A 144,179-nucleotide genomic window follows, 5' to 3' on the forward strand; every position below is an offset into this window, starting at 1 on the left:
GATCTTAGTTCTCTGACCAGGGATTGAAATAGTGTCCCCTGCATTGGAAATACAGAGTCTTAACCACTGGACCAACAGGGAAGTTCCGGAAGTAAACTCTTTTCTCACACCTAGACAAAGGGCAACTTTTCTTACGTGAGAACTGGCTTTTGAGAAAAGCCGTTCCTTATCCAGGTGCTTCAGAATGGAGATGTGATTTTTGTAAAACTGCACTGCTTCAATATAGTAGCCACTAACCACATGCTGGAGAAGACTCTTGAGAGTCCCTTGGACTACAAGGAGATCCAACCAGTCAGTCCTAAAGGAAATCAACCCTGAATATTCATTGGAAGGACTGATGCTGAAGTTGAAGCTCCAGTACTTTGGCCACCTGATGTGAAGAACTGACTCATTGGAAAAGACCCTGATGCTGGAAAAGATTGAAGGCAAAAGGAGAAGAGGGTGGCAGAAGATGAGATGGTTGGATGGCGTCACTGACTCAGTCAACCTGAATTTGACTGGTTGGATCTCCCTGTAGTCCAAGGGACTCTCAAGAGTCGTCTCCAGCATGCGGTTAGTGCTTACTATATTGAAGCAGTGCAATTTTACAAAAATCATATCTCTAATCTGAAGCACCTGGACAAGGAATGGCTTTTCTCAAAAAGCCACGTCTTGGGTAAGAAAAGCTGCCCCTTGTCTAGGTGCGAGAAAAGAGTTTATTTCTGGGAATAGTGGAGGACTGAGGAGCCTGGCTTGCTGCAGTCTATGGGGTTGCAAAGAGTTGGACACAACTGAGCAACTGAACAACAACCACTACGAGCTGCTACTTACATTTAAGTTAATTTAAATTAATAAAATTCAAAATTCAGTTCCTCAGTCATACTAGCTACATGTCAGGTCAGATTGCCACACACAGCTCGTGGCAACCATATTTTAGTGCAGATATAAAATAACTCCATTATCACAGATCATTCTGTTGGACAGTGCTGTGAAGCATTTCTTTTAAACTAATTTTATTCCAATAAAACAATTTGTGATTATTGTTCAGGGAATTCTGCCTGTAATTACAGAGCAGGGAAAGCATTCTGGTGAGTGTCTGTTGGTGGGAAAGACAGAAAAGCACAGATTCCAGAAGGTTACATGCTGCTGGCCACAGGTCCCAGGCAAGATGTTTCCGAACACCACAAAATGTGTAGCCTTTGCCTTTGGATCTAACCAGGGGCCTGCAAATCTTGATCCAAAATAACAGGAGTGAGGGACTTCCCTGGTGGTCCAGTGGTTAAGAATCCACCTTGCAATGCAGGGGACGTGGGTTCAATCCCTAGTCGGGAACTAAGATCCCACATGCCTCAGGACAGCTAAGCCCTCTCTTCACAACTAGAGAGCTGGCACTCTGCAACAAAAATCCCTTATGACACAACTAAGACCTGACACAGCCAAACTAATTAATTAAATGGTTTTTTAAAAACAAGAGGGCATGTGTTTTGTCAAAGCAAAAAATGAGATGCATGACAAGACAATATTGTCTATCTACTTAAAACCATAAAAACAATGACCGCAGCAATTTGTAACCCTGTTCGGGAAACACTGACTGACACCACCCACCCTGGCCAGGCATGATAGTAACCACTTGCATGAGTTATCTTCACAACAGAGGGTCCTGATAAGGAACAAGGAACTAACAACCTACCACCAACCAGAAGAATTTGAGGAAAACTCCAAAGGAGAGAGGGGACGCCAGCCCATACGTCCAACCACTTCCCAGAATCCTCCTTGCTGGCGTCCATCTTGGCTGAGCAATGCATGTGCGCCACCAGGAAGGACCCTGAGTCAGAATGATTGGCCAGAGACAACCCGGAAGGTAATCCCATTACCATAAAACCTGAAACATTAAGTCACGTGGCAGAAGCAGTTCTCCTGGGTTCCCTTACCCTGTTGCTCTCTGCCCAGGCATCCCTTCCCAATAAAGTCTCTTGCTCTGTCAGCAGGTGTGTTTCCTCAGACAATTTATTTTTGAGTGTTAGACAACAGCCCATTCAACATCCCGGCACCAAGAAACCAAGTCTCCTTGGAGAAATGACCATGTCCAGGTCAGAAACATCTAGTCACTCAGGGTGGTGTTACCAAAACCAAATGGTCTGCTTGCCCATTGCAAAGCAAAGCAAATCTACTGCTACCGGGTTGCACTGAAGTAAAGCACACCATTTACTGTAAGGCCGAATAAGAATGGGCGGCTCAGCTCAAAAGACCCAAACTCCCCAATAGCTTTCAGGAAAGGATTTTTAAAGATGGTGTGAGGGACAGGGTGGTAGGGTATGTGATCAGCTCATGCACAATTCTCTGATTGGCTGATGGTGAGCTAACACTGATGTTTCAGGAATCTCAATCATCAACTTTCCGGTTCCAATGCATCTGGGGTCTACATACATGCTGGTGATCAGCATGCAGTTAACTCCTTCCACCTCATGTCTGCCCAACAACTAAAGGATATGGCCCAGGGTATTATGTATAGCCCTTGAGGAGGAACCAAAGACTCTTGGCTTTGTTTTATGGCTAAACTATTACTAGTGTTGCTTGAATATTTTCTTTTGTTCCTGTATTTTGTTTCTTATTAAATTTTTCTTTTTGGAACTCAGGGAAGGTCTAAGATGCTAACGCTTTTCTACAAACGAGATGGGTAGAAGACATGGGGCCTGGGTAGTGTCTGTCCCTGAGAAGGCTTTGCAGGGTCCTGTTCCATTTCAGTAACAATGAAGCCATCTCAGATTCATGGGGACATATAAAAAGGACCCAGGAGTCAACCAGTAGAGGTTGCCCCAGCCACAGAGGGGAGAATTTGAGCATCAGTAAGGACAACAACTCCAATGGATTAAAGCACATCAAACGTTTAAATTTATGAAGGACTGATGCTGAAGCTGAAACTCCAATACTTTGGCCACCTCATGTGAAGAGTTGACTCATTGGAAAAGACCCTGATGCTGGGAGGGATTGGGGGCAGGAGGAGAAGGGGACGACAGAGGATGAGATGGCTGGATGGCATCACCGACTTGATGGACATGAGTTTGAGTAAACTCTGGGAGTTGGTGATGGACAGGGAGGCCTGGCATGCTGCGATTCATGGGGTCGCAGAGTCGGACACGACTGAGCGACTGAACTGAACTGAATAATTATTAATAATAATACCCAGGAGATAGTGAAAGACAGGGAAGCCTGGCGTGCTGCAGCCCATGGGGTCACAAAGTCAGACACGACTGAGCAACTGAACAACAACAAAAATCATACTAAAAAAAAAATTCCAAAAAGAACAAAAAAAAATTGGTCACCACTGTAACAGTGGTGGGAATCATTTTCAAAACTGGTCAATAAAGAAAAACATCAAGCATTTTTCTTGCTTTTTCCAGACAAACTGTACTGCAGATAACCAAATAGGTAAATTTCTCTTTATAAAAAAGTTGTGGTGGTAGTTTAGTCTCTAAGTCGTGTCCAACTCTTGTGACCCCATGGACTGTAGCCTAAGTACTTCAAAGTAAATAATAATGTCTTAAAAATTGAGAGAATATCATTATTTTGCAACCTTTAGTGAATTAATGGATCTAGCTATTGATTTCCTTGGACTGCAAGGAGATCCAACCAGTCCATCCTAAAGAAAATCAGTCCTGAATATTCATTGGAAGGACTGATACTGAAGCTGAAGCTCCAATACTTTGGCCACCTGATGTGAAGAGCTGACTCATTTGAAAAGACCCTGATGCTGGGAAAGATTGAAGGCAAGACAATGAGATGGTTGGATGACATCACTGACTCAATGGATATGAGTTTGAGTAAACTCTCCAGGAGTTGGTGATGAACAGGGAGGCCTGGCGTGCTGCAGTCCATGGGGTCGCAAAGAGTCGGACATGACTGAGCGACTGAACTGAACTGAACTGAGGTACTGATTATCAATAGTTGCAAACCCAATAAAAATAAAAATTATAATTCACCTGATAGATGAAGGTATGTCTTGCCCCCCATCCCAGCCCCCCAAAAAGAAAGGGAAAAAAAAGAAACTGGACTCTGATCAAGTTTTTAGATTCAACAACAGCTCTTCTCTGCATTTAATTTTAGGAAATAAAATTCAGAAGAACATGTTAAAATTATACGTACAATGAGATACAATGAGCCAAGTCCAGACTGTGGGAGATTAGAGAACACAAAACTTTATTTCTTCAACAAATTACAAAGGTGTGTGTGTGTGTGGGGGGGGGGGATAGGTTCTGTGAATTAAAAACAAACACAGCTCCAGTGAGATATCACTGTACACCTATTAAGATGACTAGGATCAAAATGACAAGTGTTGGCCAGAAAGTGGAGAAATTGAAGCCCTTGTATATTCCTATCCCTGGTAGGAATACAAAATGGGCAGCTGGTTTGGAAAAGTTTGGCAGTTCTTCAAATGATTAAACAAAGAGTTATCATATGATCTAGCTATTCCACTTTTAGGTATAGACCCAAGAGAAATAAAAGGCTATGTCCACACAACAAATTGTAACATGGGGTTGGAGGTGGGAAGGAGGTTCAGGAGGGAGGGGACAAACGTTATGCCTATGACTGTTTCATGTTGATGTGTGGCAGAAACTAACACAATCAGTTCAGTTCAGTTCAGTTCATTTGCTCAGTCGTGTCCAACTCTTTGCGACCCCATGAACCTCAGCACACCAGGCCTCCCTGTCCATCACCAACTCCCGGAGTTCACCCAAACCCATGTCCATCAAGTCAGTGATGCCATCCAACCATCTCATCCTCTGTCGTCCCCTTCTCCTCCTGCCCTCAATCTTTCCCAGCATCAGGGTCCTTTTCCAATGAATCAGCTCTTCACATCAGGTGGCCAAAGTATTGGAGTTTCAGCTTCAGCATCAGTCCTTCCAATGAACACCTAGGACTGATCTCCTTTAGGATGGACTGGTTGGATCTCCTTGCAGTCCAAGGGACTCTCAAGAGTCTTCTCCAACACCACAGTTCAAAAGCATCAATTCTTCGGCACTCAGCTTTCTTTATAGTCCAACTCTCACATCCATACGTGACCACTGGAAAAACCATAGCCTTGACTAGATGGATCTTTGTTGACAAAGTAATGTCTCTGCTTTTTATTGTAAAGCAATTATCCTCCAATTAAAAAATAAATTAAAAAAAAACTTGTACACAAACGTTCATAGCAGCATTACCCCTATTAGGTAAAAAGTGGAAACCCAAATTGCCATCCACTGTTGAACAGATAAACACAATGTGGTCTATCTATGCAGAGGAATATTACTCAGCAATAAAAAGGAGTGCAGTCCTGACACAGGCTACAACATAGATGAGTCCGGAAAACATGATGCTGAGAGAACAAAGCCAACACAAAGGCCACATACCAAGTGATTCCATTATTAGGAAACATCCAAAACAGGCAAATCCACAGAGAAAGATCAGTGGTTGCCAGGGGGTGGGGGAGGAGAAATGAGGGTGACAGTTAATGGGCACAAGGTTTCTTTCTAGGGTGAGAAAAAAGTTCCACAATTGACTGTAACATTCGTGCTATGACTAAACTTAACTCTTAATATACTAAAAACTGATGAATTACATATTACATGCTTTAAACAGGTGAATTGTACAGTATGTGAATTCTATCTAAAGAAAGTCTACCCCCCTACACACACCAAAAAAAGCACATGGGCTTTAAAAAAAAATCCCCAAAACAAATATTTGGATTCTGCTCAATTAAAAAATGAATGACTCTGAGACAAGTGAAAAGGTGAATCATAGATGATGAATGCCATTGAAGAGTTATTAAACATTATTAAACGTTATGTTGTGATAAGACTACTGTGCATGTCTTTCTCTCTTAGCCATACATACTGAAATGTTTCTACCTGAACCAAGAAGATGGATGAGATTTGCTTCAAAAGATGGAACCGAGGACAGGGGAAAGTTCAGTGTAGACCAAACAAGATGGGCCAAGAATGATTTATGTTGAAGGGGTGGAGGAGAGGGCTTTACGTGTGTTCATTGTACTATTCTATTTTCACACCTCTATTTTTATGTGGAAAAAACTGCTGTTTTCAGTCACAAGTCACGTCTGATTCTTTGAGACCCCATGGATTGCAGCACGCCAGGCCTCCCTGTCCGTCACAATCTTCGGGAGTTTGCCTAAGTTCATGTTCATTGAATCAGTGATGCCATCCAACCATCTCATTTCTTATATACATTTTTATACATTTAAGTCTATAATTACATTTTAAAAAATCACACAATTTCCATTTTGATTTTAAGGCAGGTTAGTTTAATTTTATAGAAGAAATACTTTCAAAAGATACAAATGACAATTAGAACAGAGACAAAAATAGAGATGAATACTGATTATAACTTATTCCCACAACAGAAGGTTACATATTTTGGTAGTGACAGTTAAGTTACCAGATGAATGGAAGACCAAATTCCCTTTTATTTGCTGTACTGTTCCTAAAGGACCCTGGTGGCAGACTTTGGATTGTTTCTGGACTAAACTGCTGATAAAACAAGGCAGAGGTTTCTCACCACAAGGCACAGTTATGGACAAACTTAAACGTAAGAAAATACCCCTTAAGACGATAGGACTTCACTTTTTAGACATGTGGGATATTTTCCAGGGGCTGGCAGTTTTAACCAGTCAGAAGCTGCAAAATCAAGTCACAAAGGAGAAGCCAGTTAGGGGACATGGCATCCTCTTGCCTCCTCAGCTGGCCTCTATGGCTGTCCACCTGCCCCTTCCGGCAACAGACTGCAGGAAACCCATCACCTCCCCTCCTTCATCTGCCTGGCTTTTCTTTGCTTTCTTACTATGGTCCCATTCAGGTGCAAAAGCAGACAGACTCAGGAGGGAGAGAGGGACACACAGAGAGGTGCAAGCAGTGCTCCTGGAACTGATGTCAAAGCACAGATTGTGTCTGTTTCTAGAGAGGCAAAGCAGGGATTTCTTTTTCATTAAACTCTGGGGTGGGGAAGCACGCCAAACAAAAATCATCAGTCTCGACTGGGCAGTGACATTTATCTGCAAATCCCTGTAGGCTTTCTGTACAGGCACGGTGGGTTTCCCTACCTTGCCACTTTGTAGGGCTTGAAAGTAAAAGCTGCTTCAACCCTTCAACCCACTTAGCACTTCACATGGCAACGTGGCTACAGAGCGCCTAGGCAAGGCGGCTGGGACTGCCCCACTTTCGGGGAGCCATGCACTTGAAATGTACATGATTTGCTTTCCACACACCCCAGAGCCCAGCTTTAGCCAATTCATCAGTTTCAACAGCCGGGGAAAAAGAGGGCCTGCCACCATCCTGACCCATTCACTAATGCTGTCTCCTGGCATTTTTGGCAGGCACTGATGTTTTATGTGTCTCTACCTCTGTTGTGGGTATGTATACAGGGAAATGAGCAAAGGAAAAAAAAAAGAAAAAAAATCGAGACTAGAGGCAGAGATTCATAGCAATAAGTGGCAAGTGTGAAAAAGCACAAAAGTTTTCAGCTTTACCACCACTGACAACTTCACTGTCTGTGATAGGTCAATGAAATGCTTTTACAAAATTCATTTTTAATAAATGTGAAAATGAAGGCAGATTATACAAAGGAGTGGTTACAGACTAATGAGAAGAGAGATGCTGCTGATTAAGGGGGAAGGGGGGACACTTTCAAGGGAAGGGCAGAAAGACGGCGGTGCGGGGGCGGGGGCATTTTCTCTTACATTTTGTGTGATTCACCTCGTTTACTTCTCCGAGGCCTCATGAAGAAGAGTGCATTCCATAGATAATAAATACGTAGTAGGCAAACTATACCATTTGGCATTTTATGAGGACGGTATAGTTATTACGTAAAAATTTTTTTTCCTCGTGAGCTAGTTCTAAGATTTCTTAAGAAATATCAGGACAATTCCAGTATGGGGTGGGGGCCATCTGATTGAAAGCAAATGCTCTCCTGTGAGCCACTTGCTGGCTAGATATGGCTCCCACAGAAGCCTGCTTCCTAAAAAAAGCGCCTTGGAAGGTTCTTGTGTCCGTGCTGTGACGGCTCCATCCATCAGCGAATCTACTGACTCGCTGAAAACGCACCTTCCTTCTCTTTTCACTTTCCTGCAAGCAGAGCAGAAGCTCCACCACTGCCCTCTTGGTTGGGTCTTGGTCTCGATTGGATAGGGCGGACTAGAAAGGCAGAGGCCGGGGGAGGGCGGGCTGTGTGGCTGCCGCCAGGGGCTCAAGGACAGCCTTCAGATCTGGGGCCACAGGGACACTAGGTGTCCACAGGGCACCAGACACTGACACGATTGAGCCCCTGCGGTGGCACCTGAGCCCCTGTGGTGGCATCTTAAGGGAACACAAAGGGTGCCAAAGTGTACGATATACATGATAAATGCACGGAGGAGGAGAATTCAGCACATAGTGTTTGCATTTCGGGTGTCAGACACAAAACCGGCCCCAAAGTTCCATTCTACCGCATGACAAATACTGAAGAACAAAATTTCAGTCTTAAAATACATCTTAAAGTCAGTATTTTCCTTCAAGGAAAAAAAAGTACTATAAATAAATTACAATACAGTGAATTTGCCTGAACTCACTTCGTTTCTGTCTTCCAGCCTTTAAGTCAAATAAAACAGCGTTAAAAACTGTACACTCTTAACATGATAATTGATCTCTTATAAAATAACGTGTCTTCAGAGATGTCAATTTCACAACAAGGAAAAACCAAGCCCTGTTGCCGTCACTATTATAAAATATATATGTATAGATATATGTGTTTTGTTTTTATTTTTTTTTTTACAAAATGTGTATATTAATAGCTTTGCACAAATATTTTAAAGACAAATTTAGCTAGCCTAAGAACTTCATTAAAATAAAACAGGCAGATAAATACTTCATGTGTACAAAGCATTACATCAAACATCATCGGCAGGCAGAGGAGGTACATTAATCCTTGGTCTTGTAAAAAATGCTATCTTCTCCCTGGGATTGGAAAGAATAACAGGTTAGAGGTTGACGGAAATCCAATAAAATCTGGCAAGAGCATCTGCTATCAATGAGAGCTTTTCTTACTGAGAGAATACATTGAATTTCAATTCCCAGGAGCACATCTGTTTGTATATAGATTCTCTAAATCTTTTTGCACCCCCCCTCCCAATTTTAATAGAGGTTACAAAGCCCCATGAGAGCAAGGGTTTTTCTTCAGTGCCTAGAAAGGTGCCTGGTATATGGAGATGCTCAGTAAATTTTTTCTTTATGAATAAATGAAAAACTATAGAAGTTCTAAATCATAATTGACTACTCTTACATGAAAGGTCCAGAACAGGCAAACCCAGAGGTATAAAGGAGAATGGTGGTGGCCCAGAGCTGATGGGAGGCTGGGATAGGGAATCACTGCTTAATGGGTCAGGGGTTTCCTTCTAGGGTGATGGAAATGCTTTCAAATTGGACAGACTGTGAATGTACTAAATGCCACTGAACTGTTCACTTTAAATGCAGTTAATTTTATGTTATGTGAATTTCACCTCAGTTTTGTAAAAAGCCAAAAACAAAAGAAAATGGATATAACCGGGTAATTTTCCTCACATAAAAAAATAAAAACAGGGAAAGCTAGTCTATGCTATTCAAATTCAAGATAGTGGTTATTCTGGTGTGGGAAATCTGGAAATGCTGATAACATTTGATTGTTGCTGTGTAGTATTCACACAATTCACTGATACATTTCATATGCAGGATATGCAGGCTTCCCTGTATGTCTATTATGATTCAATCAAAAACTAAAAAGGCAAAGGTGATATGCGTATGTATCTATATGTGAATCACTGTGTTGTTTACAACAGCAAACATCTGGAAAGCAGCAGGGGATAAACTGGTTAGAAGTAAATTATATCTATTAGATGAGAGATTACTACCAAAAAGGTAACAGATGATGTAGCAACAGGGTTATTTTACTTTAAAAAAGAGCAAAATGCAAACTCCAACATACAGTATGATTACAAGTAGCTGAAAAAAACAGTGCTAGGGGAAAAAAGATCAGAAGAGAACTGCACAATGCTAACAGCAGTGAAGATTCCCGCTTTGTTCTCCTGTGGGTCTTTTTCAATACTTAACTTGACTTTTTATAACGACAAAGGGCTGACAGTAAAAAGCCTGCGGGAAAGTGAGGCCAGGCTTCTCCTCACCTGAACGTCTGCACTTGGATGGGCTCTTTGAGGTTCTGCCCACGCAGCTGGCACACCCCCTTAGAGGCCTTCTTCAGCATCTTCTCGGCTGCCTGTTCTTGATGGAAGTCAAGTTTGGTCTGTCTCGTCTGGAACAGCAACCAGCAACGCAGGGTCAACCAGGTTTCGCTTCTCTTGTTAAGGAAGAACGCCGGAAGCCCCCACCAGCTCCGGCGCGGGAGGGGTACTGGGAGGGGGAGAAAGGCCCGCCCCCTTCGCCACGCCCCTGGCGCCCGCTCACCTGCCGCTCGGCCTCCCGCAGCAGGCTCCGGAAGCGCTCGTCTCGCAGCAGCCAGGCCGGCAGGTCGGTGTGGCCGCGGAGCTGGGCGTCCTCCAGGCGCTGGCGCAGCTCGCGCAGGGCGCACAGCTCCTCGTTCAGCTGCCGCTGCCGCGTCCGCGACGCCTGGAGGTCCAGCTCCAAGTCTAGGGATGTGCGCGCTGCCAGCGCCACCAGGGAAGACCTGCAGGGCTGCAGTCCAGGGCGGTGAGCACCCCACCCCTCCGCCCCAGCGCCCTGCCAGCAGCTTCTTCCCCTGGCCGATCCCCATCTCCCGTCCCCTACTCCAGAGAAGGGGCCGCTGGAGGGAGATTTCTCAACACAACATCCATGTGGGTGACCAGGGTTCAAACCCATGTCCAAGAACAAGCCAGTGACAGCCAACTGTCCGCTGGAAGGATCACCTTAGGTTTTGGCCCAAGTGCACAGAAATATACCCTCTCACTTGGGGCAGGCGGGGATCATCTTTCTCAAGTGCTATTTGACAATATAAGTGAAAGTTAACAACGTGAGCTTTCTTTCGTTCTGATATTTGATTTTGACTTGCATTTGAAAAGCACAGGTGATGTTGTGCAAAAAGGTTTATGAGAAAAAAAATTCTAAATAGCTAACAAGAGAAAGGGCTTTCCTGGTGGCTCAGACAGTAAAGTATCTGCCTGCAAAAGGGGAGACCTGGTTTGATCCCTTGGTTGGGAATATCCCCTGGAGAAGGGAATGGCTACCCACTCCAGTATTCTTGCCTGGGAAATTCCATGGAGAGGAGCCTGGAGGGCTATAGTCCATGAGGTTGCAAAGAGGTGATGGCCACTAAGCGACTAACACTTTCACTTAACAAGAGAAAAGTGATCAAATACATTATGAGGCCAGCAGAGAACGCAGCTATTGAAAAAGATGAAACCTGTACCAACATGGCAAAATCTTAATGATCTACTGTGTAAGGGAGGAAAAAAGCATGATATAAACCATGTGAGGGCTTTCTGTTTAAACACACAATGTCAAAAAAAGTTCCTTCCCAGGGAATTCCCAGATGGTCCAGTGGTTAGGACACCCCCCTCCCTTGGGTTCAATTCCTGCTGTAGAACCTAAGATTGCAAGCCACGTGGTGTGGTCAAACAAACAAACAAAAAAAAAACTCCTCCCTGTATAAGCCTGAAGTAATAAGCAAGTCTGCTGTTTTTAAGTTCTAAAATGAGAAAAGAATTTTGTACATGCAGTTGAGAGCAGTACTTCCCACTGCATGGCAAACAACCCTGGGGAAGGCAGTTAGTGCAACAAAATCACAAATCCATGAGCATACCAACGTTCTTCAGAGGACTGATTAACTGTATGTGTTTTACATACTTGTAACACTATTTTGCACATATGCAGAAGTTAAATGCAAATGTAAGTGACTTGATAAATACAAATTCATGTAAAAACACTGCTGAATTCATAACAGAGTTCTTAACCAGGAGTGACTTAGCCACTCAGGGGACACTTGGTAACATCTGGGGACATTCTTGGTTGTCACAACTTGGGGGGGAGGGGTGGTAGCACACGCTACTGGCAACGAGTGGGTCAAGGCCAGAGATGGAGCTTAGCTTCCCACAGTGCACAGGACGCCCCCACAACAAAGAATGATCTAGGCCAAAATGCTAACAGCATTGCTGTTGACAAATATGTTTGTAGCTGAATTATGTATTTTCTTATCATTCTCAGCCATTGGCTATTGTAAACAAAACCACCACAAGGAGATCTGGGAATTTATTTTTCTTTGAAAGAATCCTTCCCCAGGAAAGTAAGGGAACCACTAACTTACAAACTAAAAGTAGCAAAACTTTGTACACTGGTGTGATGTAGGGAAAAAAACTTGGTTATATAAAGGACATGAAAGTAACAGTCTTATGTAGAAGAACGCTCCATGTTGAAAGCCTCAAATTTTCTAAACTGTATATACTTGCTTGTCAAAAAAGAAAAAAAAATATGATATAGAATGGCTGATTGTTTATTAATTTACTATATTTTAAAATGTAAAGATCATGTATTATCTTTGATTATGACATTATCTTGGGAAACATAAATATTGGTAACATGCTGACTTTATATACAGTTTTAAGAAATTATATCTAAGTAAAGAAGGAAATAAATATATTACCTTTTAAATAATATAGCTAAAAATATTACCTTGTCAGGCTTGTAGAAATAGCTCCCAGGGTACATATAGACTACACATTAGTCTATGTGGGCACATACCTGCTTATAGCGAAGGGTTCGTCTTTCCAGAGTATTTCGCACAAAGGGGGACTTCCGAGGCAGTGTGGAACTGTCACTGTCACTACGATAAAGCTGCATCAAAAAGACTAAGGTTCAGAAACACTTCCTTAAGAATTCATATGCATCCTCTGTGTACTCTGAATTGGGTTACTCTGTTTCTCCTGCAGGTACTCACACACCCTTAAGGCTTTTAGAGTTTTTACCTGGACTCTGGGTATCACTTAAAAAAAAACCTACACAAGAGTTTCAAGCAAAACAAAGGCAGACCGAATAAGCGGACCAACCCCCACCCCCATTCCTTCCTTGTGTCCATCAGCCAAACCAGCTGAGGTTTCCAGGCTGATCGAGCAACACAGTTTCCATCTTATCAGTGCCAACTGCCACTTGATATGGTGGGATGCTCATGAAAGCCTGCGCTGTCCTCAGCATTTTTCACTTTTTTATCAATCGTTCTTGTCTGCTGTGTTTCTAGCTTTGGCAAGAGCTGGAAAGAATAAGTTCCAGGAAAGAGCCCCATTCCTGGCAGGAGGACAAGTGCACACCACTAACACCCACTCTGCTCACCAAGGGAAAAGGCCCGCTTGTAAAAAGAAAAATAAATAATGCCGACTTCATGGGAGCCAAGACAGCCTGTATTTCATTTGGCTGCGGGTTCTTGTTTTAGGATCGATGTATATCTGCGTGAAAGCAAAGTCCTTGCCTTCATGGCCTTATTTTCCACACAGAGTGAGATTTGCTTGGGGCAAGGTGGGGAGATGAGACCAACATCAATTTCCTACCCACCCATGCATGGTGTTCCTTTAGTGGTATCATTTGTGAGAACATATATGTCTTTTAGCATAAATTAGTAAAAAAAAATAATAAAGGGGACATAAAGAAAACATCTAGACAGGTGGCAAGGAATCCCAACTTACTCTGCAAACGTACTGGCTTCGTGCTCCAGGCGAGAAAGTCTGAGAACGGACAATGGTGCTGCTCCGAACAAAGGGCGAGCCGCGGGCCCTGCGGCTGGGCCTTTCCTTCCGAAGACTTGCTACCTCTTCAGGGAAGAGATCTTCTGTGTTGGTCTCCTTATCAACCTACATACAATTTATTATGATGACTTTTGCTAGGACATAAGCAATCAACTCCATGTGACCCACTCTTCCGTCCTCCACATGGAATTCTAGGTGGTATTTCACACTTAACACGTCCAGAATTTCTGATATTCCCTTGGCCAAGCATCTCGACTTAACTAGTTTGTCCAAGCAAAAATAGTTTTCGTGTCATTTGGGACTCAGCTCTCTTTCATACACCCTGTATCTGGTCCAAGATCAAGTCCTATTGGCTCTGTGTTCAAGATTAAGCATGTTGTGACCTCTTGTCATTGATCCTCCATCTGGGTCACCATCACGTTCTGCCTGCTCAGTGCAGCGGGCTTCTCACCTGGCTCCCTGATTCCACACCTCCCTCCTCCCTTCAAATGCTTCTCAACACAGTGCCAGAGACATCCTGATAAAATTGAAGTAGGACCCTGTGATTCCACTCCTAGGTGTACACCCTAAAGACCTGAAAACAGGTGTTTAAATACTTGCGCACAAACAGGTTCACAGCAGCCTTATTCAAACAGCTGAAAGGTGGAAGGAGTCCAAACCTCCATGGACGGATGAGTAGATAAACAAAATGCCCTGTACTCACACAAGGGATGAGGAGGGAAGTACTGACAGACAATGACAGTGTGCTGGGCCTTGAAAACATCAGGCTGAGTGAAAGAAGCCAGTCATAAGACACTGTGTACTGTATGATGCCATTCATTCATTCATTCATTTTTACTGAAGTATAACTGGCTTACATTGTTATATTAGCTTCAGGTGCTCAAGATAGTGATTCTGTATTTTTATAATTACAAAATGATCATCATGATAAGTCTAGTTACCATCTGCCACCATTAGAGCTGATACAATATTACTGACCATGTGATTTCCTTATTTTATAATCTCCCTTATTTCCCTTATCCCTCCACCTCCCCCCATCCTCCACCCTAGCAAGCACCAGTTTATTCTCTGTATCTATGAATCTGTTGCTGTTTTGTTATGGTTGTTCATTTGTTCGGTTTTCTTAGATGCCACATATAAGTGGCCCATAGAAGGGGAAAAAGTGGAAGCAGTGACAGATTTTATATTCTTGGGCTCCAAAATCACTGCAGATGGTGACTGCAGCCATGAAATTAAAAGACGCTTGCTCCTTGGAAGAAAAGCTATGACAAACCTAGACAATGTATTAAAAAGCAGAGACATCACTTTGCTGACAAAGGTCCATATAGTCAAAGCTATGGTTTTTCCAGTAGTCATGTACAGATGTGAGAGCTGGACCATAAAGAAGGCTGAGTGCTGAAGAACTGATGCTTTCAAACTGTGGTGCTGGAGAAGACTCTTGAGAGTCCCTTGGACTGCAAGGAGATCAAACCAGTCAATCCTAAAGGAAATCAACCCTGAATATTCATTGGAAGGACTGATGCTGAAGCTGAAGCTTCAATACTTTGGCCACCTGATGCAAAGAACTGACTCATTGGAAAAGACCCTGATGCTGGGAAAGACTGAAGGCAAAAGGAGAAGAGGACAGCAGAGGATGAGATGGCTGGATGCCTCACTGACTCAATGGACATGAATTTGAGCAAACTCCAGGAGACAGTGAAGGACAGGGAAGCCTGGTGTGCTGTAGTCCATGGGGTTGCAAAGAGTTGGACACAACTTAGTGACTGAACAAGTGAAATCATGCAGTATATGTCTTTCTCTGACTTGCTCCATTTAGCATAATAAAATAATCTCTAGGTCCATTCTGTGCTGTCGCAAATGGCAAGATTCCCTTCTTCTTTACAGCTAGTATTTAATTTCACACACACACATACCACATTTTCTTTACCCATTTATCAATGGACATTTAGGTTGTTTCTGTATCATGGTTATTATAAATCATCCTGCAATAAACATTTGGGTGCATGTATCTTTTCTATTAGCATTTTTGTTTTCTTCAGAAAAATATCCAGAAGTGGAACGGCTAGGTGTATGGTAGTTCTATTTTTAATTTTTTGAAGAATCTCCATACTGTTTTCCACAGTGTTACACCAACTTACATTCCCACCAACAATGCACAAGGGTCCCCCTTTTTTCTGCATCCTCTCCAATGTTTATCTGCTATCTTTTTGATGACAGTCCTTCTGATAGGTACACGATGATATCTCATTGTGGTTCTGATTTATATTTTCCTAATGATCAGTGATGTTGAGCATCTTTTCATATGTCTGTTGGCCATCTGAACGTCTTCTCTGGAAAAATCTCAATTCAAGTCCTCTGCCCAGTTTTTAATTGGGTTGGTTGTTTTTCGATGTTGAGTTGTCTTGAGTTCTTTGTATATTTTGTATATTAACCCCCTGTCAGATATAATGTTTGCAACTATCTTCTCCCATTCAGTAGGCTGTTTTCCTGATAGTCTCGTTCACTGGGCAAAAGTTTTTAGTTTGTTAAAGTTTCATTTGTTTATTGTTGTTTTTATTTATCTTGATTGAGGAGAGAAATCCTAAAATATAATGCATTGCTAAGATTAAAGTCCAAGAGCATATTACCTATGTTTTCCTCTAGGAGTTTTTATAGTTTCAGGCCTTACATTTAAGTCTTTAATCCATTTTAAAATGGAATGAGAAAGTAGTCCAGTTTTCCCATTTACTGAAGAGGCTGTCTTTTCTCCAGTGTATTTCCTTGCTTCCTTCCTCATAGATTAGTTAACCGTATAAGCGTGGGTTTATTTCTGGGCTTTCTAATCTGTTCCATTCATCTACGTGTATTTTTTTGTGCCAGTACCATACTGTTTTGCTTTCTATAGCTTTGTAGTATAGCTTGAAATCATAGAACATGGTACCTCTGGTTCTACTCTTCTTTCTCATGGTTTGTAAAAAACGTAAAATTTACATTTTTTAATGCACAACTCAGTAGTATTAAATATACTCATATTGTTATGAAAGAGACCGCCAGAACTTTTTCATCTTCCCACACTGAACTCTGCCACCATTAAACAACTATTTCCCCATCTCTAGCCCATGGTAACCACCATTCTACTTCCTGTCTCTATGAATTTAATTCCTAAATTTAGGAATCTCATATAAGTGTAATCATACAGTACTCATTCTTTTGTGACTTGCTTATTTCACTCAGCACAATGTCTTTGAGTTTCATTCACATGGTAGCATGTCACGTGACTACCTTCCTTTTTAAAGGTAATATTCCATTGTACATATATGTCACATTTTCCTTATCCATTCATCTGTGGATGGACATGTAGGTTGCTTCCACCTCCTGGCTACTGTGAATAATATTGCTATGAACATGGATGTACATGTATCTCTTGGAAACTTTCTTTCAATTCTTTAGGTTGTACATCCAGAAGTGGAATTGCTGGATCAGATAATAATTCTATCTTTAATTTTCTGAGGAACCTCTACACTATTTTCTATAATGGCTGCACCATTTTACAGTCCTGATCTTTGTAGATACCAATTTACATTTCTAAATGTACCCCTTTCTAAAATGAGAAATCATTCTAAAAATGCAAGCCCTGCTTCCATATTGTTTCGTCCTTCAGTAGCCCCTTTGACTACCTCCATTGCTGCTGAGTTGTACTGATTTACCCTGTCTGTTGCCCACAGGGCAGGACTTGTCATTTGTTTCTTTGCTGCTACATCTGCAGTGCCTAGCAGCTACCACGAGCGCAGGCTGAGAGAGAATGCAAATGTGGTGAAGAACTAGTGACTGAGGAATCCAGGTGAAGGGGTTACAAGTCTCTATTGTACTATTCTAGCAACTTCTCTAGAGATTCAAAGTGCTTCAAAATGAAAAGTTGCAGGAGGGAGACACACTAAGCAAGCCACTCCCCTGACTTGGACCAATGCTTGTAAAGGTCTGAGAAAGCTGGATGCTGGCAATGACTGGTAGCCATGCCCAGAGCATCTCCTCCTGAGGTGCTGTTCTTAATGTCACAAATGGAAAATAACTACAAGTATCTAAAACCTTAGGGACCCACGAAATATCTCAAGCCACATGTGACCCTGAAGATGGGAACGGGTCATCCTCGGATGGCTCATGAATGAGTAAAAATCCAGCCTTTTTAGTTTAAAGGAGACAAATGTTTCCATGGTACTTGCTCTTCACAGATGCCAAGGCATTCGCTTGGCTTCCCTCATGCAGGGTACACACTCCCCTCTCCAGGGCAGTGCCTGGTACTGTCAGGCAAAACATTAGGGGATCCATCATACCCCTTGGCCTTTTCTACTTACCTTAAGAGCTGGGGGCTGAAGTTTCTCGGGGCCATAAGTATCTGCCTGGCCAGCAAACGTGTGTCCATGAATAGACTCAACACCAACGCAGCAGGGCTCTGGGTGCGGGGGGCTGGTCTGGGCGCAGCTGCTACAGCCACTGTCCACCGAGTCTGCCTGCCAACTCCTGCAGGTGGAATGGAAAAAGCCCCCAAAATGTTCATCAAGGACTGACTTCACTGCTGCACTTAGAGGACTGTAGCAGAGATGCTCAATATTGCTTCTGATGACTAAAGATGGGCACTTTTCTCATAAAGTGAAAGGCACTAGGTTCTCCAGGGAAGAGAGTGAGTGCTATGAGGCCTTTCATCTAGAGGGTCTGTCCGTCTCGCCCAATTGCAGTCGCTGAAGATGCCAGGACCCTGGGACCACCTCTCTGAGTCCTCTTAGCTTCCTGCCCATCCCTGAACCCACCCCTCTGCCATGCACTTTCCCTCCCAAAAATAAACTCCTTTTGAAAATAAACCCTGAGAAAGCTATTAGGAAGAAGTAGCAAGCTTTGGAAACATGATGCTCTTTATATAAAAACGTGGAAGTAAAGCAACATGAAAGTGCCTCCAGAAAGGCTCTGCCAGAAAGCTATACACTCATGGTGCCGCTCCTGTGAGTGACTCCTCTATTGCAGACACATCTGCCCTAGTCAAGCATTCGCCCACAGGCAGCTCTGGGTAAGACGTAAAGGGGCATCGCATGATTCTATTTACATGAAATGCCCAGAACAAGCAAATCCTTGGAGATGGCATGGAGATGGGCAGTGGCCAGGGGCTGAGAGGGCTGGGTGGACTGCTTATGGGGATGGGGTTTCCTTTTGGCAGGATGAAAATGCTCTAAACTTGCCTGTGGCTTTGGGGGCATAATTGTGTGCCTGTATTAAAATCCACTGAACTGTGCACTTAAAGGGGTGAACTGTATGGTAGGGAAATTGAAATATGAAAGTCAAAGTCGCTTAATCATGTCTGACTGTTTGAGACCCTATGGACTGTAGCCCACCAGGCTCCTCTGTCCATGGGGATTCTTCAAGCAAGAATACTGGAGTGGGTAGCCATTTTCTTCTCCAGGGAATCTTCCTGACCTAGGGAATGAACCTGGGTCCCTTGCATTGCTGGCAGATTCTTTACCGTCTGAGCCACCAGGGAAGCCCTGGCAGGGAGATTGTATCCCAATAAAGCAGTTAATGAAGAAAAAAACCCAAAATTTTAAAGGCCTATTATATCCAGTCTGGGCAGAGGGAGCCTTCAACAGTCCCCCCAGTTTAAGAAAATTCAGGAACAGGAGGAAAGGTGAAAAGCCTGTGCCTACAGCTAGAGTCAAAGTATGGCCTTCATGAAGACATACATACATACAACCCCCTCGTGAGAATCCCAACTTCTGCGCAAAGGTATCCAAGAGTCGCCCAGCATATTCTACAGAAACTAACACTGTAGCTGCTTCACTCCAGGAAGATGCACTGCATCTTTCTCAGGGGCTGCCGGCCGCGCTCACCTCTCAGACACAGCCTCGGCCTGCTCCTCTTTGCGCTCCATCTCCAGGATCTCCTCCCCCGTGTACTCCAGCTTCACGCGCTCCTCGGCCAGCTCTCTTTCTACTGCCTGCAGTTGCGCTGTGGTTCTCGCCAGTAGCACAGTCACTGCATCCTGCAGGACAAAAGGGATATAGCTGAGAAGCAGCTGAGGCCAGTGGTGTGTAGTGGTCAAACGGAATGCCTGCAGGAGCACCCTCCTGCCCTGGCTGGCTGGGTGTGTGTGTGCTAAGTCACTTCAGTTGTGTCCGACTCTTTGTGACCCCATGGACTGTAGCCCACCAGGCTCCTCTGTCCATGGGATTCTCCAGGCAAGACTACTGGAGTGGGTTGCCATTTCCTTCTCCAGGGGATCTTCCCAACCCAGAGACTGAATCCACGTCTCTTGCATTGCAGACGAATTCTTTACTGCCAAGCCATCGGGGAAGCCCAAGCATCACTATAGTCCATTTTTATTACTTCTCTTGAAACCCCGCTTCTTCATGGCCACTGTGTTCTAAAACTACTATTCCTATCACCCCAAACTCTGTTATTAAAGTGCTAGCCCCTCAGTCATGTACGACTGTTTGCGACTGCATGGACTGGAGAGCCCACCAGACTCCTCTGTCTGTGGGATTCTCCAGGCAAGAATACTGGAGGGGGTTGGCATGCTCTCCTCTAGGGAGCTTCCTGACCCAGGGATTGAACTCAGGTCTCCTGCATTGCAGGCAGATTCTTTACTGTCTGAACCACCAGGGAAGTCCATATTTACATAGCTGTTTCTTAGAAACAATGTCACCAGAAGAGCCTGTCTCAAAGCCCGGCCACCTACTGTCTTCCCACAAGCAGCCAGTGTCAGGTCCCGGGCAGCACAGTCTCCTGGCCGCTCCTCCTCCCGCCGGGGTGGCTCGGGGCCAGTGAACACCTGGACTGAGTACCATCGCAGCTGCATCTCGCTTGAATCGTAATCAGTCAGGTTAATCTGAGCAATGCCCTGCAATGTGTTTAAGGGAAAAAAAAAAGCACAACATGTCCTGAATGACTGCATCTTAACAAACGACGAGCATCAAATAAAGTCACCCTTTAATGTTAACCACAAAGGCCACACAATTTTTCACTGCTATTCAAAGGCTGCATGCATGCATGCTACATCACTTCAGTTGTGTCTGGCCCTTTGTGACCCTATGGACTGTAGCCCTCCAGGCTCCTCTGTCCACGGGATTTCCAGGCAAGAATACTAGAGTGGGTTGCCATTTCCTTCTCCAGGGGATCTTTCTGACCCAGGTATTGAACCCATGTTTCTTTAAGTCTCCTGCATTAGCAGGCAGATTCTTTATCACTAGCACCACCAGGGAAGCCTAAAAAGGCTGCAGTGAAATGAAGGTCATCACAAAGGATCTAATGGGGGCAGCTCCTTGCTTGCAGGTTCAGCTCAATCAGAAAGTGCTAGAAGGGGAAGTAGGGCAGAGAATGGACAACGTGAAGTGGTGGGTCAGGCTCAGGGTATGCCACTTAGAAGAGCCGGTGATTCTCACAGGAATTTTTGAAAAAAAGGTTGGTGGAACTCTTCTCTAATTCTGACACTGAGGGAGTGGGACTAAGGGGGAAAATTCCAACCTTGGAAAGAGAGAAGCCTGGTTTCTAAGCCCTGCCCTGGCTGCCTAGGTAAAGATGGATAGCTGACCCACCCGGTTCCAAGGTTGCCAGATAAAATAATGCGCATCTGGGTGAACTGTCATTTCAAATAAACAGCAGATTTGTTTAAAAAATATCAATTCTGTCCCAAATATTACACAGGACATACTTATACTAAAAGGGATCCATAGTTTATTTGAAATTCAAATATAACTGACCATCCTATAGTTCTATCTGCCAAGGTTATCAGACCTATTTATTAGTTCCTGTGACTGAAGATGGGGATACTTCAGAAGCGGTTACTCAGACGTTTTACAAGTATTCGTTGAGATAATACACAAGTACAAAACAGTTGACAAGATAAGGGGTTTTATCACTGCTTTTTCTCCTCCCTACGACAGAGATCCTTTGACAGCAGGACAATTTATCAGCGCCCCACCACGGGACTCAGGCAGGCAGGGAGGGAAGAGGAGGAGGCAGGGATGGGCCGTACCAGCAGTTCCTCCTGCAGTTGTGGGTTCACGGAGCACACGTATAACTGAAGAGACTTCAACGTCACCATGCTTGAATGCACAGGGATTCTGAACACTTCATTAAATACCAGGGGGGCTTGCAATTCCAGAGCCTTCGAGCAGTAAGTATTTGGTGTGCTGGAGTCAAGCGGAGGCAGATAGACACGGATGTGTCTGCAACCGAGAGAGGGAGGAAAAAAGCAGATGGAGGCAGCATTTACTGACACAGCTGCATGGGACACTTGTGGACCACAGAAGCATGCAGATACGCCACCTTGTTTCACTGCCCATATGCAGAGTTCTACTGTCTTTTGGAGAAGATTCTTTTTGTCAACTAAGAGTAAGGCCAAAGAACTTACATGCCCCTGGAGATCAGGGGGAGAAAACCCAGTCACAAAGGGAAGACTTCCAGGTCAGTGGTTAGGACTTGAGAGGGACTCAAATGGACATTTTGCTTTCACCATCTTTGTGGGAAAAAATCTGGACAATCTCTCCATGGCCCCTTGGCTCCCTCCCCAAGCTATGCCTGCCGCACCAGGCTGTGCTCCCTGCCCTGTTCACCTCCGGCATGGAAGCCAGCACCCAGGAGACGCTCAAGCATCAGTGGATGCCGCAAACCCTCAGCCACCAAAAACCAGGCTGCTTCCAAGGGCTTTGCGAGGCCATTCTACAAACATGACTCACGGAAGGGGAGGGCGCCCACCCACCTGGGTAAGTGGGACTCCCCCTCCCACCCATCGGGCACCCATCTTCCCGCTATGGAAAACTCAAATTTTCTTCTCCCGGTTCCGGCACCTCATCTGGTCTCAAGAGCTGAGTACGGCTGTGTCACCACTAAGCCTTGTGACCAGGAGGGACATCTTAAGCTCAAAGGCTGCTGATGAAGGGCACACAGCCCTTTCTCATCATGGCCACACACATAACCAGGCTGGCTCCCTGAATGCCACCTGCTTCCAATAATAAACCAGCCTCTTCTTAAAACTTACAATCTTTTCTATTTCAGACAGACATGCCCTGGCATTTTATTCTGAATTCAGGTTCTAAAACAGTCTTTTCCCCTGCCCAAACAGTCAAGCAGTACAGGTCAGCCAGCGGTGCGGTGTGGAGGAGGGCCTGGGGGAGCTTACATTCTGCAGTCTTCCTTTACCATCAGCCCAGCAAAGTTCTTCAGTTGGAGCACGTTCACAAGGAGACACTCATTGGCCCTGTCAAGCCTGGAAAATAAAACACGAGTTCGCAGACTGCAAACTCTCTGAGGTGGACAAATCCTTCTGGTGCAACTACTGCAGTGGCCCCCACCCCACTCCCAGGAGACCAGTGCGAAGTCTGGGAACATTTCTTATTGTCACATCAAGTGGAGGTGGGGGGGGCACTGGATCTTGCTGCCACTGAACACTCCAGAGTGCACAGGATGGCCCCCAACCAAGGACCCAGTGCCAAGGTCATGAGCGCCAACACTGAGAAACACTCGGCTAGGATGAAAAGAGTGAGCAAAAGAAAGCTGCTGGGATGTAAACATCCTGCCTTGCTCCTCTGAGCACTGCTGGTTATCGTCTTGATAGAAACTGCAACTAGGGGACTTCCCTGGTGGTCCAGTGGCTAAGACTCCATGCTCTCAATGCAGGGGGCCTGGAGTTCAATCCCTGGTCAGGGAACTAGATTCCACATGCTGCAACCAAGAAGTTGCATGCCACAACTAAAGAAGCTGCATCCACAATGAAGACCTGTTGTAGTCAAATAAATAAAAATTAAAAAAAAAAAGAAAGTGTAACTAGAATCTCAAACACTTCGTGTTGCAAAGCACCCATCTCCCTGGGCTCCACAGGGTGACAGTCCCCAGCTCTGACTTGGTGTCAGAGGACAGCAATGGAGCTGCTTACACAGGTCCCTTCATCCCTCCGGGCCTGTGGGCGTAGCTCTGAGTTGGTAGGTGGGCCCCAATTTACCCATCATCTTCACGATTCACAGGGAAAGAGTTTTCTGTACTCACAGAAAGCCAACATAGATCTGGGGCCCCTCGTTACTGCAAGCATCTCCACGAACAGGCTCGTCAGCATCCTCACTCCTGAACACAATCAGAAAAGGACCCATTACTCCAATAGGACGTGGTTACTGCAGGCTCAGCAGAAACTCCCGCTAGGAGTGCTTCTTAGTGAGAGGGGCTTTATTAAGTGGGGACCGGAATAAATGTTCTAAAGTGAATGAAAGGGCATGGCAGGTCCCCAGGATCCATGACGCCATCGCCCAGGGTGCCTGCCGACCAAGTGGTATTTCTGAGAAAATAACTGCATACCTCTGAAGACCACATGTGATGTTTAGGACAAAGTTCAAAAACATGTCCTTTAAAACGCTACACAATAAATGAATGTGTACAGATACCCGAGGCAAAATAAATGATATCAAAGGTCTCAAACAAAATAAAGCCCAGAATCGTTCTGCCCTTGCAAAGTGATTCCTTGAGCTGAGGAAAGTGGGAGGGATGGAAAGGCATGGGCATCCATTTCAAGTAAATATCTTTTCTAGAAAAAAGCAGGTGTCTCTTGCACACTGATTCTCCTTTTCCAGCTCTACTGGGCTTGTTCCTTTCACTGCCCCCCACCCAGGGCTGGAGAGAGAGCAGTAGTCCTAGAAACAGGGAGCCAGGCCAGTCCCCAGACACCAACTAGGAGCAGAGGGGTTCCCTGGGAATGCTAAGAGCCCCCTCCTGGGTGGAGAGAAAGTAGAAGAGCTGCACCCACAGACACACACAGTGTCAAGCCAGATAGGTATGGGCAGGGCTGTCTTTTGGGAAGTGAGCCCAGGGAGGGGAGAAGGTCAGCTTCTAACCTTTTGTTGGGAGGTTCAAACACACCGCTGTCGCTGGCCAGGGAGTAATCAGACCGGGAGGTGGACATGTGGCACGGTCTCTGCTCCAGCCTCTGGGCGCTGTCTTCTCGAAGGGTCACTGCTGTAAGCAAGAGACATGGCAGGGCTCAGGAGGTGACAGTGCAGGAGGCCAGGTCACAGCACAGACAAAGGCACAAAGCGGCAGAGACAGGCCAGCATGCGCACAGATGTGTGCTTAACCACAGTCTGCTAGAGAACCTTCTGATAATGAAAACTGGAAGATACGGGCTTCCAGCTACTTCTTTAAAAGCTCTTTAAATGACCATAAATCTCCTTTCACCTCTTTAATGAGCACACAGGACAGAAGGTGGTGGGAAGGCCCTGGGCATGGTGGCACTCTGAGAGAGTATAGGGGGAGAGAGATCACTCAGGCATGAAGGACAGCAAGTTCTCTGAGAGTTGGGAGGGTCAGTGTTTCCTCTTTGATGCTGCCTGGTATTCACACTTCATACAAAAAATGTGGACTACACTGCTTCACGATCGGAAAACAGAATTTTTAAAAAAAATCATCAAAATCACCCCTAACAAAACGCAGTGACTTTCAAGTCAGAGGATATACAGATGCAACCCAGACTCGGCCTCTGTCATTGTCTCCATGGCCCCTTTTTCTCTCTGACTGCAGCATCCTCCTCAGCAGTCCTAAGTACAGACTGGCTTCCAGAAGGTTCTCCTGGGATTAGACAGTCTCGTTACTGAGCAGCTTTACTTTTGTGTCAGACCTACTTTAACCAAGAGCCACTGACATTCTCCCCTTTACCATTTCGTCAAATCCTTCTACTCCTTCCCTCATAGCACCAAGTGCCCTCTGCTGAATGTGACAATGGACACAAGAGCTTCCATGCTTTCGAGAGAGACACACGTGGTTAGAACACAGCCTTAAACCATGACGCCCCAACTGAGCCTCACTCTGACATCACAATGCCTCTTATCAATCACACAGGTCCCTCTGGCCTCTCTACTTTTCTTCAGGCATCTAAGCTCTAGAAATTGAAATTTTAGACATCTGTGCATCCCTAAGTTGAGGGAATTTCTCAACAAAATTTGGAATTTCTCAACAAAATTTCTCTCTCATTGTGATGAAGACAGACGAAGAGAGAAAGGAAATGAAAGGCTTAATCCTCAGTGATCATAAGCTTAGTGCATTCCCTCAGTCCACCAATGACCAACTCTCTTTTCAATCAAATTATTAATTCACAGAACAATTAAACCCAAACACATTCAGTGGGGTACAAAACAGATGTGGGTGTCTGTGGCTTTGGTCTCATGATGTTAACTGCAGATAAAAGCTGACCTCCCAAAGGTGTGTAGCACCCATCTTACGGGCCGCCGGCTCCACCTCAGTCAGAGGCAAAAACTGACTCGGTCCCAGGGTGGCTGGAGGTACCGACTCACACATCATAGATCACTAATCTCAAGTCCAGCTCTGCTCATCATCCCAGCCCCATGGAAGAAACCAAAGCCCCCAGGTCTGAACTGCAGATGGAAGCCCTCAGCTTGCTGGGTTGAACCCCAGCAAACACAGCTGCTCACTACTTCCATTCCCAGTTCTGCCACTTGGCCTTACACATCTTTAAGGAAGCAACACCATGAAACAATCCAGTCAAATTCCAGGCAACCTGGTAACATGACTCTGACAAAATTTCTCTCTCATTGTGATGAAGATGGACGAAGAGAGAAAGGAAATGAAAGGCTTAATCCTCAGTGATCACAAGCTTGGTGCATTCATGGAGCAACCGGATGCAGGAGTTGACAGAAGAAGGAAGTACAGTCGTCCTTTGCCCTGAGTGAGAAAAAAGCACATGGCAGACCCCACACTACACATCCCAACCATCTGCTCTCGGGCTTCAATGATGGGACAGTGGGGAGCAGCCAATGAAGTAAGGAATAAACAATCTTCTTCACATTTATTTTTAAAGCCCCTGAACTTTTCATCATGAAACACAGACTGACAGACACTGAGACCTAAGGACAACAATACCATTTGACAAAAAGTAAGAAAGTATAAGGAAAATCACATTGTGGGCAAAGCTGCCAGTTAACATACTAAAATAATGGAAGCATTAAAGTCTAGGGGGAAATGAAAGGAGGAAAAAAATACTTCAAGCTTTTAAGAAAGTTCTTACACCACTTTCATAGCCAGATGAATACCATTGAAATGACAATAACAAGAGTAACTGTTGAGCTACTTTAAAGGACAGCTACGAGCTATGCCCTTCCTGACCACGCCTTGACCATCCTAAATACATTGATTCACTGAATAAAGATGTGACACAGCCTGACCAGCAAGGCAAAGGCAAGTCCAAAGTGACTTACAGTGAACGTTTCTGTCGAGCCGCATGAAAAAAGAGATAAAAAAGCAGAAAGTGAAAGCACTGTAGAAGTTAAGCCAACAATTTTAAACAGGATAAAGAATGTAATAAAAACATCAATAAATAGATGAATAAAGTAAAAATATTTATGGATTTATATTAGCAAATACCAGTGGGAATGAAAATAGGAATGGATTTCAAAATCATGACACATCTGACTTTTAAAATTTGGGGAAGATAAAACTGTACTAAACATGTAAAAACTGTTGAAGATGACCATTTATTTTCCTCCTCCCCTGTCCCACCTTCGGTCTCCTCACACTGATTTAAAACCCAATGGGTGATTGTGAATTTTGTGTTACTAAAATTTTATCTTGTTAAAGGTTGCTTGAGTCAAACTTAAACACGTACTCTTATTAGACTGGAGACTACAGGGAACTACGTGACCTCGGGCATCATAAATGAGGGGCGGAGTTAATATAATGAGTATTGAGATCCTCACCAACTTTATGAAGCTGCCGATGACTCTAGGCTTGGGCATTCCCAAAGATCAAGGGAGGCCAGGACTCACCCATTGTCCATGCCTCAGGCTGCTTACCCAACCCAGCCCCTCATGGAGCACCCATCAGGATCCATTCATGGAGTCAAATACTTCTAGTTTGTAAGGGGTATTTGTAATTGGAGTGTGTGCTAAATTGCTTCAGTCATGTCTGACTCTGTGTGACCCTATGGACTGTAGCCTGCCAGGCTCCTCTGTCCATGGGATTCTCCAGGCAAGAATACTGGAGTGGGTTTCCATGCCCTCCTCCAAGGGGATCTTCCCGACCCAGGGATCGAACCTGTGTCTCTACAGTCTCCTGCATTGGCAGGCGGGGTCTTTACCACTAGCGCCACCTGTGAAGTGCTTATAATTTAAGTAATTTGTAATCTGAATAATTCTACTCAGAGTGTCATGTACGAATACACCACCAGATGGCAGTATCTGACCACGCCAGAAGCAAAGCCCTTGGTCTAAGAATTGTGAAGCATCATAACATCCATCACAAAGCGGAAAAGAAAAGCAAGTCAGGATCAGAAATTAAGTCAGCTCTTCTCTTTCCCACCCTATCTTTATCCTGGACCAAAGGGGGTGTTTGGCCTTGTATGGACTTTCTGCATACACAGACTGACACTCAACCTTTAAAGAAACGTTGATGGGTGTGTGGGTAGGTCCAACTCTTTGGACACATGCAAACCCCATGGACTGCATTCCATCAGGCTCCTCTTTCCATGGAATTATCCAGGCAAGAATACTGGAGGGGGTTGCCATTTCCTACTCCCGCGGATCTTCCCAACCCAGGGATCACTGTGCCACCGGAAGTAGGCGGGGAACACTGAGAAAAGTAAGCCCAAGCAACAACAGATGCACAACTTAGTCCTTATTTGTATTTTCTTTTTTGAATCACAGGAATAAACATGGAACACTGAACCTGTGATTATAATGAAGAACAAAGTGAATAAAGTTCCTCTGGACATGTGAATTACAGAAACGACGTATATGGGAATATGAAAGGTGTCTTTGCAAACAGAGGGGAAGACACCGAAATAAGAGATGCCAAAAAGCTCCAGGACTGCCTAAGAATATACTACATCTCTGGTTAAACACATAAATGTTACAAGTATATCTATATCTATATCTATATCTATCTATCTATATATATATATATATATCAGTCCTGAATATTCATTGGAAGGACTGATGCTGAAGCTGAAGCTCCAGTACTTTGGCCACCTGATTTGAAGAACTGACTCATCTGAAAAGACCCTGATGCTGGGAAAGATTGAAGGTGGGAGGAGAAGGGGACAACAGAGGATGAGATAGTTGGATGGCATCACCGACTCAATGGACATGAGTTTGAGCAGGCTCTGGCAGATGGTACTTGACAGGGACAGGGAAGCCTGTCGTGCTACAGTCTACAGGGTTGCAAAGAGTCAGACATGACTGAGCGGCTGAACTGAACTGAACCGAATAACTAGCACTGCTGTTGTTTAGTCACTAAGTCGTGTCCAACTCTTTTGTGACCCCACAGACTGTAGCCCACCAGGCTCCTCTGTCCATGGGATTTCCCAGGCAAGAATACTGGAATGGGTTGCTATTTCCTCCTCCAGGGGATCTTCCCGACCCAGGGATCAAACCCATGTCTCCTGCTTGGCAGGCAGATTCTTTACCGCTGAGCCACCAGGGAAGCCCAACATGGTTATACATAAAGAAGAACTGATGGATAACAGAATGGTGGTGAGTGGAAGAGTCCACAAAGATCACCTCATTTAAGGGCAACAAAGGTGAGACTTAGCCCCATTCAAAGATGCACTCGAGGTTACACAGCTAATGAGTCAACAGGACAGGGAACAGGGTTTGGGTCTAAGCTGCTAGTTTGAAGCCATTTCTACTACCTTGGGTTTGTACTCACGTTTTCTCTCTCTCCTTTGCTACTAAACACTTAACAGTATGGGACCAGCATTTCTCAGTCTTGGTACTACAGACACCTTGGCTGGATCATTCTTTGTAGAGGGGACCGTGCTGTGGGCTGAAGGATGTTGAGCAGTGCCGCTGGTCTCCACCCACCAGTAGTACCACCACCACCACCACCACCACCCCCACCACCAGCCCCTCAGCTATGACAACTGAAAATGTCTTAAGACATAGCCAAGTACCTCTAGGGGGCAAAAACACCCCTGGTTGAGATCCACTGTGCTCCACAAATTAGCTGCTGTTTGCCTGAATGGAATGTCTGAAAACAGTTTGGCCATGCAAATGGAAGTTAATTAAATGGGCGGCGGTTTTTGATCTTCTCCAAAAATGAAGTGGGTTCAAATCACTGGAGGCTAGCTCACAAAAGCACATGGGGTCAAGAGAGGGAGGGCTGAAGCCCAGGCTCAGCTTTGTGCACCATCCATCAGCCAGAATACCCTCTGAAACAGCAGACTGGTTTCCCACGTGGGCTACATGTTGACAAGCTGAACTGACAGCAACTAGACAGATGGAATTCTCATGGCTGCGTGTTTCCTGATCTGAACAGCATCAGACCTTGACTTGGTAGCAAGGAATGATGCTCACAGGTATGCCTTTTCACTTCCCCCATGACAGACAGTATAAGAACAAAGAATAAAGAGTGAAGTCATAGGGCCAAAGGAAGGAGAGATTTCCGGGGAGGCTGTAGCCTGACAGCAGCTCTTGTGCTGGTCTGAGGTGGGCACACTCAGAAATGCTCCATCTGGGCACACTCCCTGGGAACTTCACTGTGGCCCGAGTACTTCTTTATCAGGCTTCCAATGTGGAGGAACATGTGGTTCTTATCTTTATCTATAACAACTAACATTCTGAAAACTAGCAAAATACTGGGAAAGACTACTTTGTCAGTTTCCATGACATTTCAAGGACCAGGGACAAGACAAAAGCAAAAGCACGCAGGCAGAGTGGGCGTGCGGGCTTCCTCATCTGTCATCGAGGACCATCCATCGAGGGTCCTTCTAAGCTGAGTGCCCCTGAGGCCACAGCAGAGCAGCTGGCCTCCCTGCACATCGCTTCCTCAATGAGCTTGGACCCTTGCCTCCCGGCCCGGGGCACCCATGGGACTCATCGGTAGGTACCTGCAGCTGTGGGAGCCGTGGCCACTTGGGGTCCTCGCTCATGAGATCCTTCCCCGTCCCCGGGGCACCCATGCGGCGGCAGGGCTGCAGCACCCGGCAGGTCTTCGTCCCCCACAGTGGCGGCCTGAGCCCGCAGCCTGTCCAGGGCGCCCAGGCCTGCCACCTCAAAGCCATCACCGAGCTGGGCCAGGGGCGAGTCTCGCGAGGCCGGGAGGAAGGGCGTGTCCAGGGGCGAGCTGGGAGGGGACAGCGAGGACAGGGAGGACCGCGAGGACAGGGAGGCCAGAGACTGTGGTGTGTCCAGGGAGCGCCTCGGCTTGTGCAGGCCCGGGGGCCCCACGGTGTCCGCCAGGCCCACATCCCGGCCCAGGGAGTCGAAGGGCACGAGGTCAAAGCGCAGGAGCGGGCCGCCCTCGGTGTCAGGCTTGTCGTACTGTGGGAGCCCGTAGATGTCGGTGAAACTGACAGAGCTCAGTGAGCCCCGGCTGGAAGCCAGGGAGCCACGGCTGGAGGCCAGGGAGCCACGGCTGCTCCCCGAGGACACAGTCAGGGTGCTGGCAGAAAGGCTGAAAAGAGAAGAGCAGCCTGGAGCCCATGGCTGGAGCCCGCGTGACCCCATCCGAGGCCAGCCTCTGGGATGCTCCAGGAGCAAAACCCTGCCTCGTGCTCATCAACCCCACCTGTGAGCTGTTTAAGACACCCACTCCCCACCCTTGAGATTGTGACTATTTCCTTTGTTTCTCTGCATGTCAGTAGAGAACACAGGTTAACATCCAGGACTCTTGCCCGAGTTTAAGTTCCAGCTCAAACTCAAGACTAGCTGAAGGTCTCTTTTGGTCAAGGGCTTTTTGCCCTTTCTGAGCCACCCACTTTCATGGGTGGGGAGTGCTGTGAAGAGAACAGTTCCTGCCTCAAGGCACTCTTAGGAGGGGAACTGAGAAAATAATACACAGAAAGCCCTTAACACAATGCTTTCCAATACAGTTAAGTACTTGAAAACCAGATCTATTACTGAGCATCCACATCTTAAAGGTATTTGTGCCTTAAAGAGATAAAAATGTATGTGTGCATATATGTACATGAATATATACACTTTCTGATGCTGTGAGCTACAAAATCCTTGGGCAAATCTGATTTTAGATTTGTTATTCTGAAGTCCCACTTGGTTCTCCTCAGAGTCCTTGGATCATACATGATATGAGCAGCTCTTCTTCTTAAAAAATATCACGTATCCACTTTTCTGTCCTGTCTTTACAACCACTTCAGGATCGAAGTTCTGGGAGAGAAAACCAAGGTAAAGGGCATTGTGAAGCTCATGACCACATCATTACAATATGATAATCAAGTTACTCACCTTTGTAACTGGGACTGGAGATAGGACGTTAGGCGGGTGGCTTCTTCCAGCTGCATCAGGAGACAGTTTCTTTTTTCCTGAAGCAGAATCCTATAGGTACAAAAACAGTCCACTGGTGGATTTCAAAGATAGCAAGTATATTTTCCTAACAAGAAATGCAACTATTAGTTCCCCCGAACTGATTGAGGTTTGAATGATTAAATTCTAAAAAGCACATGTAGGTCATAAAAACCAAGATAACAGAGATGTGAGTTTTTTGCTTGAAAATGTACCACCAGCCCCCTGAACAGCGCCTGATACTCTGGGGAAGTGCAGCACATGGGTGGGTAGGTGGATGGCTAGATGGGTGGGTGGATGGATGGATGGATGGATTAGTGGATAGATGGGTGGATACAAAGATGGATAAATCAATGGGTGGGTAGCTGCATGGACGGATGGATACAGGGGTGGGAGGATGGACAGGCTGATAGATGGATGAGTGAACAGGCAGTTTGGATGGACAACAGTAGACAAGAAGATGGGCCTAAAGATGGGAGGATGGGTGTGCGTGGATGAACAGATGGATGGAGACTAGACTAGAAGATGGATACAAATGCCCAGCATGCGGTAATCTACTGGAATTCCTGGGAACAAATCAGTCCCTGTTTTTAAGCCCTCTTCCAGGCAAAACCATATGAAATTCTAACATCTACAGAATTCAAAGATCAAGCACAAAATAAAAAAGCCACTTCCCGAATGTGGGAGGTAGTTTTCTCTCTACTTTTTCCTATGGGGTGGGTCAGGACGACGACCTGAAAATACAGGGGTGGGGCACCCGGCACCTGCAGCAGGAGCAGGCAGAGTCTAACTCATGGGTTCCCCAGTCTTCTTCCCTCCTCCATCCCCTTCTCGACCATCTCCCACTTGTGAACAGGGACCAGGAGTCTTGGAGCCTTGAGCACAGCTGGCACCCCTGGAGGACGGGCAGGTGCATGCTCCATCCACCTTCCACCAGGCAATAGCTGCCAGAGGAATCAGTGACCACGTGCAGCTGTGCAATGTGGCTTTGCCAGCCGCTCCTCCAGTGCTACTTGCCCACCTTTCGGTGGCGCCCTGCATGGACGTGGCCCGGGCACGCTGGATCTCCTCCTCCAGGCGCCGCCGCTCCTCCTCCAGTCTCACCACGTCCTCCGCTGGTCGCCTCTGCTGGATGATGAGCTGTAGCTCCTGAAGCAGGGCCTCCTTCTCCTTGACGAGCTGCAGCCGGTCCCTGTCGGCCTCAGCCAGGCCCGGCCACGACTCGCTCTCCAGCTGGGCCAGCTGCTGCTGGATGTTCGAGACTCTGCAGGAGAGGGACATGGGAAGATCCATGAACTTGATGAAACACCCACGTCTTCACACAGTCTCAGCACTGTCACACAGATTCTAGAAACTCACTCTGACCAACAGCGGAATGACTGCACTGAGTCAACCTCACACGGCACAAATAAGGGATCTGGAAGTGAGGTGGAACAAACCCGATGTGGAAGCCCTTTGCATCATCTGCCCTGGCCTATGAGATTAGGGATGACAGAAAGGATGTTTATTGCAGGGCTTTCCAGGTGGCTCAGTGGTAAAGAACCCCCTGCCATTGCGGGAGACCTGGGTTTGATCCCTAGGGATTCAGAAGATTCCCTGGAGGAGTGCGTGGCAACCCACTCCAGTATTCTTGCCTGGAGAGTTTCATGGACAGAGGAGCCTGGTGGGCTAAAGTCCATGGGGTCGCAGAGTTGGACACAACTGAAGCAACTGAGCAAGCATGCATGTTTGTTTCAAAGAAGACCCCGATTCACCCACATGCCTGGCATTGCTTCCTATGTCTGCTGTTTTGGAACAAGACAGAGCCGGCTCATTTCTCTCGGCACCCTCTCCCTCATTAGTAGCTGAACACTGTGCTAGACGCATGAGAGATGCTTCCAGCCACCTGCCTTCTCTGTGCGCCTAGCTGCGGAGCCCACCTTGAGAAAACCCAGGAGAGAATCACACCCCTCACAGGATCCTCAAGTGTGCCAGAGGCCTCAACCATGAAGGACATTCAAAATGCCTGGCAGAGAGCAGGTACTCAACCAAAGCTAAATGCGTGAAATGGAAAATGAACATGCCAGCAAGTATATGAAAGAATGGGAGTCAAAGTCACGGTGAGCCTGCATGTGGCGCAGGGTGACCCTCAAGCTGCAGAAATACAGCCCTCGTCACCCCCACCCTGTGCACCCAAATGGCCCGCAGGCCCACCGGGCAGACAGACTAGTCTCCTGAGGTTGTGCTGAAGGCAGAGAAAGCGAAAGAGACGTGGCCTGTGTTTTGAGAGCATCCCTAAAGCAGGAGCACGATGTTCTAAGCCCTTTATGTTTATATGTGGTTCAAGATGAGGGTGGCTTCTGGGCAGAAAGAAGGATTTGCAGACCTGACCAGAAGCCAGCCCTGTGCCGGAAACAGGTTGGCACATGGGCCCAAAACTAAATCCAATGACTTCTCTGAGGTCACAGAGAGCTGTGAGGGCAGCTAAGTGGCAGGTGCACTCAGTCCTCTAGCCTCAAGACCGTGGTTCTCAAAGCAGGGTCCCTGAGTCAGCCTCAGCATCACCTGGGAGCTTGTTACAAATGCAAACTGCAGGTCCCACCCCAGATCTGCTGAACACCATGCTCTGTGGATGGAGTGGGGCAACCCGGGTTTTGACAAGCCCTCCTAGGTGCTTCTTGCCAAAAGTGTGACACCTGCTGCTTTTCAGGCACCCCAGCCTGGTCTGGAGAATGCAAACTGTCCTTGGAGCTCTTAGGGCTTCCATCAGGCAGGGACAGGATGATCCTCACTAAAATGAGAAAGGCAAGAGTGCTTCTGAGACTGTCCCATTTGGTGCTCAGGACACATGTCATGAATCAAAGCTGGTGTCCTCGCTGGGTCCAGACTTTAGAATCCATCTCAACACTGTGCTTCCTTGCAGATACTGACAGTCAACTGGCATTGGCCCATGTGTTAAGGTCTGTGGGATATCCTTGTACGAGTCTGAGCTGCTCCTGAACTAGACATGAGCATAGGACTAGTCAAACTGACAAAAGGATTGGCCAAGGCGCCTTCAAGTGAAGAAGCTGAAACTCCAACACTTTGGTCACCTGATGCGAAAAGCCAACTCACTGGAAAAGACCCTGCTGCTGGGAAAGATTGAGGGCAAGAGGAGAAGGGGATGACAGACAGAGGGTGAGATGGTTGGATGGCATCACTGATTCAATGGACGTGAGTTTGAGCAAGCTCCGGGAGATGGTGAAGGACAGGGAAGCCTGGTGTGCTACAGTCCATGGGGTCACAAAGAGTCAGACATGGCTGAGTGACTAAACAACAACCACCACCTTCTTCAAGCACCAAACCAATCAGAAAATCCAGTCATGAAAAGAAGAGTATACAAGTTATAGTTTAAATGCGCACATTTTACTCAAGCCCAGTTCCCCAAAAAGGTAAAGAAAATAGCTGAATGTCAGTAGCTTTATTAGGCAAATTCTTTTCTAACATAAGACCAATTTCCTGCAAATGTGTTAGAAAATGGTGCCAAACCATGTCACTGAAAAAACTAATGACAGATGCAGCTCAACAGGGTTAGGAATCCAACTGGGCTTAAGCATCTACCTCTCTCTAATTAGTGTAATTAAAATTTATGGCAGTCATATAACTGAAGCGCAAGGAAGCACTCCAAGCAGACCCATAAATTAGCACCAAATCAGACATTAGACTCAGCGAAATTTTTGGAACATTCTACTGTAGATCAAGCCAAGTCAAAGGTAAGGAATAAATATAAAAGAGATGTACAAAGAGCAAATCCATTGGGTCCTCATAATTTTTCATTTCAATGTATACAGGAAAACCTATTTGAGCCCAAGTAAAGTTAGCAGTATTACCTGGTCACATATACTAATAATTCTCATATTACAAGCACACATATTTTTAAAAGCACTCCTTTTGAGTTTTCTGAAGTTAACATGTGAGGAGATCAAGGTTCCATTTGCATTGGCCAGCTCCAGGTTGGCCACCACTGCATGGGGATTCAAGTTGCTGAGGGTGGGTGGAGATCCAATCCTAGATAATCCTGCTTTTTCCAGGAAAATCCCAAGTGACTCAGTCATGTCCGACTCTGCGGCCCCATGGACTGTAGCCGGCCAGACTCCTCTGTCCATGGGATTCTCCAGGCAAGAATGCTGAAGTGGGTTGCCATTTCCTTCTCCAGGGGATCTTCCAACCCAGGGATTGAACCCATGTCTCCTGCATTGCAGGCAGATTCTTTACCATCTGAGGCACCAGGAAAGCCCCCAAGTAATATCCACTATCAGAACAAAGAATAAGGGAAAAACTCAATTATGAGAGGAAAACGAGGCAAAGGGCAGATTTCAAAAGGTCAGCCCACTGTGAGTATAAAAGAAATAGTACAGTGGCCAGGATTAAACAGTAACAGAAACTAACTTTCCAGAGCTCACAAGAAAAAGGTGTATGGACGGACATATGGTGAGGGGTGCCTCCTGTAGCAGAAACAATTTGGGTGAAGCTGACTTAATGTAACCCACCTGGGAAGGTTGTTTGGGCTGTACTGAGCACTAGACGAGCACACTGTGCTTAAGAACAGAGGTTTATTGCTTTTTTTTTTAATAATTAAATTTCACAGCACTGCAAATCACTGCAGAGCTCCCTATGAATCTAGAGGAATACTGGCATATATTGTGTGTGTTAGTCGCTCAGTTGTGTTTGACTCTTTGCAACCCCATGGACTGTAGCCCACCAGGCTCCTCTATCCATGGAATTCTCCAGGCAAGAACACTGAAGTGGGTTGCCATTCCCTTCTCCAGGGGATCTTCCCGAACTACTGCAGGCAGATTCTTTACCGTCTGAGCCACAAGGGAAGCTGACTGGAATAGACTAGAAAGTGTAATTTTCTTTCTCTAGATCCATAATCTGGAGTTAGACATTTGGGGTCTGCTCTTAGCCAGGCTGAGAGAAGCATGTGTGTGTCTGTCTATACCGGGAATCAAGAATGCTAGAATTCCTTCTTGTACATTTCTTGTACAAGTGTTGTCTTGAATATTTGCCATGGAAGAGGCAGGGCGGCTTTACCTTTAAAACGATAAGCCTTGTCTACCATGCTGCTGGCCCAGAAAAGAACATCTGCAAGGAGGACCCTTCCTGTATTAGGGTTAATGGATCCAAGAGACCTTCTACCTCAGGCTAAATAACAAATGTATAGTTCTGATGTCCCTTCTATATCCACACCCAGTAGCTGATATGCAGTGTGGAATTGGAACCCCACTCTTGCAAGCACCATCATTCCAATTCCAGAAAATAAAAGGAAAACTGTTTCCAGAAAGGCTGTTTTCTACCATATTTTCTCAGTGGAATGAAATATAAGGAAACAAAGTGAGGTCATGATTAAAATTTGCAAAAAAAAGAAACTTTTCCAAGTCCTTTTTTTTTTTTTTTGACTGCACCGTGTGGCTTGTGGGATCTTAATTCCCAAACCAGGGATTGAACATGGGACCACAGCAGTGAGAGCACATAATCCTAACTACTGTACCGCCAGGGAGCTGCCCACGTTCATTTTCAAAGAGAATCAAGATCAACGTAAAACTAGTGACAGTTTGTTTTTCCCTGAGAGTCAGCTGAGTTTACTGATTTTTACTTTTGATAGGTAATCCCTTTTATAGCCTATATATATCCTCTCACAAATGCCTTTTAAAGGCTTTAAGACACACGTCCCTGTGCACAGAATAGTCAAGAAATGAAAGCAAGTCCTCAGTCAAGCATTCCGGTCTCATGTTTATCGTGTGATTTCTAAATTTCACCCCCTGAACAGGCCTAATGTAGACAGAAGTCAAATATGAATCATTTTTCCCTTACTATTTTTGCCCAAACACCTTTTCTGTTACAACCCAGGCACCATTAAACCATGAATTTCAAACCTGCATTTATGTGGCAGAAACTGCTCGGACCCTTACGGTTCATGTGGAAATCTTAAATGTGATTTTCATTTTTCAAAGAAGAAAATGCGCTTTTAATATTGCACAGTTTTGAGGCATATTTTACATATTCAGAGTAAAGTTCTGGGATCTACGATATAATTTTGCACATTCCTAAAATAATGCCACTTTCTGGAACAGAAATGGAACTCCAGGCCACCCACAGCCCTGACTCAGGGTGAGGGGACAGGATGGACCCAATGCCAGATTCTAGGACATGATGCCAGGTTAGAGTCTCGTGCCTTCAGAAGTCAATTACAGCTATAGACTTATTCTTCTTATGTTTTCTCTCTTTAGTTTTCTTTCTGCAAGTATCTATTTAAATGGAAAGCAGAAGTCTACCACAGTCTCATCTGAGATCTGAGTCATATGGACAGTGAAATCACTTTACCTCAATGAACTAAATATTGGTCAACTAGTATCCATTCAGCTCGACTCTTTATACTGGAAACTCATGGAGTCTGAATCTAGGCCGTGTGGCATAAGAAGGGCCTACGTTCCCTGGTGGGCTCATGGTTGGGAATCTGCCTGCCAAGGTAGGGGTTACGAGTTTGATCCCTGGTCCAGGAAGATCCCACATGCTGCGGAGCAACTAAGGCTGTGTGCTACAACTCCTGAGCCTGTGTACCTAGAGCCTATGCTCTGCAACAGGAGAAGCCACCAGGAGAAACCCATGCGCCATAACAAAGAGTAGCCCCCGCTCGCCACAACTAGAGAAAAAGTCCATGCAGCAATGAAGACCCAGTTCAGGCAAAAATAAATAATCTTTTAAAAATTAATCAAAAAAAAAAAAGACAGGCCTACAAATACCCCAACACCCCTCCCTGACCTCACATCTTGTCCCCTCTGAACAAACAGAGCTTCAGAATGACTTCTTTAAATGGAAAGCAGATGGTCTCCAGGTTTCTTTCTCTTGGCCTGTTTCCTTTGTCTCTCATGGCCGTGCCCCACTCCCAAACCCAGATACACGGTCACTGGAGAACTGAAGGGAAAATCCAAGGGACTGATCGAATTCAGCTGGAATCCTAACGCTCCATCAGCAACGGCACAGGACCCGTCCTGGCAACAAACACTGAGACACGGAGACACAGGCTGGGCCGAATGTTTTGTTCCTATCAGGGACAGCAAGTGTTTCTATGGAAACAGCTACAGTTTGTGCACAGTTCTGGAACAAGCACTCTTAGGTTAAAAATAAGGAGCCATCTGCGTCATCAGGATTGCTTCAAGAAGACTTGTTCCTCCAAACTAGCTTTGAAAAATTCTCTCAAGTTTTTAACCAATAGTATGAAAATATTCCTATCCTAAGGTCTGCCTTGGGAACCAAAGTGATGTTCCTGAAGGAAAAGGAAGAAAACAGTTGTTGGGATATATTTCACATGACCTAGAGGGCTTCCCAAGTGGTAAAGAATCCACCTGCCAATGCAGGAGATGCAAGAGACACAGGTTCGATCCCTGGGCTGGGAAGATTCCCTTGAAGGAGGAAATGGCAACCCACTCCAGTATCCTTGCCTGGAGAATCCCATGGACAGAGGAGCCTGGTGGGCTACAGTCCATGTGGTCGCCAAAGAGTCGGACACAACTGAGTAACTGAGCACATGACCCACGGTTGAAAACAAAACTAGTCACCATGACAGTGGTGGTCTGGTCTAGAAAATTCTCTAGAAATCATACCATTGTTTGGAATTATGAGTTTTGCTTCTATAAACTTCCTTTAAATCTGAAGAGACATGAAACCCCTCATTGTCGAGAACATTTATTGTCTTTTGATGATTTCCCAACTCTGAGAAAGAATCTCAAATCTAGATATACAAGGAAATACATCAAGGCATCAGTTTTTCCCCATTTAGAAGTGACAAAGCCCAGGAGGTTTTATAGAGGAGAAGGAAGCTAATCTTCATGGGATGCAGCCTGGCAACAAAAAGAATGCCTCAAGGATGTTTTTTTTTTTTTTTCTCAAGGATGTTTTTAAGCAGGTGAAGCTCCAATGAAAGCACCAAACTATCAAATACCAAGATCCACAGCCTAAGTGATCCTTGACCATAAAGCGAGCCTAAGAGAACTCTCTCTGGGGTTGTTCTCCCCTGCCCCCTAAGAAACTTGCAATTATATAACTCTCCACCCTGATCCCTGTGCCCCCTTGATTAAGAAAGCTCTTCCTCAACACGTGGGCAGCCGGAATTCCAACATCCCTCAGGGCCCAGCTCCAAAGCTGTTTTTTCCAACACCCAAGAGGAGGATTCATGACGGGGTGGTCCATGACCACAAGCCCTTCTGAATGACCACGAAAGCCCAGGAACCACAAGCTGAGCTGGGAGCGATGACGTGTCATGTGAACACAGTTTCTGAAATGAAGAGACCATGACCCGCCTCCATGAGATCCCGAAGGGCATGCATGTCTAAAGGCCCTTTCTTCTTGTAAATCCAGGGGAATTAGCCCAAGGCTCATACCAGGATGAGGGTTTTGGAGACATGAGCCAGGAGCAGAGCGGCTGACCTGGCGCTGACCTGGGTCCAAGAATTCCTTCCACCCGCCTGTTCATAGGGGTGAAGGCCAAAGAGTACGTGTGATCTAAGGGGACCCCTGTTTACTCTTTCAGTAAATATTCACCAGACACTTAGTTGTTGGAATTAGTCATGAGCTAACTGGACAAAAATTTCTGCCCTCATGAGGTTTCCATTCTTGCAGGGAAAAACAAACAATAAAAAAAGCAAACACATAAAGTATGGGCTTCCCAGGTGGTGCAAGTGGTAAAGAACCCACCTGCCAATGCAGAAGACACAAGAGATGCAGGTTCGATCCCTGGTTTGGGAAGATCCCCTGGAGGAGGGCATGGCAACCCACTCCAGTATTCTTGCCTGGAAAATCCCATGGACAGAGGAGCCTGGCAGGCTGCAGCCCATGGGGTCGCAAAGAGTTGGACATGACTGAAGAGACTTAACATGCACATGCATAAAGTATAGAGCAGGTTAGCTGGTCACATTGGCTGGGAGAATCAAGGTGATGGGGTGGTGGATGGGAGTGATCTTCTATTCAGAATGATGAGAAAAGTGTCTCTGACAGTGAACGGAAGGAGAGCAGAGGCCATGTGACCCATTGAGGCCACGCATCCCATCGCAGGCAGAGGAGACAGCGGGGGCCAAGGGTACTGTGTTAGTTGTCTTTCGTTTCTGTAACAAATGACCACAAACTTGGGAGGCTTACAAAAACACACATCATTACCTTACAGTCCCATCCAAGTACTAACCAGGCCCGACTCTGCTTAGCTTCCGAGATCAGACGAGATTGGGTGCATTCAGGGTGGTATGGTCATAGAACCTTACAGTTCCAGGTGACAGAAGTCAACAATGAGTGACAGGGTTGTGATTATTCGGGGGGGCTCAAGGGAAGAATCTATTTTGCAGCAGTTTCTCAGGGCTGCTCACTTTCCTTGGCTCACAGGCCTGCATCACTCTGAACTCTGCATCCATCCTCACATCTCCTTCTCTGCTTCTCCCTCTTCTAAGGATCCTTGGGATTACACTGAGCCTATCGAGGTAATCCCTGGTGGTTCAGATGATAAAGAATCTGCCTGCAATGTGGGAGACCTGGGTTCGATCCCTGGGTCGGGAAGATCCCCTGGAGAAGGGCGATGGCAACCCACTCCAGTATTCTTGCCTGAAGAATCCCATGGACAGAGAAGCCTGGTGAGCTACAGTCCATGGGGTTGCAAAGAGTCGGACATGACTGAGCGACTAAACAGCCACCATCAAGGTGATCCAGCATCATCTCCCCACCCCCAGATCTCTAACTTGAGGCCATCTGCAAAGCTCCTTCTGCCAAGGAAGGCAACAGAGCCACGGGTTCTGGGGATTAGGATGTAGATATCTCAGGGGGTCATTACTGTGCCAACCTCCAGCACTAAATCAGAAGTGTGCCTGACAGGTGTTAGGGCCAATGTGTAAGAGGAACACCGAGGGGGCCAGCATGGCTGGAACAGGCTAATGCCTTGAGTCAGTGGAAGACTTGCCCTTGGCTCTTGCCACATACAGTAGGGATTTCGAGCAAGATAAGAAGCCCAAGAGTCAGATTTCCTGAAGGCAGCAAGAAACTCTGGGCCATCTGAGTCTCTGCTGTGGGGACTGTCCTGGGTATTATGGGTTGTTAGGCAATATCCTTGGGCTCCCCACATGGGATGCCAGCAGTGCCCTCTCTCCAATTACAAGAACCAAAAATATCCCCTGGGGGGTCATCCCCATCCCTTAGGGGCTGATGGAATCTAACATGTTGTAAAAGGAGTGCTTGTCTGCAAAAACAATTCAGACTCGGCAATTTAAATAACTGAAAGTATGCTGATCTGCATCATCAGTACACCATTCCCTGCATCTTTCACCAGGGAAGGACGTGACAACTCACAGAATGTCTTTGTCCACGACTCCAAAAAAATGTACAAAGAATGCTGGTATTTAACCAGGATGAGGAGACACAGAAATCAGGGCTCTCCATTGCTACTGGTGGCAGGGTAAAGCATATAGGTCATTTTGGAAGACAATTCGGTGGGACCGATCAGAACTTCCAACATAAAGGTCTTTAGACCCATATGTTTCCTTGCTAAGTATCTGTCCAAGGAAAACAGGCATTCCTACAAGGCTGGGGCCTATACATAGACACGCGCTATTTCTGAAAAGAAAAAAACTGGAATCATCAAGATGTCCATCCAGAGAGGATGGTTATAATCATTAGAAAAGCTATGCATCATATACTAGATTTAACTACATTGAGTTTCATTTACTTAAATGTTTACATAAAACCTGGAAGGTTTCACACCAAATCATTAATGGTGGGAGGTAGGATTAGAGAGGAAGTTAAGATGGGAGGTCTCTATTGATTGCATCTTTGACAAAAACAATGTATTCATGTATTATTTATGTAATAAAAATAAGCAGGAAAACATACAGGGATATATATATGCTAAATCATGTCTGACTCTGTGACCCCATGGACTGTAGCCCACCAAGCTCCTCTGTCCATGAGATTCTCCAGGCAAGAATACTGGAGTGGGTAGCCATTCCCTCCTCCAGGGGATCTTCTCAACCTAGGGATCAAACCCAGGTCTCCTGCATTGCAGGAGGATTCTTTACTGTCTGAGTCACCAGGGAAGCTCTATATATATATATGCACAAATAAATGCAAGCATACATGTGTTACATGTGTACATAGACATACAAGCAGACTTGTACATGCTTCTGAACCCTGTGTGTCTATACATATATGCAGCGTGCATGCACGCAGGTGCACACACCACAGGTACTATCTGGGGTTATCTCCACCCCCAGGCAGACTCACTGAGGTCCTCACAATGTCTGTTAGCTGTGGGGGAGTTTATATGGCCTCACATAAACCATGCCACGTCTGTGAACAGGGCGGGTGCTGTTCAGAAGTAGTCTCCTCGCCGCCCCGCCCCTGGCAGCTTCTCTGCCCATGGCTGCGAAGGAAGCTGCTGGGGTCACCCATATGGAAATGAGGCAGATGTGGGCCTGCTGTGACAGCACAATCCTCCAGCACTAGTGACGTGGGGGCTGGAGGGTCCTCTGGTCTCTCCCCACTTGATGCCATTGGTGCCTCCCCTAGAGCTATGACAACTACTGACATCTGTAAATGTGGCCAGAAGCCCACCGGGGGTAGGGGGGTCCCACCATTGCACCCCTCCCTCACTCCCTGACCCAGTGGGAACCACTGTCCTAGTGGGGAAAGAACAATTGTGAGCCAACCTGGCATGTCCTTACAACGGATCTCAGATCTCTAAATGTGGCCAAGGCAGCTCAGAAAGGCATTTTGGAAAAGCCCCTACTTTCCTACAAAGGTCGAGGCACTGGGGACAGGACCTTCCTCTGCAACCGCGGTGCCTTTCCTAACAAGGTTCTGGTGGACCTGAGATACTCCTCCCCTTTAAAAGATACTGATGAAAGGGAACTCCATCAGTATCCTGAAGAATGTCCCCTCTGAAGTGTCCTCCCCTGAAGAATGCTCTTAAATCCTGGTCTTTCCGCCCAAATGTTATTATCTCGATATTTAAAAGATTACTCACTCTGTACCAACATCACCTCTAGAAAACCGAAATATCCCTTGCTATGGCTGGTAAATGTCACAGCCAAACAGTAACAATTATGTTAAGTGCAGCACCCATCAAGTTTCTGTGGCTTAATACAACACAGCAAATTCCAACACCCATACGGTGCAGCAGAAACATGCACAGAGCAGAGGACTACTGAGACAATATTCTCAATATTGAGACAACGTCTGACAAATGCCACCAGTGAGCTCCACAGGGCAGCTGCCTGAGGCCAGGGAAGTGGTCCACGGGGAAATGTAGTGCCCTCTTCGAGCATATCACTGCATCCTGCAGAGCAAGAGCCAGGAGGATCGGGCAGAGGGGCTCTGAGTGGAGGCTGGGTCATCTCCAGCCAGCCCTCCAGCGGGGAGTCAGATGATCTGCTTTGGAGGCTATTTTTACATTTGCTAAAAAGGCCATGAAGTGGATTTCCAGACATCCCTGAATGATACAGTATACCGAGCAAACCCAACTATTTAGCTTCCAGAATGGACGCCCTTGACCTGCTTGGCATTCACTCCTCTTCCTCCACTCCCCGGAGAGAAGTTCATATGTGACTAAAGAAACTTCTTGAAAAAGATAGGCACCATGGCTTTCCGAAGCCCAGATTTTGGAATAGCTTGGATTTAAGACTCTTTTCAGAAGGTATAAGAGAGAGTCACTAAGCCCATGGACCGTAACTACTAAGTCCATGCGCCACAACTAGAGAGAAGCCTGTGCACTGCCACTAAGACCCAACACAGCCGAATAAAACAAATTTAAACAAAACACTGCCTGCAAGGGTAACGGCCCACCTGGTGGTGCTGCCCCTGAACCCTGGCTGAGACCAAGATGGAGGGAGAGGCAGAGGGAAGGAGGAGGGAGAGATACATTTTGAAACACATGAACAAGGTCAAGTCTCAATTTGCAGAAGGCAGGTAACCTACAGCACAGGTTAACAGACACGATTGTGTTTCAGTTCTCTCCATCAGAATGACACAGATTAGGTACTGCTGTCACTCATTGACCTAATCCTTATTAAACTGTCTTTGAAACCAAGATACATGGCTTTTGCTGTTAATCTATGGAATGAGATGCCACATATATTAAAAAAAAAAAAAGTTATGCTTAAGCTGGTCTGAGGGACTGATGCTCAGTTAGAAGGCAGGGAAGGAGGGAGTTCTGAATTCCCTGAGAGGATAGAGAGAGCCCGAAAAGTCTCTATTTTTATTAAATCCTGTCTTTATAATTGTTTGCAATATTGAGAAGTTCCCATTTTAAATGCATGTGAAGTTTTGTCACGTGTTCAGAAGCTACACGTAAACCGTAATTCTATACTCTATCAGACATTGCTTTCTGGTAAGATGTGGATAAATCACACATTGAAACTCCATAAAACCTCTTCCCACAGGAGAAAGGAAATAAGGAGAAGGCAAAGTTTGAAAAAGGAGCTTCTTACCTCTTTCTGGCTTCCTCATACTGCCAGTTAAGCCTGACTCGATCCACAAGCCTTGTTTTATCATCAAAGACGAACTTTTTGGAACAGAAGGAAGATAAACGGGGGGGGGGGAGACATGTTAAAAACCCATTTTCAAAAAAGAAAATTCATCTAAACCTCCAGCAGCAATGAAGAATATTTTAATTCACCTTCCAACTTCCATTTTTCAAAAGTCTGGAAGGAAACACACCAATAACAGCTGCCACCTCTGGTCATCGGGAGTTGGGAATGGGACTGGTAAGACTTTGGTTGTTCCAACACTGGTGGATTTTTTTTTAAATAGTGGAAGTACACTTGTCTATTTTGTAATTCCCAACAGCAAATTAAGTTTGAAAAGAAATAGAGAATTCCTCAAAGTTGATGCAAAAGCAAAAAAATTCATCCCAACTTGTGTAGTACATGCACGCTGTGACGAAGCAAGCTGCCATTCTGGAGAGGTTCATACAGTAAGAAATAGAAGCTCTCAGTTCAACAATCTGTGACGAACTGAATCCTGCCAACTATCATTTAAGCCTGGAAGTGAACCCTTCCCAATCAAGCTTTCTGATGAGACTGCAACCCTAGCTAATACCTTGATTACAGTTTCCTGAGAGGCCCTGAAGCAGAAGATACAGCACAGTTTCCTGATCCACAGTACAAGTGTGAGATAATAAATGTGTGCTGTTTTCAAATGCTAGGTTTCAGGAGTGTTTTGTTATGCAGCAATAACTAACTAATACAGTTAAAGTCTTTTGATATATTTTTCAATAACAAGATGTAGTAGAAAGCACAGGGGTTTAGGGATCAGAGTTGCTGATTCAAACCCAGATCTGCCTCTCCCTGGCTATATAACCTTAGGTAACCTGGCACCTGGACCCCCTCAGCTGACAAAAGAGGATAGAAACGATGACTTAAATCGAAGTAACAGTCATGAAGCTGCCAACTCAGGGCCAGCCTCAGTAAACTCATAAATAATGACAATTTACTGCTCAAGTTATTATAGTAGCACAACCAGCCACTCCCCACCTGATGTTTTTTAGAAAGTCTTACCTAAATCATTACAGAACCTTCAATCTTACCTGTTTCTCTCAAACAAGGTAAGAGCCTATAAAAATTCTAATTCTAAACTTATATTAAGCAGCAATGAGTTATTCATGGAATTCAATACACATTGTACTTCTTTTCCTTTTCTCATACCAAAATCTTTAGGCAAAAATGCCAGACAGTTTTGACTTACAGATTCTTCTCTGTCTTAAACCTGGTCAAAAAATGTCCAAGTGTACTTTTGAGAAGAATGAGGGGAACACTGCAAATAGGCAGTTCAGGACATCCAGGACACAGAGGCATTATTTCCTATATGATATTCCCCTCAAAGAGGCACTATTTGTTGACATTTTAAAATATTAGTTAATTATTTAAAACCCACAGTTTTTTAGTCAATGGTTTTCCCTTCTTTTTGTTTCTTTTTATTTATTTACTTTTAGGAGGGCATTCTGCATTTCATTGATATTTCAACTTTACTTAGTGAGCCCTAAGAAAAAGAAGCCATACAAATTGGTTTTCCATTTGTAACAAATGAATGTAAAACTTCACTCAATGGCAGCACAACAGTAGTGTCTAAGTATTCACTGCCCTACTTCACATGATGGCTGCCAATTCTGCTTTGCTGGCTAACGCAAGGCTTCACTAATTATCAAAAGGGGCATTATGAAATTTTTCCAAGTCCCAAACAAAATTAATTTCAATTCAATTTCCTGACATTCTCTTAGAATAAGAAATAGCATCAAAGTATAACCCAAGGGTGACACAGCCACAAAGCTGCTGAAAATCACTGGTCTAAGCCAGAGCTCAGAGAACTACCACCCAAAGGATGAATGTGGCCCACCACCTCTTTATGTAAATACAGTTTTACTGGAACAAGCCCCACCCACCCATTCACAGATGACTATGGCAGAGACTGCACAGCCGGCAAGGTCTAAAACACTTATTATCGGGACCTTGGCAGAAAAAGTTAGCTGATCCATGCTGTAAAGAGTCCTACATCTGTCAAAAAAACAGCTGAACTCAACTCTCAAAAGGATTCTGCCTTTTAAAAAAATCTAATTTATGAAAAGAAAGGTAATAAGCCATTCAATTGCCTCCCAGGCCCCTCTGAACCTTCAAGATGCCTGGATGTAAAAAAAAAACATATTCTTTCTTCAAACTTAATGGCACAAAAGCCAAAACCCTTTTGAAGGGAAAGTGGAAAATTTAAACAAATGGGTGATGGCCACATGAAAGCAGCCGTTTTGTTGTCTCTCTGGGCATCTTCGGTTCTCCGCCCCCCGTCCCCCCACTGCCTGGTGAGCATACCTCGCCTATGATGTCAGTCTGAGAGCCAGCATCGCAAAACTGGTGAGATAAAGACTCGCCCAGTGCACCTGCACCGGGAGGGAACTCTTGCAGAGGGTCGGTAAGAGAACAGCTATTCCTGAAGCCATCAGTCAGCTTGGCCAGGCTCTAGAACAGAAGGGAACAAGCAACTTGAACAGCCATGGCAATGCATCTCTTCCCTTTCCAAGCAGTCATTTCCTTCCCATTCCAAGTTGGCAGCCTCATTCCTGGAGAGCAGGCCCACCCCAACCCCATTCTCATGAGATTCCAAAGAAATGTTGATCAGCACATGCACCTTTCATGAAACTTGTAGTGATTTAAGTCAGATGGCAACTGAGTCCTCCTGGCAGCATGGGAATAATACAGAGAACACTGAGGGACCATTTTTACTGTTTTTTTTTTTTAACCTTTGTGTTTCCTAAAGAAAAAATTAGCCTTCCCTCCAAAAAATCCAAAAACATACGGAGTAGAAAGGCAGTTGATAGGGGCTGGAGGGCTCCAGGCAATGAAGAGATGCTGGTCAAAGGGTCCAAAGTCCCATGCTTTAAGGGGAATGTGCGTGCCTGTGTGCTCAGTTGCATCTCTTTGTGATCCCATGGACTGTAGCCCACCAGGCTGCTCTGTTCATGGATTTCCCAGGTGAGAACACTGGAGTGGGTTGCCATGCCCTCCTCCAGGGAATCCTCCTGACCCAGGGATTGAACTCGCGTCTCTTGCACTGGCAGGTGGATTCTTTACCGTCTGAGCCACCAGGAAAGCAGGAGGAATAAGTCCCGGATCTTAGGTCCACAGCACAGTAAGTACAGCTAGCAATACTGGAGTGAAGGTCTGAAAGTTGCTAAGAGTAGATCTTAGAAGTCCTTAGCACAGAAAAATCAAGGTACCCATGTGAGGTGACAGATGTGCGAACTCATTTTATGGTGGTAATCATTTCACAATAGATGTGTCTGTCAAACCAGCACGTACACCTTAAATTTATAAAATTTTATTTGTCAACTGTACCTTAGTAGAGCAAAGGGGAGGGGAGATAGCATTCCCATCTGAAATGTTCCTTCAATAAATAATTTCATCAGAGAGGAATGCTACCTGGAGATCTTCAAAACCACACAGAAGGTGAAAACAACTCCCAGACTATGCTCACATATTCTTATAAGCAAAATTTTTTCAGTCATAATTCTACAGGGTCAAAGTCATCTTATATGGATGTCAGTAGGCCAAAGATTAGAGTAAGTATAAATTCTGGTACCTGGAACCCCCTTCGGGTGAAAGTTCAAGAGAAACTAGATTTTTTAAGATTTTTAATAGACTGCAGACACGAGATGCCCAGGTGCAGTAGACCCCCAGGCAGGTGCCTCTGGATCTAGACAAAGGTGTCTTGGGATGGGCCAAGACTGTTCTCTTTGTATTAGAAAGACGAAACAACTTATTTGATTTTACTAGATGAAGACACTGCTTGTGTGTCTCCCTGGAGTGTCTCAGAGAAGATGCTGGGGTCTGAGGCTTCTTTCAGAAATTCTATCTCCAGCCTCCATGGTGGGGAACCCACTTGAGGCAAATGGGTGTCATATACCTCTCATGACCCGGAACTACAGGGCATCTGAAAATACAGATTTCTGTATCCCACCCCCAGAGAGTCTAATCTAGGAGTTCTGGGGTGTGGCCTGGTAACATGCAATTGAACAAGCACCCTGGGGACACTCCAGCCTCACATCCTTGACATTAGGAAGCACTGCCATGCAAGGCGGTCATGTGCGCACCTGTTGCACTTGGCCTAAGAAGGTGAGCTTTGCTCCCATGTCCTTGTATGTTTTACATGCTGCAGAATTGAGACAAACGCCTACCAGTGCCAGGTGCCGACTCAGTGAACTGAGTTGGAAGAAAAGCCACGACGCAGAGCATCAAATGCATTGCGGTATGGAGCAAGAGCCCGGCATGCGTCCCTTGGCAAAAACTCAGTTATTTCTAAAAATAACAGAAGCTACACGAGTTCAAGTGGCAAAAAAATAAACCAGTATAAAGTCTATCCTCATGGTGGAATACTATGCAGCCATACAGAGCTACAGGCCCAGCTTTCTGTGAGGGCAACTGATCACGTGTCCACACCATCATGTGTTTGTATAAACACTAGCAGGACACACAAGAAGGTCATAACAGTAGTTATAGGAGGTGAGAAAATGGGGTGACAGCAAGACTCTTATGATACACTTTTAAAATTACTTTGGTTATTAAATGATATTAATGTGTCACCCCTTACTGTAGCCTGAATTGTGTCCTGCAAGAAGATGCTTCAGTCCTAACCCCCAGAACCTGGGAATACGTGCTTATTTGGAAGAAAAAGTCTGCAGATGAAATCGAATTAAGATGAGAACAGGTTCTAATCCAATGATTGGTGTCCTTATAAGAAGAAAAAATTTATATGCAGAGATGTGATCACAAAGGCAGAGACTAGAGTGATGCAACTATAAGCTGAGGAACACCAAGGACTGCCAGCAGCCCCCAGAGGCTGGAAGAGGCAAGGAAGGACCTCCCCCAGAGCCTTCAGACAGACCGTGGCCCTGCCGCACCTTGACATCAGACTCTCGTCCTCCAGACTTGGAGAGAATAAACTCCTGTTGTTCTAAGCCACCTGGTATGTGGTTCTTTGTCATGGCAACCCTAGGAAACTAACATGCACATTTTAAAATATTTATATAGAGAGGATATCAAATAGACATATTTATTGTACAAACATGTATGTGTTTAAAATTTGCATGATTATATAATAACGATATAATATAAATACGTATATATATTTTAAATGTTTAAATAAAGGATAGTTAGATAACCCTGGCATTATGAACATGCTTAAAAAAGGGAAATAAATAAATAAAGGAACGACACGCAGGAGGGCAGAGAGACAGATGTGGGCTCTGAAGAGCTCCCCAGCTTCTTACTTGCATCAGGTCCCGCCTTTCCTTCTCGCCTGTATAAATGGCTTTCTTGATGGTCCTAAGCTCACTCATTATAGCCTGTGCCTCATCCAGTTTGTAGTTGGTGTGAGCATTAGACATCTTGCGATCAATCCTGGTTCAAAAAGAAATAAAAGAGTCATTCTGTGCAAGAGTGTAACATCCCCTTAAACAGTAATAATCCAGAACTTTGAAACTTCATAGAAGGGTGGGGAACAGCTAAAAAGCAATGTTTTGGCAAAGGAAAAAAAAGATCCCATAAGCCCTTCCTTTTTCTTGGTGAATACAAGGAGATAAGACTGGTGGTGGATGCTTCCCTCTGCTCCAAGAGCATCTTCTATAGGCAGGGACATGACAGGCAAGATTCCTAATCATTTCCAAAGATTTTAAACTTCCCTCTCTGAGAGCAGGATCATGTCTTATTCGTTTATCCCCAGCATCTCAGTTAGTAGTCCAAAATGTCTATTAAGTAAACATACCAATGAAATCTGTGTACAAGAATATATGGGAAACAGCAAAAAGTAGTGACGTTTCAATAGTGATGCCCTGCACAAAACTTGGGAAGTCTTATGGCTCCTCTATCTTTTGTTCCTTTATCCTGGTTCTAATTTATTACTTCCTCTCTAGTACTCCCGTTCCATTCAAACATCCATTCATCCTTCCTTCATTCTATCCCTGCATCCCAATGTGGCCTGGCCACGTGTTTTTCCATTTCAGCTGTTCTATGGAGAATCAAGAGTCTCTGATGCAAGGCAGACACAAAGGCCATCCATCTCCCATCACTACGTCTGCCAAGGAAGTGGCTCAACTTTTCTTGCAGAGAGAAGTTAGACTCATTTACATCATAATGTCTCCTGATATCCATCTTATGATAAAAGGCTCTCCAATATATCTCATTTAATGTCACAAATCACAACAGACATAGGCTGATGAAGTCTGTAGAAAAGGGTGAAATCATTTAAACACAGAAAACCCAAGGCCAGAAAAGTGTGATTTCTCCTTAACAGTTAATGACCAAGGCCCTTGCTACTACAAATGTACTGACTCCTCTAGAAAGAAAACTACATACAGCAAAGGGATCGTTACCTGACACCGACACTCCTATAGAGAAATGAAACTTGACTGCAACACACAAAATGTTCTCAACTGCTTAGAAGTCAATGTTCATCGAATGGTCACAGAGTACAGACACACAGTCGCTGTTAAGGCCACAATGTGAGATGCTAACCCCATCGGCTCTGGCTTCATTCTTGGGTGTTGTGATTTCTCTATGGCTTTCAACAGCAACAAAGCCTGAGTGCAGCCATCAGTAAAGCCCGGGACAGAGCCAGCCGCCTAAGGCACCATCAGCTGATGACTTGGAGGAAAACAGGCCCCAGTTCCCACCAGGGAGAGAGAACAGCAAACCCTGTAATACATCTCACCAGCAGATGCCACAGAGCCCCCCGACCCTCCCCCTCCAAGAACAAAAGTTCAACTTCAAGGCGGCAGGCCTCAGCCCTGACCTTAGCTCCACCCAAGGAGCTCTGAGACCTCAAAAAGGAAAGAAGACTGACCGAGAGCAGCTGTTTTCACTCTGTCCCAAGGCTGTCCCAGCCTGGTGAGCTGGGGTCGCTGAAGGGAGAGCCCACCCACGAGTTGGGGCCCCTCACCGTTCGGCAAGCCCTTCCCTTGTTCCATCTCAGACAGTCTGCTTCCATAGAAGATGTCATTGGAGGGGAAGGATAGGGGAAAAGATTGCACAAGTTTTAACAAAAAAGTGTGCAAGCTCTTAGAAAAGATGATCTCAAAGTTCTAGGAATCTCTGAAATGTAACTATTCAAAAAGTTACGAATTATTATAGAATATGCAATTATGTGAAATGATACTATTATGTGAGTATAACGTTACAGAGACATTTTATATTTGATCTGATTAAATTATATGCATTTGATTAAATTATGCATGCATGCATGCTGAGTCACTTCAGCTGGGTCTGACTCTATGCGATCCTATGGACTATCACCTTCCAGACTCCTCTGTCCATGGGATTCTCCAGCCAAGAATACTGGAATGGGTTGCTGTGTCCTCCTCCAGGAGATCTTCCTGACCTAGGAATCGAACCCATGTCTCTTATGTCTCCTTCACTGGCAGGAGAATTCTTTACCACTTCTTTACTACCTGGGAAGTCCCTGATTAAATTATACAAGTATCTATTTGTTTGAATTATATAAGTATGTGTTTGATTAAATTAGATAAGTATATAAATAGCATATTACAATAGTTCACGTATCAAACACCTACTAGGTGACTGTCTTGCTGCATGCTTTATGTCTCACCTCATTTAATCCCCTGAACAGGTTTATGAGATAAGCATAATCTTCCCAGACTTTGTGATGCAAAAATTGAGGCCCAGAGAGACTAAGTGGCCCAAGAGGACAAGCTAAGATCTGGCAGACTCACAACTGAAACCCACATCTCCCAGCTCTCAAGTCCAAATTGGAGTTTTTCCATTTTAGCTGTTCTATGGAAAAACTTGGTGCAGCTAATGGCCCTTGCTACCCGCTGGTACACTCCTGCTCAGGGTGGCCAGGGTAGGGTCCGTATGCTTTGGTAAGGGGAAGAAGCAGGCTCCACAGAACTCTAACCACTTCCATCTGTCAACTGTGATCAATTTTCATCTAACAAAAACCTCAAAGGACAGGAACTCTCTTTTATATCACATCTGCAAAATTCGTTTATTTGGGAGTTTTCAAATTCCCTCTAAAACGCAGCCTTTACTTTTCACTCAACATTCAACCAGGAAGGCTGAATGACTTGCTCATGGTCACACAGCGAGGTCCACACTGAGGCCCTTCACGCCACACTCAGCCTCTTCTGTCACCAGGCTAGCAACACACTCAAGCTCAAGGCCTCCAAAGTGACACCATATCAAATCTGAGGACTGTCCACACAGTCAGATGGCGGACAAAAGCAGACTGACACTCTTTATAGCCTGCCTTTGAAAGAAACTGTTAGTGAGACAAGAAGCGCGTTAAAAGTGTTAGTCACTCAGTCGCATCTGACTCTTTGTGACCCCATGGACTGTAGCCCGCCAGGCTCCTCTGTCCAAGGGGATTCTCCAGGCAAGAATACTGGAGTGGGTTGCCATGCCCTCCTCCAGGGGATCTTCCCGACCCAGGGATCGAACCCAGGTCTCCTGCATTGCAGGCGGATTCTTTACTGTCTGAGCCACCGGGGAAGTCAGAGAAAAGGCGCGGCAGCAAACACTGATGGCACACTGCCAAGAAGGCATTTTTGAGGCGTTTCTCATCAACCTCCCCCTGCCCTCAAGCGTCCGTATTTCTTGTTCAACTTAAGATGTCAAGAGAACTGCACTGGCAAAAATCAAACTGAACGAATTCTTCAACCCACATCTTGGAGGAAAGGGCCGCCAGGTCTTGAAAGGTCATCCGCGTTAATAGCACATGTTACAACCCCCAAGAAGGAGGAGTCTTGTTACGACTCTACCTTTTACATCACTGGTGCTGGCAGACGGCCTTGAACGAACCAGAATCCTGAAGAGCTTCTGGCAGCTTCTATCAGCCGTCGGTCCCATGTGGAACACCAGATCCATCCCACGACTGGGAACAACACTCTTTTTGTTTCCGCCCCCACTTCTGTAGGTTTTACTGTTATCTGAGGAGCCTCTGAGCTATGGTAACAGGATATCCTGCTCTAAGCCTGTGTGGACTGCGGACAAGCCCATGCTCTCCTGAAATCTGTAAATCCCCTCAGAGAGAAAACGCTAATTCCAAGATCTAACACTGCCTCACCATGACACAAACACTCCTCAGAGGGCAGTCACTCTGAGTCACTGAAGGAGACACATGGGCTTAACTCCATCAAGGCATCCCAAGATGGAAGACAGTCATCAAGCAATTAAAAGGCTCGAAGCACAGACCCAGGGGCTGATAAGCACATGCCTCCAGGAAAGGGGTTACTGGCACGTTTAGCGAGCACCCACCTCTATAATTTGAACAGCAGTGGTAGAAATAAGATTTTTTCAAACACAAAATAGTACAGTAAGGAGCAGAGCGCTGGAGAGCAGTTAATAAGAAGGCTCTGGGGGCTTCTCTGGTGGCTCAATGGTAAAGAATCTACCTGCTAATGCAGGGGACACAGGTTCGATCCTTGGTCTGGGAAGATTCCACATGCCACAACTACTTAGCCTGTGCCCTAGAATTAGGGCTGCAGTTCATGGGATCACAAAGAGTTGGACATGACTGAGCAACTGAGTGCACACACACACACACACACACACACAAATGGATGTATCAGGCTGCCAATGTCAGACCCCACTTATAATCTTTACACCACACACACACACACACACACACACACACACACACACACACACGAGGCAACCAAAGAGTGTGTACCTCCTGATCAAAGTAACACCACCAGCTACAAACCATACTTAACCTCCAAAAGAAGAGAAAATGCAATGGAACTTGAGTCAGATCAAGCCCGTGGGATTAATGACACCAGTTTACATAAATAAAGAGCAGGGGACAGAGGAGCGTGTGAAATGATGCCCTGCACATTCCTGTAGCAAAATCCAGGATTGGGGCAATTCTTTGGGACAAGGAGAGTAGCTTCTTCAACAAGTAAGTTGTCAAAAGGAAGAAATGAAGGAAAAAAGAAAAAGGGAGAGAGGGGTAGAGATGAAGAGACACGCTAACCACATGTACGGTGTGGACCTAGTCTGAACCTGGACCCAAACAAACCAGGGAGGTGGGGAAAAACTCGCTGGAAAATGGACAACATGAAGAGATTACTACTAAGTGGCACAGGTATTAGTTATGTTTTCAAAAGGAGTCCGTAACTTTAGGAGACATTTATGGACTAAATACGATTCCGGGATTTGCCTCAACAACGTGGTAAAAGCTTGGGCAATGAGGCTGTGTAGCTGTGTGACCAAACAAGACTGGCAATTGTGCAGTTAGCTGTAGAAGTGGGGAGACAGGTACGGGAAGGTTCCCTTATACTATTCTCTTGACTTTTGTGTACATTTGACATTTTCTATCATTAAAAGTTTATATATAGTACACACACACACACACACACACACACACACACACACAGACACACACATTCTATCATTAACCCAGAGATTGTGTTCATGGCCAGTTCCCATCTACAAAAATTAACAACGCACATAGACTTAAAAAAAAAATACAAAAGGCTCTTTTTTCCTCACTTGGACCCAAGCATAATGATGGATTTCCTTGCTAGCCAGGAAAGTTCACCAAGATAAACAAGTTGAGTTTAAAATGTTGTGAGTCGCCAAACTCTCAGTGAGGTGCCCTGGAAAAAAATACATGGGATATTCTGGGAAGCAAGAACAGCAGAAACTTTTCTGGAGGGAAATCTAGGGTTTCTGCCTTAAGTCGAGGTTGGTAATAATATCTGAGAAGCCCATTGACATATAACAGTACATGTATTATCTGTGTTCAGAGTGAGGATTTTGCAGTAGGGGTGGGGTAATCACATTATCGATGCTTACCTGAGGTTTTCCCAATTTCTCAATAAAGCATACCAATCCGCATGATGTGATCCAAACACAAGAGCCAGTCTTCAATACCACAAAAATAAAGAGGTCGTTTTCATCTTATACATGGCCTGTGTAACTCAGAGGAAGGTATAAGGCCACTTTTTCACTGGCACAGCACTGTATTAACAAATAAGCATGGCACGAGCACTCCTGTTTTCTCTTCTTCCTGAGAAGTCATGTCATAGCATAGAGTGATGGTGCTCAATGACAACACAGCAGCCAACCAGAAGCTGCTTCGAGAGGCAGTTTCATCTGGAAAGCTGGGCTGGGACACCCCAAGACCAAGGCCAGGTCCAGAGCTTTCCTTCAGGCCACCCCTCAGCCTCCACGGGGGAAGGTGGGTATTCCCATAGGCTCTGCCACGGAGTGAAGCCCATCCCCTTGGCAGGGGCCATGTTTACCATTGCTGACCCCACACAAGGGGGCTTGCAAAGGAAAGCGGAAAGAGGATCAAACAGCACTGGCATTCTTTCTGCAGGCTCATACTCCATTCTGGCTGCAGGTGTAAACTGACAACTTCCTGTACCGGCTTCTGCTTCCTGTCCCATAAACCTGGAGAAATTGAGGCCACCTTTTTCCAGTCTTAAAATGATTCTGAGGTTTCTCCTGGTGGCTCACAGGTAGGTAAAGAATCTGCCTGCTAACGCAGGAGACATAGGTTCGATCCCTCGTCCGGGAAGATCCCACATGCCATGGAACAGCTGAGTCCGTATGCCACAACTACTGAGCCTCTGCTCCAGAGTCCAGGGGCTACAACTGCTGAAGCTCACATGCGAGAGCCCATGCTCCACAAGAGAAGCCCTCGCAGCAACAGAGACAGCACAGCCAAAACTTAGTAAATATTCTTTTAAAGAATGACTGCCTACAAGAGATGAAGTTACTTCCTAGCAATGCCAAGGGGAAGGGGTTTTCTCACACACACGCACGTGCACATGCACACGCACACACACACTGCTGCAGGTAGTGGCAGAGAAAGCAAAAAGCCGACTGTAAGGTTAAAAGCCTGCAGCTCATGCTAAGCACACGGCCAAATCCCACCACAGGGGAGACCTGCAGGGGACATGGCAGTGTCTCAGGGCCAGAAGAGCCAAGCCCTCCAAGCAGGACCCAGCTCACCTTTGTATGGTATCTCCTGTGGTGTCTATAATACATCCTCAATAAAGAAGCAGGCAAACAAGTCGTCAGCCAAAGCAATCCTGGGTGAGTAAGAAAGTGAATCTCTACCTCACACTAAACAACAGGGTTTGATGTGTCCAGTCATTACCCTTTATGTGAGGCTGCAGTCATTACCTTTGGCAAACACTAACATTCCGTTTTCCCTCTTTATAAAGAATGCTACATCTGACACGTGGTCCCTGCGTCTACACACAGCATGCCAAGAGAGTGGCACGCTGCCCCTGTTTACCAAGAATCGTAGCCACATGGATTCCCGTCATTTGCTGAAGGCTGACTGCAGCAGGCGTTGTTGCTGTCCTCAGATTATTTAGCCCAACAGTCACTGCTATGGACTGAATGTTCACGTCCCCTCAAATTCTTAGGGTGAATCCTAATCCCCAATGGGATGCTGTTTGGAAATGGGTCCTTTAGGGGGTTATTAGATTTAGATGAAGTCATGAGGGTGAGGCCCCATGAAGGGACCACTGTCCTTAAAGAAAGAGAAGACACACCAGAGACCAGAGGCCCCTACCACAAAACAGCACCATGTCAAGACACAGTCAAAAGGCTCATAATGGATTTGCCAGTGCCTTGACCTTGGACTTCTGGCCTCTGGAACCAGGAAAAGTCAACGTCTACTCTTTAAGTCACTCAGTCTAAAGTATTTTGTCACAGCAGTCAAACTCAACCACATAAGAAGAGTCAGTGTAGAAGGTGTGAAGCACAAGCCCAAGCTCAGCAAGTGAAACCAGGATCTGAATCAAAAGGAAACACACTTAGGACCAACAGGCATGCAAAACCCTTTCTAGAGAAATTCTTGCAGACCACCAATACCACCATTTACACAGTAACTACTGTTCACTTAATTTGCTCACTTAATAGAATTCGCAAATAATAAGAACTTCATCTCTGAACTCTCAGTAGGGACAGAGTTCTAATTGCAAAGATGTTACCAGGAGGATGACCTATAGATCAGGCTGCCCGACAGAATGTTCTGTGTAGATATATGATAAGTCGCTCTGGTGTGTCTCTTTGTGACCCCATGGACTACAGCCCACCAGTCTCGCTATCCATGGCATTCTCCAGGCAAGAATACTGGAGTGGGTTGCCATTTCCTTCTCCAGGGGATCACCCATCTGTGAGGATGTAAATAGCCTATTATCTGTGCTGCCCAATGCAGGGGCCACTAGCTTAGTGGTCCTCCATGTGGGACACATGTGCCCTCCAGGAAACGCTTGGCAATATCTGGAGACATTTCTGGCTGTCACAACTGGGTAAGAGGCTGCTACCAGCACATAGGAGGTCAAGGCCAGGGATGCTATTAAACATCCTATAGTGCACAGGACAGCTCCCACCATAAACCGCTATCTGGCCCAAAAAGTCATGAGCACTGAGGTGGAGAAGATTTGCACTAGACACACAAGACTACTGAGCATTTCAGATGTGGCTACTGAGACTGGGGACTAACAGTTTAACTTTATTTAGTTTTAATTAATCTAAATTTTAGAACTAAAACACTGAAGAGACTAAAACTAGCCAAACAGGAATTCAAATGGAAATAGCCTTCTGTGTTTTAGACAGCTAGCTATCAAGAATGTGCACAAATATTACACTAAAGATCTTTCTTCCCAAGGAAACAAGAACAAGGTATCTTCAAGGAAAAGAGATCTGATGCTTATGACTGGTACATAACGAGCATAAACAAAAGCAGAAAAGCGAACACCCATGAAGCTTTAAGACACACGTCCCGGCATGGAAGAGGTAAGCACAACAGGAAACCAGCAGGGAAACGCTCCCCCCGTCAGCACAGGCCACTCACTCTTGCAGGGTCTCCACTCCCTTCTCTTTGTACTGCAGTTCTTGCTTCATCTGGGTCAGCTCTCGTTTTAATCTGGAAAGCTAAAGACAAATGACATATTTTTTTTTCCAAAAGCATGCTGTGAAAAATGGTTTTTCTGCAGTTGTTAGCACTGTCCTCTCAGTTTCTGATTGGCTTGCAATTCCCTGGGTCACCCTCTTGCCAAGACCTTCCATTGATAGGCCTAACACACAGCCCTGGCAGAGGAGCTGGCTGACTGAGGCACACAAGGCCTGGATCCCCGACAGCTTTCTACCCACAGGGAACCCTGGAATAGTCAATGATTTTCTTTTCAGGGTACTAATTGACATAATGCAATGAGCAAACTCTGTCACGCTTTTTTTTTTTTTCATCCTCCCTTCTGTTTGAAGTCCCACCTAGGAGACGCTGTTGCTCAAAGCATGGCTTTGGGTACCTGGAACTCAGTCACAGAGAGTGCTTATTTAAAACAGGTGCTAGGATTCACTCCAGGCCTGTGTTAAAACTGAGGGGTGGCCTGGAGTTTCCTTTTGAACTGATGCCCCCAGTGTTTTTGAGGGTGTGCTAGAATATGAGAGCCATAGCACTCAAAGAGATGCTCTGATTTAGGGACTGAGACACCAGGACCGGAGCCTTGGGCTCCAAGATGTCTCCCGTTCCTCCTTCCAGAACACGCATGACAAAGGCTGAAGTGATGGGACATGATGGCACCCAAAGAACCGGGCACCACTGGGAAGGCGCCTCGGAAGCTTCTGGTCAAACGCTATGGCAGGCACAATTTCTCTGGGAATACAGCCACCAGGAAAGAACAGCAGGCAGATGCTAAACCTGCTGAGAGTCATCCAGTCCTCTGAGGTTGGGCCCTGACATTGCCAAATCTTTCCAAACGGGGGGGTGAATCTAGCCCCATGAAACACGGAGGGATACAGGCGATTTTTTTGTTAGATAGGTTGAGGCTTTCTCCTCCTATTGGAAAAAATAGTAGAAAGTATAACCAAATGTAGTAATAATAATTCATGAAGTTGAAAATCTTACTAAAATATGAATATGAGACACACTGACCATCATATAATGAACCATAATAAGTGATGTTATGTACAAATATACACAGGGTTTCAAGTTGTGAAAACATTCATTTTACTCACCCTATCTCGACGACTTGCTATCTCTGCCTTAATTTGGTATGGGTCGTACTTTGTATTTGCTGAATATCCAGAGAAGGCTAAACAGAAGGAAAACATTTTATTTTATAATGGATCCTTTAAAGTAAACAAACACACATAAACAGGAACTTCTAAATCACTATATTAAGTAATGAATTCCCAGTCTCAGATTTCCAAGTTGGGCCTCACCCCTAAGAATGTACATCTCACTATCTTGAATCTTGGTTTTTATTTTTCACATAATGACCTTCTTCTTGATTCTACATAATAAAATATATAGCTATAGGTAAATCAAAACTGTTTACTTCAACTGCAAAACTGTCAGGTTTAAAAACCACATATACACAGGAGGTGGGGGTGGGGGAGGTATGGTTATGGTATAGAAAACTATTCTTTATGGTGAAAACAGTACATATGGTATGAAACCATTTTACTTCCTTTTAAAATGTACACACCATGGAAGTCACTGGAAGGACAGAACTCAAAAGCTGACTGATCTTCTCAATGGTCTCATTCCAAAAGATTTTATATTTACTCTCTTCATATCTATAGCTTCCACATGAATGATTTTTGACATAAAAAAGGAAAAAAAACCTAAAGATTTGTAAAATGAAAAAGACTACTTCCTAGTCACATGCCAGTATGTGGCAGGCTTGCGTGTTCATGGTGTTGGCTCCCCAAGAGCCGAAGTGAAGTACCCACACTTTTATTCTAGCAGTTTGTTTTTGATGGATGTTCCACTAAATCAGATCGCATAGCTAAATGCTTTCTTCAGCAGTGCAGCACGTATGATTTAAAGTCTTGTAACAGACACAGCATCGTGGTTACAGATGGCCAATACCTGGGGGTGAATGAGACACACTTGGCCACCCAGTTGCATGCTGAGCATAGTCAAGCCTTCTCTGCTGTCTCAGCAATTGGAGCAGCATGCAGCCACTTCTAATTTCTATCACCCCGTCCACTTCTCTGCATCCCTTTCTCTTCATGCTTCTGTCTCCTTTCTCTTAGGCCTTGCAGCTACAGTGACTTGCTTCCTGTCCCTCCCTGAGCTGTGTAGGTTCCTCTTCTTTCTTCATCTGAGAGTCGCCCCACATTTATGGAATCTGCCTCTGGGTCATTTTCATTAGTTTCACCTGTTCGTAAGAGCCATCTGCAAGGCCATCATCCATTTTTTTTAAACTTTAAACTTTTTATTTTGTATTGGGATATAGCTGATTAACAGTGTTGTGATAGTTTCAGGTGAACAGCAGAGGGACTCAGCCATACATATGCATGTATCCATTCTCCCCTAAATCCCCCTCCCATCCAGGCTGCCACAGGACAATGAGTACAGTTCCATGTCAGCATCCATTCTTTAACTCCTTTGATTTGGGTGCAAAAGACTGTCATTCAGGTAACTTAGATGCCAACATCTAGAAACTAGTTTATAATCATGTCCTGATTTAATACTGGAGAAGATGGCTCAAGGCCATCAAGTGATTTAAATGGCAAGATTATTTAATATCCTCAAATAGAACCACATCCCAAGTTAATCTGAGCTCTCCAGATGTCTCCTTAAAAAAAAAAACAAACAGTTCTATGGAACGTCTACTACTGAAGCCCCCATCAGTCAGAATTTCAAATTACTAGAATCTATTGGAAATAAATACCTGGAGGAGCTAAGTATTTGTCAACTTTACCTCAAACGTTCTTAGAATTCTAATCTCCTCAAAACACAAGAGTAAAATGTTTTTAAAACAGAATTCTTTCTTAGATGAAGAACATCTATTTCCAAATCCAAGAACCTCCATTTTGCCTGACTCTTTGGTCTCATTTAAAGTCAGTAAGGAAAGGAACACCTCAAACAATGATCTTAAAGAGACAGAAATTATTTCTACAAAATCTCCACATTTAACTCCTGGGATGTAAGTTTCCCAGGCCCGAGTGGAAGGGACTTCCACTGGGGCCCAGATAACAAGCCAATGAGCGAAGGGCTTCCCGACTCCTTCCACGTGTGTCCGCTTGTCATGTTGTAGGCAAGGAAGACAATGCCAACAGTTACTGCCTGGGATCTTTTCCATTCCAAACTGAAAGTAACCCCACCACCAAAGTCCGGGGAAGTTAACTGCAATGTTAAACATCAGGAACAATGATCTGAAATCACTGCTAAAACTCTGTCTGCAATTTCATAGGGTAAATTAGTGAACAGACTTGAAGTACATATACACTGCAAGAGTGATAGGTCCGGATGGATAGACACATGGCAACCTGCCGCCCATTCTCCCGCAGAGCTAAGAGTCCTGAGGCTCTCGGGCATCTGTCTCTCCCCTAGGACACTCAGCCTGGGCCAGTCCTAGAGGGGATCCTGACATACTATGATATCACTGAGCTGCCGAGTCCACCAATGGGGAGGCCACCCCCACCTTGGACACTGCTAGGTCACAACGGATGGCCTTACTGTTCAGGTCCAGGGGAGTTTGTCTTTTCTGTTACTTACAGATGAAACCATCCTAAATGATGCAAGGTTTTACTTATGGATACCATTCATGTTACTTTTGCTATGGTCTCTAAAACTATACAAATTCAGGACTAGGATGAGGGAAAAGGCAACTCAAGTACCTAAGACAGTGAGTACACTGTATCTTAATGTGCTAAGGAGAGTGACAAACACTGGTGTAACTTTTAATAATATAATTCAAAAGTTTAAAGACAGATTCTCAGTTCCTGAAGTCTGCCAGTAAGTCTAATGGAAGACATTTGCAGAATCCAGGGGAAAGCTTAAAACTCTGGATCCCATTTTTAATGGTGTGTTCATTAGTCACTAAGTCGTGTCTAACTCTTTGTGACTCCATGGACTGTAGCCCACCAGGCTCCTCTGCCCATAGGATTTCCCAGCAAGAATACTGGAGTGGGTTGCCATTTCCTTCTCCAGGGGATCTTCCCGATCCAGGGATAGGACCTGTGTCTCCTGCATTTGCAGGCGAGTTCTTTACTCCTGAATCACCCAAGAAGCCCTTTAATGGCACGTACACCACAACACTGAGAAAAAGAAATGTCTCTCTGCTGAGACACATCTCCAATCTCAAGATTTAGGATAAATACCAGACTTTCACCTCTGAAGCTCCCTTCTGATTTGAAGAGTCTGAGTGGGCAGAGCTATTAAATAGTTTCAGGAGGCCACACAGGTGTAAAGCACTGCTTTGGGTGATATAAGAAGGTTAAGGCTTAGCTGGACCTCAGCAGTGTAAATTACTATACCTGGCTACTACAATGTAACTTTCATATTAATTTCATCTATTCTCAGAAATTCTTTTTTCCCCCTTTGGAATGAGAATTTTATTCTTTTTTTCCCTATTGTGCCTTTCTTTTCTTTAAATATATATATATTTTTTAAATTGAAAAATATTTACAATGTTGTGATGGTTTTCACCATACATCAACATGAACTGGCCACAGGCATACATATGTCCCCTCCCTCCCGAACCTCCCTCCCCATCAGTCCAGGTTGTCACAGAGCACTGCCTCTTGTGAGAGATGACGAGTATGTTTTCCTACTTTTACAGACGAAGAGTGAGTGGGCAGTAATTTGATCTACATCATGCCATCAGTCAAAGAGGGACTTCTGTCAAGAACATGGGCTCCTGTGGGTCAGATTAATATTTCCAACGGAAGAAGAAATGGGCCTCCGGCTCCCCGGTGCCCAAGAGGTGAACTCAGTCTGTGTGTTTAGCACTCCGAATGCTGCAGACCCCAGTCATTACTTCAGATTTCGATTTCATGGGCTATTAAAAGGGGGAAATGTATCCATCCATGCGTCCATCTGTGTCTGTCTCCATCTCCTCTTACATCTCTGGACCATGAGAACCCAAGATTGCCCCAGGCGGAGGCCACGCTTTTCAAAGAGGGTAGTCCTTGTCCAAAGACATCCTGTGAGCAGACTACGCCTTCAGACCAGGTGCGCACCTCCAGGAGTCAGCACTGCAGGCACCTGCTCGAGGGAGCCCAGGAGTACTCGGGCACAAAGGACAGCAAGCCTGGACAGTTGCCGTGCTGACAGGCAGTAATTACCAGAGCCGACCAAGACATGCCTATAATCAGGCGAGGCCAGATGAAGAGGGCACGACCTCCTTCTTAAAGGTACCATAAGCAAACGGACAAAAAAAAATCAAATGAGCCCACTCAGAGGCAACTTATACAAGTAACACAAGAGGCCACCGAATCCAAACCAAGAATTCCCTCTCTTGGGCAGACTGGGAGATCTCCTGGACATGTGAGCTCGGCGACAGCCTGTGAGGTTGAGTCCTGCCAACTAATACCTGGGAAGATGCTGCGTGAGCCATTTTTCCCCTGCCTGCTCCGACATGCCCATGAGCAGGAAGATGAAGGGCTGAATGGGTGGACGGTAGCCCTTATCCCAGGCTAGGCAGGAGATGAGAAACCCTCACCAGGGAAAGAAGGCCAGATAGTCTTTGTGGGATGGGCCAAGAGCCTCAGAAAGAATGCAGGCCAGACTGAGGACTGATAAGGTCAAGCCTCTCCAGGCTTGAGCCAGGAATTCAGGGCGGGTCAGCGCTTTCTCACCGGAGATAAGGCTGACTTTTTTCCCAGGCACCAACTTGTGCTGGAGGATTCTGGGAGATCCCAGGAGCACGGGGAACAAACAAGTCATACTCCTGCCACTGGAAGACAGGGTCATGATCAGTGGATCTCAACTCTGGGAATCCCCTGGGAAGCTTTTTTCTTTTTTTTTTAAAGTGTCTGGCCCCAGTCAAGACCAATTAAATCCAAATGTCTAGGGGTGGGAGTAGGGACCAGGCTGTAAGACATTTTAAAAGCCCTTCAAGAGATTCCTCCAGTGCAGCCACAGTTGAGAACCACTGTGTGACAATTCTTCTGCAAAGGACCAGATAGTAAATATTTCTGGCTTTGTGGGCCATACTCTGTCTGTCTCAGTCCCTCAACTCTGCCCCTGTACCTGCTACAGACAATGGTTAAGTGAATGGACCTTATTCAGCTTATAAGTGAATAAAAGCTTATTTGCACAACACCCTGAGTGCCTAGGATTCAGCCTCTGGGCCAAACTTTGATGACCCATGGTTCAGACTATAATTTACCCCAAGCAAGAATTCCTTCCAAAAGGTCCTGCAATGGTCACATACTTCATTGGAATGCAGCCGGAGGCCAGTTTCTCAGGAAGAATGAAAAAAAAAAGTTTCTGAAATAACGAATGTATTTAGTGTTAAAAGAAGATAAACAGAAAAACATACTGCAATGAAGAAAGCAGGAGAGAACTCTACAAGATGGAGCTGCAGAGAAAGTACTCGATGTGTCTCAGAAACTGACTCTATGGTAGAGAAGTTTCATGGCAGGGCTCTACGGAGCATCAAACAGGACCAGGTCCCCGGTCAGCTAGTTCCTGAGCATAAAGAATTATAGCTGAGTTGGGCTCCTAGTCTCATGGGGATGTGTCTGCTCAAAGCCAGCAAAGCAGACTCTGCTTTGGTCAGAGACAAGAAAAGTTAAGACTTGGATATTCTCAGACACCAGACGGCCCAATATTGATGTGAAATTTTTCCTCTACAACAAACAAGAGTTTTATTGTGGACTTCCATAACTCAGGGGGAAATCTGTGAAGGCTGTGGAAGAGAGTGTTTGCCTCCCCCATGCCCTTCTGCTCCAATATTAGAAATGGCTGTTTACCTTTATTGCCTCATTTCCCCTCTATAATCAGCCATGAGAGATAAACTGTGTCCCCCAATACCAGGTGCTAAGGAACTCTCTGTTGAAAACTAAACAACTAGTCTGGCTATCCCACTGTGGGCCATGAGGAAATCCAGAAGTAAAAAGCGTTCTGCCTATCCCATGTCCCTTCAGGTGCTGTGAAATTGCCAGACAACTTGTCAGTTTATAGTCGGTCCTTATTTCCGGGTCACTTGAACAATGGGAGGGAAGGCTGTTTCAAAATCACGTGATCCATTCTTCCAAGCTGACTCTTCCATGTCTCCAAAATAGTATACACAGCACTGATAACTAGCTCCACCAAAAGATCTGGGCTCAAATCCAAGGTCTACCATTCATCAGAGGTGTAACCTAAGAAGTATCAGTCTACTGAATATTGTTTCTTGTGTGTACAAGGAAAGTAACATCACCGAATTACAATGCTTCACGATGTTGCAGTCACAACAATTCAGGAAAACACTAGGCCATTCCATGATGGTTCCTTTAGTTTGAGTCACTTCCAATGAAGGAAGTTACGGGGGCTAAGTCCCAAGGTCCTTCTGCTGCCAGTACCCAAGCAAAGAGACACCTCCCTGCTTTAGATGATTAACAATGTGCGTGATCTGGGCTGTGTGAGACCTGCTGGGTGGCCAACAGGGGCCCAGGTGTGCCATGGATCCTGCCACCAGCAGCTCCTGACATGGGCCCAGACCTTACAGAGGTCTGGGCTGTTATAGCACAAGCCACCAGAATGACTGTCTTGAACTTTAGCCTGTGGCCAGAAATAGTTTGTCTGAGTCATATGTAACAGAAGTATCCTCAATGGAGTTCAGGTTAAATGGCAAATTGAAGGAGCTTGGTGAAAACCCAGGAACAGCAGCTACTTGACAAAATGCTTGGATTAATTCCTAGATTCCATTCACAGTTCTTCTCCCTGAGGAGACAGGCTCTAGGAAGAGCCACTGGCATTTCCAGCCCTTCATGAAAATAGGGAGGCCCCACCTGGCCTCCTCTACTGAATGAGTAGAGGCAGAAATGGAGCCTACGCAGGCACCTCTTGTGGGTTGGGAAGTGGAGTCTCAGGATCTCAAATCAACACCACGGAGTCATCGCCTTCCTTGACTCAATGTTTCTTCATACACAGCTTTAAAGACAGCATCTCGACTGTTACTTTTTTACTGGGCATTGATAAAAATTTGACAGGGCACGGGAAGAATGAAATTACCTGCAACTCCCTATTTTCCCAAATGTCTGGGGAGCGAAAAGCCTGTGGAAATACAAAAACTGATGCTGAGGGATGTCCCAACTCCAGAGTCCTGGATGTTTCTATGCTCTATGCTCTGTGATGCTCTGGGAGTCTTCCCCTCCAGCGGGGTGTGGAATCCCATAGGCTGCAACTAGGTCTTCCTATATTTGCATCAAGGGTTCCAGTCCTGAGTCCCCACACGGTCTGCAACTGAAGTCCTGGCTTCACCAGTACAGTAACCAGTACATAGACATACCTCCTCTCTCTCTTTAAATTATTTATTTATTTTATTTTAGGTTGTGCTTGGCCTTTGGTGCTGCATAGCGGCTTTCTGTCATTTCAGCGAGCGGGGGCTACTCTTCCTTGAGGTGCGCAGGCTTCTCATTGCGGTGGCTTCTCTTGTGATGGAACACGGGCTATAGGCTGCATGGGCTTAGTTGCCCTGCAGCATGTGGAATCTTCCCGGACCAGGGATTGAACTTGTGTCCCCTGCATTGGCAGGCGGATTCTTATCCACTGTACCACCCAGGAAGTCCAACATACGTTCTTTTCATCTAATTTTTCCTTTCAATTGCTGGCAAGAGACTTCTTACCAGATTCTTCTGTTATACTCTTTTTCCATTCAATTCTTAGCAAGACTGACGGGCAAGTCTCTTTGGAGACCTAACCAAACCTGATCAGATGCCTGGGAAGAAACACTCTATTAGGTTGAATCATATGAAACTGCCAATAACTGGCCCTTTTTAAGCTACAAAAGTGACAATTTTATATGGCCCAACCTACTTCTACCAAGCAACTTTTGGAAAGGTTTAGAATCACTAACTATACTCTCAGAAACAGTTCCAAGCCACTGCTTCAGCCAAATGCAACCTGGAGGCACAAGTCCATGAGATTGTTTAAGAGACCATATGCTGAGCCATAAAGTCATCTCAATAGATGTCAAAAAACTGAAATCTTACATAGTCTAGTCTTTGACCACAATCAAATTAGAAATCAACAACATCACACCTTTAAAAAGTTCCAATAGCTTACTTTTAAAATAATCCATGGGTCAAAAGAGAAATCACAAAGAAAATGAGAAAATATTATGAATATCTGGTTCATAAAACATGAACCAAAATTTGTAGGATGCAGTTAAATAGCACTTAGAGAATTCATACCTTCAGAGGCTATGTGAGAAAATGAGAGGTCTGAAATCAATGCTCTAAGGTCCCACTTTAGGAAGGCAGAAAAAGAAATTAAAGCCAAACTAAGTAGAATGAAGGAAAAACTAAAGAGAACAAATCAATAAAAAAAATTTTAAAAACGATAAAAATAGGGGAAGAAAACAGAAAACTAAAACCCAGTTTGCTGTAATGCTACACATAATCGATAAAGGTTGAGCTACACTGATTAAGAAAATAAAGCACAAATTATTATTATCACAAATAAGAGAGAGGACACTAGCTCAGAGTCTAGACATTCAAAGAATCACATGGGAATTCTATGAAAACTTTCAAAACTTGACAGCTTGATCAGCGGTCAGCAGATTCCCTGTGGGCCAAATTCAGCTTGTTTCTTATTTTTATACTCTTTATCAGAACAAACCATACACGTCATTTACATGTCATGTCTGGCTGCTTTTGCACTGTAACAACAGGGTTCAGTAGTTGTACCTGAGACCATATGACCTATGTTGCCTAAAATACTTACTATCTGATCCTTTACAGAAAAGCTTACTGATTTTTGGATTAGATGAAAGAGACAAATTCCTTGAAGCACACAAACATCAAAACTGACTCAAGAAGAAAGAGGAAAACCTGAACAGGCCCATGTCTATTAAAGGTACTGAATTTATAGTTACAAACATTCCTACAAAGAACCAGATGGCTTTTCTGGTGAATTCTATCAAACGGTTAAGAAAGTATCAACACTGGGCTTCCCACGTGGCTCAGTGGTAAAGATTTTGCCTGCCAATGAATTAAGTATCAATACCAATCCCACACAAACTTTCCAAAAATTGGGGAAGAGGAAATATCCCAGTTCATTCTGGGAGGTCAATTATTATCCCGATACCAAAATCAAAGAAAGACATGACAAGAAAATTACGAAGAAACCAGCTTTTCCTAAAAGCTAGCATGGAGCTGACACATCGCATTCTGATAGACAGTAAAACAAACAAACAAACAAGAAAAAACCTATTACATACCAAGAGCCGAAGGGCAAGAGATGAAGCAGCCTGGAAACTATACACCATCATACCTGAGCCTGCAAGCTTTCATGGTACATAGAAACACAGCTACCTAATTCCTGCTACAGGGGGCAAACTCCACCCTCACCGCTCTCTTCTCCACAGCTGGTATGGCTTATTCACCTTCGACAGCAGTTGCAGTAAAAAAGATGTCTGGCCCCCTCGCCTCAACTCCATTCTGACCTGCAACACAGGATAAATAAAGCTTTGAGCATGTCTTTAACGTTCAAAGCTGTCTCCAGAGCTACACGCCTGGCAACATGGCACTCATGTCACAGCTAAGTCCCTCCAAGTCTCAATCAGATTTAGGTTTTTATAAGATAAAATCTAGCAGTACCAACTTCATACACTCTCCCCAAGCTCACTGCCACCGGGCGAGTCACAGCCACGCACACCTTCGGTGCGCAGTTAAGTGTGACAACTCTGTTGAGAATGGACTGGCTCAGGCAGTGACTGAATGGGTCAGGAACCAGAGGCTTTGGCTTCTGAGTGATTCCTCCTGTTCCTGTGCATCTCCTGAGTCCTAATAACAGAAGCCCATGCTCGGCAGGCTCTGAAACTCAGAGGGGTTCCCTTTGGAGAACATCAATGTGCATCCATCTTACTTGGGCAGAGTTCCCCGCTTTCCCCACGTTATACTGAGTTTCTCCACCTTCAGTGTCTTGTGCAAGAAAGGATGCTATAAAGAGACAGGGGCCTGACATAAGTGGAGGCTCCTGAGCAATAAAACCATTGTAAGGAATTCCCCAGGATCACCCCAGACGAGCAGGGATCTCCGGGTAAACCCTTTTCCACGCTGACAAATTGAGTCGGGAGGCGGTTCTGTGTCACTACCTGAAACTGTGCTTCCTTGCTTTCTCCCTGCCCTCCCTCCCTACATGGAAACTCCAGGAGGGCAGGGGCCTCTCCTATCTCAGCTCCACCATGTTGAGGGGCACCTGATAAACACTTGCTGATGGAGTGGTAGGGAGTGACCATCGGATGCCGGCATGGGAGGCTGACTACCTAACAGTAGGCGATCAGACACTTTACTCAGCTGTCTTGCTTGACTTGCACCCGGGGTCTGCAGAGACTGGGGTCTGCAGAGACCCAGCTCTGGAAGCCCCACGTGTTCCTGGAGGGGGATGCTCAACTCACAGCTGGTGTACGAGCGGCTGTCGTCCTCACACATCTTGTGCAGCTGCTGGTACTCCTCCTGGGCCAGCTCGAAGCGCTGCTGCTTAATCTGGTAGATTTCTTTCTTGGCATTGAGAGCCTCCTGGGCTACAATTAAATACTCCTTTAGCATCCGTTCCTGCTCCCGCCTCCACTGCTCTCTGGGATCCTCAATCTGGGTCAGCTCTGAAATGGAAAGGGGAAGAATATGAGGGTCTTCCAAGTCCCATCTTTAGGCTGAAAAATTGTGTAGTTATATGACTAATCGATACAAAAGTTAATGACTGACCATGATGTACATCATGGAAGCATCTGTATGATGAACCCTCCCAGAATGTGGGTCACCTCCTATCAACACAGCCATGCCTGGGTCGAGAAGAAAGCTCTGTAGATGCGTAGGGGAAGACGATACCAGACAATTTTTTAAAATTAATTTTTAAAAAGTTTTATTAAAGTATAAAAGACATAGAGAAAGCTTCTCACGCAGGTATCAGAAGGGAGCAGAAAGAGTGCCCCTTTAATTTATTTTTAATTGGAGGATCATTGCTTTACAATGCTGTGTTGGTTCCTGCCATACAATGTAAATCAGTCATGAGTGCACATATGTCTCCCTCCCTCTTGAGCCCTCCCTCCCACCTCCCACCCCATCCCACCCCTCTAGGTTGTCACAGAGCCCTGGTTTGAGCTCCCTGCATCATACAGCAGCTTCCCACTAGCTACCTATGAGTAAATGTTGGTGGACAGGAACCCAAAGGAGACCATCACTCTCAAACTAAGAGACACATACAACCTTTCTCTCCCTTCCTTTTTCAACGTGGGCTGCTGTTGCCTCTGCTGTCCCGGGGACTGGCTCACTCCCCTTCTCCTACCTCCCATGCCAGACCAGAACTTTCTGCATCTTTTGTGAACTTCCTATAAATTCCCCACTTGCCGCTCTGACTGTCCTTCAACCAGCTCCTCAAAGGGCTCACGCCTACCTTTGGCTCCAACCTCTCTCCTGAGTGCTCGTCTTTTCTTTCCTCCTGCCTCCAAGAGGCATCACCTCTTGTGGATGGACACAAAGGACTTCTGAGTCGCTCGTCCAAAACAACTGTCTCACACAGCACCCTTTCGCTACCCAAACCACAGCAATCCAAAGGAAGCCACACTGACAAGTGCCTGCTTCTCTGTCTGCCCCCTTGGAATGAGTGGCTTCATCTTCATCGACCCACTGAGCTAACCGGGAACTTATCCTCAGAGTATGCCTGCCCCTCATCCCTCACACAGACTATTTCACGGGCCCTCCAGAACTGGCCATTCCTGCCCCTGCGTATAATAGTGACTGATGCCAGGACGTCCCTCCTTCTCCCTTTAGTTCAATCAGATTCTCACACCCTCTCTCCCAAAACACCTGCCTGCCTCATCCCACCAAAAGCCATCCTCTGAGTGCTCGCCACAGTCACCTTCCCAACTCTGCTTCTGATTCTAAACCACATGAGCCTCTTTTAAAGCACAGGGTCTTACCAGGGCATGATGAATGTTCTGGAATTAGAGGTGATAGCTGGACAACACTCCATGCACCCAATGCCACTGAACTGTACATTTTTCAATGGTGAACCTTATGGTCTGTGCATCTCACCTCAAAATGGTTACAAATGTAAATTCTATGTCATCTCTACCCCCCCCCCACACACACACACACACACACAGGAGCACTCACTAGGATGTTTAAAGTAAGTTTCTTTTGAAATCTCCTTTGAGCAACATCCCCTATCCTCTCTCACACTGCTATCCCAGGTCCCCTCCTGGAAAGCCTCTCTGGGTCTTAAAAGCTCCCATGGAGAATTAACAAAAAATAACAAAAATCAGGGTCTTGACCTAGCCCTGGAGTTCAGATTCAGTGGATCTGTGTGGGGGACAGGGGGAGGTCACAGCTGTTTTAAGTGCACAGATGTCTCTGACAATGATGTAGGCATCGGACTCACCAAGGTCGACAGGCATCATTCGCACTCTGTCCAGGGCCCCCGAGGATCTTGGGAACCCTGAAGGTGACCAGACCAGGGCCCCTCTGGTCCCTCACTGCACTGTCAATCTGCACAGTTCTAACTTAACATGTGACTCCTCAGGTTCTCTGTCTTTAAAGAGCTTTCCCCTTACATCTGTGCTAGCAAGAGTTAAGATCCCAAGGGAGCTTCCTCAGTGGTCCAATGGCTAAGAATTCTCCCTGCAATGCAATGGACATGGGTTCAATCCCTGGTCTGGGCAGATTCTACACGCTGCACAGTAACTAAGCCTGTGCGTCACAGCTACTGAGTCCACACACTACAACTACTGAAGCCCGTGTGCCTAGAGCCTGTGCTCCACAACAAGAGAAGCCACTGCAATGAGAAGCCTGAGCACTGCAACTAGAGAGTAGCCCCTGCTCACTGCAACTAGAGAAAGCTCACACAGCAATGAAGACCCAGCACTGTAAAAAAAAAAAAAAAAAAAAAAATTAATTAAAAAATCTAAAGAAAAAAAGAGAGCTTGATTCTCAGGAGTAAGTTTTCTGGAATGGGGTCTTTGGCCCATTATCACAATAAAAATCTTTCTTTTCCCCAGGGAAGAAAAACAAGTTGGGTTCACTGAAGGTTTCAGAGAGAAGAGGTGGCATGACCCTGGAGCTGACGTCTTCAGCCACATCCTCCATGGTGCTGGGTCACCCCAATTACACTCTAGGTGGTTAGAAGAAAGTCCTTGGTGATTACACGGTTTCCAGGTTCGTGGCCATGTCTAGTGTGTCATATCAAATCCTTGACAGTGGATCCTGGGTCTCACTTTCCTGAGTGGCCAGCACGGAGGGCTGCTTTGTAAAACTTGCTGTGACTCAGTGAGCAGGCGAGCAAGGCACACTCACAGCAAAGAAGGGGACACAGCAGGAGGAGAAGCAGGGTTTACAAGAGACGAGCCAGCACAAGGTGGTCCTGGGCCTCTGTGCCGTCCAGTAACGCCACCCAGGCCCAGAGACAGTGAAGCCCTGACCTGAGGGGAAGGTGGCCCAGATAGCCAGAAACTCCAGCTGCATGCAGCCCTGAGGTGCTCGGCAGCCAGGCCAGGGGAAGGTGGCCCCTGGGTGTAGGCTTGCTAAGCACCACGTCCATCCTGTCAGCAGTGGATCCACCTAAGAAGCCCTCCTGCCCGTGAGGTAACCACTGCGGAGGGTGGCAAGGCTGGGGCCACACTCAGCCCTCTGCTCAGGCATTGGGTAAGAGCCAAATCACTGCAGGCTGAGTATCTGAAAATGCCCCCAGACACCACCAAGTGTCCCTGGGAGGTAACGCCAGCCCCAGATGAGAACCACTGCTCCCAACAATTCTACAGCAAAGGCTGACATGGTCCAGGACCTGTGATTTTAGCTGAGGTCCTTACATCATTTTCTCCCTTCACAAAGCTCCAAAAGGTTAGGCACATTACAGTTAAAAATCAAAGGGATAAGACAAAATGAAGTTCAGATAATCATTTGGGCATTTATTGTTCCAAGAACTTGTAAATTCCACTCTGTAAGAAATACTCTCCTCATTTGGTTAGAGGTTTCTATTACCAGACTGCCTGGGAAATTTATAAAATTTATTCCTTCTATTAGGTAATCAAACTCTGCATTCAACATATTCCATGCAATCCTGGGCAATATACAAGCCAATGTACAATCACTTCAATTTTTGAACAACTCAGCTAACGAACACTTCAGAAGACATTTATAAAATCCAGTTTAATGCTGTGTTGGAGAGTAACAATTGCTTCACTCTACAAAAACAGTTCCTAGCATCTGTGAGATCAACATGAAAACTCAATCATATATAACAACTCAAGCGTGGCATTCTACTTACTATTTATGTGGTCCATGTAATAAATTCCAATTTGTTTATCATATACAGTTTCCCATCCTAAAGGAAGTTCATCCCCAACACAGTCGGCAAAGGTCAATGGCTTTGTTATCCTGCAAAATAAAATTATGAAAGCAAATGTGAAAGTGAGGTCAATTTCACCTAAGTTTGCTGAGTCGACTCTAGAATTTGGTTTTAATACAAAATTCTGTATCATCTTAACAAATTGACTGCTTTCCTTTCAACTATTTGGTTGGAAAAGTAACTTACTGACTTTGCCTAAATAATCATCAGTAACAGTGTCAGTATACTCATGGTTAAAAGCATGACTATCCCACAACGCAACTTTAAATACCAGTGAAAACAGATATTGACAGTTACAAAACAGGTAAAACAAGCATCTTTGAAGCTGTATGCTTAATGAGTTGATGACAATGGAATGTGGCTCTGCCACAACACGGGAGCACCTATGTTTTGTTCTCATTCTCTGACAAATGTTCCCCGGTCTCAGCTTTTGGTTTCTGTACATTACAGTGTCAATGTATTTAAAATGTATTTGTAAGTTTCATCTACACCCCCACCCTCACCGGGCATAAGCGAAGGAGTTAAATGTTTACCACCCACCAAAGGCAAAAAGCCAAACAAGCATGGTAACGATACAAGGAGATGCCTACTAAATACTCCCTGGATTCTTTACTCAGTAGGAGTCAGAAACTGCAAAGGATCCTCTTTGTTTTCTGGAGAAAAACAACAAAAGCATATTGTCTACAGACGTTTCTCCTTGAAGTCAATCTGATCCAGGAAAGCTTGGCTTGACACAGAGAGATAAAGGAAAGGTTTTCCAGATAAGTAGAACCTCCCCCTCCCCTACACCCCATGATCACAGAGATTGACAGGACAGCTGTGGTATAAAACAGGCCACCCCTAAAATTGCCCTGAGTCAGGGCAGCTATCTATTCAGTCGTCTCTAAAAATGCACAGTGACTGGTATGCATGAGAATCTGATAACCTAAATTTCACTAACTCAATCTTCCCACATCTCTGTTTCAGTCTCTCGCCCCAGAAAAGTGAGACACCACAACCACTGCCAAACCCCACAAGACCAGTATGAATTTTGAATATGTTATTTCCCCAAACTGGTTTGACAGCAAAGTTCTGTCTCTCTCAGCAGCTTTTACAAACTGATCAACACCGTCAGAACAACACTGATTGGTCTCATCTTCATTTTAAACATATGGTTTTAGGAAGTTAGGAGTCAATATCAAAACAGAAATATACATATAGAAGTAAAACATACCCTTGGAAATCCTCTTACATACGATGCACTCAAAACCCTACATCACAAGATGAGCCTACTGCATACCCTCTGTCCCGGCCCCAAACACCAATGTCCACAGCACAGTTCCCTTACAGGTAGGGAATGGGATAGTGGTGGCATGGTTCCAAATCAAACAAGTAACGGCAGGGTGTTGTGCCTGACTCAAGTCCTGAATGGGACCAAACCACAACAAAGTGCCACCAGAAGATAAACTGAGTTCTGAGCACATCTCTGCTATTCTAGATTCACGCATAAGCCTAGAGAAAATGGCCAAGCACAGGAGCATTCAAAGCATCTTTTCTATATATGACCTCATTTAGTCAACAAATATAGATGGGAAGCCTGCTCTTCCAGTGCTGCTGAACCCAGCTCACTTATTTTGTGTTGTTGTTGTTGTGGAGTCACTAAGTTGTGTCCGACTCTTTGTAACCCCATGGACTGTAGTCCACCAGGCTCCTCTGTCCATGGAATTCTCCAGGCCAGAATACTGGAGTGGGTTGCCATTTTCTTCTCCGTCCAGGGATCTTTCTGACCCCGGGATCAAATCCGTGTCTCCTGCGTCTCCAGCACTGCAGGCGGATTTTTCGCCTGCTGAGCCATCAGGGAAGCCCCTGGAGGATGTGTCATCCTGATAAATAGATGGATAAATGCAAACAGCAGATTCAGAGAACAATGACCCTGTCTCAACTGCCTTTGACCCCCAACACCTGACCCAAGAATAAGTACGTTGCATTTTTACAAACATTTTGTTCATTAAGGGAAGGAGGATTAATATATTTTACAGTAAAGAATCCACCTGTCAATGCAAGAGACACAAGAGACATGGGTTTGATCCCTGGATCGGGAAGATCCCCTGGAGGAGGGCATGGCAACCCACTCCAGTATTCTTGCCTGGAAAATCCCATGGACAGAGGAGCCTGGCGGGCTACAGTCCATGGGGTTGCAAAGAGTCAGACATGACTGAGCGACTAAGCACACAACACAAGCACTCTCCTACAATCAGTAGATACATTATTTCCTAATAGATTTATTATTTCCTAATTTCCACTAGTGTAAATATTCATGAGTTCAACACTTCAACAATTTCTCAACTACAACAATTTCTCAAATAGTCAAACAGTTTCCATGTAGGCCAGAAATCCTATACCTATGTGTATACCTAAGAGAAACAAAAATATATATCCACCCAAAAGAATGTCCACAGCAGCATTATTCGCCATAGCCAAAAGGTGAAAACAACTAAGGGCCATCAACTGATAAATGGACAAATAAAATGTGGTCTATGGATGGAATGTGATTCAGTCATAAAAAAAGAATGAAGTACTGGCAAACATTACAATATGGATGAACTTTGAAGTTACTGTGCTGGGTGACAGAAGCCAGACACAGAGACTACATGCTGTATGCATTCATCTATGAGAAATGTCCAGAACATGCAAATTCACAGAGACAGAGGGTAGATCAGTGATTTCAGGGGTTAGAGATAAAGTGGGAATGGGGAGTGATTGCTAAGAGGTTAGCCTTCCTTTAGGGGGTAATTACACTAAGAACTAGTGAATGGTATGTTTTAAAGGGAGACTTCTGTGGTATACGTGAATTATATCTCCATTTAAAAAACTAGGATGATGGGAACATCTCTGTGCATACAGCTTGTAAACCGTATTTACAATCATTTTCTTTGAAAGATTCCAGAAATAAACTTACAGGGTTAAAGGATATGAAGCTCTTTTCTCTTTATCGTAAATCCAATGTAACATATTCAGATAGTAAAATATAAAAGCATAGGAAATAAAAGCACCTATGATCCAGAAGTCCTGGATTGATGGTTTAACTTATTTTCCTACATTTCTCCACAGCTGACATCACACTAGATACAATTTCACACGCTCATTTTTTTTCATTTGTATCTTTCTTCATGTCCTTTAAGTCTCTGTCACCATCGCTTTCTATCATGTGAGAATCTTCTGCCACATGCAGTGAACCATAACTGTTTTACCAGGAACCTCAAGTCATCAATTTAGGCATGTTTCAATGTTCTGTTCTTTCTTGTAAATAATGGATGTGAGTTTAAAGCAAACCCTTGATGCACACTGCCAAACTGCTTTAACGTCAGTACACGCTCCTAGCAGTGGAATAAGAAATGGCCTTTCTCATCACCCTGCAGGGATCTCTTGAATACATTTGTTCAAGGGCTCAGGACAAACCTGGACGGCATGAGCATGCTTCACTATCAAGGAACAAGCAGGTATGGCACACAGCATAAGTGCCCCAGCATTTTCAGAATGTGGAGGAGTTGGATGATGAACTGAGGGGCTGGGCACTCAGCGTTCCCCAAGGTGAAGCCCCCATGTGGTCATTTCTCCCCAGTCTCCTCCTATCTGAGCAACACTGACACGGAGTCACTGACTTCCCTGCATAGATCTTCCCACGGTAGATTCCCCACTTCTCAAACAGCTCTTGTTGGCCTCGGCAGAGGAAATGAATATGTTTTGTTGGTCGTTCTTACCAGAGTTGGTCCACAAGAAGGGGAAGAATCTGCAGGACGCAGACATGGGCTTCTTTTTGTTCCCTTTTGCCTGCTGCATCCTGTAGGGCTCTTTAAGAAGTGGCGTTGGGGGTTTCCCTGGTGGCTTAGTGGTAAAGAATCTGCCTGCCAACGCAGGAGACACGGGTTCGATCCCTGGTCTGGGAAGATCCCACACGCCACAGAGCAACTAAGCCCCTGCGCCACAACTACTGAGACTGTGAACTGCAAAAAGAGAATCCACCAAAGTGAGAAGCCTGTGCACCACAACTAGAGAAAAAGCCTGTGGAGCAACAAAGACCAGCATGGTCACAAATAAAATAACAACAATAAAAAAGAAGTGGCACTGGGCCATCTCAGTCACTACCAGTTCCCAGAGAAACTGCCGAGAAACCTTGGATAAGTCATTCCTTCTCTCCCTGGGCCTGCCTCAGTTTCCTAATCTTTAAAATGGAGGTGATCTGATGAATCTCATGGGGTCCTGCTGGCTGGTTGTGGCCTCCTGAGTTATAGCACAGATACCAGCTCCATCCACTCCACTGCCTGCCTCCTCCTCTACCTCCAAGAGACTTGCTTCAGACTATACTAGTTTCCTTATGTTGTTGTGACCAACTGCCACAAAGCAGGTGATGTTAAACAACATGTGTCATCTTTCAGCACCGGAGACTGGAAGCCCAGATTGATTTTACTGAACTAAAACCAAGGCGTCCATAGACTGTATTCTCTGGAGGCCCTAGGGAGAAGCCGTTCTCTCTTGTTTTCCAGCTTTGAGACTGCTGGCATCTGTGGTGGCTTCCAGCATCTTGAAAGCCAGCCACGGCCAGTAGGTCTTTCACAGGATGCCTTCCCTCTGCTTCTCCCTATTCCAATCATAAAGCCCTTTGAGATTACATGGATCCAGCCAGATCATCAAGGATCAGTTCAGTTCAGTTCAGTTCAGTTGCTCAGTCGTGTCCGACTCTTTGCGACCCCATGAATCGCAGCATGCCAGGCCTCCCTGTCCCGTCACCAACTCCCGGAGTTTACTCAAACTCATGTCCATCAGTTGGTGATGCCATCCAGCCAATTCATCCTCTGTCGTCCCCTTCTCCTCCTGCCCTCAATCCCTCCCAGAATCAGGGTCTTTCCAATGAGTCAACTCTTCGCATGAGGTGGCCGAGGACTGATCTCCTTCAGGATGGAGTGGTTGGATCTCCTTGCAGTCCAAGGGACCCTCAGGAGTCTTCTCCAACAGCACAGTTCAAAAGCATCAGCTTTTCGGCACTCAGCTTTCTTCACTCCCCCTCAATTCCAAGATCCTTTATTTAGTCACATATGCAAAGTCCATCTTGCCATGGAAGCCAACATATTCATAGGTCCCTGGGAGTAGGACATGGACACCTGGAGAGGTCATTATTGTGCCAAGCATAGCCACCAGGAGACTGCAGCGTGACAGCGAGCAGAGCTGGAGCCCGTGGCCCAGTGACTCAAAAACCATGCATTATTCCCTCCCAGTTGGGCTCAGGGGGCTGGAATATCTGACATCAACTACCTCGAATTGCAGGAAAATAAAGGTGAGCAGCAGAAGGTGAGAGCAGGGAGAAGCGAGCAAAGTATAATCATTGATTCTTTTTCAGGCCATGAAGGCAAATGAATTCATTTGGATGATATACAACCTTCATAATGGTGACTTTTCAAAAAACTGAGGTAACCAGGTGGCTCAGCAGCAAAGAATGTGCCTACCAATGCAGCAGACCCAGGTTAGATCCCTGGGTCGAGATGATCCCCTGGAGAAGGAAATGGCAACCCAATGCAGTATTCTTGCCTGGAGAATTCTATGGACAGTGGAACCTACTGGGCTACAGGTTCAGAAAAGAGTCGGACATGAGTAAACAACAACACTGGCTTAAAATATTAAATACCTTTCCTATGTACATTATATTGTGACTTCTGTATATACTCCAGCACGCTCACCACCAAAACTTTAGTTTCCATCGGTCACCATCAAGTTGACATCTTTGAATTTAGTCCTTCCCCCACTCCCTCCCCATCTGGTAACCAGTACTCTGTTCTCTGTGTCTATGTGTAAACACTGATTCTGAACACATTTTCTTTATCAAAAGGAGGCCAGGGTAACCCTACAGGATCTGTGCTATACTATCCAGTCTCTTGGAACAAAACAATGTTTTGTTGTTGTTGTGGTAGGTCTCTTTCTAGCTGTGGTGAGCACGGGCTATTCTTTAGTTGCAGTGCACGAGCTTCTCATTGTAGTGGCTCCTCTTACTGTGGCTCCTGGGCTCTAGAGCACAGGCTGAGTAGTTGTGGTGCACGGGATCTTCCTGGACGAGGGATTGAACCTGTGTCCCCTGCACTGGCAAGCAGACCCTCATCCACTGTACAACCAGGGAAGTACAAGATAATCTGCATAGTTTCCATTCAGGCTTGTTTTTTTTAAATATGCAATTCAGAGAGGATACTATTCATCTCCATTTCATTCCAAACCAATCCTCAAGAAATTTACCTTTTCCGATATATGAAGTGAAGTTTCTCAGTCGTGTCCGACTCTAAGCGAGCCCATAGACGGCAGCCCACCAGGCTCCTCCGTCCCTGGGATTCTCCAGGCAAGAACACTGGAGTGGGTTGCCATTTCCTTCTCCAATGCATGAAAGTGAAAAGTGAAAGTGAAGTCGCTCAGTTGTGTCTGACTCTTAGCGACCCCATGGACTGCAGCCCACCAGGCTCCTCCGTCCATGGGATTTTCCAGGCAAGAGTGCTGGAGTGGGGTGCCATTGCCTTCTCCTTTTCTGATATACCTGGCTCACAACAAGTTTCAGAGCTCACCCAGACCATGGACCCAGGCTGTTTGTGATTATTTACTTGGTAGTAATTGGATTTGCATTTTTTTTACTTGGATTTTACAGGTATTTACTTGCATTATTTACCTTTTTGCTGTGGTAGTGCTTCTCCAACTTCAATGGTGTAACACTGACACCCTGAGAGCAGGGTTCTCACTGAGCACTGAGCACATCCCTGAACTCACGGAAATTACACAAAAACATTGATGACCACAGTCCAGAGCTGTCGGCTGACTCCCTGAGATGGGGGTCACCCCCCAAAAAGTTGAAAAGCTCATTGCTTTGTCAAGTCTAGAACAGCAATGAATGTACCACAAGCCTGCCACACTAGCCCTAAGAAGCCACTCAAAAAATCACATTTATTATTTAGAATACACATATACTTGATTTGGCAACTGTTATCTAGTCTCAATTCTAGAACTTAGGGTAAAATCATACTTGGAACTCAGACTAAGCACTACAATTGACATTTCAGTGAGTGACCCAATTTTAGTGATGAGTCTTAATTAGGATTGTTCTTGAATTACATCTGTGATTTCCTTGTTAAATGATTGTCTGCTTAAGAATTTTTAAAAAATTACATATTATCTGTCTTTTCATTGACTCAAACAAAAAAACTAACACTTACAGTTCACAGGCAGATTCCCAGGCTAATTTGAAGAGCAAACAGCTCCTCAAACAAACCTTAGGGGAAGAGGAGACACGGGTTTCATGAATAGCAGTGAATCCACAAGACAAATGATCACAGAGAATCACATGCAGGTAAAACCTTTTCCCCCAGTATCACAAGACTGCAACTGCAGGAGACCTCCAGTCTCCACCATCTTCGATTTAAAAAACAAAAGCCCACCAGCTGACTCACTGCTTCAGTGGCAACAAGTGTTCCCACTATCTTTGATGCCTCAACCACGTACGTCTCACTGAGAGTTGTCTAAGTGTCATTCTGAGGGACCAAACATCATTTAGGGATGCACTCGTCTTCCTGAACCTCTGCATGCAAAGCCAGGTGGCATCATGAATGGAAGGGAACAGCTTTTTGCAGTGGAGAAATGGGCTGGCTAGCCTGAAAAGAGGTGGAACCTGACCACAGTCAACTCACTCAAGTTCAAAAGTCACTGTTACTGAAATCCCAGCATGGGTATCAATTAGGTCATAGAACCCCACTGAGAATCATGGCAAATGCAACTTTCATTAGTCACAATAAAATAGTTCTGCTTGGTCAGGTGAGCCAATATTTAAAGGCTACCCTCCTATAAGTCCACTTTTGTTACCCAAAGCAATTGAGTAGGAGCAAGACAAACATTTCCACCAAACTTCCGCTTCATCTTCCTCTTGGGCTCACAGAAAGATCACAGTCTCCAGCCTCCATGTAGCTGAGTGGAGCCCCGTGACCAGGCTCTAGCCAATGAGTTGCAGGCAAAGGTAATGTACACCCATTCCAGGCTTGTTCCGTAAGCTTGTAGCAGGACCCTCCATATCCTCTCACATCTTTTGTCTGTCAGCCAGAAACAAACAACCCAGCAGAGAATGACTGCTACAGTCTGATAATGTGTCCCCCAAAATTTGTATGTTGAAATACCCAACATGATGGCATTAGGAGGTGGGACCTGAGGGAAGTCTTTGGGTCATGAGGGTGCAGCCCTTGGGAATAGGATTAGTGCCCTTATAGAAAACCCTAGACAGCTCCATAACACTCCCACCTTGTGAGGACACAGTGAGGAGTTGCTGACTCTGAACTACAGAGAAGGCTCTTACCAGAACCTGACCATGTTGGAGCCTTGATCTTTGATCTCCAGCCTCTCAAACTGTGAGAAAAAGATGTCTGTTGGTTACAAGCAAACCAGACTGCAATATTCTGTAATAGCAGCATGGGTGAAGTAAGACAACAGCAAAACCTGAGAAGTTGAGAGAACCAAGCCATGGAAGAAGTCTGGGTGGATCAAAGAGTCTGGAGAGCCTCTTCTCCACCCCGATAGGCTACATTAAGTTGACATGAGCAACAAACTTCTATTGTGTTAAGCAACTGAGACTTTGAGTTGTTTGTTATAACAATCAGCTAACTAACACATCTGGAGATCTGGAAAAAGAAGAGAAATACTTAGAACCTGCAAGAAGTCTGAACATTTAACCTTATTTGGTTATGTGAGCATCCTTAGTGATTCAAAGCATGTTAGCCAAGTATAGACATTATTGGGAGAGGGTTGGATGCCTTATCCTTCTCTCGCCATGGAGCCTGGAGAGGGAAAGGATAAGCAGGATCACTGTCCGTATTTCTGTTATTGACAGCACTTACCACTTTGTAATCACACAGGTTCACACACTGGTGAACAGGTCACAACACCTGAAAAAGACCATGAACTGGTGACTAAGTAAGTGTAAGGTCCTTCACAGTGTATGTTCTGTTAAATCACACTGACAATGGATGGACACTGCCACAACTTGTAAAGATGTCATGGGAGGAAAAAGTCCAATCGAGGCAACTATATTTTTAAGCACTTACTAGTGAGGACGAGCCTGGGCAAACGACTGGCTGTGCCTCAGTTTTCTCATCTTTATTATGGGGTGGTGGAGCTGAAAAGCTATAACCAATACCAAGACTTGGGGCACTTATTACATACTGCATAAACGTACATTTTCCTTCCATGCTATTTTTTCCTCTAAAAACTGGGGGAATGTGATCCTTATTCTCATGTGGCAGTATAATACTGTATGAGTGGAACAACATAGTTTAAAATCCTGGGACTGAGGTGCCAGAATGGAGGGGTGAGCAAGAGATTGTCTTCCACAAGCCTCTGCTGGGGATCTGGAAAGAGCCAGGCTCCTAAGAGCATAAAACCTCTGGCAGGGAACTGCTTCCCTTCCCTCAACACCCACTGCCCCCACACCCCCGGCCCGGTCTGTCCATCCTCCTGCCTAGCAAGCTCTGCTCGAATAGCTTTTCTCAAACTTGGAGCACTCTCTTTCCCATGCATCCCTCCTGCCCTCTTCCTGCTCAATCCCGTTGCATCTTCCAAGATTTGGCACAGATTCCTCCTGCCCAGGGTCTTCCCTGGTGGCTCAGAGGGTAAAGAATCCACCTGCAATGCAGGAGATGCAGGTTCGATCCCTGGGTGGGGAAGATCCCCTGGAGGAGGGCATGGCAACCACTCCAGTATTCCTGCCTGGAGAATCCAATGGACAGAGGAGCCTGGTGTCAAAGAGTCCGACATGACTGAGCGACTTTCACTTTCACTTTCCTCCTGTCCAGCCCCAGCCCACCGCAGCAGGAAGTAAGCCATCCTTTCTTGTGCCAGCCTCAGCACTTCCTCTCTCCTTCTGGGACATTTCCTAAAACTCTAAGTAGAATGTAGCTATCTGCTCACATGGCATCTCCCAGAGCATCTGTTTCTTCTGGGAAAGACCGGCACCTCCTCTGGCTCTGATCTGCCCTCACAGAGTTCCAGGGCGCACCCACTAGGTGTTCGGCTACACACAGAGGGTGAGTCAGACACAACCCAATTGATGGCGAAGGCAGTCTGCTGCCCAGTATACATCCACACTGCACAGAAACTGTTCTCCCACATCTCTGCATCCACAGAATATGCTCATGAGCAGGTGTGCAGATCTGAGATTGCAGACTGGATGCAAGGGAGAGGGCTGCTGCATGGTGGATGCATGGCTTCCTCTTCAGGGCCAGGAGGGACAGGTGCTTGGAGTCTGTTTACCAGAGCGCCAGGAAAGGCAAGCAACCACATCCTGGATGCACAGCGCTAACAACAGAGAGCCACTGTGGGCTGGAGGGCCCTCATTGGGAGACCCAGAGTCAGTTCAGGGCCTTCCAATCTGCCACAGCTGCTGCCCTCCAAGCCCCTGGCACCCACCTGAACCCACCCTCAGAACCTAGCCCACTCCTGATAGACTCCAATGACTCCTCCTCCCTGGGCTCCCAACCAGGCTGGCTGGCCGCAGGGGAAAAGCCCAGCCCCTGGGGTTCTAAGCAGGGGGCGTGGAGAAATGATGACTCCCAAGAGTCTAATTTCTGGAACCCGCCTTTTACAAAGAGGAACCAAGAGAGCAGGCATTCCAAAATAAACAGGCAGAAGGCAGATCCGTGGCTGTCGGGGACAAGAGTGGGAAAGTGAGGGGTGGGAGATGGAAATGTTCTAACACCAAATTGAGGTGATGGTCATCCAGCTGCATTCAGTTTCTACAACTCATTGAACTACACTAAAATGGTAACTTTTGTGGTATGTAAATTGCTGTTGTTGTTTCGTCACTGTGCCGTGTTGGACTCTTTGTGACCCCATGGATTGTAGCCTGCCAGGCTTCTCTGTCCATGGGATTCTCCAGTCAAGAATACTGGAGTGGGGGACTTCCCTGGTGGTCCAGTGGCTGAGACTCCAAGCTCTCCATGGACGGGGCCAAGGTTCTATTCCTGGTCAGGGAAGTAGATCTACATGCTGCAACTAAAAGTTTGTGTGCCACAACTAAGACCTGACAAGGCTAAATAAATAAAATAAATATAAATCTTAAAAAAAAGAATACTGGAGTGGGTTGCCATTCCCTTCTCCAGGGGATCTTCTGGGACCCAGGGATCAAATCCACATCTCCTGTGTTGCAGGCGGATTCTTTACCACTGAGCCACCCGAGAAGCCCTGGTATGTAAATTACACCTTACTAAACGGTATGTTAAAAAAAATACACACACGCACTGAGATTCCTAATAAGTACTTCATTTACAGTGAGAAAAGACAATTTCGGGATTCCAAGTCATATGAAACTCTGGAGGGAAGGAAAAAAAAATCCAAGGACATAGGTGACTGTCATCTCACTCATGTTTAGCTGTTATCTCGTGATTTTGATTCACACATTCTAAGTCGTGGCTGATCAATGTCCCAGATGTCTTCCAAATAGCTGAACACATAGTCAAACATTCTCTAAACCCATCATTCCCAATCCTCTGTATTTGAGTCACATTACTCAACATCCTGCTTGTGCTATAGCCACAGCCCATTAGTGAGCTCTGTAATTGACAGAGTAAGTCCCAATCAGTGTTTCGGTTTAAAAAGAAAATACTGGAGCATATCACACCACACAAGGGTAGGACGGTATATACTTTATCATGAAACGTTTCTTTCCGTTGCACATGTGACACAAATGCTCTCCTACTTTCTGGAGCAGTCAGCAGTACTTTGAAAGGCAATACTCTACGATATATCTACAGGTGAGTATATCGAGTCACACAAGGACCACCATGCTCAATGCGTGGGGCTTCTGCCCACCAGCCTGCAGATTTTGCAGACACCGCTGAAAGTGTACAGCCACAGCCATGAGCCTACACTGTGCTCAGGGGGATGGGGGAAACCTTCCTCAATCAGCACAGTGATTTTTAAGAAGGTAGGCCCATTATCACCACCTCCACTTTACCTAGGAGGAAACTGAGCTCAGGGATGTGCACCTAAGAACTGGCGAGACCAGGGGGAGATGCCTGCACGGGTCACCGGGGGCTCTCTGCATGTACATCCAGGGCAAAGAAGGGATTCCAGGCGAGAATAAAGGGTTCCTGTCAGCCAGGAACCACCATCTCTGAGGAAAATACTAGAAATTAAGATGCTGAATTATTGCTATAAGGATAAGCATGCATGTGTGTGTACTTAAGTCGCTTCATTCGTGTCCAACTCTGTGCGACCCTATGGACTGCAGCCTGCCGGGCTCCTCTGTCCATGGGATTCTCCAGGCAATAATATTGGAGTGGGTTGCCGTGCCCCTCTCCAATACCCAGGGATCGAACCCAAGTCTCTTAAGTCTCCTGCATAGCAGGTAGGTTCTTTACCAATAGCACCACCTGGGAAGCCCAAGGCTAAGGATCTATGCACCATATGCAGATTTTCAGTAATCTTTATCCTTCTTACTCTCCTGACAAATTGCTAATGATGATTGCTACAAAGAGACTACAATTTGGGAAGTTAATGACCATCTTCTTATTTTTAATATGGCCAAAATGACAGAAGAGAAATTAAAAATACAATACTCCTCGAAAAAATAAAATACAGTATTATAAACTTTTGGTTCTTACTACTGAGTACAACAGACAGGAAGGGATATTTAAAAATTAAAAGGGGAGGTTTTAAGGAAGGATTTGGGAAAAAAAATAGCAACAATTGACGGAAGAAGAAAATTCAACTGAAATAGGAGAGGAAAACCCCACTGGCCAAGGAGAGCAAAGAGGCCCAACAATAACATTCTTTAGAAATGGCATCACATGGGGAGGCGACTCGGGAAGGTCTGGCCATCCTTTCAGCCCAGGCACACAGCGGCGGAGAAGGCACACGACTCCAGACTCTGTGATCTCTGTGTCAGCTTTGCAAATACTGCCGGCATCAAGCTCTTCCCTGAGCATTGTTCCCAGTTGCAGAACTCCTGCACCAGGCTTCTAAGAGGCTCAAGAATTTTATTGCCCGCCCTTTTTTGCATTAATTACCACCAAAAAATAAAAATAAAATACAGACGCACACACAACTTTTTGCACGTGTCCTCAGTCACTAAGTTATGTCTGTCTGACTCTTTATGACCCCATGGACTGTAGCCCACCAGGCTCCTCTGTCCATGGGATTCTCCAGGCAAGAATGCTGGAGTGGGTTGCCATTTCCTCTTCCAGGGGATCTTTCCAACCCAGGGATCAAACTCGTGTCTCCTGCACTGGCAGGTGAATTCTTCAGCCGTAACTTAACGTGTTTTCTTTTGGGAATGAGAATTCCATTCTTTATGGATGCCCCTTCGCACGTATCAGCATCTGAATCTATGAATAAAAGCAGAAGGGAAAATGCCTGAACATGTAAAGCGTTCAGTCGCCCATCAAGCTCGGATGAAGGAACATGTGGCAGCTAAGGATGCAAGGACTGGCAAGTTCTCGGTTCTTTCAGGTCTTCGATGTCTTTGGGAACCTGAGACAAGCCGTCACTCTCCTCCCTAGAAAAATGTGTTAATACACATATACCCAAAGAGCTGCCCTCGTATATACACAAAATGCTGCCTGTCTGGGAAGTCCAGTTTTGGGAACCCTGTACCCAAAGCACCCCGCCCAGGGGCAAGAGGCAAGAGAGCTCCTTGTATCAGCTCCTGGGGTAAAGACCAGTTCCAGCTCTAGAGAGAGGAGCATCCAGGCCACTTCTGACCTGCCAAGGGAGACAGGGGACCTGCCCAGGCCTCGTGCAGGTGGGGTGAGAACAGGTGAATCACAAGGAAGCCTCTGCTGGAAGGCACGGGCCCAGCCTGCGTGCAAGGCGGCAGTTCACAAGCTGCAGGGAGGCCTGAGGAATGGAGGCGGGGCATGGACATCCGATCTGCTTCTTGGGAGGAAAGTCCCTCAGGCTACAGGGAAAGTGGACAGCAGGAAGAGGGAGAAGAGGTAGGAAGGCTAACAGGAGTCAGCACTGCCACTGTTTCCGGGTTTCTGTCGGGTTCCCCCCACAGGGACATCAGGAAACACGGAGCTGAAGGTCTCGGGGGCGGCGGGGGGAGGTGGGCCTCTGCACTAATGTGGGCCCTGTAAAGGCCCTACCTCACAGGGGCTCGAGACTCCCCAAGGAGGCAGGACAGGGCATCACTGCCTCTACGGCAGCATCAGTGGCAGGCAGACACCAGTGGGGAGCGCAGGCACGAGCAAGGCAGGCCGGGACCAGCGGGCTGGAGGAAGGTGTCCGGGAACTAGGAAGAAATGCCTGCCAGACTGCAGGCACCAGCACAGAGGCTCTGCACGGGCTCTGCTGGACACGGGCTGGGGAGCCGGCTGGGCAGGACCGCTGGCTGCTGAGATAAAAACACAAGGCCACCTGCATCCAAAATGGAAAGCAACATCTAGGACAAGTAATTCATGCTTTTTTTGAAATACAAGTTTTTTTGTTTGTTTTTTTTTTAACTACTTATTGGTGCACATCTCCTAGACCTAAAGCCACCAGCACTCGGCACCTGAGCCCACCTGGTTAGAGCTCAGAAATGTCACCCCAAACCACCCTCAAGGTCAATGGGGCTGACCCCTGGATTGCTGCTTCCCATCATGCACCAGGGGTCTGCTTCACGATGGCAGAGGGGATACAAGTGAAGGAAGGAGTTCTTCCCAGGACCAGAAACCAAGGAAGAGCAAGGGGCTCCGCCTGCCTGGCTCTGGGACATCCCAAGTCTTAGTCGCTCAGTTGTGTCCGACTCTTCTTGCAATCCCATGGACTGTAGCCTGCCAGGCTCCTCTGTCCATGGGATTCTCCAGGCAAGAATACTGGAGTGGGTTGCCATTCCCTTCTCCAGGGGATCTTCCTGACCCAGGAATCAAACCCAGGTCTCCTGCATTGTAGGCAGATTCTTTACCAGCTGAGTCACCTGGGACATCAAGGCCCAGCAATCCAGTCACAGAGAATGAGACCACAAAGAGCAAACCTTTATCCTCCCCCAAACCAGCCCAACACTCTCAACCCTGAGATGACCTTAACCCATCTTCTGACTCCAAGGGTTCCCAGCCCCCTTTCCATGCAGAGGCTATCTGACTGCAAGTAGGGGCAATCCTGCTCCCGAGACTCTGTTCTGAATCTTCATCAAAGGTTAAGTGTCTTCAGACACTCCACCAGAAATGTACATATCACAAAGTCAAGGATTCTAGAAGTCCTGCCTCCTCAGTACCTGGCACAGACACTGACCCTATAGTAGAATCGAACTATGCTTAGAGGGATGGAGGGATAAATGGAGTGACAGGGAGAGATGGAAGGATGGAGGAAAGGATGGACAGAGAGAAGGATGGACGGAGGAAAAGATGGACGGAATGAAGGATGGACAAAGGGACTGATGAAGGGATGGATACATGGATAAACAGTTGGATCAGTACATGGGTCAATGGAAAGAAGATATACAGAGGGATGGATGGATGATGAACAGAAGGATGGAGGGAGGAAGGGAGGGATGAAGAGATGAATTCATCTATACAGATTAGTGGGGAAGAAACTTCTAGAAAAGGACGAAGAGAATGGAATGAGTTAAGGGAGAAGTCCATCTTCCTATTGGGTCTTTCCTACAAGTCAGAATTCCCAAATCAGGCCCCCTAGGACTTATAGGCAAACACATTCCAGGCAGGCTTAAGGGGCCAGAGGGCAACCCCATTCCTTCGTGTCTCAATTAGGCTTTATTTCCTTAGACTGCTTTCCTAACTGGGATGCTGGAAGGTAACAAAAGAAGGAGCTGAACTCAAACCACACACCAATCAAGGAGAAGTCACCTCAAAATTTGCTATTGATCTGATTCTCAGCAAGGCCACTCTGAGAAAGGGTGGGTGATTTGAGGGTGCCCTAGAGAGGGACTTTCCTGCACCATCCATGGAGGCAGCCACTAGCCACAAGCGGCTAGCTACTGAAATTAGTTAAAATGAAAAGTTCATTCTTTGGTTGCACTGGTCGTGTTTTAAGCATTCAAGAAATATGTGCGGCTAGTGGCTTCCACACTAGACAGGGCAGACATGGACTATTCCCATCCTATCATTACAGAATGTTGTACTGGACAGCACTGCTCCAGACAGTCACAGGGGAGTGGGAGGACACTGATGTCTCATGGGAAGGAGACTGGGTGAAAAGGAATAGAGAGAAGCAGCAGACAACAGCTCACAGAAGTATTTTCCCCAAGCAGCATATATTTTAAGGTTCAAAATCTTAAAATACATTGACACTCTTTGGTTCACTAATCCTACCAGTACAGTGATTCTCAACCAGGAGCCACAGTGCCTCCTGCGGACACTCGGTAGTGTCTGAAGACACTTTTGGCTGTTACAGGGGTGGAGGGGACGTGCTACTGAGTCTGGAGAGCGGAGGCCAGGAATGTTGCTACACCCTCTACAATGCACAGAGCACCTCCCCCACAAAGACTCACCCAGGCCAAGATCTAAAATAGGTGAAGAGCTTAATGTATACAGAGGGGCATCACAGTACTATGTACAATAACAGGAAAAAGGAAACAAGTCAAATGGCCAACAATAGGATGGGATCCAATAAACTACTGCCCAGCAACAATCAGTCGCTGGGGACCAGCCACATGCCAGGCTCTGCTCAGGCAATGCAGATAATGGTGGTGGTGGTAGTGGTGGTTTAGTTACTTCAGTCATGTCTGACTTTATGCGACTTTATGGACTACAGCCTGCCAAGCTCCTCTGTCTATGGAATTCTCTAGGCAAGAATACTGGAGTGGGTTGCCATTTCCTTCTCCAGGGTATCTTCCCGACCCAGGGATTGAACCCACTTCTCCCGCATTGAAGGCGGATTCTTTACTCCTGAGACACCAGGGAAGCCCAACGGAGCAAACAGCAAAACAGAATTCCCCTCCTTGTGAGAACTACCTGGGATAATGTTTAAAGTGTGTTTAATAAGACACTGTAATAACTTGAAAGTGCTTTGCCTACTCGTCAGGGAGAAAGGGTGGCTATAAAATTACTTGATATATGACCACATTTTAGTTTCTTTATTTACAAAAAGAAAAAAGACGAGCTAGAGAAGACACCCAAACACATCGGCAACTGTAGGCAGAGGGCTGGATGGGACTGTGGTATGTCCATACCAATAAAGTAAGCCCTTTCTGCCTATTCATTCTATTATTTTTTGAGTTTGATATTGAAACGCCAACTAAACATCTTAACTTACCTGCTTAAAAAATGACTGTAATATATAGTGGAACTATACGTAACTTTGTATCTTTCAAGTCGTCTGTAGATGTATTATCATACTTTCGTAATTAAATCAATAAAAAATAAATTAAATAAAATAAGCCTCTTTTTTCAGTATAAAACTGTGCCCCGGCATCCCATACCAGGGAGCACAGTATAGGGGTATGGATGCTTTATAATATTGTATTCCATTCTTTTATAAATTCTTCCCAGGTTCCTCTTCTGTCTAGGAGAAGGGTAACCACGCAGCAAGAGCTAGAAGGACATGACTCCAAGGCTGCCCCGGGGCCAACTCAGCCTGCAGGTGTTGTTCTGTCTGGTGTGCAGTGACAGTCCTCAGGTCATCTACCGAAACTCCAATGGATTTCCAGCATTTAACCTCAGGAGATTTGGTTCCAAACACCTGAATTTCTAAGTTTCTTGAAAATTGGAAGAGCTGGCACACACGGATTCTAATCCCCAAAGACAAAAATGGCTAAAGCTGATGAGGGCCAGGCCCTGAGGAGGGGCCACCCACTAGCATGCCACAGTGCCCACCACTCCCTGTTGTCTCTGACATCTGGCGGTTTGGTTGGGGACCCAGCAACTGGTGGGTATTTGAGGCTGTAGTCACCCTGCCAAGGTGAGATGCAGGGGTGGGAAGACCCTTGACTGAGCATGGTCCCAGCTGCACAGGGAGCTCCTGCCATGCAGAGCCAGGCACAAGGTTTGGATAAATGATGCTCGTGGTCTCAGGCATGTAATCTTGACTAAGGATGAGCGGGCCTGGGGACCCCACCCTAGGAGAAGCTCTATTGAAACTGTACAGTGCTATTCATCTGTTTCAATACTCATTGCAGGAAAGCTATCTAAGATGCTAGGTGCCAGGATTCTCCACCAGGAATTCAAATAAATAACAAATCGTCACTACCTGACAAACTCCCTCAATGGCAGGGGCACAAAGAGGGCGATGGATGATCAGGGAAGAAATCAGTGCAACAAAAACATAAGTGGTTTTCACGTTCAGCAAAACAGCAAACCCTAACCACCAGTCACTGCTCCCAAACAACAATACGACAGCATTTGCATTTGTATACAACAATACAAAAGCTTGCTTTTCCACCTTTCTTTCTCCTTTAGAAAACTTAATGTTTCTGGTTTCTAAGGTGAAGGCTTATCTGCCAAAGTTTCATGATGGGGTTGAAATCATCAGCAAACATTCATTCATTATTATGAACGAGATGGAGTCCGGACGACAGTGGATGCTCACAGTGGCTGCAACGAGATCACTGGAGACTTCCAGATTCACCCCAGAAGTTAGACCACACTTATTTTTCAGGGAGCATGAGCAGCAGTACTTTTAAATACTCTTTAGATAATTATCACTTGAAATCCAGCTTGAGCCATCTTACATAAGTGTGACTCTCAAAGGTAAATAGTCATCCATCTGGTATGGGGGGAGAGGTAGTGGGAATCTCCATGAAGAAGGAAGTCGGGAGGTGAGCAGAGTAAGGAACATGATCAGTTACTTTAACCAGCATCTGCTTTTCAAATTGAGAGTCCTACACCTAGAACATTCAAAATATCTTTATAATTCTAAAAAGTATTTATTCAGCACAGGCATGGGAAACAAGAGGGATGAGGGCAGGCTGGCAAAGACGAGAAAAAGGGAAAGCGCCAGCCAAATACATGAACTAAAAACATTTCATGACAATATTGCACGTGGTAACCAGTAAAATGCCACGCTCACCCCAAGGTCAGTTTCTCCTTTTTCAGGAGACAATGATTCCAAAACAGGCATCAATTTTTTTACTTTATTTGTCATTGGAGGATACTTGCTTTCCAATATTGTGTTGGTTCTTGCCATATATCAACATGAATCAGCCACGGGTATATATATGTCCCCTCCCTCTGAACCTCCCTCCCACCGCCTACCCCATCCTATCCCTCCAGATTGTCACAGAGCACCGGCTTTGGGTTTCCTGCTTCATAACAGCAACTTCCCACTGGCTATGTCATTTATATGTTTCTACGCTACTGTCTCAATTGGTGCCAGCTTCTCCTTTCCCCAGTGTCCACAAGTCTGTTCTCTACATCTGCATCTCCATTGCTGCCTTGCAGATAGGTTCATCAGGACCATCTTTCTAGATTCCATATATATGCATTCACATATATTTGTTTTCCTCTTTCTGATGGACTTCACTCTGTAGAATGGAGTCTATGTTCATGTACCTCATAAGAACTGACTCAAATGTGTTCCTTTCTATGGCTCAGTAATAACTGTCTATATGTACCCCAACTCCTTTATCAATTCATCTGCTGATGGACGTCTAGGCTGCTTTAAAATTCATACACAGAGTAAATGATAAGCATGAGATGGAAGGATGGTCAGGAGATTATTCCAAAAGCTTTCCTTTGCCTTCTTTCTAAGCGTGACCATGATGAAGCACTTGAGTGGAACGATCCTATAAAAACTGCCCAGCTAAATATACTTTGTGCCCTAACTAGGAATTTAGTAAAACACGTGCGCTTCTATGGAATTGAATCCTTTCAAGATGACCTTTCTCTTCTGCCTATCAAAATCTGTTCTTTTGAGTCCCTACACTGTTCCCAAAGTGTGTATGGAAATAAGTCACTTTCAACCAGCAGGAGACATTGTGGGGGGGGGGCGGGATGGACTGGAGCAGAAGATACAGGAAGGAAGAACATGGCAGAGCCTCAGCCAATAGGAACCCAGGGGCAAGATGAGACCCACCAGGGTGATAAAGGATGCTATGGGAAACACTTCCATGTGAGCGGAAGAAGAGATTCTGTGATACAGAGAACCCCAGGGAGTGCACCCTCTCTTGACCCCACACCCAGCCTTCTATCAGATGAGAACCTCCACTAGAAGGCTTCACCAGCTGGACTTCCCTGGTGGTCCAGTGGTTAAGAATCTGTGGTTTGATTCTTATCAAATACAGGGGACATGGGTTTGATCCCTAGCATGTGAAGATTACACATGCCACAGAACAACTAATCCTGTGCACTCTAGAGCCTGTGCTCTGCAACAAAAGAAGCCACTGCAATGAGAAGCCTGTGCACTGCAACTGGAGAGGAGCCCCGGCAGCAACAAGGACCCAGGGCAGCCAAAAATATGTAAAAATAAATCAGAAGTTAAAAAAACAAGCTCCACCAACCACCCCACAATCATCCTACCTTCTCAGTTTTGAGCCAAGCTCTCAGCCTCCTTCAGAATTAAGGGTAATGTTGTTCAGTCCCTCAGTCATGTCTGACTCTGCAACCCCATGGACTGCAGCACGCCAGGCTTCCCTGTCCTTCACCATCTCCCGAGTTTGCTCAAACTCATGTCCATTGAGTCGGTGATGCCATCCAACCATCTCATCCTCTGCCACCCCCTTCTCCTCCTGCCCTCAATCTTTCCCAGCATCAGGGTCTTTTCCAGTGAGTTGACTTTTTGCATCAGGTGGCCAACATATTGGAGCTTCAGCTTCATTATCAGTCCTTCCAATGAAAATGCAGGGGTCATGAGGTAGGGGAAAAACAGACTGACAATAATATTTTTATTCAGAGTGGAAAACCACAATGTTCCACATTACCCCAATTAAAGCAGAAATGCTGTGAGCAAGCACCAACAGTGCACTCTGCATGAGAAGAAACCGGAAAGAAATAGTAAGTGTACAGCTCAGCATCTCACACACAAGCTGAGGTGCCCTTCCCATGAGCAGAGAAGAAACAGGCAGATGAAATGTCACCTCCCGAGAGGCCTGACAACAGGACACGTCTTGGTGGTACTTCAGGGAGGCCAGGCTATCCTGTAATGTGAGTGAGCATGTGGCTCTGCACAGAATATTCCTTTTTTATTGAATTTTTTTCTCTTTCTTTTTTATTTCTTAAATTATGAAACTGTGATAACACATTTACAGGTACAGGAGACTTGGAAAATACAGAACAAAGTTACATATAGTTCCACTATATATTACAATTATTTTTTAAGTAGATAAATTAAGATTTTTAGTTGGAGTTTCAATATCAAACTCTCAAAAATTAATAGAATGAATATACAGAAAAGTAGAAGGATATAGTAGACCTGAAAAGCACTATGAACCAGTTCAACATAATTGAGATTTATACAACTTTCACACAACAGCAGGATACAAAAATTCTATTCAAGTTCCCACAGAATATAAACTACACAGAATATTCTTGAGAACAGGGAATAGGTAGCTGACGCCAGCTGACATTCTACAGACCTGCCGGATTCTCTGCAATCCATGGGGTCACAAAAGAGTTGGGACACAACTGAGCATGCACACACGCACCATCCATGCAGCCAGGTTGTCAGTAACCTTAGTTAAACTACTATTTCACCAGGTAGCTATCTGTTTGAGGGGGAAAGAGGGGTTATCAGAACCCCCTAGGTAGGGGGCAAAGGGCTGCACTTTTTTTTTTTTTTTTTTTTTTTTCAGAAAGTTTCTCAGGTGTTTGGAGGCAGCACCAAGAATCACTGGTCCATGTCAGTGGTTCCTGAGCCTGGTAGCTAACTGAACTCACCAGGAGAACTTTTCAAAAATGGATACCAGTTGCAAACCATATACCTGACAAGGGTTCAGTATTCATAATATATGTGCTCTGTGCTAAGTCGCTTCAGTCATGTCTGACTCTTTGCAATCCCATGGACTGTAGCCCACCAGGATTCTCTGTCCATGGAATTTTCTAGGCAAGAGTACTGGAACGGATGTGCACGCCCTCCTCCAGGGGATCTTCCTGACCCAGGGATTGAACCTGCATCTCCTGTGTCTCCTGCATTGCAGGCAGATTCTTTACTGCTGAGCCACTGGGGAAGCCCATTCACAATATATAAATAACTCCTAAAGTTCAACAACAAAAAGGCAAACAACCCAATGGGCAAAAAATGGATGAAAGAATTGAACAGGTATCTCTCCAAGATACACAGATGGTCAACAAGCACATGGAAAGAGCCTTATCATCCTGAGCCATTAGGGAAACACACACTAAAACCACAATGAGATACCACTTCACACCCACTAGGATGGTCACTTTTTCAAAAAACAAACAAAAAATAACAACAGAAAACAGTAAGTGTTGGTAAGTATGTGAAGAAACTAACCCTCATGCATTGCGTCTGTAATGTAACATGGTACAGCTACTGTGGAAAACAGTTCTTTGGTTCTTCATAAATGTAAACATCAAATGACCACATGACCCAACAATTCCACTCCTAGGTATATACCCAAGAATACTGAAAGCAGATACTCAGACACTTGTACATGCATGTCACAGCAGCACCATTCACAACAGCCAAAAGGTGAAAACCCAAATGCCCATCAACAAAGGAAGGGTTAAACACAGAGTGCTCTATCCAGACAATGAAATGGGATTCAGCCCTGAAAAGGAATGAAGGTTTGATATGTCTGTGGGCTTCCCTGGTGGCTCAGTGGTAAAGAATCTGCCTCCCAATGCAAGAGATGCAGATTCGATCTCTGGGTCAAACAGATCCCCTGGAGAAGGACATTCAGCGTGATATACTCTGCATGTAAGTTAAATAAGCAGGGTGACAATATACAGCCTTGACATACTCTTTTCCCAATTTGGAACCAGTCAGTTGTTCCATGTCTGGTTCTAACTGTTGCTTCTTGACCTGCATACAGGTTTCTCAGGAGGTAGGTCAGACTGTCTGGTATTCCCATCTCTTTCAGAATTTTCCACAGTTTGATTCACACAGTCAGAGGCTTTAGCTCCTTATGGACACCCAAATAAGGGCAAATGTTAATGGACCCTAGTGAGAGCTGACAAGGACCAGAGGGAAAGGTAAAACAAGCTGCTGCCCAGGCCAGCTCAACAAAAGAAAGAATGATCTAACTCTTGAGCTGGCTGATACTCATGGTCATAGACGTCACTGGGCCACCTGACTGCTGACGGCCCCGCATACAGGCTGTGATGGCTACAGGAGCCTGAGGCTCAGGACCTCTCTTGAAACAGGCATGATGCCTGGGGCTTCAAGCGTCTGGTATTCCAACAGTGTTTCCCGTGACAATTTCTGGAGGTGTTTCAGAAATCTGGCTTGAGAAATCCTGACTGGAGATGTGAGGTTTTGTTTCATTGCACAATTCCACCGGAGTGGAGGTAGTTTCCGTGACAGACCATTGTACACAGTATTCACTGGCTCCTTTATAAACAAACTGCACTACAATTAACACCTTTCCTCCAGCACCTTCCTATCCCTATTTCTGAAAAGTTCTGCCTTTGATCCATCTTTCCAGGAAGTATAAGACCTGATGATCAAAAGAACAACAGTCTCAAGGTTATACTTCTGTTTTACCTTTACTTTCAAGGGAGGAAAAAAGAACTTATCAACTTTAATTTAGGGATACCTTTTTGGTGAGGGAAAAAACCCAGCTTTGCAAACAGTATCAGCCAACTGGTTCACAAAACCAATTTCAGTAACTTGTATGACTGCGGTACCATCATGTTATTGGTCTGCTTCTCAGAAAACTTCCCACTTTTTGTCTATTTCAGTAGTTTGGAATGGGTCAAGGTAACTTCTTTAACTCCAGGTGGAGAGATAAAGCAATCTAACACCAGTGAAACATAAAAAAGGCCAGGGGAAAGAGGAAAGACACACAGGCGTGTTTTCTGGTCTGCAATCCATGAGGGGCTCCTGTGGAATCCAACTTGTCTTGGACTATCCACGAGTCTGGAGAGTATGCCCCAAACTCATCTTGCAGCTCAGGGTGGTGGAAGTCCCTGAAAAACCTTAGCTCTTCCTCCTACTCCACAACCTGGCTGGGGATTAATCTACATGATTTTCCTGAAAATGACAAAAGTAGCACTTGTCCCTGAAGGGACATGCGAGGCTGTCATTTTCACTGGTGCAAAAAAGGGATGACGCCCACACCAACCAATGACAGAGTGGCTACTAAGCACCTCGAAACAGACGGAAAGAAAGTCTGTGTTTCTCCACTTTATATAACCAGATAAAAGTTAGCCCATCTGAAGGAAATGCAGACTTTGGATTCCAAATATTTACTGCACTGGCACTAGATTTAGAGTAGAACTGAGATGCTGACAATGACTCAGGAAAAATAAGGATTTGATCAGTTACACGTTTATATAGAACTTTATTAGTGATCTGTATTTTTAAAAGAGCCAGGTGATAAAACACAGTATAAGAAAAAAGACCTATTAATCATTTTCAAGGTAAAATAAGTACATGAGGTCTTAGTTCAAACTGGAAAGTATATCTAAAGCCCCAAGACAGAGTTGGGGGAAGTATTGGTTCTGGCCACCACAGTGGCACTTAAAATGCAAATAGTACTCTATCCTTCTCCCCCTCAGTACATGTGAATGCAAGGAGCTATTCTTGGTAATCCTTGACATTTCTGTCAATATGCCATCCGCATGGTGACATTTTGGAGGTTTGTGATATTGGAGGCAGGGGCGGGGGGGGGGGGGGAGGCTTGCCTCTGGCGTCTTGGCTCTTTGTACTGAGATTACTGAGATGGCAATCATGGTTGACCTGGGTCGGATCAATCAGAATGATCTATGTGAGATGCCTTCCAAAGCAGTCAGTCCATCCATGACCTGGCGCCGCCAGGTCGACTACGTGCCTTTCCTGAGGGAAAGTCACAATGTGAAAGAATTCCACAGAGCTGGCCGCCGTGGGCTTCAGCCTCATCATTTTAGATCTCAAACCATTAGAAAGTAACTATCCACCTCTTTTTTTTTAAGTAACAATAATTCATTTCTAAACCCAAGAATTGACAATATTATATAGGCATTCCAAAAGTATATGTAAATCTTCTTTAAAGACATACTCTTCGAAAATGCGCCACTTGACTGCTAAAATAATATGAATGAAACACATCTGCTGCAAAGCAGTTCCAGGTCCATGGCATTCCTCACAGCCCTGTTGGCAAAGCTGGTACAAGCCAGGCAAAAGGCCCAGCTCCCCTGTGCTAATGCTGGCAGCTACTCTTCATTGATGGGGGCTACTCTTCACTGTGGTGCATGGGCTTCTCTTTGCAGTGGCTTCTCTTGTTGCGGAGCACAGGCTCTAAGTGTGTGAACTCAGTGATTGTAGCTCATGAGCTCTAGAGCATAGGCTCAGTAGTTGTGGCGCATGGGCTTAGTTGCTCCAAGGCATGTGGGATCTTCCCGGACCAGGGATCGAACCCATGTCCCCTGCATTGGCAGGTGGATTCTTAACCACTGGACCGCCAGGGAAGCCCAACTTCGCCTATTCTTAATACCTGTCCAATGTTAAGTGTCTATTAATTATGGAACAAGATCTCACCATGTGATGTGAGTCTGTACAACCTCTAACATCACCAAATATTACAAAGACTAAATTCCGAAACATGACATCTCCACCTGGAAATCAATATTTCTGTACATATTTGGGGTGTTTTCAGATCTGTATCCAAGCTAACACAACTACAACGAAAGCTGAAGATTTAAGAGCTTTGGTGGTGTTAACACAGTATACAAACAAGCATGACGTCGATCACCAGCCAGCAAACTAGGTTCCAAGGGCCAAGCCCAGCCTGCCTCCTTTCTCTGTAAATAAGTCTTTATTGACCACAGCCAGGCACATCCACATTTAGGGATTTTGCCTATGACTGTTTGGGGGCTTCCCGGGTGGCTCAAACAGTAAAGAACCTGCCTGCCAATGCAGGAGATGTAAGAGACACAGGTTCGATCCCTGGGTGGGGAAGATCCCCAGGAGGAGGAAATCACAACCCACTCCAGTATTCTTGCCTGGAGAATCCCATGGACAGAGGAACCTGGCGGGCTACAGTCCATGGGGTCACAAAGAGTCAGACACAAATGAAGTGACTTAGCATGTACACGTGACTGCTTTTTAGCTATAAAAGCAAAGCTGAGCAGTTCCAACAGTGACTCTAAGGCTGGCCAAGCCTTAAGTATTTACTACCTAGCCCCCTCTTTCCTTTTTATTTTGTATTGGGGTATAGATGATTAACAATGCTGTGATAGTTTCAAGTGGACAGGGAAGGAACTTGGCCATACATATACACGTATCCATTCTCCCCCGATACTACCTAGCCCTGTACCCACAAAGCTTGATGGCTCTGTACTAACCTCTTTGTAACATTTCATTTCTAGCGCCTTCACGTTCCCAGCCACAAAACCAAGGGAATGCAAAGAACAGCTCCAAGCAGAGAGAAAAAAGTTATCATGCACTCTTTGAGCACTTGTCTTTACTCCAGTGGGTCACCAGGGGTACACAAGGAGAAGAAAATGAAGCAAGCAACTCAGAAGCAGAAGTGACATAATGGAGGAAGGAAATTTTGATGGGCAGGAAAGAAAAGTCGAAGAATCACTAAGCTGAATGACTATTTATTCAGTATGACCACAAGAACAATTAAAATGTGAGTATCTACTACACACTAGACATTGACCTTAGTGTCCCCATTTCTGAAAAAAGAAACCACAAGGTTCAGAGACTCCAAATACTGCCTTAGGGCACACATGAAACAATAGAGCCTTGAGTCAAACTCAAGACCATCCATGCCTAAAATCAAGGCTAACCACGTCTGAGTGGTCTCTGTGGTTACTGGTACATTCCAAGAACATACGATTATCCATGTTCATGCATACAAACCTTAACTATCAAGAAAATGTTACATTGTTGTAAATCCAAGAATAAGAAGCATACAATACAGGTTTAAGATGTTCTTTCAAAAACATGTGAAAGATAAAAATACTGATCTCCAAAGTGCCAAGTATCAATTGGTCCTTTATCCACAAATTTCATTTCACCCCAAACACTGCTACATAATCACATACCACATCAACTTTTCTAAAACGGACAGCAGTGCTAGTAAGTCTTTCTGTAAGATAAATCTCTCTGAATGAAAGAGTCAGTTGCCTTCATGAAATCAACTATACTTTTAACCTAGTAAAATCAGGCTGTTGCTGGTGGTACTCTTCCCTTACAGTTGGTCAAACTCCTGGGCAATGTTAACATGTGGCTTCTTGGTAAGTGTCTGGAGTCACTGTATGAACATTTTGAGAAAACCAGAAGCCTTCTGCATGGTTAGAGGCTACCAGCCTAATTTACGTAGCCTGGTCTGTTCAACTACTAAGACAAGGCAACCACCTGAATTTAAAAATAAGATCACTTTAAAAGAATTTTACAAACAACTTGATTGTGGTAACATCTACAAATCCTAAAATCATCCCATTTTATGTTCAATTTCAATGATATTTAGTAAATTTACTTAGATGTGCAACATTTAGGACATTTTAGAACATCTCCATCACCTCAATCATACCCTTGGTTCCCATTCCCCCTTCCTAACTCCACCCCCAGGCAACCACTAATCCATGTGGATGGATCTGCCTTTCTGGACATCATGGATCAGTAGCTGTGGGGTCCCAGGGGGTCTTTCTGTGACTCCAGGTCTGTGAAGGGGGAAGGGAAGGTGGAAAGCAGCTGTGAGCAAGCACAGATATGCACGCGCACAATTCACAATTCCCGTAACTGGCCTTTAAAGACCATGCACGTTCATAGAGCACAGATTGAGGAACAGGGCCCTTGCTTACATAGCAACACAAAAGAATGAGAGTCCCATATCTGAATTCTCCCAAGAACTAAAACTTTTTGTACCTTGAAACCTTAGTTTCTTTCTTCCCCCCCAAGATTTTAAACTTTGTATTTTGTACTGGGGTATATGACAAGCAACCAGGGTTTAATCCCTGGGTCAGGAAGATATCCTGGAAAAGGGAATGGCTACCCACTCCAGTATTCTTCCCTAGAGAATTCCCATGGACAGAGGAGCCTGGCGGGCTACAATCCATATAGGATCGCAAAGAGTCAGACACGACTGAATGACTAGCACTTTCACTCACTTTCTTCAGCCACCACAAAGTTGAATATCTGCATATAACTTATGGTCAGACCTGTGTATCCACAGTTCTGTGCTATAGTGTTCACTACTGAAAAAAAATCTGATGGACTGATACACTCCACACCCAAGTTGTTTAAGGGTCAACTGTAATCTTAATAGGCATGTTGTTTAAATAATCTAAACTTGTCTTGGTTGTCTTATGACAGTTAGATGCAGCATCCTTGGCGCAGGTGGGGGAGGAAAGAAGTCTCTACTGAGAGGGTTCCTGTGAGAAAAGGGTCCCTCACTGGGTTTTATGATTCTGAGCACCTTTTCTCTGGTTGGTTAGACTTCCTGCTGGGGTCTTCCTATCCTGTGTCTCCTGCCCCACCCTTGTCCACCCAACCCCTAGTAACTAATAGTTACCTTGATTAGACCCAGTATTCTAAGATGAGAGGTCCACAAATGGTTTTCTATCAAGGGCCAGACAGTAAATATTTCCAGTTCTGCAGGCCACTTGGTCTCAGTCCAGAGACTCAACTTTATCCTTAAAGGGCAAAAGCCACCACAGACAATAATCACGTGACTGTGGCTGTGCTCCAATAAAACTTTATCTATAGACACAGACTTGAAATCCCCATCACTTCCATGAAATACAACTCTTCTTTTGATTCTTTCTCAACCAATTAAAAATGGAAATCCCATTCTTATCTTGCAGGCTGTATAAAAAACACGTGGCCAGCCAGATTCAGCTTGTAGGCTGCTGTTTGCCAACCTCTGTCCTAAGACCTCCCAGGAGCAGCATCAGTTCAGCAACTGACAACAAGGCTTGTTATCCTCGTACATATAAGAGAATCCACCCACAAGGAACTTCACGGACTTGTGTGGGGGCAGGTGAAGGCACAGGAGTGTACTTGGACCCTCGAGATTCTCTGACTTCAAGGCTGACCATCTTCCCCCCATTCACTGCCACCGCCACCGACCCTGGCAGCAGGCTGGTAACCACTGCGTTGCTGGCCTATTATTTTCTATAGGTCCTTCCTGTTTCCCCAGCTGCATTTGCATCACCTTGAGGAAAAGGGCTAGGATACATTAATTACATGTTATCTTCCATCACCAGGGGCTTCCCTGGTGGCTCAGACAGTAAAGAATCTGCCTGCAATGCACAGAGACCCCAGTTCAATCCCTGGGTGGGAAGATCCCCTGGAGAAGGGAATGGCAACCCACTCCAGTATTCTTGCCTGGAGAACTCCATGGACAGAGGAGCCTGGGCGGGCTACAGTCCATGGAGTTGCAAAGAGTCAAACATGACTGAGCGACTAACACTTTTCATCCTCCATCTCACAGGGCACATCTAGATTATTAAAAATCTTACCATATGCTCGTTTCTGGCCACTTATTTCTAATTTTAAAAAGAAATGTGAAATATTTTAGACTCTCTCTTTCTCAAAGTAACAAACTAAAACCTAAATTAAGGTGCTCTTTTCTTTGACCCTCAATTGATTTTTCTTAAAGGGTGACAGCAGCTCCTGTGGGCAAAGTTTACCTGGCAGCCCTCAGGATCACAGGACGGTGTGTCCTCTGCATTAAGCCAAGAGCAAAAAGCACAAAACCAGGTCCCTACAATGTGGCGGAACCTCACTAATATTAGGCAAGGTGAGAAAAGCCTGACATAAGAGGCCATGTATACAGAATTAAATAGAGATGATTTTTACCTGTATGAAAAGCCCAGAACAGGTAAATCTGGAGACAGGAAGTAGACTGGTGGCTTGGTGGTTGCCAGGGCTGGGGGAGGAGGGATGGGGAGCCACTGCTTCATGGCCACAAGGTTTCCTTCTGGGGTGATGGAAATGTTCTGGAACTGCATAGAGGGGGTGGCTATACAACACTGGTGATGTACCAAATGCCACTGAGTAGTTTATTTTAAAATGAGTTATTTTGTTTTGTGAACTCTACCTCAATAAAAACAAGTTTTATTACAGCATGGTCGTAGACCTGTATAATCTGATGGTGGAAAGAGCACCCAGACATAGTGTTAAATGAAAACGGCAAGTCACAGAAAAAAAAATTTTTTTGACAGCAAGATTGCATTTATGTAAACTTCTGAAACAAAGATCTGGGCTTCTGCACATACACTTAGGCACAGGTGGAGAAAAGGCCACACAGAAAGCTATTATCATCATGCTGCTCTACCAGGGAGGGGGGCAGCTGGGGAGTTTCTCATGTTCTGCATATTTCTACATTGTGTCATTCCAATAAGGCAGGAAGGAATGCTTCAGTGGGTCCCCCATGTCATAGAAAAACACCCCAAGGTCCCTGCGGGCCTGCACATTTTATTAAAGGGCAGGCATGCACACCTGTGTATCAGAGCACAGCGCCCAAAAAGCCTTGGGGGGAGCGGGGCTGGTCTGCAGGAGAGAAGCGTGTACAGCTGTTTGCAAAGAAAAACTCCAACAGGCAGCTCTTTGGTCACTAGGATGTCAAGCAATTAATTTCCACCAAGTTTTTCGCTCCTTTGGCATTGAAGTTGATCCATCCCACGAAGTGTGTTAAGTTTCATAAATGAGTACCACAGGCCTCAGAAGGACCTAAGTCAGGCCAGCACCACCCCCTCCCACCACCACCCTTTACAATCTTTCCTTTTCTCTTCAAAGAGGGGCATTTCTGGAAAGGGGAATGGAGGGGAAGGGGCTAGGATGGCTGGCTGTAGCCAGGCCATCTCTGGGCTGCTCTCTGAATGCCAGGCTCCCACCACCCCTTGGAGACTGGAGCCCTGGAGAAATGGCTAGAGTGACACAGCCTGGTCCCTGACATGACAAGCAAGGTCCTGCAGTCATGCGAGCAATGAGACACAGCATGAGGGCACCTTCTCCTCCTTCAGAATGAGACAGATGATCATATTTGCCCAATTGGCAGAGAAAATTTTGTAAATGCACCCAAGTCTCCCAATTCTGTTAACCATCAGCACCTCTTATGCCTCACTTCTCCACTAGCCCTGGGGCCACACCGTGACTTCTGACTGAACATTGTAATCTCCAGGAGAGCTTAAAACTCGGGGCTACCTGGCCCTGGTGCGGAGGAGCCCGCGTTCCTGAAGCTCCCAGCCAGCTCGAGGCTCTGCACATCTCCAGCGGTGAAGCCCGCTCCCCATTCTCAAGGAGCCCAAACAAGCAGAAGACCAATGAGAACAGACAACAGCTGATCACAGCCAGTCTGAGAGTTCTTTTTTTCCCCACCGAGTACACAAGGTCATGTTTATATTTTGACACTGTAAACAGAGGAATGGTCATTTTTCTGTGAGTAAAACAGCTAGGAGTTGACATTCGTGGAATTAAAGACACAGTTACTTCCTAGATCCTGAAAGGACACCTGGACAGGTGGGTCGCTCCAAGGCAGCAGCCCCACCAGGGAACAGGATTTGGCAAGGAAAGGGAGTGGAGCACTGATCCAGGCTGAGATGCGGACAGATCTCGAAAACATGATGCCGAGTGAGATAAGCCAGACACAGGAGTCCGCAGACTGCATGACTCCACGTACACGAAATGTCTAGAATAGACAAATCTGGAGACAGAGAACAGACTCGTGTTGCCAAGAGATGGAGAGATAGGGAGTGACTATTAATGGGTACAGGCTTTCTCTCTGAGGCAATGAAACTATTCTGGAATCACATAGCAGTGGTGGTCACACAACCTTGTAAATGTATGAATAACCACTAAATGGTGCGCTTTAAAATGGTACATTCTATGGTAGGTGAGGGCTTCCCTGGGGCCTCAAATGGTAAATAATCCACCTGCAATGCAGGAGACATGGGTTCAATCCCCCAGTCAGGAAGATCCCCTGGAGAAGGGCATGGCAACCCACTCCAGTATTCTTGCCCAGAGAATCCCATGGACAGAGGAGCCTGATGGGTTACAGTCCATGGGGTCACAAAGAGTTGGACACAACTTACCATCTTCATCAGGCCACCTGGCCCCCCAGCAGACACTTGGTCATGTCTGAAGTCACTTTTGGTTTTGCCGTGTCTTGGAGAGGTGCACTACTGGCAGGCACTCAGCAGAGGCCAGAGATGCTGCAAACCTGTCCAGGTGTCCTGCTAACTATCCTCCACTATGCAGGACAGTCCAACAATAAAGAATTACCCACCCCTAAACATTCACAGACACAGGTTGAAGGAGATTCTTGAGAGTCCCCTGAACAGCAAGGAGATCAAACCAGTCAGCCTTAAAGGAAATCAGTCCCAACCATTCATTGGAAGGACTGATGCTGAAGCTGAAGTTCCAATACTTTGGCCACCTGATGTGAAGAACTGACTCACTGGAAAAGACCCTGATGCTGGGAAAGACTGAAGGCAGGGAGGAGAAGGGGACGACAGAGGATGAGATAGTTGGATGGCATCACCAACTCAATGGACATGAGTTTGAGCAAACTCCGGGAGTTGGTGATGGACAGGGAAGCCCAGCATGCTATAGTCCACGGGGTCACAAAGAGTTCGACACAACTGAGCGACTGAACTGAACTGAAACATTTACAGTGCCAGGGCTCCGAAACCCCAGTCTAAAGTAACACCTGCTCAGTTTGGACACCCTTTAGGCCCCTGTCTATCAGCAATACAGCAGGCTGAAAGACCCCACTTGTTTCTCTACGTAACCAAGTCACTGAACATAACACCATCATCAACAATGGTGGCAAAAATAGTGATGTTCGATAGTGGGGTTAATAGGAGGCCTCCACCTCGCCCCCTGCTGAGTCCCAACTACTCCTAAGGTATCAGCAAAAAAGGTTCTTTTGACACTCCCCACCTCCTGGTTTCCCCTGCCTTAATTCAAGCATTGGCTAAGTCCTGTACACTGCTTGTCTCCTTCACAATTTCTCTGACATAATCCTCAATTTTTCTAGTCCAAGAGCCCTGAATATCTCTAGCTCAGGTCCATCAGCATCTGTGAAAACCTCCAACAATTTCTGACTGCCCTCTTCGCTCAGAAGTGCACCCTGTCTATCGCTCATATGTAGCTAGCTCATCAAGCAGGACTTGGTGCCTCATGTGACTGAAACTCCAGGCCCCAGTCACAAGGAACAGGACTCCTAGGGGTGTTGTGAGAAGCCTGGGAGAAAAATAGATGTAAAATGCCTGGCCCAGCAACCCCTGAGCACCCAGGACACCTCAGCCCATGTGGCTCTTATCAAACAACACCAGTCTGACCAGACCCTTCCATTCTCTCTGGGAAAACAACACACAGGGTGCGGGAGTTTCCTACTGCTGCTGTAAGGAACTGCCACAAACCAGGTGGTTTAACACAACACACATTTACTGTCTCATAGTTCTGGAGGTCAGAAGTCAAAAGTCAGTTTCATTCGGCCAATATTAAGGTGTTAGCAGGGCTGCATTCCATCTGGAAGCGCGAAGGAAAAATACACCTCCTGGCTCTTCCGGATTCGAGAGGCCGCCTACATTCCTTGGCTCCTGGCCACACAGCTCCAACATCTGCTTCTGCTGTCGTATCTCCTTCTCTGACTCTGAGCCTTCTGCTTCCCTCTGGTCAGGACTCTTCTGCTTACCCTAAGCCCAGCCAGATAATCCAGGATGATCACCTCATTTCAGGATTCTTAACTTAATTCCACCTACCAAGGACATTTCTGTGGGAAGGTAACTTATTAATCGATTTAGGAGACTAGGCCATGGACATCTTTGGAGCGCCATTCCTCTATCTGGGTGGGAAAGGCAGGGAGGAAGTCTGTTAAATATCAAACAACAATGAATATAAGATAAAAGTAACTGGAGGAATCGAACATAGCACAGTGGGCACATGGTTACCAAGCCAAGGGAGGGGAAGGTATAGACAGAAGATTTTGGTTCAAGTCTGGAGCCAGACAGACACCCCTCTTTGTTGGCTCTGGGAAGCAAGGTTACTAAGGCAAGCCCCTGGGCTCCAGTTCCATCATCGTCCCACTGACGGCTTGCACAGCCTTTGTCGGCTTTCAGTGACAGTGCCTTGTAGTGTGTGGCCCACAAGCAGTGCCCCTTGTATGTCCTAAGACCCAAGGGACCCCAGCGGGGAGAAAGCAGGAGGCAGGGAGAACACAGTGAGGCCTCAGGGTAAACAGAATACAAGCACGTGTGAGCCCCACGGAGGCAGCACTTGTCTGCTGGTGCTCGCCACTGGTGCTTCCTGGACCTGGAAGGGTGCCTGAGATGGGGAGGCTGTGCAACAGTTAATGAATGAATGGACAGATCAGCCAACAAACAAATGAAGAGAGGCAGGATGCCTCAAATTGAATAGCGACAGGGCAGAGGGGTGGTGTCTGTGACAGAGCATTGGATCATGGTCAGAAGATTCAGCTCAAGTCCCAATTCCTCCCACAGTGGGTGGGACGTACCCCTTGGCTATGGCCCTCACATGCAAGATGAGGAGAGGAAAGAGGCCATCCTGGCTCTTTTAAGCCCAAAGCTGGAGGATTCAAGCTCCATGTGGTCTTGCCTGAGCCTGACCTGCCTAACACAAAGACTCTGGGTCAGTCAAGCTAACCAGTTCCCATCCTTATTCCAAACACATCAAGCTAACTAACCAGTTCCCGTCCTTATTCCAAACACCTAGCACTTCCTTGTCCGCAGCATTCTTCTCATCCCCAATGCTAAGGAAGCATGAGATATACTAGGAGACAATGGACAAAGATAAAGAACACCCAGGCTCTAGTGAGCCACCTCCTTTTCTCAGAAGCCACCACCTTCTGCTGAGGGTTTCTGGCAACCATCACTGTCTACATTTTCTGGGTCTCCCATCTCCCAGACAAACCTGGTCTCCATCCATTATCCTAGCACACAGGAGGCCAAGAACCTATAAATATTACTTCATTTGACTGGATTTAAATGAGAATAACTGAACTCAGGAAATTTTAGCTCTGCTTTTATTCCATCAGATTAATTTTACTGAATTTACTGGAAAGGCAGCCAAATAGCAAAAGGACCTGGGCAAGAAGAGCTCATTGGGCTCAAGTGTTAAAGTGACCTTTTAACACGTCACTTGACCCACGGGTTTCTGCAGTAGAACCTACGGGAGAAGGGGAAACACAATTTCCACTTCCAAAAGCAGAGCGAAAGGGAAGAAAAGGAAACTTAGAGATTTCCAAACATCCGGGAGCTATTTTTAGAAATGAATGACTTTTCCACTCACTTTTCTTAAAGAAAAAAAAGAAAGATATTAGACCAAGAACAAATCAAGAAATGGTTGTTGATAATCTAAATGGAAGAAGATTCTTACAGAAGTCCACTCTTTATGGCTTTAAAAGCAAGACACTCCTCTAGGTATATACAAACACACACACACACACACACAAACACACACACACCCCTATAATCTTAAAGAATGAAAAATGGAAAAATCATTATTTATCAACATTGATAATAATCCCAAAATAGACCCCGTGGGATAAATATACTAAGTTGAGTTGACTGCATGCTCAGTCGTGTCCAACTCTTTGCAATCCCATGGACTGTAGCCTGTGAGGCTCCTCTGTCCGTGGGATTTCCCAGACAAGAATACTGGAGTGGGTTGTCATTTCCTTCTCCAGGGGATCTTCCTGACCCAGGGATCGAACCCATGTCTCCTGTGTCTCCTGCATTGCAGGTGGATTCTTTACTGCTGAGCCATCAGGGAAGCCCAAAATACAGTAAACCTCCTATTAATTCACACTGAACACAGGTTCTAAGAAGACAGCAATGGTGTCATCTGGACCTGTTATATGGGGCTTCAACCTGGCAAAATTCAAGAACCATGGATTGTTTTCTCTTTAAAGCAATAACCTGTTCAAAGGACTTTTGATATATCACAGGATTTCTCCATGTGGCGCAGGTCAAACCCCAGCTAGTGAACAAATGGATCCCTAAAAGCTTTTGTCATGATATAATCTGGGCCTGCCACCATCATCCTGATCATTTATACTCTGCTTTGATCTCAAATGCGCTATGTCCACCACTCTTAAAGTGCCTGAGGTTGGCATTTCCAGTAATGTACAGTCCCAACTGAGCTATGGAAAACAGAACAGTAAATTTCAACCACTCAGTCCGTCTAAAGGTTAGTAACAATACAACCTCAAAAGAAGCAGACATATATACAACCATCAAAGGCACTGACTTTTTCCAGGAGAGGCAAAAATGTTCGTCCCGTATTTTCCATCTAAATGGTAAATACCTTTTTATAAAGTCGCCATTGACCTCCAAGTTAATATATGTGGAATACATATGTGCCACTAATGTAAACCACACGCAACTCACCCACAGAAAATAACAGTCACAGAAATGGTTAATTAACTTTATTGACTGGTTGATTTGATTTTTTTGGTTTCACCATGCGGCATGTGGAATTTTAGTTCCCCGACCAGGAATCAAACCTGTGCATTGGGAACAAGGAGTCTTAATCACTGGACTGCCAGGGAAGTTCCAACTGTTTATTTTTAAACAAAGTTTTGGGGTATGACTCCCAAAAAACTATGAAAATTATATGCACAGTACTGATCTGCAGAGATAGTGAATTTAAACTTACAGTGAGTTCATAATCCAACTAAAAAAATCTGTTTTGATGTCTACTACCATATGTGAAACAGACCGCCAGTCAAGGTTCGATGCATGAGACAGGGCGCTCAGGGCTGGTGCACTGGGATGACCCTGAGGGATGGGATGGGGAGGGAGGTGGGAGGGGGGTTCAGGATGGGGGACACATGTACACCCATGGCTGATTCATGTCAGTGTATGGCAAAAACCACTACAATATTGTAAAGTAATTAGCCTCCAATTAAAATAAATTAATTTTAAAAAATTAAAAAATTCTGTTTTGAAAATACTGAGATTTTTTTACACATCTGTAGCCACATCTGTAAAGATATTTCCCTAGGTTTTGCAACCTCTTTGTTGTAATATGAAAAAGAAAGTACAGCTACAATAACTCACCAACATGCCCTGAGCTGGCAATACAAATGCTGTTAGACACAACACTGAATGGAATTATTGTACAACTCTAGAAGAGTTTGTTCACAACCCTTGGCCCTCGGTTACCTTGCTTACAGCAGCATATTTTATGCTATTACAGCTTTCATAAATTATATATGAAATGCTTTCAGTCAGCAAGAATCTTCACCTAACCGACTACATTTATCTATTTCTCCATAATTTCATTGTCTTTAAGAACCTATTTCTTTGCCTCTTCTGACAGTTCTCCATTTGGAAGCTGTTTGGGGAAAGTCTTCATTTCTTGAATACCATTTTCTGGTCGTGTGAATCAAACTCGACTCAAAAAGGGTTTTAAGTGTCAGATGCACAAGGAGAAAATGCTGTGCTCCAACACACAATTTTTTCCATATCATAAAAATCAATCACAACCTTAAAGGATAACCAGTCGCTAATAAAAATCGGCAGGGCTCTGTTTTGAAAGGAGGAGGAGAATGACTATTACAGCATTTACACCCTTCCGTAGACTCCACTTAAATGTTTGTGGCTTGCTGAACATTCCATACATATTTCGGGCAAGGTATTATGGGAGCTGAAGTGCAAGCTGTCCCCTACTGAATTTTCACTCACTATAAAAACAATGTCTCATAAAACTGTACACATGTTTTTACTTTACAAAAAAATGCAAAACATCCACTTTTGTTCACTCCATCGACGCTCTGAGCATTAGAAACTGGACTTTTTAAAAATCTGTAGCATGAGTGATGTCCGAAAAGGGTGACAATGTCGTACGGTAACAGCTTTCTGGAAAGAGGAACGCAGGCAATGTGTATGAAATAAACAGAAAGGAAGTTTCTACCAGCTGTCTTTTGTAGGGTCAGCTCACCTATGTCTTGAATTGTGCCGATAAAATTGAAATTCTTGCATTTATAATTTTCCTCATGAATCTACACTACAATGTGACCACAACTGTTTTATATTATCTTCATAAAATGGGTCTTCACCTTTTCTAAGCAAAACAGTACTTTTAATTGGTTCATTTTCCAGTTGATTGGATTTTTAACAGACATACAACATAGAAGGGCACCACATTTGAAGCAGTTCTACCAACTCCAGAACCTTCCAAGGCTTGATCAGACAGCTGTGGCTCTAGGCTTTAGATAAAATTATAATATGATCTCACCTAATTTTCAAAATAACGAAGCACCTTTTTAAGCCAATAAACTGTGCTATAATTTCTCTGAGTTTCTGAGTCCAGAAGTTGGCCAGGTTCAAAGAGAATGTTAGGGAACCATGAGCCTTTTGCCTTTCTTTGTCTTTCCCTATTTGAACCTAGAGAAATCTTCAAACAACAATTCAGCAGCTTCCCTCCTGAAAAGTTTATTTTCAAAGGCCAGTGCCATGTAGCGCTGCCTTTCCTGTGCAGGTAGGAGGATGTAAGAGCCTGTCACCACGCTGGGCCTTTTCAAGTCTTAAAATCATTTGGGAAGCTTGCAGTATTTCCTTTCTGGTACTCAGGCCCAACCTGGAGAGAAGTTGCTCCAGAAAGGACAAGATATCAGATAATCACTGGAATCCCTGGGTTTCAAGAGAATCCCGAAATGCCTCTCCCCAAAAGCAGCTGAACCACTGAAACCAACCGGCAATGGAACAAAAAGTTACCGAAAAAGTCATTACGTGAAACTTAATGGCAATCTAGCACTGCTTTCAGAAGCATCCGTTTTTCACTCCGGGGGATTCATTCACATGAATAATGAGACAACTGAAGGCTCTCTTCACATCTTGCACAGAAAGGAAACCTAAAATTCAACTCTTGTTTTCCCTTTATCCCAGAAGCATATGGGTCTAATCACAGTCCATTCTGGCCGCAGTACACAAGGCTTTTTCAACCAGAATTTGAAGTCACTTTCTAGGGCGCTGAAGAGTAACCACCCCAGTTTGCTGGTTACTCCAAAGACTCTGAAGTGTCCCATCTGGCACAGTCTCTGCTGGAAACTAGGCTGAAGCCGCCAGACAAGGAACCCACACCACGAGGCTGGGACGCACGGCTGTGCTACAAGATGACAGCTCATCTGGCCACCGCGGGGCTGAGGGGCGCCTGTGGGCCCACAGTCGGGGGCGGTGGGCCGCAGAGGCCCGGCAGGGATGGGCGAGACTGCGGCGGAAAAAGGAAGATGGCCATCCGTCAGCCCCTGGAGAGGAAATTCCAGGCGCCCAGCTCCCAGGCATCGGTCAGCGGGTGACGTGAGGGAACCAAGTCAGAGTGGCCGTCCCGCGGTGGGAGCCGGGGCTCCGCACACCAGGGGCTCGAGGCCGGGAGAGGGGGAGCCTCGATCTTCGGCCAGGGTCCCGGGGGTGGGGGCGCCCGGATCTTCTCCGGGCCCGGAGGACGCACGATCTTCGCCCAGACCCGGAGGCCCCCCGGGTCCTCGATCCTCTCCCTGGGCCCAAAGTATGGGTCGCCCTAACCCTGGTCCGCGCCCCCCTCCCCTTACCGGTCGCGGGGGTCGATCCACGACGTCTGGCGCGTGTTGTGGTCGATGTAGAAGACTCGGCCATCGTAGTCGCGCGCCTCCTCCCAGCCGGCAGGCAGCGGCAGCTCGGCGCTCTCCCGGGCCCGAGGCGGTGGCGGCGCGGAGGGCGCCGAGGGTGCGGGGGGCACGGGGGCCGCGGCGGGGGGCGCGGCCGGCGGCGGCTCCCGCGGGGGCTGCGCCGGCTGCGGTGGCTCCCGCGGGGCCTCGCGGGGCTGTCCCCGCCGCCGCCGCCGGCCGCCGCTCAGCCACGGCATGACGGCGCGGGCCCCACCGCCGCCCGGCCGCCCCACGCGCGCCGCCTCGTCCGCCAGCACTAAGGCCCGGCGCTCAGGGCGCGGGGGCGGCCGCGGGGACCCGCCCGCCGCGCCCGGTGCATCCTCTGCCCGGCGCCCGCGCACCGGTGCCCGCCTGCCTCCTGTCGCCCGCCGCCCACTCGGCCCTGCGCTCTGCCGCCTGCAGTGCCTGGATCACTCGGGTTGCCGCCGCGCGTGGAGTCACAGTCCCAGAGCTGCCGCAGCCGCTGCCGGCAGCCCCTCAGTTCCCGCGGCGCGCCCGGCCATCTTCGTTTCACAGCACCGCCTTAGGGGCGGGGCTACGCAGGCCCCGCCCCGTCGGTGGACCCGGCTCTCCCTCCACCCCTTCGTCCTCGGCGGCTCCTCCCCCGCTTGCTGCAAACCCTTCGATCTCCCTTGGCTGCTCCGCCTCCAGTCTCCCTTGGGGGCTCCTTGGCTCTTGGCCCCTCTGGCCCCCACCCCCTCACCCCGGCCCGCTACTTCTGCTCCTCCTCCCCCGCTGGCTGCTCCGACCCTCCCTACGCTCGCCCCCTGCTCCTCGGTCTTCCCCTCCTGCTCCGCGCGCTCCTCCCTCTTCTCTCCTCCACCACCTCCTTGGGCCTCGCCGGGAAACCGCACGGGGGCCAGGATGGGCGCCGCCGCGTCCGTCCGCCCCCGGGCCACCGCGGAGAGGAAGGAGGGCCGGGAGGTTGGCGGCCCCACCCGGGCTGCAGACGCGGCCTGCCGGGGGCTGACTCCTGGGACCCAAACAATTCCCGGGGGAGAGGGCGGTCACCTCGCTGCACCCATTCCCAGGCCTTGAATGTCTGGGGTCCTCCTCTCTGCCCACTTGATGGGGGAGGGGAGCTGCGCCTTAGGTCTCCCAAATACCGAGGATGGCCCCCGCGAAGGTGGGTTCGTCCCCTGAAGGGAAGTTGAAGGAGCTCCCTAGCTGGAGGAGGAACCTGAGGCCGGTCCAATGGGCTGGAGCCTGGGGGACACCTGGAAGTGGGGAGCTGCTTAGGTAGCCACTTCTCGTCCCTGCTAGGAGAGCCCCAGCAGGGTTGATGCCAAGTCCCCACTCCAGGTCAGACCCCTGACCTGCCCTGAGCTCTTCTCTCTTCCAGTTTGGGAGATCCAATGGTTTGAGTGGAAACCCAAGTAGGCCTCTGCTTGAGAGGAAGCCAGGTCAGCTCCTAAAACATGAAACCTCTATGGCTATTGGTATTTTATGTTACATGCACAACTCGTAGCTGGAGAAATTGAAGTCCAAAGACAGGGCTGGCTCTCCTTGCTCCAAATTCCCCAGTTATTTAGTGCCCCAGATCTCTGGACACAAGACAATGCCAGGAAACTCAGGAAAGTATCAGAGAGGTTTTAAAGCACTGTTACAATGATACAAAAAGTTCTAATAAAAACCCTAACAGCGATCCAAATCTAGCTACATAGGGGAAGCAACGGGAGGAAAATCTCCCCAAATGCTCACAGCAGTTTGCATTCCTTCAGTGGGATGGTTGCTTTTTTAGTTATTTGCCTTCGAAATGGTTTGTAAAAGGGTTCTATTCCTTTTATAAGGGGAAAATTGTTTTAAAAAGGAATGTGCAGGCATGGAGACTGTAATTGGGACACGTCCGAAGGAGGCCTTTCCGCCTCTTCTCCCACCCGAGCACAGAAGCTTCCTTGCTCCCCTAGAGTCTACCCCCACCCGAATGTCATATGCCGGAAATTCCACCGCTGGAGTCCTTTTAGTGAAACATGCACAGCTATTAAATGTCCAAGGGAAAGGGGCACAGAGTATCAAAAGGGAAAGGGGCACAGAGTATCAAAAGAGCAAATACGTTGTTATCTTGCGTGTTCCAGAGAATGGCCCAGTGCTGAGGATCCCCGCAATGACATCTTCCCTTCTGATTGCCCTGGTTTATTACCAAGGAGTCTACCACCGCCTTGTGCCCCTCCCCCTGCCCACGCTGCAGTCACCCCACCACCCACCATGGCCAAGCTGAAGCCGCATTCCCGCCCCGCCCTCCCAGGCATCGTGTCATCTCAGAATTTCACAAATCTGGGCGCTATCACTCGAAATTATCCTGAATGGGGTTGGAGTGCATTGGAGTGATGCCAACCTCTGCAGAGAGAGAACACCCACACACATCAAAGGACTCAGAAGGAAAGGCAAGATGAAAAAGTATCAGATAAAGAGTCAGGGGTGGGGGAAGCTACAGCCCATGAGGAGCTAAGAGGCAAGTGTTGACGGGCCTTTCACTGACGATAAGATCTTCTTCTGGACTCCTTTGGACTGGCGGTGGACCCACAAGGTGCGGCGATGCTGTGGAGAACAGGAAAGAGTCTGTGCGCCCCTACCCCTCAAGTCAAGGACTAAACCAAGAATTAGGCACCTGGGACTGTGACTTCTCTACAAACCAAGCCAAGGTGCTGGCTTCAGATTCAGAACTCAGGGGAGGCCTTAGGAGACCGAAAGGAAGATGGTGTGGATGAGGAAACTGAGGTTCGGGTCTTTAAATTTCCAAGTCCCAAGCCCTCGCACCTTGGCACATGTAGCTGCCAAGAGACAGTCTGCTGTGCTTATTCTTTGAAACAGTTAGCAAATATACACCATTTGATCATCATGACAACATCTACAGGTATTCCTAATTTCGTTTGCACATCAACAGAAGAGAATTCAGAAGAAATGTCATGCATGCAAGTGGAGACACACTGAAGCCCCTACCTGAAAAAGCTTCATCCACAGGCCCACACAGCATCCCAGGACCTCTCTGACTCAGAGAAGCCAAGTAGGCCCACCTCATTTGTCTTCCTAAAATGAGGCAACTAAAGGAAGAAACTAGAACATGGGATGATCGAGGCCTGTGTATTGCTCCATCTTCCCTTTTGACTTGTAATGTTTGCCCCAGGCAGAAGCTGATGGTCTTTAAAGACCTGTGTGGGGCTTTGGGATGCAGGAGAAATTGATGGAGACTGTCTCGAAGGGACTGTCACCTTCCGGCTTTGCCATAAATCGGGAAGAACTGAGTGCGTGTGTTATGTGTTAGGGAGAATAAGGCCAGTCTTTCTCACAGTCGAGTGGGGCTTTCCATGTTGGACTAAAATACACAAGCACACATAAAAGTGTGGGGAGAGGAGTCTTTCCTCTGAGCCGAAAACACAATTATGCATTCTTTACTGCCTCCATATTCAAACCACAGCCTTGCCAACAACAAAAGTACAAACATTGTAGTGACCGCTCCTCCCACCAAGATTTCTGATGGAAATACAGCTCAGGAAAAATCCAGTTAGGCCCTGGGTACTGGTGATGCGAATACTTGTTCTTCTCGCAGACCCTCTGGGAAATCCCTTTGCCCTAACTGTGAAAATCTGCCCTCAAGTGGAGCTTGCAGATTATTTTCTTTAAAATGCTTGTTAAGGAGCCAATCCAGCACACTCCTTGCATGCCAGGCAAGCATACAGAATTGGAAGATCTTTTACTTGGATTCCACTTTCTCTTCCCAAAGGAGAACCTTGACTTATCAAGGAAGGGACGAAGCTGCCTCTCTCCACTTTGAGTACCTGAGAAACTTCTGGGAAAAGGGAGCCCCGGGAAGCTTGCAATCGTCATGTTGAAAATGAGAGAAATAAATACTGCCAGAGAAGTCTTGCTTGCTTGTATAAACAATCGAGTGTTCTAGGAAGTGACACATTGGGTAATTCTACACAATGTGCTGAGAGGAAAACGGAAATGGGCAGGAGTGGGTCTGAAGAAGAAATGGCTCATTGTTTGGCATTCTTTAAATGCTGAAATAGTTACTCAATGATGGGCGCTTCCCATATATTTAAATAATGCAAATCCCCAAGCTGTGGGGAAGATTAGATGGAGTTCTGGCTTATTCCTGTCTTGCCGGTTTCGAGACTGCAAAGGCAGAGAGCAATGCAGACATCTCTAATCCGAGACCTCTCCCCAGGCTTGGGAACTAAAAGGGGTTGTTGTTCAGTCACTCAGTCGTGTCCGACTCTGAGACCCTATGGACAGCAGCACGCCAGGCTTCCCTGTCCTTCACTATTTCTGGGAGAAAAGGGGGTACGTGGGGTTATTCCCTGAGGTTTTCTTTCATGGCTTTCAGTCTCTTAACTTCAAACACTTATGTGACTTGTGATAGGAAAAGCCCTTGTTTCACTTTTGAGTGTGGACGGGGACCAAGGGAGTGCTTTCCTCAAATGGGACTTCCTTGATTGGGGAAGATCTGTGCAGTTTTGAGATGAAGTTTTCTCACGGCCTGATCTTCCGCTCCAGAGAGGTGCAGAGTATTCCAAAAGAGTCAGCTGTGTGGATGAACCAAGCAGCCTGTTTGGTCATTTTAGTGCTTTCTGCTGCTATGTGTTGGCTTCTCCATGCATAGCAATGTCCTTGGCATCAGTTCATGGCTGTCATGTTGTAGGCGGACTCCCCATTTGTACCTGGGTTATTAAACTTCAGGTTTAAAGAAAAAAAAGAAGACCAATTTCTCATCCAAACTTAGAACGTTTGCTGTCACCCACTTCCTTCCTCTCCAAGTCTCCCCTCCCAAAGCTATATTTTTACTTCTCCTCCTTCCCAACCCTTGGGTAATGTTCGACAGAATGCTAGCGAGCCAAATGGAAATGTATTCCAGGCGAACCATAATTTTCAGAAGACACAGCTGCCATGAGCCGGCATACTACACATGCTTCCTCCTGGCTGGGTTCTCTCCTGTTTAGGATTATGACTCTGGTCCCCTGTGGATTTGGAAAAACAGATTCTTCAACTGCAGACCTCTGCTTTATGAGCCAAGCAGACCAGCTTGGAAGTCTCAGGCTTACAGAAACAAGAGGGCAGATTTATCCGACACAGAAATGAGCACTTTCTGGGTTATTAACAACTTTTTTTTTCATTTGATGACACCAGCATTATAAATCAGTCTCTTTTGTAGCGTGAATGGAACAGTTTTGGAACACAGGCAACGTCATTAGATCCTGGAACAACAAGCTCGATATATTTGTTACATACCAGTTCTTCTCAACCGGGGTGACTGTGGCCCCCAGGCGACATTTAGCAACATCTGGAGACATTTTTGGTTGTCATAACTGGATGGAAGGATGCTCCAGGCATCCAGTGAGTAGAAAGAAGCCAGGGATACTGCTCAACATCCTACAGGGCCCAGGATAGCCCCATAACAGAAACTCATAAGACCCAAATGTTGCTAGTGCTGAGGTAGAGAAGCCCTGTAATATACATATAATTGATGGTAACATTTGTTGTACCTAGGCTTCATAGTGGGGAAATCAAGGTCCAGAGAATATAAGTAACTAGGGCAATGTGATCTGGCTATTGCTAAAAAGCATCAACCATCTTATCTGACCTCTGTATTAGTCAGAGTTCTCCAGAGAAACAGAACCAATGGGATACATATATCAAGAGATTCATTATAAGGAATTTGCTCAAGTGACTATGGAGGCTGAGTAAGGAAAAGTCGAGTTAGCAATCTGGAAACCCAGGAGAGCCAGTGGTATGAGTTCAGTCCAAGGCCAGCAGGCTAGAGACCCCAGAAGAGCTGATGTGTCACTTCGGGTCCAAAGGCAGGAAAAAATGGATAGAATCCCATGGACAGAGGAGCCTGGAGGGCTACAGTCCATGGGGTCACAAAGAGTTGGACACGACTGAACAACTAACACACACACACACACACACACACACACACACACACACACACACTTTACAATACTGATTCAAAGAGCCATCTGCTTAGTGTTTTCCTTACTCAACTTTATAATCAATAGGGCTTTGTTTAGCATTTAAGAGGTGCCAAGGGCTACTCAGCTGTGCGTGATAAGAGAGCTTATTTAACAGTCTGGATTTGTTTGTCATTTAACTTTAGGCCATGTCTCTGTGAAGTCCAGCCTGGCTTACCTGGCACAGAAGTAGAAGTGGGCAAAAAGCCAGCCCTGAGCCAGCCACGCCATCAGCAATGTTTGATTTTTGCCTGTTTCCTCTGCCTCTCTTCTGCCTCGTGTCCCTACCCAGGACTGACTACACAGTTTGCCGTGTACATTTTGCAGTGCCAGATGAAAAGGCGGGACCTTTTTCAGACAGCTTCCACAAAACACCACAAACAGAGTGCCTTATAAACAAGAGACATTCATTTCTTCCAGTTGTGGAGGCTGGGAAGCCCTTGGTCAGGGTGCCAGCATGGTCGGGTGTGTCTTCACAAGGCAGAAAGGTTTAGGGAGCGCTGTGAGGTTGCCTTTATTTTATTTTATTTTATTGAGGTATAAAACAACAAAAATTTATTCTCACCATTCTGGAAGCCAGAAAACTAAAATCCAGGTGTGGCCAGGTTGGGTTCCTTGTGGAAGCTCTGAGGGAGAATTCTTCCCATGCCTTGTGAGGTCTTTTTTAAAAGAATGTTGATTGAATTCTTGTAGCTCATTGTCATGACCTAAACAGCTCTTGAAGTCTCCATCTCCTAATACCATCATGTTGTCGGTCAGGACTTTGACATATGGGCTTCCCAGATGGCTCAATGGTAAAGAATCCACACACAATGCAGGAGATGCAAGCGATGCGGGTTCAATCCCTGGGTCTGGAAGATCCCCTGAAGGAGGAAATGACAACCCACTCCAGTATTCTTGCCTGGAGAATCCCATGGACAGAGAAACCTGGTGGGCTACAGTCCATGGGGTCGCAAAGAGCTGAACACGACTTAGCGATTGAGCACTCACACATGTACTTCAATATATGAACGTGGGGGCACACCAACATAATAGACCACAGCAGACCCCTTGTATAAAAACATGTTAATAATAATGTCCCAGTGCACCAGGCCCGAGCACTTGTCTCATGCATCCAACCTGGGCTGGTGATCTGTTTCACCCTAGATAATATACATGTTTTGATGCTGTTCTCTGGTGGAGAGGGAGGTGGGAGGGGGGATTGGGATGGGGAATACATGTAAATCCATGGCTGATTCATGTCAATGTATGACAAAAACCACTACAATATTGTAAAGTAATTAGCCTCCAACTAATAAAAATAAATGGGAAAAAATGTTAATAATAATGTCAACATGGTGATATTGTCAACACTGGGTTGAGCTCCGTGTGTCACACAGCATTAAAATAAACAAAAGCCCTTCAGAACGTAGGGTCCTATCTATATCTTTGACATCTAGTCACTGTGTCCATTGAACATTCCAAAGGGACAGCAATTTTCAGCTACAGCACAGAAGAGCATTTTGGGGAAAGAAGCGCTGTCCCAGCAAATCCAACCATTTGTTTCCCAGGACTTCTCTGCCAGCCCACCTAGTTCCCCAAGGTCAGCAGGATGCTACTGGCAGGAGGAACATCCAATGCCCCTACACCCTGCGTTCCTTGGTGTTGCGGGTTGAATTATGTGCCCCGAAAAATACATTCAAGTACTGTCCCTAGAAGCTATGAGCATTACCGTATTTGGAAATACGGTCATTGCAGATGTAATTAGTTAAATTATGATGAGGTCATAATGATGTAGGATGGACCCTTCACCCAGCATGACTGGTGTCCTTAGAAGAAAAGAAAAGATGGATCCATGGGAAGAAGGCCCTGTGATGAAGGAGGCAGAGATTGGAGTGATGTGTCTACAAGTCAACGAATGCTGAAGCAACACCAGGAGCTCAGAGAAAGGCCTGGAACAGACCCTTTCCTAGAGCCTTCAAAGGAAGCGTGGCCCTGCTGACACCTTGATTTCAGACTTTGACCCTCCAGAACTGTGAGAGAATAAATTTCTCTTGCTTTAATCCACCCAGTCTGTGGAACTTTGTCTACTGTGGCCCCAGAAGACTAATACTCCTGGAAAATTGTCCCCAGGCTCCTGCTGTTGCTCAAGGCTGGATTGGAATGTGTAGAAGTGTCCTGACCAGTGCCAGGAAATCCGAGAAAACAAAAGTCTGCCATGACAGCCCCCAGAAATCCAACCAAACCCAGGAGCCCCAGGTATGACCTGCTTGACTCCATCGACATCCAGTAGAGACCAGAAGGGTCTGATTTTGCCATGTGCTGCGCAAAGTTCAGATTACCTTGGACCACTAGGTGTCCAACCTGGAAATGTGTGAAGAGTCTCTTTTTTTCCCTCATATTTATCCATTTTGAGTCACTAATAATTATCAAAGATTATAATTGTACAATATTGAGAAGTATAGAACAAAATACAATTATTGGAGGACAATTGCTCTACAGATACGGTTTTTGCCATACATCAACGTGAATCAGCCATAGGTTTACATATGTCCCCTCCCTCCTTAAAACCCTCCCATCTTGCATCCTATTCCAGCCCTCTAGGTTGTCACAGAGCGCTGGGTTGAACTCACTGTGACACACAGCAAGTTTGCACTGGCTATCTATTTTACATACGGTAATGGATGTGTTTCCATGCTGTTCTCACAATTCAAGAAGTGTCTCTTTATGGAAACATTTCAGCTAAGCCTGAAGAAGGAGTGATGGAATCAGAATTAGAGTGAAGACCCCTCCCCCATGAATTGACTAGATCCTGGCACTGAGTTTCCATTGTTGCTAAGATCATAAAAAGACAGATGACTAGACTTGATGTGTTTCCTCAGAAAAAACACACCACCTATGACATAGTCTTGCTCAAAAGTCAAATCCGTATCGAGGGATCAAAGCCTGTAGATCTGGTTACCTGCTTTCAGGAAATACAGACATCAGAGAAACAGTTAACAAGTTGGGAATACTATAAGCAAAATCCCAGTTGATGTCCAACAAATGACCTTGTTTCTTCCAAAAATAAGCTCTAAGGGGATAGGAGGGGACAGAGGAAGAGAGATGGAAAGGGAGCCTGTAGGAGAAAAAAGAAAAAAAAACTAAAGAGACATAGGAACTAGTAGCATGGTGTGGTCTGTATTTGAATCCTGGTTCATACAAACCAACTGGAAAAAAAAAATCTGTGATGTTTATGAGGCAACTGGTAATGTAAACTGGGTACTCTCAAGAGTCTTCTCCAGCACCACAGTTCGAAAGCATTAATTCTTCGTTTGCGGCATGAGGGATCTTTTTTAGTTTCGACATTTAGAATCTAGTTCCCTGATCAGGGATTGAACCCCAGGCCCCTTGAATTGGGAGCACAAGTCTTAGCCACTGCACCACCAGAGAACTCCCTATCCAATCTAAATTAAAAAAAATAATTCCCTAATATCATCAACTAACATTTGAAGGGACTGATCAAACTCAGGTCTCCCACATTTCAGGCAGATTCTTTACTGTCTGAGTCACCAGGGAAGCCAGTGCAGGAGACATAAGAGATGCAGGTTTGATCCCTGGGTCAGGAAGATCCCCTGGAGTAGGAAATGGCAACTGACTCTAGTATTCTTGTCTGGAAAATTCCAGGGACAGAGGAGTCTGGGCAAGAAGCAACAGAAGGAAAAGAACTTATTGTGTTCTCCACTGTATATCTGCAAACAGCAAGAAATCAAGAGGTATAGCTTGCCAGTCGGATATATTATACTTTCTTGTCAACAAGACAATCTCAAATTCAGTGACCACAGTTGAGACAAAGTCATGTGAGATATCCAAAACTGAATACAATTTGGAAATCCAAAAAGTATGCTGAAATCACCAGAAGACAGCCACCGAAGACCTGACGTGCCTCTGGGGAGGAAAACACAGCAAGCCTATGAGGCAATTTTGCCCTAAAATCCAAACCTGATCTGATCAAAGCCTCTGGAAAGATTCCATGGATTCCAAAGATTTTATTTGCAGATAAAAGGATATTTACACATCTTAGGATTCCTCTAGTGCAAAGGTCTTTAGAGCTAGAGAGACAAGTACATAGTTTGAGAACTAAAAACATGCAAAATTCAATCAAAGATCAAGCTACCAGCCTGTAGAGATGTCCACAGGGTACATGGAAGAAACTTAATTGTGTGTACAGCTTAAAATTAAGGGCGAGGGTCTTGAGAGCACCTCCTGTGAAGTGTAGCATCCTGGACATAGTAATCATTTATAGACTTCAAGTGTCCCATTAGGGTTATTGACAAGAATCTAGCCAGCGGTCAGCCCAGATTATGGGAATGTATGCAGGCTCAGTCATGGGATGGTAATTACCATCTGTGGTTGGAATGAATTTCTCAGCTCCAGGAGGACTTGGGAAAAGTACAGAAACTTTTAAGAGAATCAAAGCTATGGAATTCATATTTGGGTTAAAGAAAGAATCTATGTATATTTGGTATTTTATACATTTTTAACGTTACAAAGAAGTTCTGAGTTTTGGAAACCCCTGTAAAATATATAATTGAGTAATTTATTGAAACATGATTTTAATTGAAAACTAATCTTGTATAGTATTGGGATATTTTTAAGAGAACTGAAGTTTCACTATATTTATAAGTTTAATTTATTAGATTTTAAAGTTATTTGCATACCTGGAAATATATTTGTTAATTGAACCAAGTGAAGTGACTAAAAAGGAAACTGAATGTAATATATTAACAGTTCTAAGTGTACTTTAAAATTCATGAAGGTGTTTAATTAACAAGTTCAACTGGGATGCAGTATTTTCCAAAGACCTCTTAAAATTGGTTGATATTATTTGCTAGACTTAAAAGGAATTTTAAAAAAAGAGTAATAAATTTCCTAGGTTGAACTTAAAAAGGTTAAGGAAAAGGTACAATGAGATACGATGTCATGCCTGTCAAAATGGCTATCATCCAAAAAACTCCACAAATAACAAATTCTGGGGAGAATGGAGAGAAAAAGGAACCTTCTCACACTGTTGGTGCAAATGTAAATTCATGCAGTCACTGTGGAAAACAGTATGGAGGGTTCTCAAAAAACTAAGAAAAGACAAAAGAAGCAAACTCAACAGATAAAGAAAACAAACTAGTGATTGCCAGTGTGGAGAGGGAAGGGGGAAGCAGCAATGTAGCGGTATGGCATTAAGAAGTACAAAGTTCCTATGTGTAAAATCAGATACAAGGATATATTCCACAACATGGAGAATATAACCAGTATTTTATAATAATTAAAAGTGGAATATAGCCTTTAAAAATTGTGGATCACTGTACTGTATATGTGTAGCATATAATGTTGTACAGCAATTATACTTCAATAAAAAATGTTTAAAAATGATTAAAGGAAAAGTTTGCATTTGAACTTGTAACTTAAATAAATTGACTATCAGGACTTCTCTGGTGGCTCAGACGGTAAAGCGTCTGCCTACAATGTGGGAGACCTGGGTTCAGTCCCTGGGTCAGGAAGATCTCCTGGAGAAGGAAATGGCAACCCACTCCAGTATTCTTGCCTGGAAAATCCCATGGACGGAGGAACCTGGTAGGCTACAGTCCATGGGGTTGCAAAGAGTCGGACACGACTGAGTGACTTCACTTTCTTCAGATTTGTAAACCAAATAGATCTTTTTGCGCAGACACACACACCTGCCCCACTTTTGAGGGTATAATCACTTTAATGTCCTAACTACTGTGTGTACGTTAAAAAATAAATCACAAGTCTATCTTTGCAACCCTGTGTCAATAACATGATTAAACACCAATATTGTCTACCAGATATAGTCTCCTCAAACACAGAAACACTGCTCATCCCTCCAGAACCTGCACAGAGCTGATGAGGTCTGATATGATTCAAAACGCATTCCTCCCACGGTGCTTGTTTCCATTTTTATACATATTCTGAATCTAATTTTCTCCCTTTCTCATGTTTTCAACCATTTATGGATTTGCATGAATGTGTGTGATTAGTTGTCATCTGAATAAATTATTTCACTCCTAACCAACTCATTTATGTTCCTTATAATTTCTGTTCCAGCTTAATATTAAGCTGGGTGTGAATATTAAGCTGTTTGCAGCCTGTCTGTGCTTTGGAAGTTACTGATCTCTGATTGGTTGGATTCCACTGTGGTCCAGTCATGTCCCACCACCGTGGGAGTCACACTCTGCGGTTCACAGAGCAACACCATCAGTCTTCACTCTGACCTCTGCACGCTATCATTTGGGAAGCATTGATCTTGACCAGAGTGCAGGGAACAGTAATCGCTGTTGCAGTGATGTTGTGTTTTGTGGGTTGCATACTCAACAGAGTACATAGTAGCATTTATTTGTTGTAAATGAAAAGTTGACAAGTTCCAGTTCAGATAATTCTGTCCATTGTCTCTTGTTGTTGTTGTTCAGTCACTAAGCTGTGCCCGACTCTTTGTGACCCCATGGACTGCAGCACACCAGGCTTCTCTGTCTTCCACTATCTCCTGGAGTTTGCTCAAATTCATGTCCCTTGAGTCTATCTAACCATCACTACAAATAATTAAATCATGTGTTTATTTGTTACTGAGTTTTCAGAAATGGCACTTGGGTGAGATAAAGTTCTGGGTGGATTAAAAAAGGTCACAAATGCATTTCTGTCCCTCACATCAAGAAGGAAGTCAATTTACCCCAATTAAAAAAAAATTATTAATTTTGTGAGGCCAGGTCTTAGTTGCAGCACATGGGATCTTCCATCTTCATTGCAGCATGTGAGATTTTTGGTTGAAGCATGTGGGCTTTAGTTCCCCAACCTGGGATCAAACCCAGGCCCCTGCATTGGGAGCACAGAGTCTTAACCACTGAACCACCAGGGAAGTCCCCATCTCTCCAAAAATTAAAACAAAATTTAGGTTATTTATCTTGCTTTTTACTATGGAATCATCATACACACTCAACATTTCCCCTCTTGAATGACAGCACGCATGGTTTCCTTTGACAAATATAATATGATGGAATTGAAGTTTTGCAACTTCCAGGCTTCAGAGGAGGCAATGGCACCCCACTCCAGGACTCTTGCCTGGAAAATCCCATGGACAGAAGAGCCTGGTGGGCTCCAGTCCATGGGGTCGCTAAGAGTTGGACATGACTGAGCGACTTCACTTTCACTTTTCACTTTCATGCATTGGAGAAGGAAATGGCAACCCACTCCAGTGTTCTTGCCTGGAGAATCCCAGGGACGGGGGAGCCTGGTGGGCTGCCGTCTATGGGGTCACACAGAGTCGGACACGACTGAAACGACTTAGCAGCAGCAGCAACTTCCAGGCTTAAGAGAAGAGGCACTTTCACGTTCTTGCTCTTGCTCACATGAGAAGTCTGATAACTCTGAGCCTGCCGTGCTATCAGGAAGCCCATGAGAACCGTGTGGAAAGGAGCACCGAGGAACCAGACTCTGAGTTAAGGCTTCTTGCACAGTCCACCTGGGACTGCCGCTCAGCCCCGTACAAGACTTGAGGCCCATGCCACATGCAGCCAAAGAAACCCCTTGCTGAGTCCTGCCTGACCCACAGAATCACGAGCAAACAATAAAATATTGTTGTCTAAGCCATTAATCTTGGAGGTGATTTGTCACATAGTAATAAATATTTGTGACAAACCTGTTTAACAGCCGTCTATTTCCTATTTATCACAGAAATGGTCCGCCAAGCTAGAAGTTCCTCCTCTGAAAGCCAGGGGAGAGAGGTAATGAGGAGAGCAATGAAAACTGAACTACTGAGGAAATGCTAAGAAACAGAAAATGAGACAATATGGAAGATATGTTGGCCCACTTTGATGTAACTCTGTGTTCCCAGATGTGGGCCAAGCTGTGGCCATCTCCATCTCTCTTCTCTTTGTAAAATTTTGTTGAAGCATAACTTGTGCTGTGCTTAGTCGCTCAGTTGTGTCCGACTCTTTGCGACCCCATGGACTGTAGCCCACCAGGCTCCTCTGTCCATGGAATTCTCCAGGCAAGAATACTGGAGTGGGTTGCCATGCCCTCCTCCAGGGGATCTTCCCGACCCAGGGATGAACCCAGGTCTCCCACATTGCAGGCGGATTCTTTACCATCTGAGCCACCAGGGAAGCCCAAGAATACTGGAGTGGGTAGCCTATCCCTTCTCCAGGGGATCTTCCTGACCCAGGAATCGAACCGGGGTCTCCTGCATTGCAGGCAGATTTTTTACCAGCTGAGCTACCAGGGAAGCCTGAAGCATAACTTAACCTACGGGAAGGGCACAGATTATTAGTGTAAACCTCCATGAATTTTTAGAGCAAACTCATGCATCAGATCAGCACTTGAGATGCCCCCTCCCGGCCTCTTCCAGTTACGATACTGACCCTCACAGGTTGCCGTTCTCCTGACTTCTGTCAGTATGGGTCAAATAGACTTGTTTTACAACATTCTACTGGGCTCCAGGAAGATGCAGGCCATATGTATTCTTCTGTTTCTGACTTCTTTCTCTCAGCTTTGTGTTTGGGGGATTCATTCATGTTGTTACGTGTAGTTATAGTTCACTTGGTCTGTGATGGTTAGTATTATTGTACAACTGCACCCCAGTATCTTTGTATACAGGCTGAATTTCTCTAAAACATGGGTTGCACCCTTTTCTGTGCATGGTCAGACAGTAAATATTTTAGGCACGGCAGACCATAGGTCTCTGTCACAGCTACCATTGCATTTTGTCTCTGTCTCTGCTATTGCATATTGAAAGCAGCCATAGATAACACGTAAAAACAATGGATCCAGTTGGGTACCAATAAAATACTGTCTTTACTGATACTGAAATTTGAATCTCATAGAATTTTCATATGTCACCACAATTTTATTCTTCTTTTGATTTTTTTCTAACCAGTTAAAGATGTAAAAAGTACTGTTTTCACACTATATGTTTAGTCTAAGTAAATGATATATATATTTTTTAAAGTTCCCAGATGTTGATGAGGGTGCAGAAAAACAGGAATTCTCAGGGAATGTAAAGCGGTGCATTCTTGGGGGTTGCCAACAGAGCATTATATATCAAATACTTTAAAAACACTCCTACTCTTTGACCATTTCTAGGCATTTGTCCAAAGAAAATAGCCAGAGATGTGCATGAAGATTAATGGGCAAAGATATTCCTCATAGCATTATTTATAATATTGAAAAATTAGAAACAGACTCCAACTTTGAGTTCTGGCAATTGGGCAGATTGACGTACCGTGTCCCATGCTCCTCATATTTCTACAGACACATAGACATGCAGTATAAAATACAACACAGATATTAAATATACTGACTATCTAGAGAGAAGCATCACTTTCCTGGTCAGAAGGGAATTATATCCCAATATAAACTCTCAGTTAGGAGCTGGGATTTTATTAACAATACCAGCATAGAAGTAAAAGCTATGACGTTGACACTCCAAGACAGAAAGCTGGAATTGAGACCCCTGCATATAGCTGGAACGAGAGCTGCCTACCTCCTTCGTGAAAGGGATGACTAGGGAAATCTCTCATTCTCCCAAGGAAATAGTGAGGAAGTTTTTTTCTTGCAGGCAGTCCAAGGGAGAGTGTGGGACATTTTAACAATATTAAGTCTTCCAATTCATGAACGTGGGGTGTGTTTTCATCTATCTACATGTGATCAGTTGTGTCCAACTCTTTGCGATCCCATGGACTGTAGCCTGTCAGCCTCCTCTGTCCATGGGATTCTCCAGGCAAGAATACTGGAGTGGGTTGCCATGCCCTCCTCCAGGGGATCTTCCTGATCCTGGGATCGAACTCGCATCTCCTGCATCTCCTGCATTGGCAGGTGGATTCTTCACCAGTGAGCCACCAGGGAAGCCCTCATTTATCTATGACTTCTTTAATTTTTCTCAGCGGTGTTTTGTATTTTTTAAATCTTTATTTATTTGGCTGTACTAGGTCTTAGTTATGGCACTCAGTATCTTTGATCTTCGTTGTGGCACATGGGATGTTTAGTTGTGGAATGCAAATTCTCAGTTGCAGCAATATGGGGGTCTTCTTCCCTGACCAGGGATCGAACCTGGGCCCCCTGCTTTGGGAGCATGGAGTCTTAGCCACTGGACAACCAGGGAAGTCCCCTGTCTTATAGTTTTTATTGCACAAGTTTCTCACTTCTTTAATCAATTCCTAAGTATTTGATTCTTTTTGATACTATTGTAAATGGAATTGCTTTCCTAAATTTCTCTTTCAGATCATTAATTACTAGTATAGAAAAATACCACTCATTTTTGTATCTTGGCTATGTATCCTGCTACTTGCTGAATTCATTTATTTGTTCTAACAGTTTTTTGGGGTAGAATCTTTAGGGTTTTCTACATACAGCCATACCTCATTTTATTGCACTTTGCCTTATTTTGTTTTTTACAATAATGTGATAATCGAAGGTTTGTGGCAACCCTGTACTGAACAAGTCTATTGGTGCCATTTTTTCCAACAGCATTTGTTCACTTCATGTCTCTGTATCATATTTTGGTAATTCTTGTAATATTTCAAACTTTTCCATGATTATCATATTCTTATGGTGCTCAGTGATCTTTGGGGTTACTACTATGACTTTTTGAAGGCTCAGATGATAGTCAACATTGGATAGTATCACTGACTCAATGGACATGTATTTGAGCAAACTCCTGGCGTGCTGCAGTCCATGGGGTTGCAAAGGGTTGAACATGACTGAGCAGCTGAACAGCAAAATTTTTTACTTAAGGTATGTAACCCTTTTTCAGACATAATGCTATTGCACACTTAATAGGCAACAGCATAGTGTAACTTTTACATGCACTGGGAAACCAAAAAATTCATGTGACTTGCTTTATTGCAATATTTGCTTTTTTGTGGTGGGCTTGAATCAAACCTACACTAGCTCCAAGATATGCCTGTATAAGGTCATATCATCCCTTGGAAGAAGGTTTTATTACCAAATTTCTCTGGCTAGGACTTCCAGTACTTTGCTGACTAGAAGTAGTGAAAGTAGGCATCCGTGACTTGTTTCTGATATAAGAAAAAAGGTCTTGGTTTTATTTCCATATATGGCATTTATTATATTGAGACTGTTTTTTTCCTCTTCCCAGTTTGTTTTTTATCATTAACGGTTACTGAATTTGGTCAATACCTTTGCTGCATCAATTGGGATCATTATATGTTTTTCCTCTTTATTTTCTTTCTGTGGTTTACAACATTGATAGATATTTGTATATTGAATGATTCTTGCATCCCAGTTATAAATCCCACTTGGCCGTGGTGTATAATCCTTTTCATATGCTACTGAATTCAATTTGCTAGTATTCTGATGATAATTCTTACATCTGTGTTCATAAGGGATTTTGGTCTGTAGTTCTTGTGTCTTTTTTATGGTTTTGCTATTAGGATAATCGTGGCCTCATAGAATAAGTAGGAAGAGTTTCTCTTCCTCAGATTTTTTGGAAAAGGTTAAGAAGGACAGTATCAGTTCTGTATATGTTTGGTAGAATTCACTTGTGAAGCACTCAGGTTCAGGGCCTTTTTTGTTGTTGTTGATCACTCACCTAGAGCCAGACATCCCAGAATGCAAAGTCAAGTGGGCCTTAGGAAGCATCACTACGAACAAAGCTAGTGGAGGTGATGGAATTCCAATTGAGCTATTTCAAATCCTAAAAGATGATGCTGTGAGAAGTGCTGCACTCAGTATGCCAGCAAATTTGGAAAACTCAGCAGTGGCCACAGGACTGGAAAAGGTCAGTTTTCATTCCAATCCCAAAGAAAGGCAATGCCAAAGAATGCTCAAACTACTGCACAATTGCACTCATCTCACACGCTAGTAAAGTAATGCTCAAAATTCTCCAAGCCAGACTTCAACAGTACGTGAACCGTGAACTTCCAGATGTTCAAGCTGGTTTTAGAAAAGGCAGAGGAACCAGAGATCAAATTGCCAACATCCGCTGGATCATCGAAAAAGCAAGAGAGTTCCAGAAAACATCTACTTTTGCTTTATTGACTACGCCAAAGCCTTTGACTGTGGATCACAGCAAACTGTGGAAAATTCTGAAAGAGATGGGAATACCAGACCACCTGACCTGCCTCCTGAGAAATCTGTATGCAGGTCAAGAAGCAACAGTTAGAACTGGACATGGAACAACAGACTGGTTCCAAATTGGGAAAGGAGTACATCAAAGGAGGCTGTATATTGTCACCCTGCTTATTTAACTTATATGCAGAGTACATCATGAGAAATGTCAGGCTGGATGAAGCACAAGCTGGAATTAAGATTGCTGGGAGAAATATCAATAACCTCAGATATGCAGATGACACCACCTTTATGGCAGAAAGTGAAGAGGAACTAAAGAGCCTCTTGATGAAAGTGAAAGAGAAGAGTGAAAAAGTTGGCTTAAAACTCAACATTCAGAAAACTAAGATCATGGCATCTGGTCCCATCACTTCATGGCAAATAGATGGGGAAACAGTGGAAACAGTGACAGACTTTATTTTTGGGGGCTCCAAAATCACTGCAGATGGTGACTGCAGCCATGAAATTAAAAGACACTTACTCCTTGGAAGAAAAGTTATGACCAACCTAGACAGCATATTGAAAAGCAGAGACATTACTTTGCCGACAAAGGTCTGTCTAGTCAAAGCTATGGTTTTTCCAGTAGTCATGTATGGATGTGAGAGTTGGGTTATAAAGAAAGCTGAGCGCTGAAGAATTGATGCTTTTGAACTGTGGTGTTGGAGAAGACTCTTGAGAGTCCTTTGGACTGCAAGGACATCCAACCAGTCAATAAAGAAAATCAGTGAATATTCATTGGAAGGACTGATGTTGAAGCTTAAACTTCTATACTCTGGCCACCTGATGCAAAAAACTGACTCATTGGAAAAGATCCTGATTCTGGGAAAGATTGAAGGCAGGAGGAGAAGGGGACGACAGAGGATGAGATGGTTCGATGGCATCACCAACTGATGGACATGAGTTTGAGTAGGCTCCAGGAGTTGGTGATGGACAGGGAAGCCTGGTATGCTGCAGTCCATAGGATCACAAAGAGTCAGACACAACTGAGCAACTGAACTGAACTGGGGGATTTTTGATTACTGATCCAATGTCCTTAAAAGTTATATGTCTATTCATATTTTCTGTTTCTTCATTATTGATTCTAGGTAAGTTTTGTGTTTCCTAAGAATTGCTGCTGCTGCTGCTGCTAAGTTGCTTCAGTCGTGTCTGACTCTGTGCGACCCCATAGACGGCAGCCCACCAGGCTCCCCCGTCCCTGGGATTCTCCAGGCAAGAACACTGGAGTGGGTTGCCATTTCCTTCTCCAATGCATGAAAGTGAAAAGTGAAAGTGAAATCGCTCAGTCATGTCCGACTCTTAGCGACCCCATGGACTGCAGCCTACCAGGCTCCTCCGTCCATGGGATTTACCAGGCAAGAGTACTGGAGTGGTTTCCTATGGCCTTCTCCCTTCTCTTGCTAGTTCCTTAAATTGTAAAGTTAGGCTGTTGATTTGAACTTTTTCTTGTTTTTATAAGAAAGCATTTATAGCTATAAATTTTTCCATTTTGCTGTGTCCCCTAAGTTTTGATATGCTGTATTTTCATTTGTCTCCAATTATTTTTTAATTTCCCTTGTGATTTCTTCTTTGATCCATTGCTTGTTTAAAAGTGTATTGTTTAACTTTCACAATTTTGTAAATTTTCCAGTTTTCCTTCTCATATTGATTTCTGACTCCATCTCATTGTGGTCAGAAAAGATATTTTGTCTGGTATCTGTCTTTTAAAATCTACTGAAACTTAATTTGTAGTCTAATATATGGTCTATTCTGCAAAATGTTCCATGTGCATTTGAGAATGTGTATGCCATTGTTGTTGTGTAGAGTGTTCTGTTAGATCTATTTGGTTTATTGTGTTCTTTAAGTCCTCTATTTCCTTGCTATCTTCTGTCTGGTTGTTCTATCTACTATTGTGAATGTGGTGTTGAAGCCTATGACTATTATTGTAGAAAAGTCTATTTCTCTATTTAATTCTGTCTAGATTTGCATTATATATTTTGATGGTGTGTCATTAGGTACATGTGTTGTGCTTAGTCGCTCAGTCATGTCCGACTCTTTGCGACCCCATGGATGGTAGCCCACCAGGTTCCTCTGTCCATAGGGATTCTCCAGGCAAGAATACTGGAGTGGGTTGCCATGCCCTCCTCCAGGAGATCTTCCCAACCCAGGGATCGAACCCAGGTCTCCTGCATTGCAGGCGGATTCTTTACCAGATAAGCTACCAGGGAAGCTCCATTGGGTACATGCATGTTTATAATTGTTATATCTTCTTGCTCTATTGAAGAAGAGCAATTCTTCTTCTGTTAGTATAGAATGTCCTTCTTAATCTCTTGTAAATTTTTTTTTGGTTTAAAGTCTATTTGTCTATTATTAGTAGAGCCACATCTGATCTCTTTTGGTTGTTATTTGCAGAGATAAGTTTTTTAACTTTCAATCTGTTTGTGTCTTTGGGTCTCAAGTGAGTTTCTTACAGACAGCATATAGTTGGATAATGGGTTATTATCCATACTGCTCCCACAAAATATGTGCAAGCTGCTCTAAGAACAGTGCTTAGCTGCCTGCCTTGGGGCTCAGGGTTGAGAACTCTTGGCTGCTACTGCACTATGAGCTGAAATTAACTGAACTTAACCACAATTTACCCTCCAAACCTTTCACTGGAGGTTGCAAGTCTTCCATATACTAGAGTTCCAAATAGCTGTATCAGACAGATTCTGCCTATGTGATTGTTGATTAGGTAGTGTTGCTGAATCTGGTGGCTCAGTGGTAAAGAACCTGCCTGCCAATGCAGGAGACCAGGTTCAATCTCTGGGTTGGGAAGATCCCCTGAGAGGAGGAAATGGCAACCCACTCCAGTATTCTTGCCTGGGAAATCCCATGGACAGAGGAGCCTGGCAGGCTACAGTCCATGGGGCCACAGAGAGTCAGACACGATGGAGCCTGCAAGCAAGCCACGGGCAATGTCCTCCAAGCAACAGTTAGCCTAAACAGTAAGATATTTGCCTGAGTTGTTGACCACAAACTTGGATCAGCTGCATCTAGTTAGAGCTGAGCCACTTAAGTTTGGCTACTACCCTCTGACCCTCCAACTGGGCATACGACAGTGATCTTTTGACCCTGTAGCTTAGTTACCCTTTTTCTAATCCCCTTCTCCTGTGCTCCTCATGCTCCCCACGCCTCACACCTCCCTGCTTTTTCGTTCCTTATCCCCTTGGCTTCAGGGAGGCGCAGGTGATACTAGTTTTCCTGTCTCCTTGCTTGGCTGCCTTGCAAATAAACCCTGTGTTTGCTGCAAACCTTGGTATTTCAGGGTTTTGGCTTTTGCATTGCTGCGGGCAAATGCACCAGGTTCTGGAATGTCCAAGAGCTGGCTGCTGGGCCATTATGGTAAGTGTGTATTTCAATTTTTAAGGAAAGGCCACAATATTTTCTACAGTGGTTATACCACTACTACTAATAGCTGGTCAAGTTTCTCAGCCTCCCCAGAAGCATTTGGTGTTATCACAATTTTTTTTTTAATTTTAACCTTTCTGATAGGTGTGTAATGACGTCTCATTGTGGTTTCAAGTTGTAGTTCACAAATGGCTAATGATGTGGCAACTCTTTTCATGTGTTTGCCATCTTTATGTTCTCTTCGGTGAAATGTGTCTTCATGTCTTTTGCCTAAAATTGGATTGTTTGGTTCTTACTGTTGAGTTTTGAGAGTTTGTGTTCGTTTGCCACCTCCCTCCCGTACTCTACATTCTACTTAAGGGAACCCACATGTCAGTCAGGTATCCACCTCTGCCCAGCAGAATTCTTGAAGGCAAAGCCAATTCCTTCTCTGGCCCTGGGAATCAGCTCAATATGACTGAGGCTATTATCTTCTGCCTTGTTAGTAATGTTTTCAGGAAAACCAGTGTGAGACAGTGCTAGCCACTGATACATGATGGCGGCGGGGAGTCTGATAGGAAGACTTCTGGGAGAAACTTGCCCTCTTGTCACCAGACTCAGAGGACAATGGGCTTCCCAGGTGGTTCGGTGGTAAAGAATCCGCCTGGCAATGCAGGAGACGTGGGTTCCACCCCTGGGTTGGGAAGATCCCCTGGAGAAGGAAATGGCAACTCATTCCAGTATTCTTGCCTGGGAAATCCCATGGACAGAGGAACCTGGCAGGCTACAGTCTATGGGGTCACAAAGAGTCAGACACGACTTAGCAACTAAACAACAACATAGGACAATATTATTTATCTCCACCTCTTGACATTGTCAACTTTGGATGAGGTATTACTACTAATTTCTTGCTCCCAACATGTTGATTACACGTAGAGGAAGGATGCTAGAGAAGAGAAATGTGAAAGTCCAGGCATCATGATTTCATGAAGGTGATAATTCAGGCAACCTCAAAGAGAGCTCCATCTGAACTTCCTGGCTTCCCTGATAGCTCAGCTGGTAAAGAATCCGCCTGCAATGTGGGAGACCTGGGTTCGATCCCTGGGTTGGGAAGATGTGCTGGAGAAGGGAAAGGCTACCCACTCCACTATTCTGGCCTGGAGAATTCCATGGATTGTATAGTCCATGGGGTCACAAAGAGTCGGACATGACTGAGCCACTTTCACTGAAAGAGACTGAAGTTTCCACTTTCCTTATTGTTTGATCCAACTGAGTTATGGTTTCTGACATTTGCAGCCCCAAAGTTTTAACTCATAGAACACCCACCCTCTGGCATGTTGTTATTGTGGAGGTTTTGTAGTTGTGTGTGTGTGTTTAACCAGTCCATATGCACACTGCTCCAATGAGTCACTACTATTGTTGCTGTTCCTCTTAAGCTAATGGACATTCATAGAAGCCTGCACACAACCACCCATCAATGCACACGTGGAGCATTTACAAATACGACCTGGGGAAAAGTACACAAACACGTCTGACATAGCAAAAAAATCAGCATCAAACAGACCCTGTTTATGGAGGGAAAGACAAAAACCCCGTTCTAAGAGAAGTTTGCAGAGCAAAAAAACATTCTCAAGGCTAGATGCCTTCCATCCTTCCTGGTTTGCAGGTGGACCTCAGGGGAGAGGAGAAGGTGGTAGGTATGGGCTGACCCTCCCCCGGCTCCCACCCTGTGGAGGAAGCTGGCCATGTTCCTCCCCCAGCGCTTAGCTCCTAGGCATTGAGGTCGCTTCCTGGGCTCTGCTCATCCCTGTCAAGTGAGAAAGCACGAAGACACTGTGATTTTACCTTCCTGCAAGCTCACCAGTCAGCCTGCCCTGGTTTCATGTGCATATCCTGACAGAAAGCACCAGACCCCTGATCAGAGACACAGACGTTATTAGAGCAAAAGGCAGCAGCAGCCAGAACAGCATCTTGACTTAATACTTAGCTTCCCACTTCCCACAGGGCCACGTGACAAGAGTACTGTCACCGGCTCGTGGCGAGGATGCGGCAGAGCAGAGCAGCCCTGAGTTAGGAGCTGAGCTGTTAGGAGGGCTGTGGGTGGCCTGCCCTCCACCCATCTGGAGAGATGACTCCCTGGGATGTAGGCCAAACTCCCAGGACATGAGGATGAGGCTCTCCAGGTTTGTTGCCCTGGAAGGGGCACTAAGTTCTCCTGGTTGAGAAGAACGCAGAGAGGCCCGGATGGGTCCATGAGTGCCACGTTCTGTGTCTGTTATGTCCACTCTCTCTGGCTGCCTGGTCTGCCCGCTGCCCGCTACATTCACACAGAAATGCCCAGAAAGCCAGGGAAAAATGGTCGCCCACACTGGCCTTGGCACTTGGGGCCATGGGTGGTGAACCCTTCCCACTGTTGCCAGCCTGTTCATCTTTTTGTCAATAGTCCATGTATTAAGCTTTCCGTAAATTACCCGGCTTGTGCATGCCACGTGCTGACTCTAGAGACCCCATCTGAATCAGAGATACACAATGTCTACAAATCAATAAGAAAAAGGTAACCCAAGCCGGTAATAAGCAAAGGCAATGGATAGGAAATTCACAACAGACAAAAGCTTATTGCTGAATTTGAGTCAGTGGTAGTGAGGTAAATGAACCTAGAGCCTCTTATACAAAGTGAAGTAGTAAAGAGAAAAACAAATACCATGTATTAACCCATATATATGGAGCCTAGAAAAATGGTGTAGATGAACCTATAGGCAGGAAGGCGATGGAGACGCACATGTAGAGAAGAACTTGTGGACACCTTAGGGGGAAGGAGAGGGTGGGACATTGGGAGAGCAGCACTGACATATATACATTAACATATGTAAACCGGCCAGTGGGAAGTTGCTGTATGTTCTGATAACACAGGGAGACCAGCTTGGCTTTCTCTGACTACCTAGAGGAGTGGGAAGTGGGGAGGGGTGGGAGACTCAAGAGGGAGGGAATATACATAATTACGGCTGATTTGTATTGTACAGCAGAAACCAACACAACATTATAAAGCAATTTTCCTCCAGTATTTTTTTTAAAACCTTGCTGCCAAGGAGTATAAAGGGAAACTTAACTTCCAGGGTGCTTAAAGTCACGCCTCCTAGCACACTGTGTATGCGTGCTAAGTTGCTTCAGTCGTGTCTGACTCTCTGTGGCCTCATGGACTGTAGCCCACCAGGCTCCTCTGTCCATGGGATTCTCCAGGCAAGAATACTGGAGTGCCATGCCGTCCTCCAGAGGATCTTCCCGACCCAGGGATTGAACCCCAGTCTCTTATGTCTCCTGCATTGGCAGGCAGGTTCTTTATCACTAGCGCCACCTGGGAAGGCTTCTACCGCACAGAAGGGAAAAAAATGGGACTCTTTGAGGACCCACTAAATTGAAGGTGGGTAATTCAGGAGTGTGATTCAACTAAAGTAGCCAGTGGAGCTGAAGGTAATCACCCTTGCAAACCAGTCATTCCTCTTCCGCAATCCCAAACTCACTTCTCCAGGTACTGCCACCAGAGAAGCTATGCGCACCTGCCTATTACAAGAGCAGCAATTCCCAATGATGAGAAGCTACTGAAATGCTTATCAGTAGGGAATGTGTTAAATTCTATTTATAAATTATAGCGGTTAAAATGAACTCAGTCTACATCAGCAGGGGTAAATGTCAATCATAATGCTAAGCGAATATAGGGCATGCCCTCTGAGTACATTTATGCACAGAATTTGAAAGCTCAGAGCAATACTATATTGTTCATGGAACATCCTTTTGTATTAAAGTCTCAAATAAAAAATAGGAAAAATAAACATGAGCTTCAGATCACTGGTGACTTTTGGGATGAAAGGATAGAACTTAATTGGCTATGGGGACCTCCAACTCTACCTGTAAACTTCTTTGTTAAAAATGTCTGAAGTAAAAATGGCTGCAACTAACATCTATCAAATTTGAGTAGTGATTAATTGGGTGACAGTTTTCCATGTATATTTTATACATGGGAAATATTTTATACTTTAAAGACAGTTAAAACCACTTAAATGGCCAATTTAAATCAGGTAGCAAGGTATGAGTCCATGGGCTGGAATACCAGGCAGCTTTTTCAAACCTCCATGTCAGAGAACTTAGGGAAATACTCAAGAGACATTTGCTGTGAAAGATAGATTAGAGAACAATGGATACATGTACATGTATGGCTGAGTCCCTTCGCTGTTTACCTGAAACTACCACAACATTGTTAATGGGCTATATTCCAATACATGGAGAAGGAAATGGCAACCCACTCCGGTATTCTTGCCTGGAGAATCCCATGGACAGAGGTGCCTGGTGGGCTACAGTCCATGGGGTCACAAGAGTCAGACATGACTTAGTGACTAAATCACCACCACCAGCACCCCAATATAAAATAAAAAGTTTCAAGTCTGGGGGAAAAAGTAACAGGATCTACAGATGAACAGAAGATGAAAATAAAACTCACCTTAGAATACCTTCCACACACACACACACAAGAAAACAACTGTGTAGGGGGGGGGGAGCACACTTTCTGAAAAATCTATGTATGGAGCTCCATGGCTTCAGTCGTGTCCAGCTCTTTGTGACCCCGTGGACTGTAGCCCACCAGGCTCCTCTGTCCATGGGATTCTCCAGGCAAGAAGACTGGAGTGGGTTGCCATGCCCTCCTCCAGGGGATCTTTCCCACCCAGGGATTGAACCTGGGTCTCTTATGTCTCTTGCATTGGCAGGCGTGTTCTTAACCACTAGCCCCGCCTCTTTTCTTCTTGCATAAAAACAGGAGGATAAATGCCAGTTTGTCTCCGAGTAGAGATGACTTGTCTTATCTCCTATATATCAGTTTTTTTACAATGAATATAGTCACCATTAAAAATAAACAATCTAATAATTCATCTGTACAAGCAGCCTGTGAAAATAAACAAAGTGCCTGTGTGTGTGTGCTAAGTCGCTTCAGCAGAGTTGGGCAAAGAGCAGTGTTCCATTTCAGACCAAATACGCTGAAAATGGTTGTTTACTGTGCTTATGCTGCCATCTTGTGGAGAATTAGAAGAATGCTTATGACTATAACGTAATTTCTAAAATTGAGATGTGTTGTTTACATGTTGATGAAGATACAATATGGGCTTTCCTGGTGGCTCAGATGGTAAAGAATCTGCCCGCCATGCAGGAAATCCACGTTCGATCCCTGGGACTGGAATATCCCCTGGAGAAGTGACATAGGGTCCATGGGGTCGAAAAGAATCAGATACAACTTAAGTGACTAACATACACACATAAACATACTATATACTTTTATTAAAAATTAATGCACTCTTTCCCGGCTGGAACCATGGAGGGTGCAGAAGAGAAGAAAAAGAAGGTTCCTGCTGTGCCAGAAACCCTTAAGAAAAAGCGAAAGAATTTCGCAGAGCTTAAGATCAAGCGCCTGAGAAAGAAGTTTGCCCAAAAGATGCTTCGAAAGGCAAGGAGGAAGCTTATTTATGAAAAAGCTAAGCATTACCACAAGGAATACAGGCAGATGTACAGAACTGAAATTCGAATGGCTAGGATGGCACGAAAAGCTGGCAACTTCTATGTACCCGCGGAACCCAAATTGGCATTTGTCATCAGGATCAGAGGTATCAACGGTGTGAGCCCAAAGGTTCGAAAGGTGCTGCAGCTCCTTCGCCTCCGGCAGATCTTCAATGGCACCTTTGTGAAGCTCAACAAGGCATCAATTAACATGCTGAGAATTGTGGAGCCATACATTGCATGGGGGTACCCAAATCTGAAGTCTGTAAATGAATTGATCTACAAGCGTGGTTATGGCAAAATCAACAAAAAGCGAATTGCCCTGACAGACAACGCATTGATTGCTCGATCTCTTGGGAAATACGGAATCATCTGCATGGAGGATCTGATTCATGAGATCTATACTGTTGGAAAACGTTTCAAAGAAGCAAACAACTTCCTGTGGCCCTTTAAATTGTCTTCTCCACGAGGTGGAATGAAGAAAAAGACCACCCATTTTGTAGAAGGTGGAGATGCTGGCAACAGGGAAGACCAGATCAACAGGCTTATTAGAAGGATGAACTAAGGTATCTACCAGGATTATTTTTGTAATCTGGTCCGTTAATAAACAATTGAAACAAACAAACAAAAAAATTAATGCATGCTCCTTACAGAAAGCTCAGTTCAGTTGCTCAGTTGTGTCCAACACTTTGCGACCCCATGGACTGCAGCACTTAAGGCTTCCCTGTCTATCACCAACTGCAGAACTTGCTCAAACTCATGTCCATTGAGTTGGTTATGCCATCCAACCATCTCATCCTCTGTCATCCCCTTCTCCTCCTGCCTTCAATCTTTCCCAGCATCAGGGTCTTTTCAAATGAGTCAGTTCTTTGCATCAGATGGCCAAAGTATAGGAGTTTCAGCTTCAGCATCAGTCCTTCCAATGGAATATTCAGGACTGATTTCCTTTAGGATTGACTGGTTTGAGCTCCTTGCAGTCCAAGGGACTCTACAGAGCATATGTGGGTTAGAATAAATATTTATTGTGCTTCTGCTGCCCTCTCGTGGAGAAATAGAAGAATGCTTATGAATGTAATTGATAAAATCTGGATGTATTATTTACACGTTAAAAAATTGTTTTCAGTTCAGTTCAGTTGCTCAGTCATGTCTGACTCTTTGTGATCCCATGGACTGCAGCACACCAGGCTTCCCTGTCCATCACCAACTCCTGGAGTTTACTCAAACTCATGTCCATTGAGTCAGTGATGCCATCCAACCATCTCATCCTCTGTCATCCCCTTCTCCTCCTGCCTTCAGTCTTTCCCAGCATTAGGTTCTTTTCCTATGAGCCAGTTCTTTACATCAGGTGGTCAAAGTATTGGAGTTTCAGCTTCAGCATCAGTCCTTCCAATGAATATTCAGGACTGATTTCCTTCAGGATTGACTGGTTTGATCTTGCAGTCCAAGGGACTCTCAAGAGTCTTCTCCAACACCACAGTTCAAAAGCATCAAATTCTTCAGCCCTCAGATTTCTTTATACTCCAACTCCCACATCCATACATGACTACTGGAAAAACTGTAGCTTTGACTAGACAGACCTTTGTCAGCAATGTCTCTGTTTTTTAACATGCTGTCTAGGTTGGTCATAACTTTTCTTCCAAGGAGCAAGCGTCTTTTAATTTCATGGCTGCAGTCACCATCTGCAGTGATTTTGGAGCCCCAAAAATAAAGTCTGTCACTGTTTCCACTGTTTCCCCATCTATTTGCCACAAAGTGATGGGACCAGATGCCATGATCTTAGTTTTCTGAATGTTGAGCTTTAAGCCAATTTTTTCACTCTCCTCTTTCACTTTCATCAAGAGGTTCTTTAGTTCTTCTTCACTTTCTGTCATAAGGGTGGTGTCATCTGCATATGTGAGGTTATTGATATTTCTCCCGGCAATCTTTGTGCTTCCTCCAACCCAGAGTTTCTCATGATGTATTCTACATATAAGTTAAATAAACAGGGTGACAATATACAGCCTTGATGTACTCCTTCCCCAATTTGGAACCAGTCGGTTGTTCCATGTCCAGTTCTAACTGTGGGTTTTCAACCTGCATACAAATTTCTCAGGGGGCAGGTCAGGTGGTCTGGTATTCTCATCTCTTGAAGAATTTTCCACAGTTTGATGTGATCCACAGTCAAAGGCTTTGGCGTACTCAACAGAGCAGATGTTTTTCTGAAACTCTCTTGCTTTTTCAATGATCCAATGGATGTTGGCAATTTGATCTCTGGTTCCTCTGCCTTTTCTAAAACCAGCTTGAACATCTGGAAGTTCATGGTTCATGTACTGTTGAAGCCTGGCTTGGAGAATTTTGAGCATTACTTTACTAACGTGTGAGATGAGTGCAATTGTGTAGTAGTTTGAGCATTCTTTGGCATTGCCTTTCTTTGGGATTGGAATGAAAACCTGACCTTTTCCAGTCCTGTGGCCACTGCTGAGTTTACCAAATTTGCTGGCATATTGAGTGCAGCACTTTCACAGCAGAATCTTTCAGGATTTGAAACAGCTTAACTGGAATTCCATCACCTCCACTAGTTTTGTTCATAGTGATGCTTCCTAAGGCCCATTTGACTTTGCATTCCAGGATGTCTGGCTCTAGGTGAGTGATCACACCATCGTGATTATCTGGGTTGTGAAGATCTTTTTTTGTATAGTTCTTCTGTGTATTCTTGCCATCTCTTCTTAATCTCTTCTGCTTCTGTTAGGTCCATACCATTTCTGTCTTTTATTGTGCCCATCTTTGCATGAAATGTTCCCTTGGTATCTCTAATTTTCTTGAAGAGATCTCTAGTCTTTCCCTTTCTGTTGTTTTCCTCTATTTCTTTCCTTTGATCG

At 45.3% G+C, this 144,179-nt stretch overlaps 2 protein-coding genes across 5 annotated transcripts; one reads left to right on the forward strand and one right to left on the reverse strand.

Moving 5' to 3' along the window:
• Positions 1 to 6,254: 6,254 nt before the first annotated feature.
• Positions 6,255 to 114,963, reverse strand: WWC3 (WWC family member 3). Of its 4 annotated transcripts, XM_070464127.1 has the most exons (25): positions 114,302 to 114,963; positions 74,674 to 74,783; positions 70,811 to 71,014; positions 69,797 to 69,856; positions 60,483 to 60,559; positions 59,320 to 59,399; positions 50,756 to 50,885; positions 50,387 to 50,485; positions 47,802 to 47,948; positions 45,432 to 45,505; positions 32,975 to 33,217; positions 31,897 to 31,986; positions 30,543 to 31,108; positions 24,544 to 24,664; positions 23,708 to 23,782; positions 22,845 to 22,931; positions 21,699 to 21,891; positions 20,403 to 20,564; positions 19,555 to 19,706; positions 18,034 to 18,199; positions 13,643 to 13,807; positions 12,708 to 12,800; positions 10,440 to 10,667; positions 10,160 to 10,287; positions 6,255 to 8,960 (listed from the first exon to the last, which is right to left on the reverse strand). In XM_070464127.1, exons 1-25 carry the CDS (start codon positions 114,592 to 114,594, stop codon positions 8,894 to 8,896), a joined length of 3,810 nt encoding a protein of 1,269 aa, XP_070320228.1. In that variant the 5' UTR covers positions 114,595 to 114,963; the 3' UTR covers positions 6,255 to 8,893. The 4 variants fall into 4 exon arrangements, with proteins under 4 accessions (XP_070320228.1, XP_070320229.1, XP_070320230.1 ...); XM_070464128.1 differs by lacking the exon at positions 69,797 to 69,856; XM_070464129.1 differs by lacking the exon at positions 50,387 to 50,485 and having other exon boundaries at positions 114,302 to 114,958.
• A 26,163-nt stretch (positions 114,964 to 141,126) lies between these two features.
• Positions 141,127 to 141,932, forward strand: LOC139034003 (large ribosomal subunit protein uL30). Its single transcript, XM_070464125.1, has one exon. It carries the CDS (start codon positions 141,140 to 141,142, stop codon positions 141,884 to 141,886), a length of 747 nt encoding a protein of 248 aa, XP_070320226.1. The 5' UTR covers positions 141,127 to 141,139; the 3' UTR covers positions 141,887 to 141,932.
• Positions 141,933 to 144,179: the final 2,247 nt, after the last annotated feature.

Source organism: Odocoileus virginianus, unplaced genomic scaffold (assembly GCF_023699985.2).
Source record: "Odocoileus virginianus isolate 20LAN1187 ecotype Illinois unplaced genomic scaffold, Ovbor_1.2 Unplaced_Contig_16, whole genome shotgun sequence".
In the NCBI taxonomy this organism is placed as follows: Eukaryota; Metazoa; Chordata; class Mammalia; order Artiodactyla; family Cervidae; genus Odocoileus; species Odocoileus virginianus.

Excerpts from the sequence above, each read along its gene's own strand:
- WWC3 (XM_070464127.1), bottom strand. The coding sequence starts at position 114,594 with ATGCCGTGGCTGAGCGGCGGCCGGCGGCGGCGGCGGGGACAGCCCCGC. Across the intron at positions 31,987-32,974 it reads ATGCAGGGCGCCACCGAAAG|GATTCTGCTTCAGGAAAAAA; the intron begins GTGGGCAAGTAG and ends TTGTACCTATAG. Across the intron at positions 12,801-13,642 it reads GAAGCCAGTACGTTTGCAGA|CTTTATCGTAGTGACAGTGA; the intron begins GTAAGTTGGGAT and ends TTTTTGATGCAG.
- LOC139034003 (XM_070464125.1), top strand. The coding sequence starts at position 141,140 with ATGGAGGGTGCAGAAGAGAAGAAAAAGAAGGTTCCTGCTGTGCCAGAA.